Source organism: Marmota monax, unplaced genomic scaffold, assembly GCF_021218885.2.
Source record: "Marmota monax isolate L192 unplaced genomic scaffold, Marmota_monax_Labrador192_F-V1.1 WCK01_AAM20220418_F8-fsc00037, whole genome shotgun sequence".
NCBI classification, from domain to species: Eukaryota; Metazoa; Chordata; class Mammalia; order Rodentia; family Sciuridae; genus Marmota; species Marmota monax.
Window position 1 is genome coordinate 2,783,300 of NW_026693245.1, and position 144,179 is coordinate 2,927,478.

The following is a 144,179-nucleotide window of genomic DNA, read 5'->3' on the forward strand; positions in this document are numbered from 1 at the left end:
AGGCTTCTACTTGTTTTTTCAAGAGCATGACACAAGCCTCTCTTGGGAGGGGCTGCTTCACACCAGTCAATATGTAATTTCTAGGATATTTATTGCTGGAATAATTTGACCATGGGAACATGTCAGTTGTTAACTCAAAGTATTTCTAGAAAATAATCTCACAATGGAGCATAGATTTTCATTCTATCTGGATCCAGTTGTTTGTCTGGAAACTAAAACTGTCCCTTAAACTGAAAGATATAATAAATAAGAACTTTAACAATCAATATAGCATTATTTCTTTTTCTTTCCCCTTGTATTCTCCTCTTCTTCCCTCCTCTTCCCTCCCCTCTCCTCTCTTCTTATCTCCTCTCCTTTCCTTTTCTCCCACTGAGGGTATGGCAGATAACTTGTAGTATTTTGGAAGATTATGGAAGTCACTGGACTTGTGTAACTTCAGAGTTTGTTACTGAGTTGTTGTTGTGTTTTTTTGGGAAAAAAAAGTTGGGGAGACAAAAAGACCGAGCTCATTATCTGGCTATAAAACTTCCTTTTTGACTACGACTTTACCTTAACTGAAGATAAAAAGTATAGTATGGTAAATATATGAACCAGTAATTGAATTACTTATTATCAGTATCAAGTATTATACATAGTACATAGTTGAACATGATTTATCTTAGAGCAACTGGAAGAGCAATATAGCTGTTTATACCCACATTACCACAAACCCTTGAGTGATGTGCTGGGATGTGATGCTGGGGTGGTCACAGTGTCACTAGGTGATCAAAATTTTTCAGCTTCATTATATATGAACATATGTGGTCATATATATGGTCCTTTGCTGACCAAAATGTCATTATGCAATGATGACCACATATATAAAACTTTATTTAATCTTCAAAAACTGATTACTTATCTAATTATATAGGGCAAAGAATATATATATATTTATATTTAAGTTATGCAGTAAAATAGCAAAATGTTGGAATAAAACCAACAGCATAAACAAAGGCCTGTGTGCTCCTCTCCTAAACCTATCTCTCTTTTTTTTAATATCCCAAATGTATATAATAGATTTAAAATTTGAAAGAAAAAGGCACACAATCAATAGAAATATGTAAAAAATACATGGATAACCAATTGCCATATACATGTAGATAATACATATACTCTATACATATTAAAGCATGTTTTGAACCCTTTATCATTAGAGAGACACAAATTAAAATAATCATGTGCTATCATATTTTGATTATAAAATTGATACAAATTAAAAATGTAACAAATCCTGGTGATGAGGTTGTGGGACAAACAAGCATTCTCATGTGTTACTGATAGAAATGCAAACTGGCTTTTTCAGAAAGAAATTTGTTAATATCAAACAAATATAAATATGCATTTTTATCTTTTGATCCAGAAATTAGACATTTAGCAAGTCACCCTAAGTATATACTGTAAATGATACAAAACTGCACATGCATAAAGTTTATTACAGAATTGTTTGTAATTCCATGTATTAGAATAATCTAATATCTTTCTATAGAAAATAAGTGGAATCAACTGTGATATATCCACTGAATAAAATCAGAGAATATCGGTGACAAAACAACTGATTTTCTTCACAGTTCTCTTAATTTGGAAAGCCAAGGGGAGAAGAATGTTTTTAGTAGGCTATTCTCCATGTAAAAAAGAAGTGAATCTAAAAATGTTATGAATATACATTTTATTTGTGCCAAACATATATATAAGTCTAAATAAGGAACTAAGGAATTTTTTAAACATAGAAGATAAGTGGGAAAAAAAGAGGAAAGCAGGGGAGAATGGGAATGAGTGGGAATGACGTCCTATCCCCATCTCTTGCTCTTCCTTTGAACACTGCACTATATGGTTAGATGGTTACTTTGCTATAAAAATCGTTTTTCTATGTTTAAATACTTAAACAGTTGAGCTTTTAAAAATTCTCTCATATTCTATGTAGTCTTTTGGTCTTTCTTATTTTACCAATATGTATTTCTATAACTCATCTACATTTTTAAATTTAATATCAATGTTGAAGGACATTTCAGTTTTCATTGATTTACAATTATAAATAATGCCAGCTGCTTAGAATATTCTCATACATGTTTTCTGTATATTTGTCTTCAGGTTCACCTACCCAAAGTTTCTCTGGGAGTCGAAATGAAGTTGTAGTAAGGCATATGAATATTTCGCTTTATAAGTTTGTGCGTAATATTTTTCTAAAATGATCAAAAGAATATACTTTCCCACATCAGTTGTACATGAGTTCCTGTTGATTACATTACCCTGTAATACTTGGAAATATCAGATTTATTAATTTTTGCCAAGGTAATTGAAAAATGCGGGCTTCCAATGTGTGGAAGAGGAGGGAATATTTCTTGATTTTTTAAAATGAAGTCAGCATCATACTTTTAAGGAAACCAGAGATATTACAAGAAAATAAAACCATAGATTGATATTTCTCATAAACATATATGTGAAAATCCTCAATAAAGGATTATGAATTAAATGCAGTAATATTTAATGTTATGACACCAAGATTGAGTTTATTTATCCTGAGAAGGCAATGCTGGTCCAACATTCAATATCAGAGTAAGTCAGTAAGTTGATAAACTAAGAAAGCCATATGATTGTATTTAGCTAGAAGAAGACAAAGTTCAATATTCACTCATGATAAAAATTCTTGACAAATGAGGAACAATGGGGAACTTAATTCAATAAAAGGATGTACAGAAATACAACTAACATTACACTTAACTATGAAAGACTAAAATCTCTTCCCCTATGACTGAGAAAGGGGAAAGTATGATCATCCTCTTCATTACCCCTATCTAGCATCACACTTACGGTCCTAACCAGTACAATAAGGAAAAAAAAATAATAAGGTATACAACTGATGTTGGCACCAGAACTCAGCAACTGCTCTGCATGACACAAATGGACAAGAAACCATTATCTTCAACAATAGACTGAAATAGTTAGGGTAGAGTTAGAATAATTTGTGAACAAGAAATCCACTCGATCTGCACCATGGCATTGTATCACTCAAAAGCATGTACTTGATGAAGCTACAAGGAAGGGACAGAAAATGAAAGATATGCTTAACCAAACTATTGAAGGCAACAGTTTAAAAGATCCTCAGTACTCTTGGAACCTAAAATCTCATATATATTTGATAAAAAAATACCCATCTTCCCAAATTGCTTGTGGCATGAATTTATTAATAGATTATAACTTGTAAGTGAAGCATTGATGTGGTCTAGATATGTTCAGCTTTTGTTTACTATTTATTTAAATGTATTTTCTTTAAACCACTCACTTGAGACTTATGGGTCCCTATCTCTTTAACATAGATTTTTTCAATTTGTGTTTTGTGAGGAGCACCATACAATATGGCATTGCCATGTTCCTAAGCTGCCAAAATGTTTCTTCCAGCTGCCTTGATGATAAATGTACCATTATATGTGTCTCCACAAGAGCTATAAGGCATTGAAATTTTTTCTCAGCCACAAGTCCTCAAGGCCCTTAAAAGAGGAAGTAATTATTTTCAAACTACCACAATGACCTAAGTAGAAACATCTGGTATTTCTATATCCACTACTATAGTAGAAAGGTAGCCACACTAAAAGCTATCCAATTGCTGTTTAAATAGTAATTTTAGAGAACTATTATATATTCCATAATGATATGATTTTTATTGATTTCTGTATGGATTTCCTTACGTACATTAGGGAATTAGTATATGTCAGTCTACGAACCAAGATGCATAAATACTTATGTAGAAAGCAAAGCGAAACAGGTGGAGATTATATAGAATTATTTATAAGAACGAATCAATCCCAAAGAAACAAAAATTTAAATCTACAGGCAATGAAATACTCAAAATACTTAGGTTAACTTCCATCAACTACAGTAGCGTTACCTTTCCATTCTGTTCTCTGAGGAAGAAATAGTAGAAAAACCAGTTATCACGTGGCCTGAGACTATTACCAATCTATGGCTTTGTATTTCATGGGCAATTTTATTCCTTAGTTCTTTGTTTCAGAAAAGAATATGAAATCAAATAAACAAAACATTTGAAGGATAAAATGTTATCAGAAAGGTAAAAGGACCTGCATCTTCCTATTGCTTTGTTAAAATAACTAAAAAATATAGTTGACCTGGAAGAGAGATTGACCTTGAAAATTTATAATAGATTGTTAGTTTAGCCTCCGGAGGGGCAACAGCAGCTCAGAAAGTGAAGACTAAGAAGTTCATGTCAGCAATGGCTGGTATTCATGTTCTGGAGAATTCTGTTTATACAAAGGAAAAACAAGGTCAAAAAGCCCAGAAACATTTTGTGGGTAACTTGTATAGTGCAAAACCAGTTTATTTTCTCTGGTGGCTAACTCTTTTTAAGTAAAATCTCATGTTTTTCCAGTCATAGTAGCCACACCGTTGTTCAGAGGAGTACAATTTCTGTATTACAATATTAATAAGTAGGAGTGAAGAGTTACCACAAATGTAAGAAAAAAAGAAACTTTAAACGAACACATTTCTTTTATATGAATGATGGCATTGGAAAAAGAATTTTATAAAATTAGAGGCAAGACTTAGTACACATAAATGGCATCTATTAGTTTTTACAAGGTTGTTTTGAACTCACAATTTAAGTTTGGGGATCTAGTTAGCAGAGTGCATTATTAAAAGCCTACAATCTGGTGATCTCAATTCAGATAAAACCAATAGAAATATATGTAAATCCTTAACAGTGTCTTACAGTCGAATTAAAGTATTTGAACCACCCGAGTAGATATGAGAAAAAATCACTTTGACATTATTACTTCAGAATGAAGGCCTTTGTGTAGCCAAAGTGAACATATGTAAACTCTGAGGAGTCTTGTAATAGCTATGGGAACATATTCCTGTTGAGTTAATTGCACCTCCAGTAAAAGACTATTTTAATCATCTTGAGCTGTGTCCTAGATCTCTCATAATAAAGTAGACATTCTGCTTGTTTTACAACACAGAATATGAGGTCACTATATCAAATTGTAAAATTTGTTGACTATGAGAAGAAATTTTAGTATGTTGAAACATCTTAATGAAGAGCATTTAAATTTAGGTAATTATATATTTCTTTTACCTTGTTCCAGGGATTAAACTAAGGAATAAGGAGGAAAAGCAGACAAAAGATTCTGATTGAAGAGGCAGCAGACTATGGGGTGATCTGATGGACTTCAGGTTCCAGAAGTACAAGCTATAAGTAAGGCAGGCAGCACAATGAAGTGTGGATTCCCGTAGTACAGATTTCCCCCCCTACTTTTTAAAAATTGGTGCACTGTAATTGTATATAATGATGAGATTTGTTGTTACATATTCATACATGTCCCAAATAGAAGAATAAAATTTGAATATAAAACGTTCTTGCCTTCAGAAGATTCTTTCTCTGTAAAGATGTAAAATTGGTGATTATAGAACCTGGTTTGCAATATATGGAAAGTAGTCACATATTGTTTGGTCTGAAGCTTGGAACATAGTAGGTCCCCAGTAATATCATTTCCCCCCCCTACTACATCAGTATAGCAATTATGTTTTAAATGTCTTGAATTTCAGGTTGTTGAGAACTGAACCATGACTCATTCATATTTATAAGCTCAGTACCTTATCATATGCCCTGTGATAATGAAGCTAAAAAAATTATATGGAAGTAATAGAATTACTTGTATATAGGAAGACGAAGGGAAATATTTAAACAAACATGTTAAAGGTTATAAGCATGGCTAGCAGCATTACCTTGACAGTAACATTAATACAAAAAGAATTAGATGGTTTTAAAATGAGATGAAGGACTTGGAAGCCAATGTGTTACAGTTCAGGAGAATTATCAATCACTTGTGTAAGAATCAAAGGCATACCTGAATGTTCCAACGTTGATTGATCCAAGAAGTCTTACCAAGCTCTCTAGACCAAATGCACTTTTCCTCTTTACCTTTTAACCACATTCACAATCAAAGTCATGATTGGTCAGTGACAGTGCAGTAGCCAGAGTTTGCTAGGCTAGAGCTGAACAAAACAGACTAGGTCCCTGCTGCTATTATTTTTTGGTTGGAGTGCTCACATTAGGCCAAGACTTGACTCATTCATACCTAGTTCTTCATTTCACACGAATAAATCTTGCCTCCCTGCCTTCTCTTCCCATCAAGATGAATAACACACACACACACACACACACACACACAATTGTTATATGCTTCTTCCACAGTATTAACACTTGCTAGGAAAAAGAATCTTAAATAATAATAATAATAAAAACACGAAATACTAGTGACTGAAATGAGACATTAAGTTCTCAATTTGTGTTCTCAGTCTTACCATTCTACCTTTGTGTTGCTTGGATAGATTGATTTCAGGAAATAGAAATAGATCACTGAAGCATATTCTTAAAGATGAATGCTTGGAGAAACTCTCAAGAGAGTCTACTAATCATCAGAAGAAAATACTTGAGAATCAAATACACAGTGAGTTGGGCATGCCAAACGCACAATTGACACCTGCTGCCCCAAATAGTGGATGTCTTATTAGTCATTCTTTTCACTGTATACCACTATGTGAAAAAAGTGACATTTTTGAATTCTAAACTTTTGAATTCTAAAGCAATGGAATTGATCCAGTGAAATTCCAAAACCTTAAGTGTCCCTAAGTACTCTGTAAGCTATTGAGAAGCAACTGAATCTTTTTTCCTCCTGGGATCCATTGGAATGATTTATGGTTGAGAGATTTTCATATTCATTTACCAGACTACTTATGTATGCTGGGAGCCATGAGCCAAGTAGGTATGACAATTTCCTTGCCAGCGTACCCCATGTTGCAGTGACATTGAATGTAGGTGACCTTGCTCAAGGACCAAGGCGGATTAGGGTGTTCCCGGTTTAAGATAATCGGGTTTAGGGGTTCCCAGGTTAGGTTCCAGGTTTAAGGTTTAAGATTATTCCTGCTGGGAATAGGGCGTATCCTGCTGCCTGAGTTCCCCTTGAGTTCTCACGGGATTCAGACAGTATTCTTTGGGAGACAGAAGTCCAGTGGAGGTGGATTTGGGCAGAGAACGTTGGATTTCCCCAGAACGTGATTGTAGACGGCTGGTGTGAGTTCGGGAATAAAGAGTTGCTGTTTGAATCTACAAGCTGTGTGGTGGCTCGTGATTGTGTGCCCAGCCAGACTGCAGCATATGTATAATAATTATATAATACAAAACAAGAACAAAGACACAAAGTAGTTGCTAACCACAAAGTTAGCAAGTTACTTGGTAACTTGAAACAATAAAATTCATAAAAATTTTGAACCCAATAAATAAATGCCAAGCACAATTAAAAAATTCTTAATATTTGATGAAATAATTAAAACAGCTAAATTATTCCAAAAGGAATTATAATATTATTAAACATGCAAAAGATTAGATTTCACCTAAGCAATAGTATTCACGAACAGTAATTTATGCATACACATAGGAAGATCAAATGGTGAAACAAGAGAAGACATTCTTTAGCAAGATTTGGGGACATAATTAAGATGAAATATTAAAAAGAATTATTCCATCTTTAATACCCATAGCTACATTCCCAAGTATAAAATTATATCATTAAATGATTTCAAATCTAGCTTTAATTGGTATTATTCAATAATTTTGAGTCAAAACAAAACATTAAAACCACAAAACATTTAAAATGGCTTATGTTCAACCACGCTAAAATTGGGCAAAACATATTGCTTCACTAGAGAGTAAACCTAAGGCAGGTATCAAATAAGTTAGAATTTTGAAAAGAAATGGGGATGGTCAACTTGAAGAAACTGTCAATGCACTGCACATTAAAAGGGGTTTGTACCTCTCATCTGTTTCCTTGTAAACACATTTAACTGATGGGCTAATACATTTTGACTTCAAAACCCCCAAGTTATTCATTATGGGAGGAACTCTAGGGATGAAAGAGAATCTTGGCATACTTGGAATAGAATTGAAACCCTAGTTGCAGCTCCTTACACAGACTGTGTCTTAGGGATGGCCAATAGTCCTCATTACTGCAAGTGTGGGGGGAAAGGCACTCTCATTCATTGCTGGTGGGACTGCAAATTGGTGCAACCAATCTGGAAAGCAATATGGAGATCCCTTAGAACACTTGGAATGGAACCGCCATTTGACCCAGCTGTCCCATTCCTTGGTCTATACCCAAAAGACTTAAAATCAGCATACTATATGATGTAGCCACATCAATGTTTATAACAGCTCAATTCACAGTAGCTAAACTGTGGAAGCAACCTAGATGTCCTTCAATAGATGAATGGAAAAAGAAACTATGGTATCTATATACAATGGAATATTACTCAGCATTAAAAGAGAATAAAATTATGGCATTTGCAGATAGATGGATGAATTTGTAGAATATCATGCTAAGTGAAGTAAGCCAATCCCCCAAAATCAAAGACTGAATGTTTTCTCTGATAAGTGGCTGTTGATTCATAGTGCAGGGGACATGGGAAAATTGAAGGAAATTTGATGGGGCAAAGAGAGGCTGGGGTGGGGTGGGGATATGTGGGTAGAAAAGATGATGGAATGAGATGGACATCATTACCCTAGGTACATGTATGACTGCACATATGGCGTGACACTACATCGTGTACAATCATAGAAATGTAAAGTTGTGCTGCAATTATGTACAATGAATCAAAATGATTCTGCTGTCATATATACCTAATTAAAATTTAAAAAGAATACAAACAACAATAAATGCTGGAGAGGATGTGAAGGAAAAGAAACACTTTTTCACTGTTACTGGGTTTGAAAATTAGTATAATCACTATGGAAATTAGTATGGAGATTCCTCAAAAGACTAGACGTGGAACTACTACCATATGACCCTGCTAGACCTCTCCTAGGTATTTATCCTAAAGAATTAAAGTCATCATACTATAGTGATACATGTATATCCATGTTTACAGCAACACAATTTACAATAGCCAAATTATGGAACCAGCCTAGATGTCCACCAATGGATAAATGGATAAAGAAAATGTGGTATATGTACATAATGGCATTTTAGTCAATCAAAAATAAAAATGAAATTATGTCATTTGCAGGAAAATAGATGTAACTAGAGACCATTATGTTAAGTGAGATAAGTCAAACTCAGAAGGTCAAGGGTTACATGTTTTCTCTCACATGTGGGTGCTAGAGAGGAAAAAGGAAAAGAATGGTTGGGAGAGGTCTCATGAAAATCCAAAAGAAATCAATAGAATAGAAGAAAGGGACCCATCAGGGAGGAGGAGGGGAGAGAAAGGGGAGTTACTGGGGAATGATATTGGCCAAATTATATTGCTGTATTATGTGCATGTAGAAATATGCAACACCAAATCCCACCATTATGCACAATTATAATGCGCCAATAAAATTATGGAAAAAGCTAAAAAACAAAACAACAGACAGACTATGAAAGTACCAACAGGATTTCTAGCCTCCCTTGTTGTGGAGGGGAAGAACTTGAAATTTAGGCAGAGGAGAATGGAAGTGAAGCATTTCTGCATCTGGCATGGAAAACCGGCTCTTTTTCTTCAACTTTTAGAAAAAGGCTTTGGATTAAACTTTGAAAACAATATATAAATGCAAGCAATTCAAAACACCTACACATCTAGGATTTTAATAAGGGCAAGAAAAGGAAAAATAAAATGGACAGAGAAGTTCTAAGAAACACCCTTACAATTTGTATTTTCAAGTTTCATTTCCCAAGAAGACCACAAAAGAGAAGATTCGTTTGCATGTTTAAAAAAATTTATAAAATCATCCAGGAGCAGTGGCACATGCCTGTAATCCAGCAGCTTGGGAGGCAGCAGCAAGAGGATGACAAGTTCAAAGCCAGCCTTACTTAGTAACTTAATGAGTCCCTAAGCAACTTAGTGAGGGCCTGTCTCAAAATAAAAAATAAAACAGGGCTGGGGATGTGGTTTAGTAGTTAAGCACCCTGAATTCAATCCCTAATAAAAATATTTAATTTGGTGCCAGTAACACTAGAACTACTTGATTATTTTGTTTCCTTTTCTGGAAATTACTATTTATTTATACTACCTTCATTGTAATAGTGAGATAAAACATATTTCCTTATTTATTTAAACTATATATATTTAGTATGGCCAAAGATTCAAATAATGAATACATGTCTCAAATATATAATTCAAATAGTGACCACATACTCATGAAAACAAAGATTCCCTCAAAATATAAAACTTGCAGTAGCAAGAGTGTAACTCTTCCCAAAGGCTAAAGGGTATAAAGAATGAACAAAAGATTCCATTGACTACACCATTACTAATATTTCAAAATATGTCTTTAATAAGAAAACATTTCTGGACTTCATGGATAATGTTAGAATATATGAAGATTATTTGAAAATTACAAATTTTAAAAAATGGCTTTCTACACTATTTTTATCTGTTCCAAGAGTAATGAGGATGGGGTGATAAAGTCAAATATTACTCTGTGAAAATGGAATATAGGAATAATGACAATGGTTATCATAGAAGTTTAGTATCAGTATTGAAGAAAAAAAGTTTTGATGTAGAAAGTCTAAGGATCCAGAATCTGAGAGGTGTATTGGGGTGGAAAAATTAGTAACAGAAAGAACTGTCTATTTAAAGACCTAGAGACAACAAGGTTCATGGCACATTTCAGAAACCTGAAATAAATTCACTATGGCTGGAACTCACGTTTGAATTAACAAAACATTTGAGATGCTTCTAAAGTGAATACACAGTAGGTCATTACAATGGATCTATGGTCATAATTTGTGAATATTCATGTGACCTGTAAATGTGCGTGTGTGTGTGTAAAATAGTAATTAGTAAATCCAATCTTAAATTGCCAATTGAATTATTTTAAAAAATTTAAGACATGCTAATGAGGTATCTCAGAGTTGATCTAACTGAAAGAAAATACTCTTATAAATCTAGTTCCAATGAGAAGAAAAATGAGAGCTGAATAAGAAACATTGATCTACTTTATTTTCACTGAATTAATCACATTAAAAGTTACTGAACATCACTATTTTCCAAATAAAATGTTTGATTTTCAACATTTTTTATAATCTAAGATTAACAAATTCATAACTCAATTGAATTCATATAATGCTATTTGATAATTTATTTATTAATTTAAGAAAAAGTTATTGAGGACAGACTTCATGTCAAGAATGACCCATGACATGAAATGCTCATGTTTATTAATAATCAAGTAAATAAAAGTAAAAGTAAGAATGGATTACCATTTCACAACACCAGGTTGTGAAAAATATTGTTTAAATTTCTGAAAATACAGGTTTTGGCAAGAATGTGCTATAACAGGAACACTGTGGAAATATGACTGTTAGTATCACCATAAAAAGCTACTTCAAATCAGCTTGTAAAGTAGCAAATGTGCTCACCTCAGTAATTCCTCTCCTATGGGTGTGGGTAGTAGATGTTCAAAGCATCAGAAACCAAAACACAAAAATCACCAAACAAAACTTAAATCTTTTGATGGTAGCGTAAATGAGCAATTAGTAGTATCTTTAGGAAACCAGGCAACAATGAAAATGAATTAACTGCAGCCAAACTTAACATGGATGAGTTTCAGAGCCACTCTTAGGAAAATATTTACAGAAAATATACAGAATCTGATCACTTTATACATACATGAGTTCAAAAGCAAGTTGAACTAAATAATAAGTTACCTGGGGATACATCAATCTGGGCTAAAACTCTTATGAAAAATGAGGCATTTACTGTCATAATTCTTACTTTCCTTATCATCTCATTCCTCCTTTTGATGGCGCTATTTATTATGCTGTGTATGGCTCCTCTCCTTCAGTTATCTAAAGTTCATAATGCTGAAACTTATCCGTTTGACAATAGCCAAACTGAAATGTTCTTTCTCCATGATTCCCTTCCTTTTGGCTTTACTATGTTGTTTAACACATTATACTTGCACAAGTTTACTTATCTAGTTTTTTGTTATTACCCTTGATTACATCCATCTCACAGATGGATCACAGACCTTTAACTTCCTCAGCCTCACAGGCCTTAGCAAAATGCTTAATATCCAGGAATGTTTACACCTTTTCTTTTGTAAACTAAATTGTATCTCAACAAAAAGTCAACCTGTTTTAAAAATCTTAGCAAAACCCATGAGGAGGTTATAGGGTAAAAGAACACTTGGGTGTGTATTTTCTAATTTTGAACAAAATATAAGGTAGGGAACTCTTGTAAAGGCAAAGCTATGAGAAAGGACTCCCTGTGCATGAGTATACATACACAGATATTTGACTTCTTGAAAGTGGTGAATGCATATAATTTTCAGTGTGAAGTCCTATGTCTACAGAAATATTTTAAGAACTATTTTCAAATCACACTCTTCACAATGAATGTATTTAAAAAATATTTACTTCTGAGATCATTGATACAACTTTCCTTTGAAGAAATAGATGAAATAGTGTTTATTTTTTTCAGAAACTTTTTTGTTGTTATTAACATTGTAAGTGAAGAGCTTGTTCTTAAAACAGAAGTGCTTGCTCTGCTGTTTTCTGGTTATTTACACTTGTTTATTTGTTTGTTTGTTTTTGGTACTGGGGATTGAACCTAGAGGCACTTTACTATGAGCTACATCCCCAGAGCCCCCTTATTACTTTTTATTTTATTCTATTTATTTTGAGACAGGGTCTCCCTAAGTGGCTTAGGGATTCACTAAATGGCTGAGGCTGGCTTTGAATTTGTGATCCTCCTGCTTCAGCTTACAGGTGTGCCCAGTTTTAATTGTTGGTAATGTTCTCTTTATTCTGAATATTTATACACATCTCTTTAAAACTACTTTTGCATCTTGCTAGAGTTAGTTGAATTAAAACTAGATAATACAACCTGTGAATCCACTAAACTGGCCACCATAAACTCCACTGTACGCTGAAGTGCTAAAAGTAAATAAATTGGGAGAGTCACATGGTCCACCTTCCTCTTCCCACAGAGTACCTCTACTACTATGATTACTCATGACTGTAAAACAGAAGGTCAACAGTGTCTGTATATTTGTGAGATATCAGGAAAACAAACTTTTCATGCAGCACACAGATTATTTTGTGGCTTTTTACACTCCTCTTTTGAGACTATTTGAATTAATCTAGAGGTTGCCACTAGAAGGGGGGGAGATGAAGAATCACCAAAAAAAAAAGTGCTTAAAAGTTGTCATAAACAAATTGCTTTCTTTTCACCACTGTCTGCCATGATAGTAGGCAATAATGGTCCTTCCCTTTGATAGAAAGAAAAGGGAAGTTCCTTTTGAATGGGCATAAACACAAAGATAATTAAGGGGTCAGAATTTAAGATAATCAAACAACAATGCTTCTCCAAACAGGATATGCTTTTTTTGTGTTTTCTTCAACTCCACTTCTCCTCCCCACCATTTCATAAAATAATTATTTTTTAAAAAACATAAAAATATGTTTAGGCTATAATCCAACCTATGAGATGAAACATCTCAAAAGAGAAGGAAGTTACAAGGCCAGCAAAATTAAAGTAATATGTTGTAGAATTATGGATTTGGTTTTCATAAGATTTGGTTATTAATGATTAATTTAGAAAAAACTAGAAAACCATAGTTCATCAGGTTAAATATGAGTTTATTTTAGGCCACATGTTTCATCATTTCTAAATTAGAAGGTATGTGTATCTGAAAAATTTAGGGGACAAATTAAGTTTCCATCTGAATCAAATGTTAGTAAGAAAACTTAGATATTTCTTCTCATAGTGCAAGTGTTTTTGCATTTATTCAGCTTTTTTCCATAGGCCAAGAACTGTGATAGATTTGCATGTATATTTAAAGTCTTTATAAACATCTTAAAGGATGAATTATAATTGCTATTTTACCATAAACAAACTGACCTTCAATTCAACTAATGTATAACTGACATAACTGATGCAGATTTGAATGCAGGTGTGTCTGAGTCCAATGTTTGTATTTTCTCAACAACAGTGAGATTTTATTTGATTGACCTGTGAAATCAATTGCTAAAGAAAGAAAACAAAAATTGTATTACTTTAATATGGGTGCAGGGGAAATACTTGGCAAAAAGCAATACACGATTTATGATTTTCATCACTGCACATTATACCCATATTACTGGAAGGAATGGATGACAAACCTCTTTGTCAAACTCCTAGGACCTGCATAACAAGTAACATGTAACATATTTTCTACAGGTGTTTATTTTTTTTTTGTTTTCTTCAGTGTTTGAAAACAGTGTGTGTGTGTGTGTGTGTGTGTGTGTGTACCATCATGTATATTTATTCTTGAATCTGCAATTCTACCTAGGTGGCAATAAATCTGTTGCATATTTCATGCTCAATTAAAAAAAATCTTACAAGATTTCCATGTATTATGGAAAGATTGCCATCTGTCCCCTATTTAATTAGGTCCATCCTGATTATGTTAAATGTGTTCTGGCTCCCTTTAAAATTCTCTAAATATACATGAAGGAGAAATTGTTAAAAAAATGAATTGTCAGCAAGAAAGGAGAGATTTAAACAAAGAAAGAAACCCTAAGAAAAGCTTGACAAAAAGAAATATCTCAAACCTGAATGCTTAGATTGAATTAAATAATAACCTTTCCCCTTCACCTCTCATGACTAATCCACACCAAAATGCAAATGCAACTTGAAACCAATCATTTTGGAAGCTTCAGGAGTTTGGCTAATTTTTCCTTCCTGTTACTTTTTGTTTCGGAACACCTTTAGGCTTTGGGGATCTTATTGGAGCCAGGAGGGGAAATGCCAAAATACTATAGGGAAGGCTCGATATTGGGGTAATTTAGACCTGATTTGAGGAAGAAAAATGTTGCTATAAATGTGCTATGTTAAAGAAAAATCTCTGCTTGTGATAGTTACACTAGGTTGAAAAGATGTAAGAATTGCAGGCAATAAAACAAAATTTAGATAATAGTGCAAAAGTAAAAAGTTGTTAGAAGCTTGTAGGGCTGAGGGATAGTGTATTAAGGGATAGTGTATTCTGGTTCTGAGGATGGGGTTATCTCGTCTGCTTTGTTATCAATTCTGTGGTTATTTTAAAATCTCTCCCCTGAATTTTACTACTTCAAAAATATATGACAGCAAAATATGATCATACTGATCCATTAGCATTCTAAGGAAATGCAAAATTCCTTCTTTCATTCATTTATGTATTCACTCAACAGATATTTGCTTGCTGACAACATGCCAGAAGTTATTCTAAGTTCTGACCATACAACAGTGAACAAAAAGTATCTGCCCTATGGATCTTAAATTCAAAGAATAAATAAACAAACATGTATTTTGTTAGATTGTATTAAGTGACAGATAGAAAGAAAAATGAATCCATGTAAGAATATGTTTTTTTTTATATAGAAAGTTCAAAAAAGGCCTTTCCTAAAAGTGCCTTATTAAGGAGAGAATTGATAAATAAGTAAGACATACAGAGATCCCAGGGAGAGTACCACAAGTTAGGACCAGTGTACCCAAAAGTCCTGAAAGTGCCCTTGTGCTTGTGAGTTTGAGAAGCAATGAGAGCAGTATGGCTGGAAAGCCGTGAGCACGGAGGAGACTGACAAAAAGCACATGAAGAATTTTAGCAAGAAACTTATATAGCTTCTGAGCTTGGAGTTTATGCTTATGTGTGAAAGAAATAACAGCAAAGTTATTGAAAAGCTGCTACTCTATCATGAAAAAGGAATACAACTGAAAGAACTGTGCTACCAGAGTTTAGAGTTGCTGTGTACCACTTACATAATTTCTCCCAAAGATAACCTTACATCAGCTTCACCAAGGCAATTGGTACAAATATAATTTTTAAAAAGCACATCTACATGCACAAAAATAGGTAAAAAGTTTGTTTAAATAAGAGAAGGAGATCATTGGAGGAAAAAATTTAACTTTCCCCTGATTATACCATGCATTTCAAATGAGTCAGTTAAAATCCCCAAATGATGCTGCCTCCTCCTCTTCACTTCTGCTCCTTGGCTTTCTCTTCCTTTCCCTCTTCTCCATTTTCTCAAAATGGCCATTTTTCCTCTCGCCCTATCCGTCTAGGGATGAGCAGATTTGCTCCCGTCCTATCTATGGACGGGCAGCTTTTTTTTTCGTCACTTACCCCCAAGTGTCCCGGGGCTCCCCATATGGGCCACCATCTGCCGCAGCCTGTCTGCAGCAAAATGACCGGAGGGTGATGAGCAACTTGTGTACATTGATACAGCAGGAGTGGGAGCCATTTATTGTAGGAAAGGAGGGGTATATATACATTCCACACAGCTTATCTAATTAACATAAACTAGACACAGCAGTCAACCAATAAGGAATCTCCACACTTAATGGCTCTCTGGCATTACTTCACAAACCACTCCCTCTGGCAAAATGCCAGGCGCCATCTTGACTTGTTTACAGACCCTAACACATATACATATTGGAATTGGTTTATGAGTAAATGACCTTATGCGCTTAGTCGCCTGGGATAGTTCTTGCCTATTCCTGCTGTCAAGGCAAAATTATTAACAGTATTCCTATTCATTATTGAAAACTTTTTTGTTTAAAGAAAAAACATGTATGCTTATTTTATACACAATAGAATTGGACTTAGAAATAAATAAGGATGCAATTGGCTATCCATATTGAAAAGAATAAAATTTTATCCATATCCTACACCATAATAACAATAAATTCTACACAAGTTGAAAGTCTAAATGTGAAAAAAAAATCTTCAAAGCCTTCAGAAATAATTACAAGAGAAAAGGCTTAAATTTGAGAATGATTCTTTTAAATGGCATGAAAACACAAATTATGTTAAAATTTAAGTTTTATATTTTGGAGACATTTTGGCGAGCAACCTGATGATATATGGAAAATTTAAAATATGTTCAAACTCTAGAGTGTTCTATCTTTAGTTATGCATTAAGGAGACTTTTGATCTCACACACAAAGGGACTTGTACAAGTCATTTACTGTCTTGGTATCCATGAAATTTACATATGCAACAGTTTGAGGGAGAAGAAATAAATTGTGGTGTTTTCCTGAAACAGAATGCAATGCATCAGTTAAAACAAATGGACTACCAAATAAAAATTTGCTCAAAATCGTAGGGAGGCAGATATTGGCCCTTTTTTTCTTGAAATTGACTGGGTCACCTGTTCCCTGTGTTCTGCATACCAAGAGTGCCAAAGGAAAATGCACATTTTAATCAAAGACTATTTTTGTGACTTTAGAAAATGGGAGTCACTAGATACTTTCATATTTTAAAATTTCTTAGCAAACTTAGAATTTTTAAAGATATCCTTTCTATAAACTATTATGTTTAGCCATTTCAGATACTTGAAATATAACAGAGTGACCTTAGAAAAAGTCTAAAGACATAGTTTGGAACTTAAGGCACTTTCAATATTATCTTATTCTATATTAAACTCAGACATGTTAATATAAAATTTTGTTAGTTCATAGAAGTTTTTAGGATACCGAGAAAATGAGCATTATACATCTAAGGTAAAATAAACATAAGTAGTTTTCAGTTTTCTTGAGTCAAACTATTATTTACAAACTATTATTGACCACCTCTAACCCTTATTTTAATCTGAGTTTCCTTATGTCTGTTATGACTTTTGATTACTGAATACTGACCTCTGGCTCATGGAGATTTAGGTATCTTTACTGAGCTGAGTGTTTATGTTTTGCATTTTTTAAAAAATTTTTTAATTGTAGTTTTTGCAATATCTTTATTTTATTTATTTATTTATATGTGGTGCTGAGAATTGAACCCAGGGCCACACACATGTGAGGCAAGCGCTCTACCACTGAGCCACAACCCCAGCCCCTCTGTTTTTCATTTTTGTTTTCTCTACTGACTACGACTTTACCATGGTGTTAAACTAGCTTTTGAGAAGCAAAAGGGATATTTGTCCTAAAATAGATCATTTGCTCCCACAGATATCATAGATATCAGTGTTGAGGAACCAATCCATGAGCTAAAACTGAGGGATCTTCATAATAAATACTATCCAAGATGCTGGAGATTGCATGGTATTCTCGTTCATTGATCGGTTTTAATTTTGCTTTTTCATCCCTGAGTTGAACATCTTCATTTTTCCCATTTCTCTTCTTTTTGTCAGTTTGCATGCTCTACAGATGGCAAAATAATTAACATCCAAGTGTTGGGGGCAAGGATGTTGGTGATGGGGTCTTAGCCAACTAATCAAGGACCTGTTTTCCTGTACTCTGTATTCTCTTTAGAAGTTGAATTGTGCTGTTGATGATACACGTTATCCTATTTAGGACTGTTAGAATATAAATGATTTCCTTAAATTTATCTTTCAGGGGTTGAGGGTATAGCTAAGTGGTAGAGTGCTGGCCTAGAATCCTCAAGGCCCTGGTTCAATAACCCTAGCACTGCAAAAAAAAAAAAGTGTTTCATAAAAGTAATTATAATTTGGGTTTCATTCTGTATTTCTTCAGAGGCATCAAGGGCAAGTTCATTAGAACTCAAACAGGCAAATTCTAATATGTTAAATAACAATGATGAGTGCCTTTTGAGGAGGGAAAAGTGCTGTACCTCATTTCCTTGACTAGCTTAGCTGTGCAGTAATTGTTGGGGAAACATCTGGTTACTGTCATATACTTTAGCATCCGATCTCATTGCATGACATTTTGTTCTGTGACATTTAGTTCCCACTTGGGACTTGGAATTGGAAACCTAAAATTAAGTTCCGTTTCAACATAATAATAGGGAATTGTCCTGGATAATGATGTTTGAGGTTCCCTGTGATGAAATTTCAACAGAGCACATTGGAAAAATAATAGCCAATTGTTATCAATGGTTTTTCTCTATAAAAATACAAGTACATAGATAGGTCCCAAAAGCTATTTGGAAGACAATTGTGGAACTTTTCTTGGTTTAGAGAATATTGCCCTTTGCCTCTTGGAGATAAGATAAATTCAAATGAGCTCTCTTAGAATGAAATTTATATATCTATATACTTCTTATTTTCCTTTTATAGCTTTTATTTTCTGTAAGGATACTTTTAAGAATGTTCCTTTTGGAGTGTCTGATTATACATTTCCAAACTTGAGGTTTCAGCAAGGAAACTGTTTATCATTGGCCTTTTCTGTTGGCTATTCAATAACATAAAAAGTGAAAGAACTTATAGAATTGTCCTTCCGCCTTTTGATTCTGCCTAATATTGGCACATAGCTGATTCCCCATGTCTCTCCTTCATATCAGAACTAAATTGGTAAATCTGTTCTTATTCTCTCCTAGGTTGTTACCTCCCTCTAAGATAGTACTAAACAATGGTTCTTCCCTCATCAATTGGCTCCAAGAAAGTATGTATTTTCAGGTTTCTTAGGTACAGTTATTAAACCCACCATGCTATGTAAATTAAAACCGAGAAGATTGCCATGTAGAAGAGAAGGCCACCTGCTACAGCTCTCTCCCAACAGTCCCTGCTATGGTTTGAATATGTCCCCCAAAGTTCCTTTTTTTGGAAGTATAATACCCAGAGCAACAGTGTTTGGAGATGGAACCAAATAGGATATCTTTAGTTCTTGAGAGCTCCACCTTCATGAATGATGATTATAAGAAGTCTTGAAGTTGCAAATTAGATCTATTGTCCTCTTTTGCTTTCCCTTCTGTCTTCCATCATGGAATGACACAACAAGAAACTTTTCCCCTAAGCCCCGTGCATGCTCTTTGACCTTGAACTTTCTATCCTCCAGAACTGTAAAAAAAAAAAAAATCCTGCCCCAGAAATTACCCAGTTTATGCATTCTATTGTAACAGCATAAAATAGATTAAGACATCCCCACATTAAAAATATAGAGTGAGATGAACATCATTACCCTAGGTACATGTATGACTATGTATATGGTGTGACACTACAATGTGTACAACCATAGAAATGTAAAGTTGTGCTGCAATTGTGTACGATGAATCAAAATGCATTCTGCTATCATATATACATAATTAAAATAAATACATTTAAAAAAAGAAAAAAATCAACAAACTACACTTACAAGGATAGTTGCAGAGGAAACAGACTCTGATGAAGATCTGCGCTTTATTATTCAGTTTTTTTGCTGCTGTACTAAAGAATTCAGCCAGAATAATTATAAAGGAGGAAAGGTTTATTTAGGGGATCACAGTTTCAGAGGTCTTAGTCCAGAAGGCTGGCTCCATTCCTCAGGGCTCGAGGTGAGGCAGAACACCATGGTGGAAGAGTGTGGCAGAGGGAGGCAGCTCACATGGTGATCAGAAAGCAGAGATTCCACTCACCAGATACAACTATATACCCCAAAGCCATGCCCCCCAATTCCCACCTTCTCCAGCCACACCCTACCTCTTCAATTACCACTCAGTTAATCCCTATCAGGGAATTAATCACTGATTGGGTTAAGACTCTCACAACCCAATCATTTCTCCTCTTACCCTCTTGCATTGTCTCACATGTGAACTTTTTGGAGACACCTCACAGCTAAACCATAACATACATGCAGAAGCTTTCTTGTTCAGTGCTCTTGGGAACCTCTGTGAGGGGTGAAAGAAGCAGAGTTCATAAGTGGGAAATGTTGATATGGCACCAAGGACCCACAAATGTTTCAGCTGATCCCATGGAGGATGATCCTAATGTAAAGTCCCCAGTTAAGCAAAGGAGCAAGGTTTGTGTACCTCGCATGGAGCCTTCATTGAATATGGCTACTACAGTGAAGAGATGTAACTTGCCCTCAGCAGCTGGGAATAAGCAAGGGAAGACATGTAACTTTTCTAGAAGTCCTCACACTACCAGTGCATACCTTTACTGTCAAGGGGACATTTTAAAATATCAGTCCATTTTGCTTCTTAAACCAAATTTCCCAATGACTACATCACCTCCATATCTGAAGTTAAAAGGTGTGTCCATGCTTAGTACTTTCTACCTTGTCTTTGTCTCCTGTGTTCTGATGCTTTAGGAAGCCCATCTTCCCCTAAGAAAAAAAGTGAGGTTCAGGAACAAAGTGCCTCCTCACTAGCTGGCCTAGGGCCCAGTAATCCATAGTGCTGAGAGAAGCATGATTTCAATATTAAATAATGGTTTAGCCAATTGTCAGAAAATGGTTTTCTGAGGAAAAAACAAACAAATAATATACAAATTAAAATTGAAATCTGCATAATGAAGCAATCTCTTGAGTAAATGTGGAGGTTTTAAAAGTGATCTACTTATTATTATTTTATCACATAAGACATTTTTTCAAAATATTCACAACTGACTGGAAAGGGGAGAAAACCAGCATGTACTGAACACTTATTTATTATCAGGCATTATACACAACAGCTAACAAGTTAAACATCCAATGCTTGTGACTGTTCCAAGTGTTAAGGATTGTTAACAGAGTTTTTTGGCCATTCACTGTAATCCAAAAGAGGCAACTTTTCTAAGTTTACTGCTAGAAATTGACGGAACCAGGCTTTAAGAAATATGTTTTTCTGACTTGAAAGTATATTCTATTACATCTTTAAAAGTATTGACAAAGAGAGATATGTCATTAAAATGAAACACTTTCATTACCCTTAGAATTACATTTCTTTTTAAAAATTAAAATGTTATTGATGCATTAGAATTATACATATTAGTGAGATATGTTGTTGCATATTCCTGAATTCACATAATATAATTTTGGTCAATTTCTTTCCCCAGTACCTCCCCTTTCTCTTTCCTCCTCCCTAACCCTGGAAATTTCTGAAAAAATTTTAGCATTGTGTTATAAAGGACATGGTTTTGATTTTTTTTTTAATTTTGTAGAATGTCTATATAGTGGACAGAAGAGTGATTTTGGAGCCAGGAGACCAGCTTCATTACCTAGCATTGAGCTCTGGAAAAGAAAATGAATTTCACGTTTCTTATTGGTAAGATTAAGATTAATTGAAATAAGTGAGGCAAAGATAGCTAAATACTGCACGTTCTCATTTAGATGTGGAAGCTATGAAGTTGATCTGATAGATGCAGAGAGTAGAATAGTGGTTACCAGAACTTGGGGAAAGCTGGGATGGAGACAGCATGGTTCATGGATACAAGGGTACAGTTGGATATAAGGAATAATTTCTAATGTTCTATAGCACAGCAAGATAATTAGGATTGACAATGATTAACTGAATATTTTTAAATGCCTAGTAGATAGGATTTTGAATTTTTTCTACCACAGGGAAATGATAAGTGTCTGAGATAATATATGTACCAATTATCCCAATCTGATCATTACACATTGTATACATGTATTAAAATGTCACACTATAACCTATACATATGTACAATTACTATGCGTCAATTAAAAATGAAAACAACTTTTAAAAATTATGATATTCAGATAGAATTGTAGAGGTAATAGCTCAGCTACTTTCCTGCATTTGATGTAGTATACCAATCTTGAACAGATTTTCTGGTGAGGGAACTATACTGTGCCTCGGAATCCATTTGTGATATATTGAATACTCCTCTAACCACAGGTGATTTAGCATAGGGTTATCTCAGTGTAATTTTATTTTTGCAGTAGCCATCTATTTTATTGAAGATTCCTAGTTCCTTGCATGTTTAAACACTAGAAATACAAAAGGATATGGGGGTTCAGAGGGTGAAGAAAGAAAAATGAGATGCAAAGCACTGTAGGATCCCTGGACACTGTTGTTTGTCTTCCCTAGTAATAGCCTGAGAAGGGTGAATTTTGTCCAAATACCCACCCCATAAAATCTCTTCCTGTGTGAACTAAACTGGGTAAAAATCTAAATATGTAGTGAAAGAAGATCATAACCAAAACAGAACTCCAAATGAAGTTTAGAAAATACTTAGCAATAAACTTAGTGAGAAGTGTACAGACCATGTCAATAGACTTGAGAAAATTAAATGAGATAGTGTGCACTTGAAGAAAATTCAGTATTAAAAAAAGTTTATTTGTCTCTAATTAATGAGTTTTTTGGCTGTCACACTGATAGGGTGTTACTGGCATCCAGTCTACAGTGCACAGGACAATCCACCATAAAATTTCAATAATAGAGTAGTTATGAAATCCTGGCTTAGACAAAATCCTCAACAGAGAAAATCACTAGTAGAGAATCTCTTGTGGGACAAGTGTAATTTAAAAACAAACTAGTTCTTGGTCCAATAATTTAGATTTTTATTCAATATATTAAATTTATTTTTACCTTCCAGAAACATTAAGGAGAGGTTGAAATTTTTGTGTTTATCAAATGGAATGATGAATTAAAAAGCCTGTGAAACATTGGGTGGTGATTTCCAAATTATGGTGCTCAGACCAATGTAGATGCTTATGGTCCAGCTGTATCATTAAAGAAGGAAAAAGACACACACACACACACACACACACACGGACAGAGGTTTGGCAAATATAACTGTATTTACAAAAGATCCTTGTAGTTTTGGGTACATAATGCAAGCATTCCTTTGTTTTATATGTTGTTGGTTCTGGATGGATTTACTAAGATTTTGGAGAAGGGAGTCCTTATTTACTCATTTTGTGGTTGCACTTAGAAGGATTATAGGAAAAGGGACCAATTTCATAAGGTATTTAGATTCAGAGTTGATTATGTCATTCTACTTGCAAAGTAAGACTAAAAAGGACAGAAGCTAGGATGGTAAATTATTGTAGGTACAGTGACCTATGTCTGGTGTTAACTGACGTGTTAGACATAAAGTCACATGAATCAAAACTTGCCCTGGAAAGAGGATTAAGAGAGCATCTGATCTGTAATATAAAGTTTGTTAATACAAATAAATATAACCATCTAATGTTCCATTCTGCAGTGGGCAATATTAATTTGAAAATAAACTTTTAGATATATTAGCCATCGAATTATTTTGTAGTTACATCTTCTTAATTGTGTAATTTCCAATATTTATGTGTAAAAATAATTACTAAGAGCTGGGCTAATTCATAAAAATTGTTACAAACTATTAGGAATTAGTGGAGGCTGCCATAAATAGATTTATAATATATGTATTGGTTTGATGGTTCATTTGTTTTTCATATAGAAAACAGGAAAGGCTGATATTTTTTAAGAAATCAAATCCTCCAATTAAATGTCTATTCTAAACTAAATTTTCAGACTTACCTCAAACTCATCTAACTTGCAATTGAGGCATAGGTCAAATGTGGATATTTGACTCTCTCTTGTTAAGAGCCATTGGTCAAACTAACCATATAATAAACTCAGTGGGGGATGAAAGCATGACATGATTATGGGGATACTGTAAAGATCTATGGGTTGAATAAGTAAAGACTGAGCAAAATTTTACTGGTTTTTGGCAATGACATATCTTAGAAGCATGTTAAGTTTGCTTTGCCAAACAATTCTATTGAACTATCTAAAAGCCTTATGATTCCATATTTCAGACAGCTTTCCAACTATGGGTTATATGATAAAAGTTATAGGCCCTTATTGATTTCTTTAAGTTTCCATAATAAATACCAAAAAATGAATGGATTAAACAGAAATCTATTTCATAGTTGTGGAGGCTAAAAGTTGAAATCTAGGTGTTGCCAATTTCTTCTCAGAGATCTGAGAGGGAGTATATGCCATTCTTCTTTCTGATAGTTTACAATCAATCATTGCTATTCCTTGGCTTGAAGACTCAATACCCTAAACTCTGTCTTCCTGTTCACATGGTGTTCTGGCTCAGTTTCAGAGTGTTCAGTCCATAGTTGACAGACTCTATTACTCTGGGTCTGAGATGAAACAATACATTAGAGTGGAAGAACATGGCAGAAGAAAGCTGCTCAGTTTATGGCAGCTAGGAAGTAGAGAGAAATAGCAAAGAGCCAAGGACAAGGTATAATCCCCAAGGACATGCCCCCAGTGACCTACCTCCTCCAATCATGCTCCACCTGCCTGCAATTACTACCCAATAGTTCATTCAAATTATTAATCCATCATGTGGATTAATGGACTGATGAGGTTATAGCTCCCATAACCTAATCATTCACGCATGTACATTCTTTCATTGCCTAACACCTGAGCTTTTTTAGTGACATTACAGGTCTGAACCACAATAGACTAAATATGTTGAAACATAATTCCTAAAGCTACGACATTTGGAGGTAGGGACCTTGAGAGGTAATTACATGAGAAGGTGGCCATTTATGAACAAGGGAGCAAACCCTCATTATAACTTGACTAGTCTAACAACCTGATTTTAGACTTCCAGCCTCTAGAACTATAAAATATAAATATCTGTTGTTTTTAAAAGCCATATAATATATGGTATTTTGTTTTAGAAGACTTTATGGACTGAGACCTTTCTTGTTTGCATGCCTATGTCTAAATATCACCATTTTATGAGGACACCAGTTCTATTGGATCTACTCTAGTCTGACTTCATCCCAACTCATTACTTCTGCAATGACCCTGTTTCTAAATAAAGCCACATTATGAGGTAATGTGAACTAGGACTTCAACCCGTTATAGTCCCTATGCTTGAATTTTGTTTTTGTCTGATTGGCTGTTTTTCCTTAATACTAGTATTGAATAATTTAGATGATTAAAATGCACTAGTTTTTATCACTAGGGAATATTTATATGTGTGGAAACAGAAATTGGGGAAAAAATAGAAAGAAAAATATAATAATAATCTAGGTTACCAGAACTTCTTGCCTCTGATAATCTATATACTGATATTACTGTACAGTTTTTACTTATTTGAAGCAGCTGAAGTAGATGGTTGATCCTAATAAAGTCTGCCTCTTTCTCATGAGTCCACTAAGTAAGTACATGTCACATAGCTATTAAATATCACCTAGCATAAAAATGGGGACAAATAGGAAAATAAACTAACTATGGTACTTGAAATATGCTGATTTGCCCTTTTCTTAGGAGATCTTAGAGGAAGGAATGTAGAGCTTCCCTAGGGTAAGATGAGGAGTAATGATTGCTGATATTGGCCTAAAATTAAAATTAAAATTCCTGTTTAATTTGTTTCCTGCATGAGAGTAAGCTCAAGTTGTAAAATATGTTTCATGTATGGTATTCAGTTTATCAGGAAAACAAGGTACTGTCCATTATCTATATTTATATAGGTATTGCCATCTTTCAGTGTTTCTCAGTTGGAAAGTTCCCTAAAAAAGATACTTTTTTCTTATGTAATTTTAATTGATGTAGGCTTAAATGCAATTGATCTGAGCATATTGATTCATGTCACTGAAAATAATGGTTATAGGGCTATAGAGAAGTCTGGTATTTAAATGCCAGATGTTAAACTATTTTTTTGTGTATGTGTTGAATTGAATTGATAAGTGACCCCTAACCTTAATGCATCCCATAACCATAAAAAGCAGTCTTTTCAAAAATTTATAATACCTCATGAAACACTGGTTTTAATTTACTTCTTGAAAGACCTCTCTGAGAATATTTGCATTGTCAGCAACTTAAATTGACCACAGAAATGATAACTAAATAATTTAGAAAATTGTAAGATGATTTAGGCATTTAAGATGTGTATAAGGTAATTAAAACCAAACTTTAGAGGGCTAAGGCCATACTGCAGTGGGTTATTCTACAGCTGGGGTCACTGCCTAAGTTGTATGAAGGCATATGTTCAATTTACAGTTGTAATGAGTAACACGGGATGTTTTGATTTTTCATTTGTTGTGCTCATCTCTGGAGGATGCAGTTGCCTACATTAAAAAATGAACATGGGCTCTTTGTGGAGGATAATAAAAATGTGTAAAATAATACATGCCACATGCATGTATGGTTGGCATATGGCTTTTCTCTGAGTATAGAATTGTTGCCTTTAGCTCCTATCATGATGCAGGCTAATGGAAATGTTCACTATTATCCACTTAAGAATGAGACCGTTTCTTTGATCTCATTAGTTTGATCATGATTATTCCATTTTAACTAATTCATGGTGCTTATGCATGAGTTTTTAGTAGGTTATTCACTTTCAGGGCATTTTATTTTATATTTTATTCTAGTCTGAAAAAGGAAAGAGAAATGCAGGTTACAAAATTTCCTTTTGAGGACTGGGTTGTGGCTCAGTGGTAGAGTGTTTGCCTCCCACGTGTGAGGCCCTGGGTTTGATCCTCAGCACCACATATAAATAAACAAATAAAATAAAGGTATTGTATCCATCAACAACTAAAACAAATGTTTTTTAAATGAAATTTTTTTTTTCTCATGTTGAATATATATAAGACAAATTGAAGGACATAAAGCAAGTCATTTCCTTTTTCTAATGAATGACACTGGTGTTTCTGATTTTTTCCCCTGTATGTCGATTTGCTTGAAAATACTTCTACACACTTTTGAGATAAAATTAAAGAAATACCTACAACATCATATTATGTCACTGTTATTCAGTATAAACTTTCATTCATCATAATTTATCTTTACAGAACCACAGTGAGTCTGGCTATAACCAGGGCCCCACTCCTAGCTTAAAACAAAACAAAACAGATATAATCTTCTATTTTAAAACAGAGGCCTGAAAGAAAAAAAAATCTTTAAATGTCTCTGATTTGGACAAATAGATGAAGAATAATTAGAACTGGTAAAAAAAAAAAAAGAGGGGGGTGGGCAGAAAGGAAAGAAACAAATTCTAGCCAGTAGTCTCTTTTAAATAGATACAGCTAACAACCACTATGCTTTTTCCTAATGCACTCCTGTTCACTAACCCCAATCCTGGGTGCTTCCAAAGTCTACACTCTGGTTTTCTGGTGGTCATGTGAGTTAAGTGAGCCAATCACAATGTCTGTATCTTTGTCCCACTGATTGGTCTGGAGGTTGGGATGCTATCTGTACCTGATAAGCAAGAGTTATACCTAGGATATTTCTATTGTTGGATTTTGAGGAAAAGGAGTTTTGGGTTGGGAAGTTGGAAAGAAGTGAATTGGAAGCAAGCAACAATCAAACACATAAAGTCCATCCAAGATGAGAGCAAGTGGGTGTCAGAAGAAGCAGATCTTAGTTGTTTCATTTCCCAGTTCTGGTAAGAACTCTGGAGTTGCCCTCCCCACACCCTCCTGGAATATGTCTTTCTTCTTCTTGCAGCTTGGTTTTAGTTGCAAAAGTCCTGTCTAGTAAAATAAATATTAAGAACTTTAATGAACATGGTATTTGTAGGTATATGTGCTGTTCTATGTGTACAATAATCTTCTCAAAATATTTGTAGCTTCTTACATATGTTTGTTTAGACAAAGCTTGGACTAGTTAAAGACTTTCTGATATGGAAATGGTTAATCATGTCTCTCTGAATAATCATAAATACTGAATTAACAACATCCAAATTATTATTAGAAATGTGCAGTATTAGTACAGATCCATTTACTTTGTGTCCATAAACTTGCCTGGGTCCTGGAATCAACTTGTGCTATTATGAATTTTTTCTCTCCATTTTTCAAATGAAATTTGTGGGCCTATTCCATCCCCTTAAAATCAGATTTTTCAGCCCCCCACCCCCCGCCCCCCGGCTTTCCTCCAAAAGTCTCTCATTGTTTCACAAGCCATCCTTGTTTCCAATTCATTCTTCTTTATCCACTGTGTAAACGAGGTGGACCTGAATACTTAGGAAAATCGAAAGCATTTGGTTGTTATTAGAGTAAGGATAGACGACTCACACATGTAAAACATTAAAGAAACCTTACAAATGTTTGAGTACATTTTTTTCCTGTTGTTGTTGTTGGGGCATTTAACCACATCCTGACTTGCACACCACCCTCCAGCTTTTCTCTTCATTATCAGGTAGAGTTTTAGGGTAATAAAACAAACAAGAACAATATTTTTATATTATTTTCCCAGCATTTTTATTGCTTTTATTTAAATGTAACATACTATACACTGTTCAGCCTTTTGGGAGGTAGGAGGAGGGAGTGATTCTGTACCTTTAGGAGTCGCTTCCTCAGAACCCACACTGGTATGGACACATATTTGTGGCTCATGCACCTGAATTTCCTGGGCCAGGGCCCATGCTTCCCACAGAGGTAGAGCTCCCAAATCTCTACTTTTTTTTTAACCTACAACATTCAGGAATTGAACTTCTTTTCCTTCAGTAGTTGCAAAAGGGACCAGAATTCTATATCAATATTCAGCAGAGATGACATTTTTAAATGCAAAGGAAACTCATACTCCTTACCAAACCATTTCTGTCTTTACCTCTGTTGGGGTGTGGGGTGGGGAGTGGAGCGGGGTGGGAGGAGAGATGTTTTCTATTTTGGGACACTGCAAGCTTTGATACACTTTGCTAGAAGCTGTCTTGAGGACCACAATGATGACTGTTTAAACAGTTTCTTGGGTAATCTAAATGGCTATGTGAAGTAAGAATCCAGTTTGTGCCCTGTCTGCTGTCACTGTGGTCATCAAGTACTCTATTTGTTTCACTAAGTATTTAGTTCTTGTTGTGGGTGGTCCACGTTGATGCATCAGGTGCAATTATTATTTTAAAATAAAAGAAAAAAAAGATACCTAGTTTCCATAGGAATGTGTTACATTATAGCTCTCAGATTCAGTTACCAATGAAATTTTTAACAAGCAGATCCCAACCACAAAAATCAAACATTTTTAGAATCCTATTTGTCAAAAAACAAATTGGAACAAAGTATCATGAGTTGCAACTTTAGGCATTGACCAGAACAATGTGCCTCAAATGCATTTCTTTTGAAATATCAACTCCTTTAAGGAATCATAAAAATAGACCTTTATGAAATTACTTTAAGGGAAATTTTCTTAATAAAGCTAATTTTTAATTAACAGGTTAGCTGGAAGTGCTAGTTAAGCATCAACACAAATAAGTTATAAGAGGTTATAACAAAACACCGGCCTTTCTAGAGGTTAAACTTCAGTAAAAAGACATATTTGGGGAATCTTTTCCTTGTACCAAAATACTGTGTCCAAACAATAAAAATAAACAGACTTTTTCAAAACAAGAAATATGAAGATAAAACTGCAGCATCAACATAATCTTATAGTTATCACTTAAGTATTTAGAACAAATAATATTTTTCTACATTTTTAAAATTACTACAGACACTGCAAATAAGGCTTATGTATTTATTTAGTGGAATACATTGTGATGACGACTGGTACACTTATGTACTTATGTACTGTTTTCTATACCTGCTCTAACAAATGAATTTCAATATGGCTACATTATGGAACTTTCTAAAGCTCTTTAAATTTACAGAAAATAGGTTCATTTGGTTTTGTAAAGACTAGATCATACAGCTTGAACAGGTTCCAGTATATGGTTACACATATACCAGGATACATTTGCTCAGTTTAAGCCCCTGGGAGAGTTGCACTTCATACCCATTTCCTTGATGGTTCTTTGGGGGAGATGCACTATGTGGGACTTACAGAGGGTTCTTCCATTTGCAGATAGCCTCTTCATCATTTATCACTGTGACATATGGCAAGAAATCATGAGAAAGTAATGAGGCTAGGCTACAAAAATGCATTTAACAATTCACTTTCCTTCTTTAGTATATTATTGGAGATGAATTGATGCATTCAAAGAGAAGAGTTTGGCCTTCTCATCTATTTCTTAGAAAAGGAAGTGATATATGTTTTTAAATGATGGCAGACAGATCTCATTCAAGCCATGGCAGAGTACTGACATTTTTATTACTGATGGATCTTATTGCAGAAGTGCAAATTAAGTCAACTGATAGCACATGGGGAGCTCACATTGCTTTCTTAATTTCATCTTCTATTTTTGAAGTGTTTGCCAAGTTTTATAAACACTTTGTCATGAACATGCATGTGGTGTGCTGAAGAAAAAAAAGAGAAGGTAAATCAGAGGGCAGCTGCTGAGGATACTCTTTAAAACCCCAAAAGATATTTAACATCCTATTAAATAAATAACTTAGAAAGAAATAGAAAAGGATGAAGGCAGAATGCACAAGCATACCATACTATTCGTATTGTTAGAACAGTTTCACACTAACACATTTATATTTTTAAATCCTATCCAATTCTTCTATGGTGCCACACCCAAAGCTCCTTTGGTTGCACATATGATATGACCCAAGTGCTTTCCAGTAAATGCTTGCGTGTCTTACTGCTCATTGAATCATTAGGCTTGAATGAGCAATGAAAGTCTTTGATATGAGTTCGTATTCCATAAATAACTTTCCCGAAGATCATTCAACAGATTGTTCCATGTCCTTTAAGTTCTGTCTCAGAGGTTCACAAACAAAACAACTTGACCAAAAAACCCAGCCATAATGTTGTTCTCTTGGGAATAACTTCTATCCCGTTTGATCTGCCTTTGTCTTAGTTATAAGGCATGACACAGAGCTAAAGAAAGAACATCATATGTCAGCAGTGAGTACAAAAACCGTCAAAGGCTTCCTTTCTTTTAAGGAGGCAGATGTCTGCAGTGTTTCTTTGCCTTTCGAGCTACTGTCTCCATGAAGGATACTGACTATTCCTGGCCAAAGAGCCTTTGGTTCTTCTGCTTCCACAAACATTGCCTTCCTCTATGAGTGGACCACCATGGGAAGAAAGTGAGCTGAGGTGTTTTTCCTTCGTGTTTTCTGTCCTCTCCTGGGAGCTCCTTTTCCATTCAACGCCACGTACATTTGCCTGCCATTGTGCTGCCAGTTAAAGGATGCGTAGGTATTGTATCCATTTTCCTCTATCCTCTCCTTCAGCTTACAGTCGTTGTTAAATTCTTTCTGCAAAGGAAAAACATAACATTTTATTCCTACAGTGAGGCTGCTTGATTTCATTTAACACAAACTATCTAAAGAATGCCAGTCAAAGGTCTTATTTGCTGTTGTCATTTTTATATAAGTTGTGCCCTTAATGTATAATGTCACTAACAGGGGAGTCAAGTTCATAGCCACAAACAGATTCTGTGTTTGAAAGCATATGATCCATTTTAATTAATCATTATAACCTTATATTTGAGTCCTTTTTAAAAATCCAGTGTGCTTTGAATATTACACGGTTTATTCATATAAATCCTAGAATGATTCTTAGGAGCAGACAACCCACTGATGATATCTGTGATGAGCCAATAATAAAGAATGGTGTTATAATCCTTCCTTAGTGGCGATAGCCAGAGATACTGTGGGAAAAAAATAGAATTGCAGGAAATGTGAGTCAAGCTTGCAAACCTTCATATAGAACCACAGCAAGAGCACATACATTGACAAGAAGGCAGATTTCATAGGAACACCACAAGAGTACTACTTAACTTCAAAGGGGAATACTTTCCTCTTTTCCAAATACCAAATACCTCAATTTTAATAAATTATGTACAGTTTTCCTTAACTTGGAATTTTGAAAAATTTTATTCTGAACTTGAAGAATGATTGAAAACTTGGACATGGAAAACATCTTGTTTTGTTAATTGTCATGTCAAAGAAATTATAAATGTGGTAAACAACAATGCCCACGGAGGATAAGACTAAAAACTTGGAAATCCAGTTTGTGGCCATGGCTCCTTAGTCTGTCATCTAAGGTGGACAAGTGGATTGGGAGAGTTTTTAGGGGCAAAGATTCACTTTCATTTTCTTCACAAATCCAGCATCTTACTCTGGAGTTAGTAACAGGGTTGACCCATTGACCTCATGACTCTAGCTTCAGAGATGGCCCTCTTCTCTTATTCTGAAGCTAAGGTAGTTAAGCTAAGGGCTTTTGCCCTTGGGTTCCACCTTCCACATCTAAATCAAAAGCACTATGGGCAAATTTTGGCTGAGGCCTTTATTTGGGTAGTTTATTTCACCTTAGGGACTTTTTGAAATTTCACCTAACTTTCAAAATCCTGAATGAATACATTCAAGTTTCTGTGGGAGAGATCATAATTTTGAACATTATTAGAACCATCACAGCAGATATATTTTGTTAATGTTATCAGCTGTAGTTTCCATTTCTGGAATTCATTAGTCCTAAGTGCTTCTCTTCTATAAAATAATCATAAATTTTTCATTTATTTCAATTTAGTCATCAAATGATCACTGAACTGAAAGAAAGGGAAAAAGGTGAATTATTTAAGGTAAGGCTTTTAATAAAAAAAATTCTTCAGTATAAATACATTTAATCCTCAGCATGGATTTCTTATTCTCTTGAACACATCCCTGTCCCAAACTATATGGTTTTCAAAGCATATATTGTTGATTTTGGGTACCAGGGATTGAACTCAGGGGCACTTGATCACTGAGCCACATCCCCAGCCCTACTTTACATTTTATTTAGAGACAGGGTCTCACTGAGGTGCTTAGCACCTCACTTATGCTGAGGCTGGTTTTGAATTCATGATCCTCCTGCCTCAGTCTTCCAAGATGCTGGGATTACAGGTATGTGCCACCGCACCTGGCAAGAGATTTCTTTCACCAATATTTATATTTATTTCAAAAGGGGGTGCATTTAGAAAGTAAAGAAAGATTGAGACTATTTCAGGTAATATCATATTGGAGATGACATGGTGTATAGAAAAGTGGGAGGGAATATTGATAACTTTTCTTCCTTCAAATGAATTTTTTTTTTAAAAAAAATAGTAGTGTATTATAATTATACACAATAATGGGATTTGTCATGCCATATTTGTACCTGGATATAACATTATTTGATCAATATCATTCCCTAGTGCAATCTTTTTCCTTCTCCTCCCCCAAAATAAATTTATAAGTCATATTTCTTAAAGTGAAGTACACCTGACTCAGCCTCCTTTTCTAAGGTATTTTTTAACATTTGGCCCATAAATGTTTCATACTTCTAATCTCTGGAGGAGGGATCTAGGAATCTATATTGTTTTTACAATGCAGGCAAAGCCTAAGTACTAATGTAAAATAAAATTAAAAAATTAAAGTAAAAAATCTAGGCTAGAGCAAGATCCAAAAGCAGGATTTGGGAAGTTTAGAAAAAGGTTTTGGATTTCTTCCAGCTATCTGGAAAATTTCTTTGTTTCTTAAATCATGCTGTATGAGGGCCTGTTTTACTTAATTCAGTTTTAAAACTTACTTCATTCCGTCAGTGAAGAGGAATCTCAGAATACAATAGATACATTGTTCAGAGAATAAGTGGTCAAGATATAAGAAAGATATATGTATATTTCCCCAAAAGGAACACTGGAAAATATTTAAAAGAGAAGAGATAAAGAGCTAATTTCATCAAACACTTTTGGTACCTAATTGAGAGTTTTCAGGAAGGCTTTCAGAATTGATGAAAATTATATGGGAAAAAATTAAAGACAGGAATTAAAAAGAGTTGTTTTTTATACAAAATTATATTACATATACAATCATGAATTTTGATGTTATACCTTTTAGATTAGTTCTAAATTGTTCTATTCCACTCTGAGCTGGACATCAATTTGAGTAGATTTTTTTTATTTAAGTCACAACTTTTCATTATAATAATGCAAAAATCATAAAACCAGAATCTGGTTAGAGAATTAATTTCTTCCCGAGAGAGGCTGGAAGTGGGAAGCATGTTCTCCAATGGGCTGAGCTCTATGCCCTGTGTGGTTCTAAAATGTTGAGTATATAGTGGGAGACAAGGATGACCTGCCCTTGTTGGAGATCACCATCTAATGGAAGATCAAAGTTCACAACAAACACATTAAGGAGAGATATACTAGATAAGAAATGCTAGCTAAGACCTCTGTGAATAATTCAGTTCATGGACTATGTTGGGGTAGAAGAAAAAAGTGATGGAAAATAGTAGATATTATGTCATAATATTAGTACTATGATGTCAGTTCATTTGGGTGTTATGTTTTAGATATGAGGTGTCCCCCAAAAGCTCATGTGTAAGACAATGCAAGAATGTTCAAAGGTGAGATGATTAGATTAAAAGAGCTGTGATTTAATCAGTAGATTAATCCACTGTTATGGAATAACTGTGTGGTAACTGTAGGCAAATAGGGTGTGGCTGGAGGAAGTAGGTCACTGGTAGTGTGCTTTTGGGGTTTACATTTTGTCCTTGGTGAGGAAACTTTCTCTCTCTGCTTCCTGTTTTCCATGCCTTGAACTGCTTTTATCAGCCACACCCTTCTGCCTTGATGTTCTGCCTCATCTTGGACCAAGAGCCATAGAGTCAGCTGACCATGGACTGAAACTCTGAAACTATGAGCCAAAATAAATTTCCCTCTTCTACATTGTTCTTGTCAGGTCTTTTGGTCATGGAAATTGAAAGCTTAATCAAACAGAGTTAGCTATTTCTTTTTAATGTTACATTTATAAATAATTAACAGTTAAATTAGTTTAATATTTTATTTCAATTAAAATTTCTTCTTTAATTTAATAGTATTATCTAGCTTTACCTTAAAGCACTGATTTTTGACTAAATGTGTTTATCAGTAAGAAATATACATCTACTCCTCCTGCACAGTAACTAGCAAAATAATCTAGCAGGGACCTAGGCATGTTTAATGGATCTCCCTTCCTTCCTTTCCTTTCTTTCTCTTCATATCTCTCTCTCTCTCTCTCTCTCTCTCTCTCTCTCTCTCTCTCTCTCTCTCTCCTTCCTTCCTTCCTTCCTTCCTTCCTTCCTTCCTTCCAGATTAGATCATGCTATGTTGTCCTGGCTGCCCTTGAACTCCTGCCCTCCAGTAATGGTCCCATCTCAGGCTTCTGAGCAGCTGGTGCTGCATGTGCATTACATCATGCCTGGCTCCAGGCATGGTTACTGAAAAGAAAAACAAGAAATGCCACAAAAATGATTATGATTTGGACTCCTAAATGGAATCACTTTTTAAAATGCTCCAGTGCTCCATTGCTCTTAAAAGGTTCATTAATGGAGCGATTCATGATGGAGAATTTGAACTCAAATTACTTTGACCCTCATGGAAAAAAACATTTATCCTGACATCCCCAAGTCCCCAATTAAAATTGGATTTGATATGAATAAAATGCAAGGCTACTCTATGTTCAGACCACTGGTTCTTAACTTGAAGTTGAACCAGCAACATCCATAACATTTTGGATCATGCTAGAAATGCAAATTCCTGAACCCTATCACTGCTCCACAGAATCAGACAATCTGGGTATGGCTACCACCATCATTTTAAAAAATAAGTCCTCCCGTAGATTCTGATGCATACCCAAGTTTGAGAGCTACCAGCTCTGGGTAGTCATTATACTCAGCCTTATTCAAGAAAGTAAGCTTATTTATAATTTAAAGTAAAATTATTTTTGATCCTACAAAAAATGTAAAAATGATACAAGATATGGCCAGAAAAAATAGGATTATTTAAGTGAACTGTGTCACTGGCAATTGAGATTGTTATATATTTTCCAAAAAATGCAATTAAAATTTTATATAGCTAACTTCAATGTACTCCTCTAAGGTGGAAACACAGAAAACAAAACAAGTCAAAGCAAAACACACAGAAATATTTAAATTCATTTAATACCCCCCTGATCTGGCTCTGGGATTGACACAAGGAACATATCTACACTCATGAACTGATCTACTCCTGTCATCATTTGCATAGACTAGAACTTAGTTTCTAACTTTATCATAAGTCTATTGCATTATTCCTGGCCCTTCCTTTAAACAATTAAATGTTCTATATTTACATTGGACAATTAAGTGTTCTATAGTTATTTTGTTTTTGTTACACTGTCCTATGTATATTGTAAATTACTTTTCAAGTTAGTCAAGACTCATTTTCTATACTTCTTTCTTATGCTTCTTTCATATGCCATGTAGTAGATGTTCAATTGATTGATTGACAGGTTGTCTAGAAATCTCAATAAGATAAATTGTCATACTACTCATAATTTAATTTTAAAAATTTAAGTCTAAAATAGCTGCTTATTATTTTTAAATTTTTTGTTGTATGTAACAGAGTACCTTTACTTTATTTATTTATTTATTTATTTGATGATGAGAATCAAACCCAGTGCCTCATACATGCAAGGCACTGAGCCACAACTCCAGCCCCTAGCTGCTTATTATTTTATATGAGACTTTATAGTCTAAGAGAATTGGTCTAGATGAGTTTGCATTAGTGATATTCAAAATAGTTAACCCTACATATGGTAGACAGGTATGGATCTACCCAAGGAACTGACTGAATACTGGCACCACAAGGACCTACTGCAAAAAATAATATTCTCACATCTATCTATAATTTTCAGGCATAATTTGAATCAATTACCATTGTCTAGATATATAATTCTGAATGACCTGCAAAATGATGACTTTCTTGATGTTTTCCCATTTGGGGTTTTAATAAAATACAAAACATTTGAGTTCCTATTTTATCTTCATTTGTAACACACAAATACATAGTATATTTTTTTCTACTCAGTTCAGGATCTTTGTTTTTAATGATTCTTCTCCTAGTTGTCTGCCGCTCCCATGCCATCTGACCAGATGCTTCCGTGAGAGTCTGACTAGTTAGAAGTTCAGAACACTCACAGACAAATGCCAGAAACAGCCTGTGTGGTAGACTAATGGGTGAACAACAGAGGAGATTATGGGGTTGGAAGAACTGCTTTGCCAGCCCTTGAGACTCTGGTGGCCAGACCACTGTAATTCTATTTACCAGCAAAGGATGATAACAAAGATATTCAATGTCTGGAGGAAACATTCCAAAAGTGTTGATTTACTGCAGTGGACTTTAAAAATGAAAGCACAATACTTACTGAGCCATAGAGTTTCCCCTTCTTGTTCATGGCTAAGTAATAGTTGCTGTTAATGGCTTTGACAGCTACAACTCCAATTTCCACTGATGTTATCTCCAGGATACCTGAAACATATAATTAAAAAAAAAAAAGATTAACCATGAAAAGTCACATAAATTGAGGTGAAAAAGAGTAAAAACCAAAAGAAACTATTAACTATATTTTTGATGTTATTTAAACACAAGGCAAAAGAAAAAGGGGGTAGGGGGAACTCAACCAACTCTGTTTCAATGTGTTGAAAACCCTAGCAAATATTTCCAGCAAATATGTGGAAACAAGTAGTGAGGTTTTAAAAGGATTCCCTTCCATTTTACTCTGAACATGAGCATATATAGAAAAATATTGTTTTAATTAAAATGCTTCCTTTGCTAACTCTGCATTTTCAACCCCATAAATATTGAAACAACTCTACTCATCTTAGCCTAGATTTCACAAAAACTTATCAGAGTCCACATCTGTACTGTGGCATTAAATTAAATCCATAGCATATGTCAATAATATGTCAGATTTACCTCAATCTGTAAAAACAATGGTGAACTATTTTTTCTTTGTAGGACATTTAAAGTAAATCTCTTGGCTACATTTAACTAATAAATTTATTTTGGGCAAATGTGTTGTCATTCTGAGATAGAGACTGATCCCAACATCCATAGTATCTTTAAAATAATGGAATCAATACACTGAGATGGAAAGTTTTTTCTTCTAGAAAGAAATGAAGTTAAGTGAATTAGTAATTGATAGACAAGATCGTTTCCTTCAAAGACACGTGTTTAGATTGGTGCAGGTAAAGATGATCTCTGAAGAGTTGGTAGGCAGCTAGCTGTAGGGAAGGCATTTGATGTACTCAAAGAGCCCGCTCATTTTCGATCTAAAGATCTAAAGAACTGAAACTACTTCTGATTTAATAATTCTTAGGAAAGCTTGCTCAGGGAAGAGAAGAAATGTGATGATTAGTATGTGGCCTCTGGAGCCAGGGTATCTAGTTTTGTCTCCTGGCTCTGAATTTATTTGTGACTATAGGAATAGTCACTGAGATGGTCCATGTCTCAATTTCATTTGTAAAATGGGCAACACAATAGTATTTCCCTCATAATCGTGTGGAGGTAAATAAGACAGTACACACTAAGAAGTTAGACTTTGCCTAGAACTTAGTATCTCAATTATTATTAGAGGGTCATTTTCACCTAACAGTTCTAGAATAGTTTCTTTAACAGGTTGTGTAAAGCTTGACTATAACAGAAGAATTCCCATTAGCTTAACCCATAAAATCTGAAAGTTGTCATTCATCAAGTATTACCTATCATGAGGAACACTATCCTAACTATAGTCCTAAATGCGGTGTGTTCATACTCTTCTCATGGGGATAAAGTGGCTTATGCTAAAGGCTTGACTATCTTTCTCTACTTCCTTCACAGGGTGGCTTCTTGGAAGCTAATGGAAATGCCAGATTCCCCTACTGCAGACTTGGTAGAATCAGAGGCCTGTGTCCAGGCTGCATGACACAGATCATTCTGTCCATGTATCCTATAGGAAGGACCTGACTTAATGCAGTATACCTCTTCACTGAATTTCTCATTCCATTTGTGAAGCCAAACCAAGGAAAGACCATGAAGGATGAAGGAAATGTTATTTGTATTTTGAAAACCCTGTTCCTTTTTGGTGTAAACACACCAAAATGTAAACACACACACACACACACACACACACACACTCCTGAGCACATCTGGTAGATTATAGTTTAGATACCTCTGGATTTCCTTTCTTTCTTTCTTTTTTTTATTTTTTTAGATATGAAGACATCTTTTACTCATTATTTAAGATGTCAAATTTCTCCCAATTGACCTATAAACTCAGTGCAATCTTTATTATTATTATTATTATTATTATTATACTTTGTTGTATGTGACAGCAAAGTGCATTTCAATTCATCATACACAAATGGAGTGCAACATTTCAATTCTCTGGTTGTACACGGTGTAGAGATGCACCTTCATGCAATCATACATGTACCTAGGGTAATAATATCCATCTCATTCCACCATCTTTCCTATCCCCACAACCCCTCCCCACCTTCCCCTTTGCCTAATCCAAAGTTCCTCCATTCTTCTCATGACCCCCCAGCATCATAGATCAGCATCCACTAATCAGAGAAAATACTCAGTCTTTAGTTTTTTGGGATTGGCTTACTTCACTTAGCATAATATTCTCCAACTCCATCCATTTACCTGCTAATGCCACAATTTTATTCTCTTTTAATGCTGAGTAATATTCCATTGTGTATATATAGCACAGTTTCTTTATCCATTCATCAGTTTATGGGCACTTAGGTTGGTTCTACAGTTTAGCTGTTGTGAATTCAGCTGCTGTAAACGTTGGTGTGGCTATGTCACTATAGTATACTGATTTTGAGTCCTCTGGGTATAGACCAAGGAATGGGATGGCTGGGTCAAATGGTGGTTCCATTCCAAGTTTTCTGAGGAATCTACACACTGCTTTCCAAAGTGGTTGCACCAATTTGCAGTCCCACCAGCAATATATGAGTGTACTTTTTTCCCAACATCCTCTCTAACACTTACTATTGTTTGTTTTCTTGATAACTGCCATACTGGGGTGAGATGAAATCTTAAGAGTAGTTTTGATTTGCATTTCTCTAATTACTGAATATGTTGAACACTCTTTCATATATTTGTTGATCATTTGTACATTTTCTTCTGAGAAGTGTGTGTTCAGTTCCTTAGCTCATTTATTGACTGGGTTGTTTGTTACCTATAGATTTCTTTCTGTTATGCCCCTGCTAGGAAGTTGGTATTCAAAAAATCAACCTATTCAATTAAACTTTTTCCCCTGCTCACACTCTGCAATGGTTCAGGCTACCTTAAAAGGTTTATTTATTTATTAAAAAGTTTAATTTTTAAACTATTACATAAAATTGTACATATTTATGGGGTATCTTGTGATGCTTTGATACATGCATACATTATTTAGTGTTCAAATCCGATGAGCTTATCTACCTCCTTGAAGTTGAAAAGGTTTGGTATTGCTTCAAACTATAAAAAGGGAAGTCCTGGGTGATTTAAGATCCTTTTGAATCCCAGAAATAATATTTTGGGTGCACCACAAATTATAATTAATTGATAAGTTATAATCGATTGTGGAGAGTAGGCTGTGCCCTGCTCTGAGTTACTTCACAATGCATAAGAGTAATTTCAGGCTTGCCAAACCCTAAGTTACTCCCTTTTTTGAAGTTGTACTTTATCATGAGCTACTCTGATTTGAGTCAAAGTGCCAAGGTAAAGTGACTCTATATCCTGGTTGTACAAGTAAACAACCACCATCTGCCTGGCAAAACCAGAAGGCACAAATTGATAAATAATTTTATATGTGCCAGTTTTTCAAACCAAATCAAGAACACACGGACCTGTGGCCATTCCAATCATGTAAGGAACACCAGATATAGGAACTTATCAACCTCACCAGATACAACCTCCCCCCAAGACCTGTAAAAAGTGGAACTCCTCAAGATTAGACACGGGGACACCCTGATCCTATCATTTGGACACTTCTTATGAGTCTTGCCTGGGAAAATTGGCACAGCAAGGAATATCCAATTTCCTGTCCCTTTGGGTTTCAGCATGGTGCAGTTTCTCCTGCCCTTGATGACAGTGCACAGCCCACTCCAAGCTTACATCCTGAAACTGAAGGTGCCATCCGTCCAGACCCTTTGCTTTGGCAACACTGTGGAACTCGTTCATTAGGACCCTTATTGAGGAATTTGGAGCCCGACCCCACAGTATGTAGATCATAGCCAACTTTTTCTTCTATCAGACACCGTGTCTCTGATTTGATATCAAGCTCCTTGATCCATTTTGAATTAACTTTTGTGCATGGCAAGAGAAAGGGATTCAGTTTCATTTTGTTGCATAGAATCAACAAATGGGACTTACTCAAACTAAAAAGTTTTTTCTCAGCAAAAGAAACAATAAGAGAGGTAAATAGGGAGCCTACATCCTGGGAACAAATCTTTACTCCTCACACTTCAGATAGAGCCCTAATATCCAGAATATACAAAGAACTCAAAAAATTAGACAATAAGATAACAAATAACCCAATCAACAAATGGGCCAAGGACTTGAACAGACACTTCTCAGAGGAGGACATACAATCCATCAACAAGTACATGAAAAAATGCTCACCATCTCTAGCAGTCAGAGAAATGCAAATCAAAACCACCCTAAGATACCATCTCACTCCAGTAAGATTGGCAGCCATTATGAAGTCAAACAACAACAAGTGCTGGCGAGGATGTGGGGAAAAGGGTACACTTGTACATTGCTGGTGGGACTGCAAATTGGTGCAGCCAATTTGGAAAGCAGTATGGAGATTTCTTGGAAAGCTGGGAATGGAACCACCATTTGACCCAGCTATTCCCCTTCTCGGTCTATTCCCTAAAGACCTAAAAAGAGCATGCTACAGGGATACTGCTACATCGATGTTCATAGCAGCACAATTCACAATAGCAAGACTGTGGAACCAACCTAGATGCCCTTCAATAGACGAATGGATAAAAAAAATGTGGCATTTATACACAATGGAGTATTACTCTGCATTAAAAAAATGACAAAATCATAGAATTTGCAGGGAAATGGATGGCATTAGAGCAGATTATGCTAAGTGAAGCTAGCCAATCCCTAAAAAACAAATGCCAAATGTCTTCTTTGATATAAGGAGAGTAACTAAGAATAGAGCAGGGACGAACAGCATGAGAAGAAGATTAACATTAAACTGGGATGAGAGGTGGGAGGGAAAGGGAGAGAGAAGGGAAATTGCATGGAAATGGAAGGAGACCCTCAGGGTTATACAAAATTTCATACAAGACGAAGTGAGGGGAAAGGGGAAAATAATACAAGGGGGAGAAATGAATGACAGTAGAGGGGGTAGAGAGAGAAGAGGGGAGGGGAGGGGAGGGGAGGGGGGATAGTAGAGGATAGGAAAGGCAGCAGAACACAACAGACACTAGTATGGCAATATGTAAATCAATGGATGTGTAACTGATGTGATTCTGCAATCTGTATACGGGGTAAAAATGGGAGTTCATAACCCACTTGAATCAAAGTGTGAAATATGATATATCAAGAACTATGTAATATTTTGAACAACCAACAATAAAAAATTTTTTAAAAAAAGACCCTTATCTGTCCACCTGCAGTGATGCTTTGACTCTTTGCACTCATCTCTCTCTCTGCCTGCAGTCTGGGTACAGCATCCTATAACCCCATGGCTGCCTTAATCCTTTCTGTGATATATGTAGGTGTGTATGTGTGTGTGTATGTGTGTGTGTGTGTGTGTGTGTGTGTACCACTGAATTAGGTATAATGTGACTTGAATGTTATAGACATTAGAAATTAAGAAATTAAAATTAAGACTGAAATAGAACAAATGAATTTGTGATGGCTGGGCTTATGCCCATCAGGTGACCCACAAGTATTCAGTGAATCACCTCCACTGAAAGTGGTGGAGTCTATGAGTTCATTGTTATTCAATAAATTATGACTTTGTGGAAAGACACATATGTGTTTGGTCTATATTGATGGCATAGCTTGCTCATGACAATGGTCATGTGAGTAGTGGACAGTGACTGCATCTATTAAAACATCTGTGAATGTGAAAGCAACTTTCTGAGGGACTGAGACTAGTTCCTACTTTACTTTTCATTTAGATTCTCTACTTTTCATATAGATTTTCCTCCTGTTTTCTCTAGTCTTTTTTGGTGAAGATGATCAAGTTCACTTATAAAATTATTTTTTTGGAAAGCATCTCTGAAATTTTGCTTGAGGATTGTTAGACCAATAGCCTGTAATTCTATGTGAGCATGTTTTGATGTAAAATGAAATGCCCATTGAAAGAGGCTCCTGGTGGAAAGTGAGAAAAGGGCACACTGGAAATCCCTATGTTGCAATTACTGTGCTTCTACAATTATCTCAAAAATTGAAAGTTTTTTTAAAAGCACTGTTTTGTTAACGAAAGAAAATAACAACTGCAAATTATATCACCAATAAAAGGAAACACAATTGTGTTTCTCAATCATGTAAATTAGATATTCTGTAAATTTAAAGACATATTCTCATAGTGGAATTCTGTGATTTATATTTAGTTGTAGCCCTTTCAGTTTTGTTGTCCCTCAAAAGATGAATTCACCAGTTGGTGTTGTAAATCTGTTTAAGGGTTTCTAGACAGTATAGTTCAAACAATTAGGAAGACCTACGAGGAGAAGGGCACTCTTCTTAGGGACTAGAAATACAAAGTCAGATAAGTTATGACTCTTTTCTGGAAAATGTATGTTCTATTGAGAACAAAAGATAAATACACAGAGAATGACCATAAAACCTATTATGTGATAGTTGGTGCCAAGACAAAGACAGGGAAACCGTGGATCTAAAGATGAGGCAGTTTCTATTGGTTGGGGCTCTAAGGCAAACTTATGGAGATGACAAAGATTGTGTCTTTGTCTTGTCTTTTCATCCGTCATAATGAGAACTAACACTAACACTGCACGTTAGTGATTAATACATTTTCAAATTAATTTACTTGATCTCTAGAACTTCATTATGTACTCATGTTCTGTTTATCTAGGAAAGGATAGGAGCGGGGTTGCATTTATTTTTCACATCTAGTTTTCTAGAACCCTGTCTATATCCATTCTGTTAAATAAAACTTGTGTTTGCCCTTTATATTCTCCTTTTGTGCCAATGAGGGGGAGGGGGAATCTCGAAGGAGAAAGTTACCCTGGAAGCTAACGTGTTCAAGGAATTTTAAAGGTAGGTAAGATGAGGACAGAAAACAATTAATTATAGTTCAAAGAAAATGTCTTAATAGTCATTGAGAGACAAAATGTGTTGTCATCGCTTCAACAGTAAGGAAATCGTCCTGAAGGAGAAAGGTGGTATTTGAGGTGAACTTTTCAGGGGTATGGTTTGAAGAGATGAGGATTTGGGAGGTGGGGGAGGAATATTCCAGGCAGAGAGAAGTGTATGAGTGAAAAAGAGCATGGAAGAGAGAAATAAGTCAGTGTGTGCTTGACACACAACTTGGTGTTCTCCCCTGTGACACTCTGTGGTTGCCACTCCAGCTACAACTAAGGGTTCTGATTCACTGACTAGTGATGGTGCTTTCTGGGGTGAGGAATGTACTTTAAAAAATAAATTATTGGGAAGCTTGGAAGTAGCTCAATAAAAGTCAGAGCCTCATGAATCCTGAACCAGTCATGCCTGCTATTTTTCTCTAAACATTTTAACTCAAAATAGATTATAATGCCATGTAGTTTGATGGTTTTAGTCATTGTATGAAAATATATCATGATTAGTATAACATAATACACAAACCCAATCTTTTAAACTAAACATATCTCTCTAGTGAATTGTGGTCAGAGTCCCAAACTGACCTATTCTATCCTAATATAGAAAGACCAATGGTGCTTTTGGGGTTGTTCTTACATTTACAGTATACATGTCAGAGACTAGTTGGCTGTACCCACTGGTGTGACACTAGCTCTCTCAAACTTGGGCTTATGCTGAGAATCACTGTGGGTTTATCTTCTTCACTGTGTATCTTCCTTAAAGAATCATAGTAATCACAATGATCTTCATTTTATTTGTTACTAGAACATAGTTCCTGTGTATGCTTAATATATATTCATTGTTTGGAAATAAAATTAATTGATGAATGATCCGTTCAATGACTGGCCAAGTAAGGAAAAACTGAATATTCACCACATACAGAATTTTTGTTTTGACAGTAAAGTCATATTTGTAAACTTTTCAAATGAATTAATTCCATATGCAAATACAGTGAAATCGAAAGAAAAAGAAAATGTCAAAATGTGATATGCTTCAAAGGAAAAGACAGTGAAATATAAAATATATATATTTGATATCAGCTGTAGATAGATTATTATAAATATAGAAGCTTTTTAAATTTTTTAAATGTATATATTGTTCTTCAACAATTTGTTATTATGATTATAATAAAAGGAGTCTTGAGCATGAACAAAAAGGCTATTTTTGGTATGAATTTCTTGATTCTGAGGACAATAATTCTTTCTTTAATTTTTAAAAAAAATTTTTTGGTACCAGGATTGAATCCAGGGGTCCGAAACCACTTAGCCCCATCCCTAGTACTTTTTAATTTTTATTTTTTGAGACAAGCTTTTGTTAAGTTGCTTAGGACCTCACTGAGTTGCTGAAGCAGCTTTGAACTTGTGATCTTCCTGCTTCAACCTCCTGAACCTCTGAGATTACAGATATGCACCACTGCACCTGGCAGGACATTGATTCTTAATTAAGAAAAATACAACATTTGGGGTAGAACAAATTTAAAGAACAGACAGCACAAAAACAAGGAACTGATACACAGTAACTCTCATATGCTATATACATTTTTATCTCATTCATGTCTCAATCTTTTTGAATTCATCAGAGGAAAGCATTATATTCTAAAAGTTTTGAAACCAAGTCTTGGAGAAATTAAGTGATCTGACCAAACATAGACCTCCCTTGGATCCAGTAAATATGGTGTTTGGATCCAAAGCCTTCTCTTTTTCCACATCATTACAGAATGAACTCCACAGTAACAACATGATGAAGGCAATGGTAAACGGGTTTCACCTTTTCTCCATATTGTAACAAACACTAGATTGTTAGACTTCAAAAGCATTTCAGAGAAGCTTTATTTCATCAAAATGAAGAAATTAACTGCCATATAGATCTGTGTAACTGAAGTTTTCCAGCAATCAGATATGATTTATTTTTTAGAAAAATAATTTGGCACTTCAATATTTATGGTCACTTACTTCCTGTTTCATATATAGAGATTAATCCAATTTAATGTTTTTCTTGATGACTCAAGGTCATCAGCAATTTGTTGTGATGATTTTCTCTGCTGTGAGAGCAGAAAGCTCTTAGAAGCTCCTGAGTAACTACATTAAAACAAGCTGATAAATTAGTAAGGAAGCATGCTAGAATTGAGTCAAAACTATTAGCAAGATTTGATGCAGCTCCATTCAGAGTACAGGATGTGAACTTTTGTGTATAACCCTGTAGTTTGTTTATATATTTATTTATTTTTATAGATTCTCAGTTGTACACCAGAGAGTAACCATCTGCACATTATAATTCTGGGGCAAACATAAAAATATCTACTTTATTGATAAAACAAATATGGTAATTCTTCCTATGTTATAAAAATTATAATAATCTGCTAATTTTAATTATCCTCATCAACACTGAAGTTGAAAAGATTACATGGAAATTAATCACAACCATGAGTTTGGGGAAATCATGGTCCTAGAAAACAAATTGCTACTTTTCCTCTAGGGTGTCTGATAAACTCTAGGCCTCTGTGATACTGAAGAAAAACTCATTTTTCATTATCTTTTTTTTTTTTTTTGGTACAAGGGATTGAACTCAGAGACACTCAGCCACTTAGCCACATGCATAGTCCTATTTTGTATTTTATTTAGAAATAGGGTCTCACTGAGTTGCTTAGAACCTTGCTTTTGCTGAGGCTGATTTTGAACTCATGATCCTCCTTCCTCAGCCTCCCAGGCTGGTGGGATTGCAGGCGTGCACCACCATGTCCAGCTTGATTCATAATTGTCCACCAAATGTTCATCTGTTGAAAGCTTAATCCTCAAATTCTTATGTTGATGGTCTTTGGAGTGGGGCTTTGGGAAATAGTTACTAATGGATGAGGTCATGAGATTTAAGTTTCCATTGTGGCATCAGTCACTTTAGAACAAGAAAGACTTGAGCCAGCATGCGTCTCTGCTTGCCATGTCATATCTCCTGCCATGTTATGATACAGCAAGAAGGCCCTCACCAATGTCAGTATCCTCCAGAGCCATGAGCTAAGTAAACCTCTATTATTTATAAATTATCCATTCTCGGGTATTTTGTTATAGCAACAGAAAAATGGCTAAGATATTTCCTCTTATTCCTTTGAAAACCTCATCTACCTTTGTTTTAGTTAGGGGTGAGCTCAGTTTGTACAATCTCTTTCTCCTACTGCAATTGTCAGAAAAATATTCAACTTGTCACCTTTAACAAGTTCCCAGTGATTTCCCCCCTTTGATGATTACATGATATTTAAAAATTTACCAGAAATTATGAAGTGAAAATTTGTCACCAAATGCATGGGTGGCATTTGTCCAGCAAAATCCAAGTACTTGATGCAAAAAGGAAGAATGGTTATTGAAGTCCACTTATGGAGAGCAACAGCTGAAGGGCAACAGAACTATGTTAGTGTCTGCTAGTTTAAGACTTGCTTTAAACCTGTCTGGGATTAAAATATCATTTATTAAAATGTCATTTATCCTGGGGTCACACCTGTAACAGTGGAGTAAGAACTTTCTGAAAATCGTCTCCAAATGAGACTACAATGGGACCACATGCTTTAGACTTGTCTGGGATTACATACTTAGTTAATTCAACAATGTTTAAAACAATACATCTATGATCTGGCTTAATTGTCTTAAATGTCAAAATGTGCCTAATTGCTGTATGTTGAGTTTAATGGGATCCACAATTGTGATATAAATTTAATATTTTTGTATTACCCACATATTTCCTCATTTTATTTCTTTACCCACCCCCCATACACAACTTTTTAAAAAGGAACAGTAAAGACTCATTTCATGTGGTGAACTTAAAGGAGTTGAGACATAAATGGAAGGGAATTAAAGAGCGACTCCAAGAGAGCAAAAGAACTTGACTGTGTCATCATGGCTCTGCTACTTAATAAATATGTGACGTTGGATACATCAGTTAAACTCCTGAAAGATTGGCTTTCTCATTTGCAAATTGGAACTAATGGCCTGTGGCTCATAGAGTGGCCTGGAGTTTCAGAGAGTGACTATTGAATATATATTTACTGTTTCTTAAATCAAAATAGTGGCAAGTTAACTCATCGTCACTAGTGGCTTTCAAAATTGAGCCTGCATGAGAACCATCTGGAACATCTGGAAGGCTTGTTTAAAGATATATTGCTTGGATTTTTGACTTAGTATTACATCTAGGTTGGGGCCATAGGATTAGAATTTGTAGCATATTGATTTCAGGCAACGAAATTTCAGGAATAGATACAACAATGACAGCAGCTTCACACACACACACACACACACACACACACACACAAAAGGAAAAAAAAGAAAAGAAGGCAAAAGGAATTGAAGGTCTTGTTTTGACAGGAGTGGGATTTCTTAACATCTACTTAAGTGTAATACATAGATTGGGATTTGTATACAGGTATATGCACTGTTGCCTCTAGTCAGGTTTTTAAAGGCCTATAATAAGATTATTATCAGAATTTAATTTTTTTTCTCCTTAATAAGTATTTGGAAAAATAAGAGCGTCAACTGCTTTTATAGGTATTCTCAAAGGGCTAATTGTGTTGGCAATCTCAGGGGGCTAAATGGCCCCCTTAATGTTATTCTCATGGCCATGAAATTTCCTTAAAGCAATAGGGATTAATTTTATCCCCAACCTTTTACCCAGAGCTGGAGGCATGCACTTTTTCTAGGATGATCTCATCTTTAAAAGGAAGATACCAGAATGGGCTAATCACCAGAGTGGGCTAATCATTAATCTAAGTCTGATCCACCTTGTACAATTATAGACTCCAGCTGCCTTTTCAGCATAATGCTATAGAGCTATTTAGTTTCTCTATCTGCCACAGTTCTTTCAGATAACCTTGACATTCATTTAGAATTACAGTTAGAAACAGGTCTTGAATTAGAAAATCCTCATCATTTTTCCATTAGAAGCTATACCTTTCCCAGTTTGTAAGAGTCAGGGCCTCTACATTCTCAAATGGTAATTTAAGTCACGAGATAAACACTTTTGATGAGTACCCTGGCTAGTCCTGAAACAATTGCCAATTTGAGACTGCTTTGTAATTTAACTATTGCCAGTGACCTAACATTAAAAGTATCAGAAACTTACAAGACAATCTAGGACCAGTATTCTAAAGTTGTCAGTAATTTATTGAATTATGTTAAAGATAAATTTCTTACTGTATTTTTATCATGAATGAGATGTGACTCCAGGTCCTATACAGTGATCATGAATCCACAATATCTGGAGATAGCCAGCTAATGTTTCTTTTTATAACATACACTCATTATTTTCTTTCTAATTTCTTTTTCCTCAGAAGTAGAGTTTTTTTTTCATCCATTTAACCTTACAAAAATATGTCAAGAAATAGACAATCAACTATCAATACTGTAATAGTGTCATGTTTTCAAAATTTGCCTTCTGCCTTATTTGAGTGAGGCATAAATGACACAATTCTAAGACAGGAATTTATTTGCAGTTCTTCTAAGTATCAAGTCTGTGCTAATATAAATTGAACTCACAAAGTGCAAAAAGATTCTACATCCAGTTTTGGGTGAAGTAAGTACCTAGAAAAGCGTGTGTGCCCAGGAAATAGAAACTCCATCCCCACTCCCAACTACCAGCAATCCAGGGGAAAGAATACAGCACTGGAAATACTTAAATGTTTAAGTCATTGTTGTGACCCAAGCTGATTGACATTTGCTCTTATTTTGAATGGAATCATTGGTGGCAAATAGCACAAAACAGAAGAGTTTAGAGCTGCAGAAAACTTCAGAAAAGTTTGGCAGAATTCTTTTGAATGGTAACAAAACCAGGAGAATGCAAAGACTAATTACTAAAAATATTTCCCCCTGAAAGGTAATTTTTTTTCTCTGCCATAAAATATATTTCTAAAAGTTTTATAAATCTTTTATTAGTTTTATTTTTTTCTTCCCATTTCCTTTACTAGACAAATAAGCCACATAAAAATGATGAAAAGTTAGAAATCTTGGCTTCGTGTCAGACCATTCTCTCCACACCCCACATGTGCCCTATTGTTATACATCTCCTGCATTTCCCACTTTAGGAAAAATCCTGAGGCAATCCTTACATGGCATGTGTGTCCTCATTGAACACTGAAAGGAAGGAAAGCTGCCATTCTGTATAGGAACAGTTCCACATGCTGGTTATGTGAAAATAAGGGACAATCTCTTCAATGTTATTGCTTCCTGAAAAAAATCTATTTAAAAAACTATACAACACATACAATCTAAGCAAAATAGTATTAGAAATATGTTCTCTCCTAGAAGCTAACTGACCCCTCAATTAGATCTATGATAAAGAGGCTCTGGCAAGCATCTCAATTTGCATACTTTTTTCATGTCCCCAAATTAAGTCGTAGATTATTTTGAGGAAATCTACATGCAATTAAAACCTCTGATCAGTCTAAATTTAAGAATGGATTTCAAAGCCTCAAAATGAATGAAATTGACTAAAAAAAACCAAAACACTTTTACTAAGTTTACTGAATAGAAAGACTTCTACAGTAAGAAAAATTCAGGTCACTTAAGGCTTAGGAGTAGACTACTTAACACATTGTGAAATAAGGGAAGAGCTTGAAGAAATGTGGAGATAGTCTGCCTCATGTCCTATTCTCTTCTACAACAGATAACCCTGGGAGATGGAGAGAGACTGAGGGGCTTATCCAAGCACCTGCGGAAAGGTTACTGAGAGCCTGAGATAAAGACTTAGTCCGTTCTTTCTACCACACCATGAGATTTCTGTAAACATTTACAAACCATTGGCAGCCAGACAAAGATTTTATATCTACTTAATGTTTTATAGACTAATTTATCTTGTTCATTACACAGAAACAATTCATTCTACTTGAGTCTTACCACTCCTTTTTATTTATAAAGGAAGAAAAAAATAAATAAAACTACATAAAGGGTAAGAGGACTTATTGCATGGCATATTTCAATAAATGACCACCATATTAATATAGATTTTTACCCTAAAGATAGTGCTATAAAATGTCTGCCACATTTTTTAAAGTTTTTATGAATTTCTTTAATGTAACTATAATATAGGGCACTTTTTCTCCTCAATTTAATGAAAAGTAAAATGGATTGGCACAGCACATTTTGATGGTGGGTTTTTCACAAGAAAAAACCTTACTTGATGCATTGAAGTGTTCATAAATAGTTAAGCATGAATAGCCTTAAGTAGGAAAATACTTAATGTGGAACAATTTTAAGGGTTCAACCTCATAATTCACTTTTAACATACATTTTAAGTCTGACAAGCTTCTAACATGGTATGGGAGAATGTATAATTTAGCCACTTAAGTCTTTCCAAGGTTACTTAAAAAGAAGTAGGTGTTATGGTTTAGACATGAGGTGTTCTCCAAAAGCTCATGAGTGAGACGATGCAAGAATGATCAGAGGTGAAATGACTGGGATATGAGAGTCTTAAACTAATCAGTGTATGAATCGGCTGATATGGATTAACTGAGTGGTGACTGTGGGCAGGTAGGGCGTGACAGGATGAAGTAGGTCACTGGAGGCATGACTTTGGGGTTTATATTTCGTCCCTGGTGAGTGGAGCTCTAGCTTTCTCTCTGCTTCTATGTTACCACGTCCCGAGCCACTTTCCTTTGCCATCTTCCCTGATGTTTTGTCTCACTTTGGGGCCCAGGGCAATGGCGTTGCCCATTTGCAGACTGAGATTTCTGAAATCCTGAGCCTCAAATAAACTTTTCTTTCTTTACCTTGTTCTCATCAGGTCTTTTGGACACAATGATGAAGAAGCTGACTATAACAGAAGGTAATTCTAATACCTACTAAGAAATAGAAATATTACTATATAGTACGTGAATCTTGATTTGATTGTGCAGAGACAGTTTGTCTATTTACATTTACTTCACAAACTGAAACAATGACTTGTTCCTCATCTATAGCTATAAGCTCTGATTCTGTGACTCATATTGGCAATAAGAAATTCTGACCTGTGCTTAAAGGAGATGTTTAATCAAGATACTAAGGTCATGGCTCTCTTGACTAGAGATTGCCACGTATAGGCCAGACACCACTTCATCCCCAAAGTCCATGAAAGTGTCCTGTCATTGCACAACACATGGATGGCAGAGAAAACAGAACTGTTAAGTTGGCAATGGAGAAGGACAGCATCACAGATTCATTTCTGATCACTAGTAAAGCACATTGCCAATGTGCAGAGCACATTGAAGGGAGTACTTTTATAAACATTAATGTACAGGGTTTTCTGGGTTCAATATTTTGAAAAAAATTTAAAAATTTAAAATACTATGAGTCAGATATACTAGCACAGATGATGAGGGAGAGTGACACTGAGCTTTAGAGGTATTCTAAGAACTGACGTTGTTACCTGAACTGCACAGAAGGAGGAAGTATTCCTCCTTTTTAGTGAGATACAACTAAGAAATGATATCAGAATCCAACAAAGATTATTTTTTTGTGTGTGATTATGTACATGGGAAATTGGATATTATCTAAGATTTTTGTAATTCTCATTGAATAGTTTTGTAAACAAGTTAATACTTTATAAGTTAATTCCTAGACAATGTGAATTCTATCTAACACACTATGATCTGTGTACAAAGAAATAAAATGATCTCAGCATCATTATCACATTTTATCTAAAGACTAAAGCTTAAATTGGTTTAAAATGATATGTTCTTGAGAAAGTGCCCCTGCCATTTTAGAGAAAACATGATTTGATAAAAATTCCAAAGTGAAAACTGATGGCAAGGTGTTGGTTACCTGGCAGTATATACTCATCTTGGTGCAAGTCTTAGTAAACTTCTAAATAAAGCACATTAAAACTTCAGCATCCAATAGTAGAAGATAGGTTCCAACTACTATATACTTGAATTCTCATACATCTAAGATATTTCTGGGATCCAGATAAGAGAAGAGATAAAAAAGAAGACAAAAACTAAAAGTTAACAGGAAAGAAACACTGAATGAAATAGACTTTCTTGATTTTATGTATCTTGCATTCTTGAAAATTTTTCTTGATTTTGTATATCTTGAATTCTTAAAATATATACCTCAACCATGCTAATTGTATTTAACTTACTAAATTCAAATTTTATCCAAAATTGATGAAACTTAAAAACTTGGAAGAACAATATTCAAGGAAAAGTTATCTTAAACTTCATTTTAGTAGGGATGAATGAGTTCAGCCAGATAAAGCCTGATAATATTTTGAAGAGGTTTCCATTTGCAATTATCTGTCAAAATAAGAAAATATTCCTTCTCAAAAGAAAGTTTTTATGTTGTTTATTGCATATGATAAATTAAAAGAAGAAATTTTAATTGACTTGCTCAATCTTGACTAGCTTCTGTTGTCAGATAATCATTTAATTCAACTGAAATAAAAGAATTAATTCATAATAATGTATGGTAATTAAGATTTTGGTGGATAGATACACAATAGGAAAAAAAACAGAAGCAGGAAAAGACTGGACAAATTTGAAAATAACTTGTCATATTACCATCAAAATTGAAAAACATGGGCTGGGATTGTGGCTCAGTGGTAGACTGCTTGCCTAGCATGTGTGAGGCACTGTGTTCAATTCTCAGCACCACATATAAATAAACAAGATAAAGTCCATTGACAACTAAAAAAATATACTTTTTAAAAATGGCAAAACATAATTGTAGGTAGTGATTGACTTTGTAGCACGTTATGTTGATAAAATTAATGGAAACATCTGTAAAGAAGAATGAGCAGCAGCACCCAACAGTTTCATACTTTTCAACTTCTGTTACAAATATTTCCTCTTCTGCAAATTCTAGATCAGATAAAAACTGTTTGTAACATAATTTAATTTAATACAAACACTGCAACATTTCAGTGAGGATTATTCTTGGACAAAACTCAAAGTAAATCTTGTTTTTTTGTTGTTGTTTTCATATAAGAGTCCTACAAATGACATCCAAATGGATGTCAAATTTGGTGTCATAATCTAATTTTTAAAGGGAGCTATATTTGAAGTCTCTGTATTTTACCAAAATGACTCAAACTCATGACCGATAACATGGCATAGGTTTCACAGTCATTGTTCTTCAACAGATATATGGATAGGTAGGTAGATGGATGAACAGATACATTCTGTCTTATACAAAAGAACAGGTTAAAAAAACAATCTTAAAATTAAAATAAAAACCAACCCTTAACAGAAATAAATATAGACATGACCTTTAAAATCTTGAAAAATTTAAACATTTGACAGAGCAGGGAACTCAGGAATAGAACTCCATTAACCAATTTTTACTTATGTATAGCTCATAGTTATTCTATAGCTGAGCTGTATAACATGTCTTTATGTATTCATAGAAAAACTCAGCATATTTGCATTTCAAGGAGAAATTTTCAGTAGAGAGATTTCAAGTTGTGTCAAAAGTCTGATCTTTGATCTTATGGCTAGAGCAAGAACTACAGTGAAGAAAGAAAAGAGTGAATTTGGCTAGAGGTAGGAAGAGATCTAGCTTGTTCTTAGTTTACTGAAAGCATGACTCTTCTGTTATTCTACATGGGCGTCATCCATCTCTCTTACTTGATGCTGAACTACAAGGACCTTGCCCATAGCAGGTGCTCAAGAGATACTCATTGAATAAATAAATTAATTTTTCTAAAGAAACTCAAGTGCAAGGTATCTGTTTGAACCTTGTCAAACTGATTTTCCTCTGTAGTAAGAAAAGAAGAAAGAAGGGCTGGATGTTCCTCTTTTGGTTCACCATGCCTCAATCCTCAAGTTAAAAGGGGGTGCTATAGTAAAAAGGACACTATGCTCCCTTGGCAGGAATTACATCTTAAATTGTGTGCAGCTGTACTCAGGATACTCAATGCAGTAAAATCAGAAATCCAGAATAGAAAGGAGTGTAGAGCAGCATGTGACCTCTTCCATCCCAAAACTACCCCTAATTTTTCTTTCATTCTCCATGTAGTTTATTCTAGCCTGGAAACTAAATCCTCACATTATTTTGCATGCTTATATGTTACTCAAAGCAGTCAATACGTTTCCCAAGGACTGATGTTCAAATGCAACCCTACAAAAGTCACATTAACGATTTTTTGATGCTTACTGAATGCAAAATCCATCTATTGCGCAAAGACTTACTGTGGCTTGCATGCTATAGGAAGGGAAAGAACAAAACAGAATCAGAAGCCTAATCCAGAATTATTCTCTTCAGTCTTTTCCTATTAAATTCACTTTCTTAAACCACAACAAAAGCCAAGAATAATTTTGTTCCCTTTCCTTAAACAAGGGCGAATGACGAGGACCTTTTCAAAAAGATTTTTTTTTTAATTCCTTTAATTACAAACTTAACTACAAAATCCAACATCTCGGTTCTCACCCTGCAGATCTTTGCCATGTAAACTTGGTCAAGGAAGTGAAGATAGAGATTTGCTACAAATATCAAACATAAACAATTGATTGTTGTCTCTAAAACACAGATGAGTGTTTTCATCTTGAGTTTTTAACAGCTTTCTGACATGGTGGAGATCCTATCTTTCTTCCTCTGGTCAACAAACCTTCTCATCCCTCTTTGCCTTGTCAGTCATTCAACACTTCAGCTCTGAAGAGGATGACAAAGCCTTCTCTTTAAGTTAAGACTTAAAGACTCCTAGAAAAAGCACAACTATTCATACCCTTCCTCGTCATAGGCTCCTCTTATTGTTTCTCCAACTTGACAATTCACAAAGACAGCCACTAATAATTAATTAGTCTTGCGGTCCTGGGCTCTGTGATCTAATTGTGCAAGTTTTTGCCACATGTCTTGTCCAGTTACACAAGTTTGATTTCTGAGAGCTTCAGAGTCTTTTCCTTAGATGCCTTCTCACTCACAGGCTTCAAGGATATGCACACTATACTGTGCAAGGACTGTTCTTGAAAACGTTTTTTTATGTTTTTGTTTTTTTTTTTCTTTCACCTTCATTTAACCCCTCCAAAAATACTGGCATACATGTGAAGTGAGAAGTGTATTATGCTCTGGAATCTGATAGTCTTGCTTTTTCAATTGCCATTTTTAGCTAACTACTATATAAGGAAATAACATTGGAAAGTCAGAGATATTTTTGACTTTGCAATTGAAGCAAAATATTGACACACAAACTCTTTTGGTAGTGAATTTTGCTGACAAATTTGCTACAAGCAGAAAAATATACAATCATTTACTTTCTTTATAAGACTCTTTGTCAGACAGATTCTGTTCATTTCCCTTAACCCTCACTGTAATATCATTTATAAGATCTTCATCCTTGCTGTAATATCTTGACCCTTATTGTAATGTCATCTATGAGATCTCGACTTTTACCAACAGTCTATCTAAATCATAAAATACTTGTAAAAGTCCAAGGAAGACCATAAAAGGAAAGTTATTTCAAGTAGATTCATATCTAGAATAATTTGTTGATGTATTTGAAGGATTATGGGTGTAGACTTTGCTCTTAGTAAATAGGTACAACTCACTGATTACTTCTGGCTTCACTAAGTCAAATTTTCACTCTGTTTGTTGAAGCCTTTATCCTAATTAATTGACATAATATGAGCACAGCCTTTTAACATAGCATCATTGTCTTCTGTTTCATCAACACCTCCAACTTAAACCAGAGCACATATTTGTGTGATAATTTAAATGAAAAATATCACAAAATGAGCATGCACCCAAATCAGAAACATTTGCTTTAAAATTTATGACTCAGGTCTTTTAGTAATGGAGTCAAAATTACCATCTAATCTCCAACACAAAACAGCTGTTTCAGGTGGCAGAATCCTGCCAACCTCAAGATAATTGGCAAGACCTTGTTCCAATTCCTCCTTATGCTCTACTGAACCTAGGCAAACAACTGTGAATTTGCACTAAAATTCCCTTTTTGTATTAGAAATCTTGGCTTCCCCTGGAGACATAAAATCTTACTGGCCCCAGGAAATGTGCCAACACAAAGCTGGTTCAGGATAAGCCATCCTGATGGTGCTTGCTCTTCTCAATCTTAAACTGTCCTTTTGTATTTATGAACCCATCCACATGATTTGCATATTTTGGATGTATTTTTTCTACTTCAAAATTTATCCAATACTTGTTCAAAAACTAAAAATTATTTGTTTATTAAATAACATTTCCACATTTCCCCAAATATTGTATTTTCAAAAGAAAGACAGTTTAAAGAAGCATTATAAACAAGGTGCAAGGAGACAGTGGCCATGAATACTTCTCTTTCTCAACATATGGCTTATGTTACAACTGAGCAAGCCTCTAGCTTTCATCTCTGGGAGCTGTGAAGTTGATCGCCCATAAGGTCTCAGTGTCTAATTAATTCTTACTTAAAATTCACCTAAGTAGGTCTAACATGGATAGGAAGTTGGTTTTTGTTAGCTGTTCCACCTTTCACACTACCACACATCTGGGAAATATTCAGTTTAAGATCAGGTCCAAGTCTCTTGGCATTAACTACCATAAAGCATTAAGATATCAGCAGAAATTTGTCTCTGCTTCAGAAAATTAAAAGCACATTTGGAATATAAACATGAGTGTACTACTAATATTACTAGGATTGATTGAGAGACATTCTTTCATTATAAAACAGATAAGAGAAGATATTCTCAGATGAAATAGATAGAGTGGGTCTAAATGGTAGTATTCTCCTAAAATATCTGCATAGGTATTTTTTTTAAAATTTTTTATTGTTGGTTGTTCAAAACATTACAAATTTCTTGATATATCATATTTCACACTTTGATTCAAGTGGGTTATGAACTCCCATTTTTACCCCATATACAGATTGCAGAATCATATCAGTTACACATCCATTGATTTACATATTGCCATACTAGTGTCTGTTGTGTTCTGCTGCCTTTCCTATCCTCTACTATCCCCCCTCCCCTCCCCTCCCCTCCCCTCTTCTCTCTCTACCCCCTCTACTGTCATTCATTTCTCCCCCTTGTATTATTTTCCCCTTTCCCCTCACTTTGTCTTGTATGAAATTTTGTATAACTCTGAGGGTCTCCTTCCATTTCCATGCAATTTCCCTTCTCTCTCCCTTTCCCTCCCACCTCTCATCCCTGTTTAATGTTAATCTTCTTCTCCTGCTCTTCGTCCCTACTCTGTTCTTAGTTACTCTCCTTATATCAAAGAAGACATTTGGCATTTGTTTTTTAGGGATTGGCTAGCTTCACTTAGCATAATCTGCTCTAATGCCATCCATTTCCCTGAAAATTCTATGATTTTGTCATTTTTTAATGCAGAGTAATACTCCATTGTGTATAAATGCCACATTTTTTTTTAATCCATTCGTCTATTGAAGGGCATCTAGGTTGGTTCCACAGTCTTGCTATTGTGAATTGTGCATGCATAGGTATTTTTATGAATGCTAAAAATTAAGCATATTAAGTGCTACTGTTTTTTATGGCTAACACACTGTTATTATGGTAGAGAAACTACATATCCTATATAAGTAGTACAAAATTTGTTCTATTGCTTAGGAAAATACCAAAATCACAATTTGAACTGTGCAAATTATAAATCAGGTATTACTAACAAAACTGATCAGATATCATCATAGTTTGGTAAGATTTTTGACTATTTAATTTCAAATAAAATAAATAAATAAAAAGAGCTTACTAGGATGTTTCCTTCAGATCCGAACTCAATTTTAGTGAATAGGTTTTGCATTCCTGTTCTTGATAATTCGAGAGCTGGGTGAGAAACTCATTATAAGCAGTGATTCCTGATCATATTATGACAATTGCTTAAAATTTGTTAACCCACTAGAGGTAATGTAAAAGGGTAGACAGGTGAATGGGAAATGTTTTCCTATGGTTTGATCACTGAAAGATTTATCTGGGAGCTAAATTTACATTTCTGACAAGTCTTTACCTTTGCCAAGGTAGAAATTAAGCTGGAGTAGGTGGTCCTTTACAGTTTTATGCACATATTCAAGGGGTTCCTCTGTTGCTGGGATAACTCCACCAAGACTTTGCTTCATTACATTTTTCATTCTGAAGTTTTGCTCAACAATTTGGACTTGTAAAAATTGCTTGCCAAATAACTATCAACATCAAAATGCTCATGCCCATAAATTTTATGTGATTTTAGTTTTTATGAAATAGTTGCATTGATAAGTAAGAGAAAGAGGAAGAGGAAATTGGAAATGTGAACCTTTGTGCCTGTAATTGGAGATTCAGAAATTGTTTCTCAAGCAATTTCCATGTTTGACTCAATGTATTCTAAAAAAGCATTGACATTTAAAAGATTATTTAAAAGGTCACTGTGAAGACATATTGAGTAAGTTGTACCCAGGGTGTTGCGTGTGCAATTAGATTCTTTTCTCTGTAAAGCCTTGCCAGTTTCTTAGATGAGTGAGGATTCACCAGCTTAGTTTTCGACACCTTTTGTCTCCTTGGGTCTGACACAATGTTGTTGATCCCATTTTGCATGTAAAAGACATGTGGGATTGAGAATCAAAAGCAGTTATCAGCCAAGCTATTCTAACATACCTAACCCCACACCACGGAGAGCAGAAATCATGCTAGCGTCATGCCACAAGGAATGTGAGTCAGTGCCATACTGTGGTTCCTCAATGCTGTGTGATTGGTTGATATTTACATGTGGATACTTTTGGTTCTAACATGGAGACATCCAAGCTGTGTTCTGATAAATAAAAATAACTTGGAGAAGAAAAAAGCAAAACAAAACAATAAACCCCCCCAAACCTATAGCATCTTCTCTATATTCCTATCATCTCAGAAAAAAATAAAACAATTAGTAGTATTAAGCCCATGAGATATATAAGCATAATTATGAACCTTATTTGCCAATGGAATAACACAAAGAGGTGTTAGCATTTTGTTAACATCTCTTTTTCCTTTTGGTAGGGACTCTATTGATAATCGTTTCAACTTTAGCTTGGCAAACCCATAAACTGATTTGGGAAAAGCTAGTTAACCTATCAGAGTTTCCTTTCTCAGTTGTAAAACAGGGATGCTGCCACAGAGGTGATTATCAAGGCCTTTCTTAGCTTTTACAATTCTATGATCTAGGAACAAAAGCCAAAATTACAATTTGGGATTTGACACCTGATTTTATACTACGTTAGTGCCATGGAACTGCCTATTTCATTAATCTCACGGGTTGAATTTCTCTATATGACCTAGCCTGATTTTGTTGATTTTCCTTTAAAGAAGCTAAGCATACTATCTCTTTGGCAATTGTGGGTGATTCTTACAAGCACTTTTAATCATAATGGGGAAATAAAAGCAATGCCCTGTGGTACATATATCCTACTGCCCTCTAGTGGTTGAAACCATATCTTCCCTAGACTACCCCGAGACTGCTTCTCAAAGGAGACACACAACACCCAACAGTGAGGTCTCAGTGTCTGCATTTGCTTCCAGGAGATCACAATGCCATGGGTCCTAGGACCACACTTTGAGGTGCATGAATTTAATTAATTAATTTTCTTAGATACATAATTGGTTTAAGGAAGGAACCATATTCAGCATGTGATATGAAATCAGTTTCTAGTTAACAGATGATAAAGAGGAAAAAGGAAGAAGGGAACATAGGAGAAGGAGAAGCAGAAAAAAGAATATGGAGAAGGGCAGGAGGAAAAAAAGAGAAAGGGGATGGCAGGGAGGAGAAGGAGAAATTAAATCCATTGGACTGAAGGGCTTATGTGGCAAAACTACATTGTGCTTGATTATTGCCAATCTGTAGAAAGTGTCTAAGTCTAGGATCAAGATGACAGGCTATGCATTAGGACTCATGTTGAGTCCCTCTTATATTTTACAATTGTATTTTAGCAAACTGTTATTAAAAATAGACCTCGCAAGAAAATTTAGTACTAGCTGAACCAAAATCGGGATTCTACAATTCTATAATTGTGTAATAACATAATAAAATCAGTCTAGACAGAAAATATTCATCATTTTTTCTATAATTTATTACAGAAGTTAGCTGTGCTGATAGAATAATGAGTATACGTAGCCAGATGCAGTGAATTCTTGCATGGTGGAATTTCTTTCCAGACACAGAATGGCTTTAGTAACAAAATAATGTGTTCAAAGCACTGTACAAGACACTGAGGGTACAGATGGAAACAAGGAACTCAACAGTGGTATTTTGAAGTGAGCTCAAGTGACAGAGGGGAACAGAGAAAAATGTATGTATAACTACATTGAATGGTAGCAAAAATTTTAGGAGATTACTAATAGCTTTCCTTTATGGGGCCTCTCTAAGCACTTAATCCAATGCTAAGCACCCCAGGCCATGACTTGATGTATGACATCAAACCTCTTGGCCCTCACTAGATCATGTTGGACACTGTTGATTTTCAAACTGTTCTGTTAATTAACTTATAAAGGGCATCCTTTCCCTCTGTGCAATTTGATTTCCATATTCTCAACAGTGGCCCTTTTAGTGCAATGAAAGGAGATGATGAAGGTCACCAGTTTGAATAATAAATGCTCTGTTTTTGTACCTCAGCATCTCTTCATTCCTGTTCCATAGGAGGTGGATGCAGCTATAGGAAAGTGGAGGAGACCCAGGAGATCTGAACCTGATACTCTCAACTGTGCCTTAAGTCTGGTTCCTTATTCTAGCCCTTCATTGGAGTTCCATTCTCCTCCACTGACATTTCTGAGCCTTACTCTCTTTCTTTTCAGACATGAAAGGTCACATGAGGCAAAAGGAAATTTTCATCTTTTTCTGCTACAAGTAGGAAGAGCACTACTTCCTCACAATAATGGTAAATACTTTTCCGAATATATTATCCCAGTTTTCTGCTTCTAGGCAGAACTTCGTTTCCTGAAACTTTGTGATACTCCAAATTCATATTTCTCCCCCTCTTTCATATGAGGATATAGTGCCTTTTTATTATGTCCATAATTTTAGACTTTCCATCCTCTCCCACTATATCATATTACCCATATAGTCTAAAACATTCATTTGAAAATACTACTTCTTCTAGCCTTTTTTTTTAAATACCAAGTTTTTTTTCTGAAATATCCTGAGGCATCTTATGCGAATATCTCTTGAAATCCAGTTTCCAGTATGCTTAAATAAATAAATAAGTTTGAGATTGGCCTCACACTTGTGATCTTCCTACCTCAGCTTTCCAGGTCACTGGGATTTATAGGCATGCACCATTGTGCCAGGCTAGAAGAAGTGCTTTTAGAGGTCACATGAAAGATTATCAGTAATTTGGATTAGACACAATGGATGGCCAAGGGTTAAATAGATCACCTAGCTTTATTCAAAAGGTGGTTAACCCAACTGAAGTTCAAATTTAGTTTTTCTTAATTCCAACCTACTGCTCTTTCCACTAGTTTTAGAAAAATTGTACTGTTACAGAGTAGCTACTACCTGAGCTGGTAAAGCTGGATGAACAGGAGAGCTAGTGACTGCTGTTATTCAGCCAGCTGGAATATAAAGATACTGGTAAGAAATAAACCCAAGGGAGACTATAGGAAAGTGGAGGAGACCCAGGAGATCTGAACCTGATACTCTCATCTGTGCCTTAAGTCTGGTTCCTTATTCTAGCCCTTCATTGGAGAACTAGAATTTTTTCTTTTCAGAGATGAAAGGTCACATGGGGCAAAAGGCAATTTTCTTTATCATATTTAGAAATGGGTCATGAGTGGCTGGGTAAATCATGACTGAGAATTTGAGAAATTCCTATATGATGGAAGAACTTTTCTCTTCCTCTCTTTTAATCGTTCTCATTTCAACATTTCATCCTACTAGTGTTTCCGGATTTTATTAAAGATATAATCTCGCATTTGGTTTAATTTAATCTTTTCCACATAACTCCCAGGCTCGGAATTTAACTTCAACATGAAAGAATGATGGGTAATGGCAAGAGAATAAGTTATAAATCTGGATAGCTTGTATTTTCCTAATCATTGCTTATTAGAACTTATCTCCCTATTTGTATTATGATAATATAATAAAGAACATTCAAAACAATGATCATTTACTAAGAGGTATTCACACATCTTTTTATTGACTTTCCAGTTCTCTTTGGGTTTTTTTTTTTGTTGTTGTTGTTGTTGTTTTGTAGTTGTATCACTTAATTTCCCCAAACCTTTCTTCTCTTCCTCTAGAGAGGGTGAGGGAGGACATTCTCACAGAAAGATTTTTCTAACAAGTAATATAATGGAGAGGGAAACTACATAAAATAATGCTTATGAATTAGGGCTTTGGAAATTTCAGACTACTTGAATAAAAATTCTAGCTAAACATATTATCTTTGTGACCTTGGGCGAATTATTTAATCTTGCTAAACCAATTTTTTTATCTGTAATATGACATAATAATAGAATTTAGACCTATAATTCGAACTAAATGAGATTATGCCTTAAAGCAGTTACAACAATGATAATAGTTATATAGTAAAAATGATAATAATATTATTTATCTCTTCATTTTGCATATTTTAGAAGTTTGAAAATTTTCATCTGAGTTACATTCAATCTGAGGTGAAGTTTAAAGAGAATAAGTGATATATATATGAAAAAGAAAAAAAAAACCTAAGTTCTTACTAATTGAAATAGAGGTGGCAAGTCAGAATGGTAAACTAGAAAAACGATCAAATGTGTGTCTCAAATTTTCTTATATCCTACATTCTTCCACCTAAATCAAACTGAGAAAGAGGACTATCTTAAATAAGATAGATATTATCATCTCTACTACTACTATTGTAGAACAAATTCTCAAGTTCTTCAAATTCTCTAGTGTCTAATGGTCTTGCTTGTGAGTGTTATTTCCTAGAACTAGTGAGTCCATGCTACACTAGTGACTTCCATTTGTTTTGCAAAAAGTCATATAACTCTGCTCTGATACTGAAATATGATAAAGAAAACAAAAAGAAAGAGATTATTGAACACTACATAAAATACCAATCAATTGAATTCAACAGTGTAGTACATAAATGCCAATGAACAAGTGAGATTTATCTTGAGAATTAAAAATAAAATTTAGAATTAAGTAAACTACACCCCTTGACACAACTAACACTCAACATTAACCAATAAGTTCAGGTCCATTCACTGCAAACTAAAACAAAACCTAAGAGAATAAGAATTAAAGAGAGAGAGAGAGAGAGAGAGAGAGAGAGAGAGAGAGAGAGAGAGAGAGAGAAACACACCAAATTATCATTACCTTTGGATGATTGAATTATTTAATTAAAGTTACAAAAATAATCTACTAAAAACTTCAATAGATCTTTAAGTTGCTTCAGTACAAGTCATTCTAAATCAAGAGTTTTTCTATGTGCCAAACACTATTAGGACATAAAATGGTCAGAGATTCCCAACAAACAGATCGATCATTGTAATAAAAAGTATATTGAAATTATTATGTGTGGTAATGATACATTGAAAACAATCCATATCTCCAACTAAATGTATTACTTAAGGAATTTATTATTCTACTGTATGGTTCTTCGAAATACCTGGTTATTCTATTTCTACTAATGATCACAAAAAAAGAAAATGTTAGAAACAACATCAGTGGTTTGAGGACTTTCCACTAATGTAAGCTTTAAATATGATGATGATAAATGACCACGATTCTATAGAAGCTGTAATTCAACCTATAACTTATCATACACAGTTCTTGTATATTAGAAAGAAAGAAGATAATTTAAAATAACCATGACTGACTCTGAGGGATGGCATTATTGGTGATTTTTATTTTCTTTATATTCTTTTGTATTTTCTATAACCAGTATTGAGAACTTCCTTTTTCAGAGTGTAAAGTTGATTTTTAGAAAAGATGACTTATGATCAAAGTCAAGGGATTAAAAAAAATAGAAATTATGAAGCTCTGTGTAGACATCCTGGTTCAGAGTCCCTGTAGTGACCAGAGCTCCTCTCTGCCATTTAGAGGAGATAAATGCCCTATCAACATTGAAAGATGTGGCATGGCTACCATTCAGGTTGACAAAAGCATCTGTCCAGCCTGCTCAGCTTCCCAAGGCTTTGATGTTTCAGAGATCAGCAAAGCTCTTCCCTTGTCTTCCCTCATTGCAGCACAGGTTCAAAGAAACAATTATTATGAAGAAGCTAAACTGTAACAAAAGCCTCCCCACATCTTAAAATTACAATGGAAAGTTTCTCTATAACTTTATTTGTCAACTGCTCTAACAGCTGAGTTTCTTTATTAATTTTCATTTTCTGTTTGCCATTAATAGTTCTGTTATAAGTATCAAAGACAAAAAGGACAAAAAATAGAGATATTTTATTGTTAGTCAGCAAGGAATGGAAGAGAATATAGATAATTAGTGTAGAAGGGCAAGTTGTATCTAGATTTAGATTATTTAACCAGCTACTTGTTAGTGAATTTGAAGCATGTTGAGAATATCACTCAGAGTGTGGATTGGAGTTAATGTAAAGCCAAATCAACGATCTAATTTCCTTTTTATTTAGGAGCAACTAAGTCCAATTTTCAAAAGCTCTTTTTTACTTTCTTTCTAAAAGTGACCAAAGCATACAATGAATATGATCTAAAGAAGGTGTTATATAAAAGTATCCAAAATATCTAACCTCTCTCCAGAGAGATTAAAATCCAAGCACAAAGAACATTTTAAATTTGAATTATTTTTATTTGAAGTTTTCCCATCTTAGGTTCTCCGTTTTATAAAGAGATGACCAGAATAGTTAAAATGTTTCAGAATTCTTAATACAAGTAAGTTTAAGACTTACTAATACAAGTGAGCCTAATCCACCATTCAAAAAATATTATTATGTGCTTTATAACTTGTTTTTATCATTAAAATGTACAAGTGATGGCATTGTTCTTTCAGTATACTAAAAATATTTGCAGTTAAGGAAAAGAGAAAATAAGGCACAAATTAAAATTAAGAATAAGGCACTCAATTAGGCACATTATCTTTCTTTATATGAATAGATTTTGTTGTGTTATGCCAAAGCAATTTTCTTGTTGTGTATTTGCAAATTGACTAAAACGCAGTGATAACCTCCTATCAACACTATGTATGTGAAATAGTAACCTGTTGGACCCATGCTGAGAAATTTCTACTTCTTTTTTCACTTTGAGATTCTTTGAATGCTGTCTTCTTATCTTAAAGGTTTCCTCTGGCCATTTGACCCCTGGCTGTAATGTCATGCTTCCTGCTCTTTGCTCTTCAGCTCCTTACCTTGCCACTCCTGGCTAAATTCTTCCACCCTTTCAGGATCCTTATTATCTCAAAGAACCAGCAGTCAGGCCATCTGCTCCCATTCTTTTCATGTTCCTATCAACACTCATCTCTCACTTGGGTCTTCATTCTCGTACACTTCTTTCAAATGAGATAGAACCTTGCCCATTTCCCTTAATTTTCAATTCCTTTCTCCACTATTTGGTTAGTGAAACAGAAAATGGTACAAAACCAAGCTTTGTGGGAAACTGGGGGGAGGAAGTTTTTTTATGTGGACATAACTTTTCCCCATCCACAAAATGCCACTACTGCCATTTAATGAGTAGCCACTAAATTTTAAATTTTCCCCTTCACATACATCTACCACTTTGGACAGGTAAGAAGGGATGACACTAAAGAGGGAAGAAATATATAAAAGTGACAGCCTCCAAGAAGACCCAAATAGAGAGTGGTGGGCAAAAGCAGAAATTTACACCAACACTATTTGGAAGGTGAAATTAAAGCAGCCCAAAGAACAGGGGTAATGCTCCTAGGGATTGCTCCTTTACCAGTCTTCTAAAGAATTGCTCAAGAATTATAAACTTGAATGAAAATCATAAAAACCTTTGAAATCTATCATTGCATCCATAAGCTGCCAACATTTTAGCTCCCCTTTATCTCTTTAAAAAGTACATAGCACTGACGTAATATTGAAATATTATAAGACCTGATAAAAGTATGAAAGTTTAAGAACCTAGTATATGCAGGTATTGAAATAATACGTGTTAATTCCAAGACAAAGCTCAGTGTTTCTTTATCACAATGGTTCACACATGGCCTTTTGTCAAAATAACAATATTACTTTTCATTATTCAATCAATGCTGACATCAATGATTAATAGCCCAGGAATAGCTCCTAGCTTTCACTTTAAAACTGAAGAACAGTACCAGTCGTGGGATTCTGAAAGAAAATGACTTTTGAGAATTTAGGCTCCATCAGAAGAGCTTTTTTTTTTCCTTTGTTTTTAATACAGAGTCTTCTTTGTAGTATTTAGAATCTACCAACTTGGGTAAATTCAGAAAGAGAAGAGAATCAGTTATTCACTATACTTAAAAGGAAAAATAGAAGTGTCAATCAAAGATAAAATCTGCCAATGAAGAAAAAATCATGGATCTGATTTATAGAATACAATGAACAATCAATACATATGTTTCATTATTTTACATATTCAGGTATATAGGTAATAGATACCTGGATAGATGGATAGATGGATAGGTAGATAATTTCCATATCCCATTATTAGAAAACAAAGACATAAAACTCATCAGAGTCTTCAAGTCAGTAAGTTATTTTAACTTATTCTTTGAAGAAGAACATTGAAAACCCTATAATGTCCACATTGCATGCCATCTTATTTTAAGGGAATCAACTTGGAAGTGATTTCAGATCCATTATTTTAACTCCTGCTAGGGAGCTACTACAGTTGCTCAGCACTGATACAGATAAACAGAAACATCCCTCATTCCTCTTCTAGGAAGAGCTAGGAAGCAATATTTTCTTTTCTATAATAATTTTTAAAAACTAGGCATGTATCTTTAATAATCCCATTATACCATCAATATTTGGAAATTTAAAACCCAAATGGAATTTCGTAAATTTATTTTTCAGTCCATGCTGAAAATTTGATCTTTATGAGCATCATAGACAAATCAAATAGGAGCAATTGTATGTGTCACTAGGTTGCTGTAAACTAATAAGAGATATCATTTGAAAGTTGGTGACAAGATTTCCTGAAAGACTTTTGTTTTCTAAATTTAAAAGAAACAGTAAACATGTCAGCTTTGAGCTGAGCTATTATTTGGGCAAAAGTTAAATATATTTTTTCTTTTTACCAAGATAGAGGTTTTGTTGATTTTTTTTCTCCTCCATTTTTTTCTTTTCTTTCTCTCTCTCTTTTTTTTAAACCAACTCCCTGACCTACTTCTGTTTCTAGGGACAAATATTTTGTGTTTTTAATACTTAGGATTGAGAATACAAGTTTTCTTTCAAGATGATTTTCTGTGGAACATTTGCTAATAATAACAGTAAGTTTCAGCATTGTTCTGATTTTATGGTATGTACTGGGTCAGTGGTTTTTCAGGGTCAGTAAAGGAAAGGAAGTTTTTGGACTTTCAAAGGATTTCATTTGAAAAATAACTCTCTGAATTTGGATAAAAATCACTTGTGTATTCCTAGTAATTTTCCTCACATAGACAACATGTAATATAGGTAATTACTCATAGGCTCCTTTCTTTTTCTATCATATACATGCCATCAGTCTGTGTCCTTGGCTGTGTAAAAGATTCAGTTATCACAATTGATAGTCACATTCCACCTTATAACTTGAATCACCATATCTAGTGTGTGTACACTATTTTTTGCATCCTTGTGGATATTTTTAGTAATAAACAATAAAATTTATTTTAAACCATCCACATCAGCTCTTTATTACGAGGCAAATAGGATTCCATGTGTGAGTCTGCAAAAAATCTTAAAAATAGTCTTAAAATAACAAAATATTGGGCATTACTAACAGTATATTTTTTGTTTCATTGCAAAACAATGAATGAGAAAATGGGAAGATTTCATTTGAACTGAGAAAAATGTAAGTAAAGTAAATAAAATTAAAGCAGTATTTCCCAAAAGGATATCACATTTCAGTCATACTTTTATCGTTCTGTTTATACGAATATTAACACCCTAAAATTTCCCATTACTACTTAACTTCATTTTTATGCACGTGAACGATTATTTCCATCATCAATATCTGTCCATATGTGTGCTCATTCTCTGCAACATTTTGGGGTATTTCTCATGTTAAATATAACCTTTCTTTGACTGCAAGTTTTTCACCAAGTTTCTCTCTATTTTTATTCTGTGCTCCCTCTGCTAGAAAAGCATAAACTTTTCTATATGTGAAGTTTCCACTGTCTCACATTTCATTATTTCCTTAGCTCAATAAAATTAGATTTCTACTTGCCTTTCATCAGGAACCAACTTTTCCCAAGCTCCTAAATTCCAGTGCGCTTTTCTCATCTTATTTCTCCTTTCAGGGGCACTTGATGTAGCTGACCTTCCATACTTCTGGAAACAGTTTTCTCTACTGTCTTCTGAGATATCACACTTTCTTGACTTTTCTCCTATTCCTTTGGCACACCTTCTAAATCCTTTTTCTTCCTTCTTCCCTTGCTGTACTCAATGTGGAAATACTGGACTGACTTTGGACTCAGGCCCAAATGTTCTATGCTGGTTCCACAGGGACCTCTGTTGCATGAGTTTACATTACAAACATATATTGCTGATGCCCGGGTGTATGTCTCCAGCCATGACCTCTTCCCTAAACTCTAACTACTTATTAGCTACCTTTAAAATTTTAATAGTGATCTTAATACTTCAAAATTGATTTGCACTCTCAAATCTGTTGCTTGTCCCACAGGTTTCTTTGTCTCAGTACAAAGCAATACCATCCACTTGTTCTCCTTCTTTTGCCTTTGTATCTCCTACCCCTATTTACAGTCAAATATGAAGACTTATTGATTCTACCTTCAATATTTGTCTTGATGCTATTACTTCTCCACAGTATTTCTCATCTGCATAATATTTCCATTTTTCTTTTCTACTATCTCTTGTCCCCAAAGTTGTCAAAATGATTTTTGTTTTAAATTATAAACTGTATTATGTCATTTACCTATATTATTCCTTCCAGTGGGTGCCAATTAAGTTCCATTAGATGTCGGACTCCCAAGCAAAGCCTTCAGGAACACAATTACTTTTTAAACCTCTTTTTCCATACAATATTTTCTAGCCAGCTGGTCTTTTGGCTGCTTTAGCACATTGGTTTTATTATTTGTAGCTAGGTACTCTGCCTGAGCCTACTTTCCTGATTCTGTTATGGCTTACTCTATCACATAATTTAGGTCTCAATGTAAAAAGTCTCCTGACTAATAAACAGTATGTTTTAGAGTAGTTCCATCCTGTGGCATGCAAACACACACACACATACACACACACACACACACTCAAAGTAATCTTCCTTAGCAAAAGCAGTAGGATTTCCCAGGAAAGAACCATCATATTAAGCAGTCCTTTAGGTTTTTAAAGGATGAATGGGGGGTTGCAAAATACAAAAGGGAGGTATTGTTCACACCATCCCAAGCAATTGGATACATGTGCAACTCAGAATGAACACTTTGACAGTGACATGAAAGGGAGATTTGAGTGAGGCAGGAATATTTCCAGGAAGCCTAGGGAGGATGCTATTAGAATGATCTGAACCAGAGAGCTGAGGACACAAGCCTGACTTAGCCAGAAGCAGGGGGATAGATTCATCCTTTTTTTTTTTCATGTGTCCACTTTTTTTTTTTTTTTGCAAATTTTTATAGAGTTATCTACTTATCTAGGTAGTGAATTAGAAATAAACAGAGACAGCCTGCCTCATGGAGCTTACACCATAGAGAAGAGAGATAAATAGAATTGTCACTATAAAAGTGATCATTATGAGTTGCACACGTATCCGATTGTTTGGGATGGTGTGAATAATACTTCCCTTTTGTATCTCATACACCCCATTCATCCTTTAAAAACTTAAAGTATTGGTTTATATGATGGTCATTTCCTGGCAAATCTTACTGCTTTTGCTAAGAAGGATCACTCTGAGGGTATGTGTGTCCACGCATGCACACATACTGTTTATACCGTGGCTGTAAATTGATTGCCACATGAATAAATCATACTTGATGCCCTCCTTTGTAACCAAGGCACAGAGCAAAATGTCTACCTGCAGCACATAATAAGTGTAAATCCATACTTGCTGATTAAGCTCTACTCTTGCCCTTACAGCAGAAGTCTGTTGCATTGGTGGCTGGGACCTAGTGACTCCGGCTCAAATTTTTATCATTTCTACAGGAAAACATAGAACAAGATTTTTTAATGTCTTGATAGTATACTTTCCTTTATGATGGAACCATGGTATATTTTTTATTTAATGTAGAAGATAAATATAGGAATCTTCCATATAACCATTCTCCAATATGTTATTTTTCCTAAGACAGTCATAATTTGGTATAAAATGTAAATAGAATCTGCTTCAGTGAAAACATTTGACAAATATGAGGATGATTAACAGAAGCTTCAAGGATGCTATTGCCTTCTAGTTTACTATATATGAGCTGGTGAATAGGCATTAAGGCAACATTTCTATTGCCTTAACTGTCTCAACTATTCTGAGAAGTTGTGCATTTAAAGGTAGACCATTGGTGAGTTATTAGAAATGTAATTTTCTTTTATGAAAACACTGGCAATATAGAATAAACTATTCTTTAAGTTTTAAATGAAGTTAATACTAATAAAACTTACTAATGCAATAGTCTTGCCATAAATGGAAATAGGGACAGAAGAAAGGGCACTTAATTGGATTGGGAACTGAATTTTATAATCATTCTGACGCTAATTATGTATATTTGTGCTCACTAGACACTCTTAGCTGCGAAGAAGTTTCAGTCAGCTGTGAAGAAGTTTCAGTGCAAATGTCTATCACCTCTATTCCAGATAAGGTGAGACCTGTTATTCTTCCCATTATCTACAGGAGTTCTTGGGATCAGGTTGCCCAGACTTAGCAAATAAAAATGCAAAATGCCCAGTTAAATTTGGATTTCAGATAAACAATGCATGCCCTTTTTATTTTGAGAATATACATATTCCATATAATATTTTGAACAAATCTAGATTAAAACTCATTTGTTGTTTATCTGAAATTCATATTTCACTGGAAGTTCTATTAAGAGTTTAATGGACTTGAAACATTTCTATAAGGAGGGGTCTCAACTGATAAAAATCTGGCAACCATACATGGGGAGGATGCTGGGCAGTGGTGATTTATGTTTTATGCTTCTCCTTATCATTTCTGGCTCTAAATTCTTTTTTTTTGTACTGTGGATTTAACTCAGGGGCACTTAAGCACTGAGCCACTCCCACAGTCTTTTTTATTTCTTATTTTGAGACAAAGTCTCCCTAAATTGCTTAGGGCTTTGCTAGATTGCTGAGACTGGCCTCAAACTTGCAATCTTCCTGCTTCAGCCTCCTGAGTCACTGAGATTATAGATATGTGTCACTACTCATAGTTGCCTCTAAATTCTTGCTTACCCTGAACCTTCTATTTTATGTGTCCACTAAAATTGCCTTTGAACTTTTCATGACTTTTTAATGTTTTGTGCTCTTTGCTAGCTATATTGAGAAGCTGAGATTCTTTGCTGCCATATTCTTCGCCTCCCCAGACTTACTGATGACATTATGTATGAAATAGACTTAGCTTAATATTTACAATTAGGGAGGGTATAGAGGTTATGCCAATGCAAGTAATTTAAGATTAAATAAAATATGTGCTTACTTTCCATAATACTTCCATCACACTCCCTGCTCCTCTTCCACTTTCTACTATCAACTAATTTCTCACTTCCCTCTTGTCTCCATCGCCTTTTGTCTCCTATTTTGTTTTACCTCCTCTTTCATTTCCTGAACCTGCTCTCCTGTCTTGCTACTTCATTCAGGAGCCAGATCTCTATTAAGTTCACATGCAGAGCAATTTAGCTATCTCATCCTTTTCATCATCACTTTACAAATTAAGGTCTTTATGGCCTTTCAGCTTTTTTAATGATGGTAATTCATCTCTAAGAAACAGGGAAAGCATTTCCCCTTTAAGTATACCAGAAATGTTGATATATATAAAGCATATGTATGTGTCGTACATATTGGCATTTCCAAAAGCTGAATATTTATCTCATTGCCTTTGTTGGAGTCATTTTATTTCCTGCTGGAATTCATTCTATTTTGAAAGAAGGTAGACTCAATCTAGGTGTGTATAATACTTTGATTCATAGTTGGTTTTGAAAATAGTTTAGAATTCTAATTTTACTGTGGTTAAATATCTTTAGGGGAAAAAAAAACACAAAAGGTGTCACTTTAAAATCTGAATTTTTTTTAACCTAAAAAGTTCTTGAAAAGCATTTGAAGACAGTGAAGTCAAGTGGTTAAGATTAGTCTTTGGAAAAAATATACAAAAAAAAAAAAAAGACAAGTCTTTGGAATCACACAGAACTGGGTTCAACTCCAAGTTTTTCTGTGGAAAATCTAAATCTCATTTGCTTATCAGAAAAACTAATATATGAATATTAAACTAATAAAGTTATTGTGTTTTAACTATTAATATGTATATATCCTAAATTTATATGATATACATAAATGGTTAAGCTATGATATTACTATGAGTCAGAATATTGCAAGTCTTAAGCCAACATATATGAGTATTTCTAATGACATGAAAAAGTGACAAGAGAAAAATACAAGTATAACAAGGATGAAATGTTCTATATATGATGTGAGGCCCCCTCAGAGTATCCTTGTCATTTATAATTATATAATCGTAGATATAGAGAAATGAAGGAAGGAAACTCACCAAAGTTTTCTGTAGGTAGGATTATGAGTAACTATTATTTTAATACTATTTTACTGTATATATTTTTAATAATAGGCATGCAATGCTATTATAAATCAAAAAATTGTATGTTTGTATATTAACCTATACATATATGACACATAAAAATATAGGCATATATACATATTTTATATATACGTTCTTAAGTTTTGTGTAATATATTATTTATGTATATAATTTTTAAAATGTATACAACTTAAAATATCCCAAAGAATTTTTGTAAAGGAAATAGTTTTATCCATGCATGATTTACTTAATGAAAAATAAAATCACTATCTGACTTTAGCAAAGAGCTCATCAAATTTCTATGGTATTTTCTGGGTGCTGTGGTATATACTTGTAATCCCAGGACTCAGGAGGCTGAGGCAAGAGAATTGAAAGTTCAAAGCTAGCCTCAGCAGTTTAGCGAGGCCCTAAGCAACTTAGCAAGACCCTGTCTCAAAATAAAATGTAAAAAGGGCTGGGGGAGTACTACAGTGGTTAAGTGACCCTGGGTTCAATCCCTGGTATCAGAAAAAATAATTACTATGGCTCATTGTTGATTTTGTTCTATGCATTATAGAGCACTGCAGGTTTATTTTTAAAGAATATGATTTTAGTAATTTTTAAGTTGAGAGTATGCAAGTTGAGAAAACCTGTTTTTATTATTATCATTAGGTAGTTTAGTAAAAAGGCACAAGAAAAAGTATTTTATCTTCTTTACCACACATGCCCAAGAATTTAAAAAAACATTCAAAATTAATCTTTTCAGGTCCAATTGCTTAGTCTGGAAGTGGCAAATAAATAAAAGTAAGCTAATTCAGTTTATCTCACATTAAAATGTGAATTATTTTAACACTAAAGTACTCTTATTCTTTGGGAAAAAAATGATAATCCCTGATATGAACTTCTTTTTTATCTCATTCAAAAGACACTAATCAGCTATAATAAAGCATTATTGTGTCTATTTCCTCACAGAAAGCAGTGATTTAATTTATAATCCATTGATAGATAGTTATGCTTAAAAGCAATCTCTACTATTGTTTCCAAACTATTGCAAATAAACCCGTATTATTTGACTTCTATTCTCATTCCTGCATTTTAATGGTGTTGTTTTGCATTTGCATTTATATTTTTAATTGCCTCAAATCCTTTATCAGGTCAAAATATTTGTAAAGTAAAATAAATCCTGAGAATACTTCCTAAATATCACACTGAGACCTTCTCCTGTATCTTCTAAACTGAAAGATGCTGTTAGTTAAATTGGAAGGTATCTACAAAATTTTTCTTCAGCAAAAGAAGATGCAAAGTAAAGAAATTGGTGGAGAGACTGAACAATCTCTTTCTATTAGCTTTAAGATTAAGTGAATTGTCTACCAAGTCATCAACAGGGACAGAAAACTCAATAACTTATTATTGCAGAAAAATGCTCATTTTCCCTGTAAAATGCATGAAAGAAGGTGCCTGCTTTACCTAACCAGTTCATGCTTCCATTTCTAAAATAAAATTGGAGTTATAAAAATATGCACTTAATTACTTGATAATTAATATGAGGATTCCTTCTGCCAATTCTGGTCTCATATTGGTAGCAACAGAACTACAGATAGTACAGAGGAGGATGCAAAGCTCAGAGCAGGACAGTGAATAATTAGCTGCAAATGTGGAGATCTTTCTCAATTTAGCAGTGAATTAGAATATGTTGAGTCCCCCTTATTTTTACATGTTAGAAAGTTCCCCTTTTAAAGATAATATGGAGAAATGGATTAGTTAGCAAAGGACATAATGGATTCCATAAACTAAACTAGTTAAGCAAAATTCTTTAAGAAGCTGGATGGCATGTTAAATGCCACATCCTCAGTTCTTACTGAAGTGATTATGTCTAGCATATATGATACCTTAATATTGTAGTTATTGTTATTTCTCAAATTTATTAAAAGAAAGTATATTTTAATTAAAAGTGCTTTCTAAATCATTAAATATAATTATCTACACTATATTAGATTTATTATAAATATATCTTACCACTTACATCTTAAATTTAATATTTTATCTTAATATAAATTATTTCTTATATCATTAAATAATATATTTTAAATTAAATGATATTTTATGTTATATATTATGTGACTCTAATGATCTCATACTAAAGGGACATTTGCTTTTTTAAAGTCAGTTAGTCAATTTATTCTGAAATTTAACTGCATTTGAAATAAAGACCATGAGAGCCCCCAAATTTCATTCATTGTAAACTTTACATCCTGCTCAGAAAACATCTAAATAGACACTGGTGGTCATATACATGTTGAAATCTCTAAAAGGGGTGTTTTGGGCTGTAGCAGCAGGTCATGTGTGGCGATTTGTTCTGTTAGAAAAGTTATAATGCAGCTGGAGTTTTAATACTAAATCTGTGATGGATAAAACCCAGGGCTACTGATTCAGCTACTGCCGGCCCTGAGTCACACTATCTCCTCTCCAAAACACATGTAACATATTAACAATCCGATAATTAGTGCACATTCCTGCTTGCTCCTTAAAACCTCACTCCCAGATGCGGCTTTGGTGGGATTTTGGTTTAATTAGCTTTCATAATTCACTACCATTGCAATACCAGTTCCCCTTCCATTCATTAGACTTTCTATCTGGCTGGGCAATGTTGATGTAAATTCAGATCTTAAAAAAGCTCTGACTTTCATATGCTGCATGAACCCCTCTCTAAAGTATGTGTTCATACAGTGCATAATTATGGTTTAAATGGCAAAAAGGGAACTAGAACTTACAAGAACATTTCACTTATACTTAGAAAAATGACGTAAGAAAGATGAAAATTGATTCATCTAGCTTGGCCATTTTATCTTCTGGACTGTTTAGAATGTATAAAGTCTCACCTTACAAAACCATTCTGATGTATGTGGCCCCAATCTCATATTAAAATTGACCTTCTGGGGCTGAGGTTTTGACTCAGTGGCAGAGTGCTTTCCTAGCACATGTGAGGCACTAGGTTAGATCCTCAGCACCACATAAAAATAAATAAATAAAATAAAGGTATTATGTCCATCTACAACTAAAACTATAATAAAAAATGACCTTCTGAAGGGAGTATGTAAAGTTAAAGTGTACTAGAGTTCTGAATGGGATAATGTCTTCGCAGTGAACATGGATAAAAGATTGAACCAAAAAAAAAAAAAAAAATGACTTTCAAGGTTCTGGTCATGGAAATAACAGAAAGATAGAAAGCTCTGGGAGGACTCTGAATGCGTAATATCCTTCTGTATATTTACATTCTATATGTAAAAGATACAATTTATTAATAAAGCAGAGAATAATAAAAGCATCTTAGACTCCTGAACACAAAACAAAGGAAGATTAGGTGTTGGTATACATAAGTTATCATAGAAACAAAGACAGTGTAATGCTCCATATTTTTTAAAATTTTTTAAATTGTAATTGAACACACAATATCTTTATTTATTTTTATATAGTGCTGAGGATCGAACCTAGTGCTTCACACATGCGAAGCAAGTGCTTTACCACTGAGCTCCAGCTCCAGCTCCTCTGCCCTACTTTCAACAGACCAAAATGATGTCAATAAAGTATAACAAAGCATAGAAGTTTTTAATATATAATTTTGCATGACTATTTTGAAAGCAGTGTACATTTTCTATTTAAAATTTCATGATTCAATTTTCCTATTATGCATTTTGTAAGTAGAATAAATTGAGATAAATTATCTTAAGTGGTATTTTGTGCCAAATATTCGAAGCATATCACTGCCTTTCCCAAGAGGTTTGATCCACTAATTCTTTAACAAGAGAATGCTGATCACACAACTCTCAGTGTCAGGAAAGGGAGGGAGGTAAAGTTGTTAAAATTTCCCCTAGGAAATGAATGATGAAAATCTCAGGATTTAATTTCAGCTTCATTCCTAAACTTTCACTAACTTCATTCTGGCTTGCAGTCTATTAGTTAGTCAACAGGGACAATAAAAAACATTCTTTGCCAACTGAATTTTAACAAATTTGGGAATCAACATAAATTAGATGACCATTAGCAATTCAGTTGAGATTAGCCAACTTCTCCCACTGAAAGGGAGTGGTTCCCATGGGCAAAATCTAGATAAAGAATCTTACCCTCTATTATCAACAAAAAGTTGGATATGTTTCAGTTTATCAGAAAATCAATTATCTTTGTCCCTGTTGGGGAAGTGAATTAAACCCAAATTCAACTTAGATTTAAGTTTAAAATAAGTAATTTTATTAGCTGATCTACCTAACACTTTATTACACAATGCATCCAATGTTGTAAACATGCTTTTTGGCAATCTCTTACTTTAGCTCAGGAACTGACTTGGAAAACCCTGGACAACATTTGGATAATGACAATCTCATCTTGTCTTCTTTGGAGAGTAATAATGTAAACAAAATGAGCTCTTTACTGGCAGCCAAATGCAATGGAGATTGTGACTATTCCTTTCCTAATATCAATGTTCCAGGGCTCTTTTCTGAGCATGTTTCTGGGGGCAGAAAGACTCCATGCCTTTATTTAGTATAATAGAATCTTATGTGGCATTATCAACTGTTTTTCTCAAGTCAGACTTTTCTAGTGAAAAATACTACTTGAGAAAGTCATTAATTTATCTGCTATTTTTAAAAACCAGCTCTAAAGTTCTCTGAAGCTTTAATGGAGGGAGTGTCCATGAAAAGGTGTCTAGGATGGTTTTAGTTGTTAGGAAGGGCAGGAAAGCCTTATCAAACTGATGCAGTGTTACCCAACTGCCATTCTGCAGAAGCAAGACGAGGTGAGAGAGAAGAGAATTACACACTTTAGACTAACCGAGTGACCTTACATCCCTTTCCTTCCCAATATACTTTGCTCAAAAGAAAAAAAAAATTCTAGTGTTTCACTTCTTCCTGCTTTAACTGCCAAAAGTATAGAAAAAATATTGTTACAAAGAAAATATATGTACACGTGGTAAGAGATAACTTTGAGATCACTGACACTACCTATAATTTCCTAAAACTTTACAGAAAAACACATTCTAATGCAATTTGGAAACATGCTGAGTTATTTTGGCTTAGCAACTACAAAACCCTAAAGCTGGAGTAACTGGATATTAGATCTGAAAGGAGCCATACAAGTGATCTTCAACCTCCTCATTTTACAACTAGAACCTAAAAAAGTTCAGACAATTGTACAAAGTCACAGCTTGCTAGTACTGGGACAGGGCAAAACATCATCTTGTCATTGTGTGTGTGTGTTTTCCTCATTAGTTCACAGATATAAAAGTTGTTCTATTTGTAAATGAAGAACCATGAACTTGCTATCATAAAAAATGGAAAGAATCGAGAATGTCTATTTGGATTTTTTTTCCTTCCTTTTTTTCTTTTTTTATTTATATACGACAGCAGAATGCATTACAATTCTTATTACACATATAGAGCACAATTTTTATATCTCTGGTTGTATACAAAATATATTCACACCAATTCGTGTCTTCATATATGTACTTTGAATAATAATGATCATCATGTTCCACCATCATTTCTAACCCAATGTGCCCTCTCTCCCCTCCAACCCCTCTGCCCTGTCTAGAGTTCATCTATTTCTCCCATGCTACCTGGTGATATTTATCATTTAACTATTGTAATTGCCCTGAGTGGGGTATTATTAGTATCTTCATTTTATCAGAAGATGACAGGCACTATAGGTTCAGTAACTTGCCCAAGGTCACATACCTCCTAAGGGCTGAAACTTGGATTCTAACTAAGCATCTGATCCAGTGTCCTTGTTCTCAATTGTTATGCTATATCACCTCCCTTTGTGGGGTACTAAGTCAGTTAATAGACCAGATTATATGATCATGAATCAGAGTTCCTATGAGCAAGAATAGAGCTTGTATACTTCAGAGGCTAGTGACATCAAATCAGGAGGCTTTGATGAAGGAAAAAGGCATTTCCAGGTCAGCTTAGACTATTGGCCCCTAGTGGTTTTCCACCTTTTCTGTGTTTAAGAACAGAAAGAATGTTACATATAAGAAGATTATGGTTCATTGAGAATGGGGAAAGTTCTATTAGGCAGAAGTTGAGTATTAGACACATAATCAAGGGGGGAGATCTTTAACCTATGCTCATTGGCTAATTTCCTTATAAAACTTCTGCAGGTCAGGGTGGCTTGGAGTGTTACACCCTGTAGTTGGAAATTTTGTGTTAATACTGTCATGCTTTTCCTGGGGTGCAATGGGTGGCTATCCTAGGGCACATAATCTTAAAATATGAAAAATTCCTAGGTATAGATAATTTATTATTCAAGATTTTGATCCTCTTAATTATGTGGCTTTATAAGCAAATATTTGATTAGCTATATTTTAAATAAAACAGAAGTGCTATTTGATTCAGAAGCTCAGAAAAACAAAAGAACATTATAGGACAGACAGCTAGCTGTTTTCTTGCTCTGCTAATAAAGGTCTCCCTCCAGACTGTTTATATAGTATGCACAGAGTGTCAACTGATGTGGATTGGGCTGGAAACTTTCAGACATAATTAACTTCAGTAGCCAGCTTCATAATGCATCACCTATAATGCATAGCCCAGCCCATACCCCAGAAGAATCTAACAGCTAGCTCACCCCAGGATTGCAACATTTCATGAAGAATTTGTGATTAAAGCCAGACATATAGACAGTAAGAAACCATGTGGTCTGTATTATCTCCACACATCAGTTTTAATGGTACATGCTCTACCCATGACAACATTAAAAGTCAGTACATTATATCTTAAATTGACATATCTATTTCAAAAGTCAAGAAAAAAATGGAAATTGTGTAATTATTAGGATTTACCTCCCGAACCAAAAATCTCAGAATAATGGACTCCAAGAACAATTCTGCTTTTGTGGTGCATTTGTTCTCTATGAGATACAGTGTGCATGCTCAAAACTCAGTGTACACCAAGGATCAAGCCTTTTTGCAGTTCATTATGTGCAATCTTATGCCCCACCAAGAGCCTTCTTACAAGAATCTGAGTCCCATAATGCCAGGGCACCATTCTCTTGCATTTCTTTTGAATCACCTGTAGCACCTTGTAGAGTACTTAGTGTGCTGATGAAGTCTCAAGATTCTTCTTCCTGCTATTAGTTATGCTCTGAACTTGAATGTTTTTGCACAAGAGATTTTTTTAAGAAAAATTTCCCTTGACCCACACTGGATGGATGGCATTGAAAAATCAGACAAGTATTCAAAGATATTGAAATGGTGTTTTGGATCTCATAGGGAACACAATCTTTAATTATTCCACCTAGCTTTTTCATTGTGCAGCTCTTTAAGGAAATCAGTGCAACACAAAAACATCCACATTACCTGGGAGAATACAAATCTGGATTAGATAAATCTTTCTGGGACAGTCTTGAAGATTCTGAAGAGTAAATTGAAGGTGAAGAAACCAGACTGAAGTCTTAAATTTATTAGTTGAATAACTTCAGTAAATTGACTTAGTGTCTTAAAATCATAATTTTTCCTAATTGTAAAAGGTGATGATGACACTTTCTTCAAGGGCTTATGGTAGGGACTTATAGCAGCACATGCAAATCATTTGATTATAGCAGATACTCTCTAATGGTTTGGATTCATTTGCCCCTCATATGGCTTGTGCTGGGTATGTAATAATGGTATAATTTGACTATGACATAATTTGAAAATGTAATCTAGTTTTAGCACTGAGATGGTTTAGAAAATGTCATTTCCTTGACTGAATCACCTTTGTGGAATACCTATAATCTTTTATGAGTCCTAAGAGTTGTACTTTAATCACCTCAATCCTTAAGTCCTAAACAATGTAAAATGAATTTGCTTTGACCAGTATTCCTTCAATACTTTGGTTCATAAGGACATATCATGACCTCATGGGATGGTCTTTGCCAAGATTCACTTGGAGAATTCATAATGTCACTATAAAATAATATCTTGATCACATCAGAAAGATCTAGAGATATCACTAAATTGTTCAAAGTACACTCCATCAAGAAAAGTGGTTTTAAAGGGTAAGACATTTAATACGTTAACTGAACTTTCCTACTTAGTCTGCATTTGAGATCTTCTGATGGCTTTTGGTTAATCCACTGAGTTTCCCTGCTAATATCTAATATTCCTTTCCATGGAGCAACTTAGCCATATGCATCTGGCCCTTGATCTCTGAACACAGGTCATATTTCTAATTTAGACCAAGGCTACCACTCTGAATTCCATGCAGTGTCTCTTATAGACTACGTATTTCTTCAAAAAGCATCTCTTGAGTGTCTATCTTGATGGCTTCTTCAGACCTGCTTCTGTATTGATTTTATAGGTCATTCCATTTGCATTCAACAATGAGAAATTTTTCTACATACTTATTATTCTACCTTCTTTGGCCCTAAATTAGATTGTAAGACTCATAAGCATGAGGACTGAAGTCTTCTGTGTCTTCACCTAATATCTAAAAGTTATTTGTAATGCCTTATGATAATTAATGTTATCATTACCATGGAAAAAACAAGACACCTTTAGCAACCCAACCATCAGTCAAATGACTATGAAAGAACAGCAGCACAATGACTATAAAATATTCTGTCTTAATAGTATTTCAGAATTTGGATCTTCTAAGGAGAACTGCTACTGCTGAAAACATGGGTGAATTCCCTAATTTTCCTAACTTCAACTCCTAACATTTCTGATGAATGTTCTCCTAGTTACCCGATTGACTCAATATAGAACACAAATCAAAGTGCCCAGAAATATCTATGTTAAAAGGTAATCTGTATACCCACAAGTAATAATAAAAAAAAATTTAATGGAAGGAGTTGCCTTGCAGAAGCAATGCTGTGTCAAGATTGTTCTTCAGTGTTGAAATCTTGACTGGAATGGTGACAATCAGAGGGTTTGCTAGTTCAGCTAAACATAGCTTCTGCTGCTGCACAGAGGCTTCCTGGGTCTTCTTAGTTTCTAGTTTATTGCTTTCTGAGTTAAAAAAAAAATAAGTTGCAGAAATAACAGCTGAAATTTTTCAGACACTCATGAGAGCCTTCTATTTTAATGCTGAGGCATTTGAAGGCCACTCAAGGGGTACATCCATCTGTCTCCTTTCCAGGGGCAATGTCACAGATTTGAGACTCTGACAGTCCAGTCTCTAAGAACTACTGGGTGCATAGGGATGACCCACAGTGTTAATTAGATGAGCAAAGTTTGGTGCATCACTCTGAAAAGTCAATGGGGAGTAAGAGTTCCACTCCAAATGACTGAACATCAAATAAGAATTTGGAAGGGGTCAGAGCATTTGGAATTATCACTCCAGATAATGGTTCTGTTTAGGAGCTGAGCCAGGGAGGCGAGAGAAGTGTGTCTTGCATAGTCTGGCAAGACTTGGAAACAGTGGGCTTCTACAGATTCGTTGTGCCTTACAAACTCATTATTACATTGCACTTAATAAATCTGCATTTGATATTTTCTGTAAATTGGCTTGAAATTTTTCACTGATTTTGGATTGTCTGCTCAGCAGTTTTATATTCTCCATTTTTAGAGTGCCCAAATGCCATTTTTTCTTTTTCTTTTGTCTGTATTTGCACAATGTCTCTCAAATACACACATATACAAAGATATCATCTACCATTCTCTCAACTGATCTCTTTACCAGAAGGGCGATTTGCATTTATTTTATGCAAGCAAATCCCATGCATTTATGCCTTCTACTTCCATTCCTGAAGGTCCTTTGAAAAGACTATACTCTCTAAAAAAAGCCTTACCAAAGATGATAAAAACATATAGAAGCAGAAAATATTCCATAATGATTAGATTCAAATAGACTTGGCTTGGCATCATGGCTCTGCTATTTAAAGTTCTTGTCAAATCAGATGTTACCCTTCAATTCTCCTAAATAACGGGAATCTCAGCACCTGCCCCTTATTATTTTTATAGACTGACCAGGACATATGGAAAGCTCCTGAAACCTAGCTTATGACATACAGTGTCTATTACATTTCCTCATGTTTGACAATGCTAATGTGATTCTCAGCAGAGAACTTACATGCATTTTGTCAGATTATCTCATGTAGAGAGATCACACAGTATCAGGGGATACTGTCTGTTGGAGAATAAATACTATGCAAGGTTTCTTCTGCTTCACTAGACATGACAAATTGTTACTCCTATCTGCCTTATGTGTGTGATTCTTCCTATACTCACGTCTCTAATGTATTAAGGATATTCTATACACATCCTTTATCTCCTAGAATTACTCCTTGGAGAAGCTTGAGTTGACATCATGTCTCTCTTGCTTGTTCTCACCTTAAACATTCAGACCTAGGTCAAGGTTCACTTTTCACTCTTTTTTTTGTCCTTCTACCTTCCTGTTATTCAGGTATTTATTGTACAATATGATTATATGTTCATGTGTCTTTCCCTGGTTCTAGGTTGTGAGCAGCAAACTGAAGACAGAAATTGCTAATGTAATTGTCCCCAAAACATTTCACAGGGCCTTGAGGGTAGTAAGTGCTCAATAAATATTTGTTGAATAACGAATGTACTTTTGAATGAGTGTGTCTTATATTTTTTTTCAAATTCATGACAATATGAATTTTCCTGGAGTTTATTTTTGGGAAAAACTATAGATAAATATAGTTGACCTAAAAATTATATCATTTTTTAAAAGTTTTGTCTTATTTACCTCAGATCTATTTCCATCATTTAATGCACCACTAATACAGTTCTCAACTTGTAATACAAAACTTAATGGTTCTTTAAGTGAAGACTGGCATTACAGCAATTGGTGAATCTCTAACATAACTCTTTTCTAATAGCTAATTGTGAATGTCACCTGGAAATTTCGTCCTAAGAAAATGGGAATTTTTAACTTACATAAATAGAACTTATGAAATGGCAATTTTCATAAGCAAATACAATTCTACAGTGAGGTTCAACAATTAGCCTATGTCTCTGTGTGTGTGTGTGTGGGGGGGGGCACTGGGGATCAAACCCAGGGATGCTCTACCATTGAGCTACATCCCCAGCTTTATTTATTTATTTATTTATTTTTTAGACAGAGTCTTGCTATGTTGTCCAGGATAGCCTTGAATTTGGAATTCTCCCTCAGCCTCCAGAGTAGTTGAGTCTACAAGCAGGCACCACTGCACTCAAGTAGCCATTGGACATTCTTGAAATCAATAGCAATTCTAAACATATAGACTGGAAGATCTAAAGAAATTTCAAATAAAGTTTCACTGTTCTAAATATTCTATAAGAACATTTTGGAACAAGCCAGTTTCAAGGAGTTTGAGATTTCATATGGATTATCTTATATACTGAAAAAAAGCCCAAAATGATACATTTGTTGAACAGTGAAAAAAGAATGAAGGATTCATCCCCTTTTGATGTGATTTTTCAATAAGGTCAGGAAAAACATCTTTCTTTACTGAAAGTTTTACAATATAAAGAATATAAAGAAAGTAGTATTTAGCAACCTGGTATTTGCTCTGTGTCCCTAAGATATTTATTTATTTTTATTTTTATCAGTGAATAATTATACATAATATTAGGATTCATTGTAACTTATGGTAACATAATTTGGTCAGTTTCCTTCCCCAGACCTCTTCTTACCTTCCTTATCTCCTTCTCCCAATTCCCCTTCCTTGACCTTACTGCTCTCTTCTCTATTTACATGAGATTATTTTTAATTTTCCCCTTTTATTCTCTTTTTTTTTACATATGAGAGAAGACATATGACCCTTGACTTTCTGAGTCTGGCTTATTTTGCTTAACATGATGTTCTCCAGTTTCATCCATTTTCCTGCAAATGACATAATTTTGTTCTTCTTTGTGGCTAAATAAAACTCTGTTGTGTATATATAATACTTTTTTTAGGTGTTCATCTGTTGATAGACACCTAAGAGGGATAAGGATATAGCTCAGTGGTAGAGTACTTGTATAGTATGTGTGAAGCCCTGGGTTCAATCTCCACTGCTTGGGGACAAAAGAAAATAGGTAAGCAGACACCTAGGTTGGTTTCATAACTTTATTAATGTGAATTGTGCTGCTAAAAACATAGGTGTGCATGCATCACTATAGTATGATGGCTTTAATTCTTTCATATAAATTCATATTATATAAATACAATTCATATATATATATATATATATATATATATATATATATATATATATATATATTTCATATATAGCTGGGTCATACTATGGTTTTATACCCAGTCTTTTGAGGAACATCCACACTGATTTTCATAGTGGTTGCACTAATTTACAATCACATCAACATTGCAGAAGAGTTCTTTCCCATCCCCCATCCTCACCTTCTTTATTATTTTTATTCTTGAAGTTGCTATTCTAATTGGAGTGAGATGAAATCTCAGCATAGTTTTGATTTGCACTTCCCTAACTGCTAAGGATGTTGCACATTTTTGCATACACTTGTTGATCATTTGTACTTCTTCTGAGGAATATCTGTTTAGTTCATTTGTCCATTTATTAATTGGTATATTTGATTTTTGGTGTTGATTTTTTGTGTTTGTTCATATATTCTACATATTAATCCTCTGCTGGAAGAGTAACTGACAAAGATTTTCCCCCTTTATGTAGGCTCTCTCTTCAACCCCTTAATTTTTTCCATTGCTATGCAGAAGCTTTTTCATTTGATGCCATCCCATTGTTAATTATTGGTATTATTTTCTGAACTTTAGGAGTCCTGTTGAATAAGTTGTTGCCTATGCCTGTATGTTGGAGTGTTTCCCCTGTGGTTTCTTCAAAAAGTCTCTGGTCTAATTCCTAGGTCTTTACTCCATTTTTCATTGACTTTTGTACCTGGTGAGAGATATGCCTCTGGTCTCATTTTCCTACTTGTAAAACCAGTTTCCCCAGCACCATTTGTTAAAAAGGCTATCTTTTGTCCAACATATCTTTTTGGCATTGAAAAAAAATATTTTATTAGGTATTGACAGACCTTTATCTATCTATCTATCTATCTATCTATCTATCTATCTATCTATCTATCGTGCTGAGAATCAAACCCAATGCCTCACACATGCAAGGTAAGCACTCTACCACTGAGCCACAACCCCAGTCCCTTTTTGGCACTTTTTTCCAAGGATCAGATGACTGTATCTGAGTGGGTTTGTCTCCATGTCCTCATATTCCATTGGTCTATGGGTCTTTTATAATGCCAGTACTGTGTTGGTTTGGTTGCTATGTTTCTGCAATATAATTTGTAATCATGCTGGTGCACAACTGTAATCTCAGTGGCCTGGGAGGCTGAGTCATGAGGATCAGGAGTTCAAAGCCTGCCTCAATAACTTAGCAAGGCCCTAAACAACTTAGCAAGAACCTGTCTCTAAAATAAAATACAAAAAAGGACTGGGAAGGTGATTCTGTGGTTGAGTGCCCCTGTGTTCAATCCCAGTACCAAAAAGCAAAATCAAGTATAGGAAATGCCTCCAGCATTGATGGTGTGTTTTTTTTTTCATTGTTGTTGTTTTGTATTTTGTTTGTTTTGTTTAGTTTTGACCTAAGTTTACTTTGACTATTCTGTTTTTTCTAGATGTGTGAAGAATGTAAGGGCATTTTTATGGGTATTGTATTGAATCTATCCATCATTTTGGTAACGTGGCCATTTAGACAATGATTCTACCTGTCCTTGAACATGGGAGGTCTTTCCATCCTCTAGTGTCTTTGTTGTTTTTCTATTTCTTTTTTCAGTGTTTTGTAATTTTTGTTGTTGGGAGTCTTTCACTTTTTTGGTGAGATTTATTCCTAAGTTTGTTTTTTTAAGCTATTATAAATGGAATGGTTTTCCTGATTTCTTTTTCAGTGGATTCATCAGCAGCAAATAGAAAAGCTGTTTATTTTTGTTTGTTGAATTCATATTCTGCTAGTTTGCTGAATATGTTCGTCAGATGTAGAAATCTTCAAGTGGCTTTTTAAAATCATCTCAGTATAAGATTATCTGCAAACAGTGATGGTTTGACTTCTTAGGATATTTAGTTTTTAGTTAGAAGGTGAGTTGTCAATGACTTCATATCCATTTGAAATCACTAATGATTTTGATATGTTTTTGGCCTATGTAATCCCCATAATTCTTTTTTTTTTCACTAATAATTTTATTGGTAGCCTTTCCTTCATAGTTTATGTGTCTGCAGCTCTCTTACACATCCCTAGGAACACAATTAAAATAGGCCTGGACAATATGGTAATGAGACAACAAATTTTTAACTGTAGTAAACATGAATAACTTTCAAAATATTTGATGGACATTGTATAATTCATTATGTAGTTCACAAACTCACAACTTCAGTGTGCACTGTAACAAAAAAACAAAAAAGAAAGAAAGAAGAAAGAAAGAAAGAAAGAAAGAAAGAAAGAAAGAAAGAAAGAAAGAAAGAAAGAAAGAAAGAAAGAAAGAAAACATCAGGGCTCAAACTCTGGCTGTAAACTAAAGCTTAGGTGACCAAGAGACTCTCAAAAATCACCTGAGTTATATTTTTTTCCTTGCTATTTAATATTTTAAGAAAAAAATGCATTGTTTACTATGACTTTTTAAAGAAAAGGTGAAAAGTTACTTTTTGAAGAATTAAGAGAAACTACTAGATTGTATATTCTGTGATTGGACAGGCATGGTTATTATAAAAAAAATTAACAACTCTGCCATACTATATATATTTATAGAAAGATACACATTCATATCTAGGAAATTTACTGATGTTTAAGAGTAATCAAATACTGTTATTCTCCAGATATGATCAGGTTGTCAATCTCTCAGCCTATTGTCTATCAAAATGAAAAGTTTTGGTAGTCACAACAGTAGGGTAGGGTTGCTGGCATCCAATGGATACAGATCAAGAATTTTGCTAAGCATTCTATAATATGCAGGGCAGACTCCTAAAATAAATAATAATCTGGTATGAAATGTCAGTAGAGCTAACAAACCTTGATCTAAGAAAAAAATAATATTGTAGTTGCAAGATTATGAATTAGAAACCACAGGAAGAGAATTTTAATTTAAATGCCATATGTGTTTCTCACATATTTATGAAGATATTACTATCTAGATCTAGTATGAAAAACAAAATCATATGTGTAAAAGTATCTTGTAAAACTAAATAAATTATCTAAATGAATTAAATCACAATATGAATTCTTCTGGTTAAAGGAAACCAAGGTAGAAACCTGATAATGCAATCTCTGCAGATGGTTTTATATAGAGAATGTAAAGATTTTAATTAGGTTACTAAGGCCCAATTATTTCTCATACTCAATGAAGAGATATGAAGACAAAATTTTACATATGTATTATGTATATATATGCATATGTATATATATTGATCCAGATATTTTAGTATACCTTAGATTCTCCAGTTACAATTAATGTCAGTTCTCAGTGTGGTTGGGAGATGTTTAAAATGACTGAGTGTGATTTGCAGAAGGATTGAAGTGACCTAAATGACCTCTGAAAGCTCCTTCCATACTCAAGACCTCCACTGACTTTATTCCCCAAGATTAGCTGTCAACAGGCTTTGGCAGGTTGTCTTGTGGGATTCCAGACATTGCCACATTCAGGAGCTCTTTAATCAATTGTCTCCTTTTGGTCTCTTCATGCTTCATTCCTGGTGGTCAAATCCATTCTCAACTAATTTGCTGAAAAAAAAATAGCTTTCTTTTTGTTATTGTTTCTTTCTTCATAAATCCTGATTCTGTAATGCTTTTTTAAAAATACATTTGGAAAGAAACTCAAAACCTTCTTCTTGCACCTCCCCCTTCTTGCTCCATAAAATTCCTTCTCCATTCTGAGCCATGACTAACATGTACAGTATGCTTGCAATGAAAATTGTTTTTCTCTCCTAAATATCCTAACTCCAGATTTTCACTATTATGACTGTAAGCTTTGATTAAGATATATGTTGAAAGTAATAATCTGTTTTAATTCCAGTTCCAGGTTCCTTCCCTTACCACACCAAGGAACTTGAGAAGAAGATTTAATATAACTACATATTACAGTTCATTTCAGCCTAGAGAATCACAAGTAGTTAATGCTACTAAAAGGGGAAAATACACAAGGTTGGAAAGTGGAGAAATAACTACAGACATAATTAGCTACAAGTGTGATTGTGCATATCTGAGCAATAAGAAATTTGGCTCTTCCTTCAGAATACAAAAATAAATGTAAATATGAGACGTGTTAAAAATAACACAGCCTGGACACAATAGAGCACAGTTGGACAATATGGGGGCACTAAGTACCATGATAAAATATTTCTGTCCCTTCTATTAGTATTTTATCAGTCTTCTTTCATTTAATCCTCTAAACTGTTCTTCTATTATTATGCTTATAATAGTCTCAGATTTTAGCCAATCCAGTATTGAAATTTTACTCTCTCACCTCTGTATCCATTAATTCCTAGTTTGTGTTATTTTATTTTCTCTTTCACCCTCTAATGGAAGCCAATTAGAATAATGAGGGCAAGAGGTTATATATACATCTGGCCCCTGCATTCAACATCCTGGTTTATCTTTACACTTTGTTGAGAACAATGGTAAAGGTGGGCAAGGAGATCCCTTTGTATATATTTTTAATGTCAGAAAAAAAGAATTCTGTGATTTCACATATGTGACATCTGAAATGACTCAGACATGGAGACATCATTGCTTCTTAGTTTCATGTTTAATTGACAGAGCCAGGAGAGAAGGAGGTGAAGAAAGAAGGCAGGACTTGCATGGAGTAAGGCTCTTTTAGGGACTGGGCTTGAGCAGGCATGGCTTTCATTATATTTAAGTGAATTAGTCTGTTTCCTTTAAACAGGAGAGATTAACAAGCCACCAAGGGCCTGCTGTGGGATTCTGACACTTTTAGTGGCTTGTGACGTATGATTTGTGAATATCAATTCATCTTCAAAAGCAAAAAGCAAATCTTACCATTAGCATGAACTATGCCAAAAGCTGATTTTAGGTTAGTTTGGTTGAAATTCATTAGGAAAGGCATTTGCTAAGATGCAGAGATAAATCTTTTATTTGATCCAGTGTTCTGATACTTTTTAAGTTATCCTTTGGACTTTGAAATGGCTACATGTAGATGTGGGCATTTGATATGAATAAATTTTCATTAATAAATAGAATACCTCAAGTCTTAAACTTGGGAACTATGGGGAAATTAAATAAAAAGGGGAAATATCAGAAATCCTAAGTAAACTCCTCTTAAAATTTTTCTTTCTTAGTCAAAGAACATGTCTTCGGGCAGTTTGGCATCAAGACAACTATTTCTCAAAGTGCAAGACAACAAAATAAACATTTTTCCTCATGTGTGAATAGGTAAGAAAAACTTCAATATTAAATAAATGACATAAGAGATTTAAAACTGAAAGAACTGATAGAAAAATTGATTCTTACTATAAAACTACTTTAAAAACATTTCCAGATCATCATTTTTTGAAAAAGCAAGTAAGAGAAATAATTTTATGCTTTCTTTGGAACACAAAACATTATGACAAATTTTACTTCTGGAAAAATACATATATCTTTCCAATCCATTTATTATTTAGCTATCATGAGTATTGAGACAAAAATGGTCAGGAGTCAGAATTTTGTAGATGCAAGTAAGAATTCATAGATGACAAGAAGAGATAAATTTTGGTCTTTATGTAAGCAAAATCTAGTCAAGAGAATAAAGAGTACTACATGTTTCCTCCAACAGTAGAATTTGATCATCTGATATACCATAGTAGAATTTCAAATTGTGATTTATTGACGAATGCAACAGCATAGTGACTTAGTGCTAGGGTCACTCTACCTGGGTTCCAACCCTACAGCCACCACTTATTAACTGTAAGACTTCAGTGAAAGTCATTTGGTCAGTGTCCTCAAATTTTCATCTGTAAACTGGGATGACCTGGTATCCACACCCTCAAACTGTGAGTTCATTTGCAGATTCATTTGCAGCTGAAATAAGTACATATATAAAGTACACAGGACTAACTTAGCATTCAGTACCATTAGCTGTTATTAATTGGTCCAGGACTAAAACCAGAGCTGAAAAAGTATCTAAAACCAGGAGGTAAGTTACCAGTTGCTGAGACAATTCACCTAGCATTCAGCAGTCACATAATTCTGCCTATGAAATTCTCATAGGTATGTTTTTTAAAATGTGCCTATTTAATAAATGAATGCCACAGACATCAGAATGATAAAAATAACAATGGCATATGAAGAACCCACATGTTGATTAAAACTGAACTGCTGATTAAAACCTGGACATTTTCCGTGAGTAACATAGAGAAGCAAGGATTTTCTTTATAGTCAATTTGAAAGAATGTAGGAATATTATGAATCCTTCATATATTTTGATATAAAATAAGAATGAATTTAATAATACAAGTTATTCCAAGTTCTCATTTTTCTCTTTCAGGTCCCCAGCTCTAATTCATCACAAAATATCATTATTACTAACATGTTTAAAAAGTTTGTTAGTTCAGTTAGGGTGTCAGTCATGAGTAAGAACATGGGGGAATTAGGATGTTCTAAGGTAGCATGGTCTTTATTCTACAACCACTGTCATCAAAGAGAGAAACAACATACAATATGACAATTGATGGATGGCATTTTTCTGGTGCAATTCTGATTCTTTAAAAAGAGAAATAATTTTATGCTTTCTTTGGAACACAAAACATTATGGCGAAATGCTTTTAGTCAAGTGCCTCATAAGACATAGCATAGCAGGATATAACAAATAATTTTAAAACCCCGTGAAGTTTTAAGGAAAACCCCAAACGTGCTACTTTAGGTTGGTTAGTACAATAATGATCTTGGACTAATAAATTATGGCAAATGTCAGTGGTTATATATTACTAAGTTCAGCTGAACACATTGTGATTAGCTTACTAAATGACTTTGGAGCCTTCAGTACAGAGAAAAAAATTAAATATAGAAGAAAATAAGGTACATCAGAAGTGTGTTACAGTTTTGTCAACTCTTTAACATTTTCATATTCATATCTTCTATGACTTTAGAGAAGATATTCCTTGAGTTACATGGGATACAAATCTGGGATGAGTTGTCTTTAGTAGGTAAAAGAAATGTAATATATATTAGAAGTGAGACTATAATTTGCATAGTCATGAGACACTCAAGGTAGACATGGTCATAGTTTTTACTATAGTTTCAGTCCTGATCATCAGAAAAAAGGGTCATGTATAGGAACTGAAACCCAAATAATTTCCAATTTCATTCATGAAAAAAAAAGAATTCTTCAAAACCAAGAAGAATTCTTCCCAACAAGAGATAAGAAATTAAGGAACTGCTAGAGTTCCAATGATGGTTCCCAAGGAAGCTATAAAATCTCATTGATATTTCTTCTTCATGTTACCAGAATTGGAAACTTTGCTCCAAATTCAAATCATCACTGTCAGGGCTAATGTGGCTCTAACACTTTGGGGATTAGAGGCACGTATACACAAATTCCTGTAGCTTAAAAAAAGATGAAGTAGGGAAGAACCCTGAAAATCTGTTAACACAATTGCATCTGCTTGTTTCATTCCCAGCTCTTGCTCATAAATAGCAGGGGTGGTGCACTCGGACATGGTGAGAAAACAGCCCCAGTGAGATGAGGATGTCTTCTCCTTCCCCCTTCCAGCTTGAGTGCGCATGTGTGCGTGCACACACGCATGTGCGCATGCACACACACATATGAACACACTCTCAGACACAACAGGGAGCTGAAAACTGACCTCATCTTAGATTTATCAGAAAATCTCTTTCACCAGCCAGGGAGCATTAGAGCTTAAGCAATGTTTTAACTTACTTTAACATTTCTTTTTAAATAGAAAACACAGGCACTTGCTCCTTTTCCAGAATACATGAAAAAAAATGGGAAATGTGTAAACATGGAATATGTACATACAATCTTTTCGGTCAAATTTTTCATATTATACTTTCCTCCCATCATTTCCACACTTAATGTCACTCTTACTATTATGCTTTCTTAAGTTGTTTTTTAGAGGACAGAATTAAAGTTCACAATGTGTTATACAAACCCTTTATTTGACCCCCCATCCCATAAGACATTGCTGAAATAAGATGCATAATCTGCATTTTGACCAAGCATACCAGTGTATTCTGATCATGTGGTAATAATTCAAGTATGAGAAATATCTACTATTGCCTATTAATATTAATTATTTACAATTTGGCCTCCTTCTCCTTCTGCTCCAAATCTCTTTATTAAGTGCTGAATAGAAGGAATCTAGGTCTGAGTTTCAAATAAGAATGCACAACTGTCTCTGTGGCTATTTTGACACTAAGAAAGTTTCAGAAACCTCCTGGAGATTCAAATGCTATCTTCCTGGCCTCAGTGAATATAAGTAAAATGCTGTGCTTGAGGTAATCCTGGGTCATGTCTCTTACTCAGTTCCCTCGCACCAGATCCCTATTCCTAATTGCCCCTACCTTTCCAAATATCAGCACCATTATCTCTCTTCTCAAATTACTATAGCCCCAGCACTCAGTCAACAATGAGTGTTAAGGAGGAAAAAAGTGCACACCATAACACTCTAAACTAGCAGCTGTTACTATCAGCCTCAGCTTGGAAAAAGCCCCATTGCCCAAAGACTTGATAACAAAAGGTTTATCTCCTGTCTACAACTTCATAGTTCCTATTGCTGTGAGAGAAACTAATTTTCTGTTAAGAGGGAACAGCAAGTCTGGGATTGTTGCTCAGAGGTAGAGTTCTTGCCTAGCATGTATGAGGCACTGGCTTCAATCCTTAGCACCATATAGACATAAATACAAAAAGAAAATAAAGCTATTGTGTCCATCTACAACTAAAAAAAAAAAATCTTTTTTAAAAAAGGAAATACCAGTCGTAGAATCATACTGTTTTATCCAGGCCTCAAAAATTCAATTGATATAAACAGACATGATAATAAATTTTAGAAAAATTATGCTATTATGAAAACACCTTGAGATGAGAAAGGCTTAAACACAGAATGTTGTGTGAATTGTACGCATAATCAAAAGAGGATAGATAAAACAAAGTAGTAATTTGAAAAAGAGCAAAGGCACAGTAGCTTCAATGAACTGTATTTAAACATTGAAAACATCCTTTAGACTATTAATTACATTTTAATTGCATTATCTATTATTTTAAATAATTGATCTTCTGTCACTGTTAACTATAAAGGGGACTCATTAAGTAGAAAAGGTTTCCGTGGGGTTAGCATCCACATTCAGGAGGGGCTCTTGTACCAGTGCAAGAGAAACTCTTTAATTCAGAGAGACTAAATTGATAACCTAGTAGAGAAGAGCTCACCTGTATAGCTAAGTCCTAAACCAAACAAGCAAACTTTTTCTTATTGTATTATCTAATAGGAAAGCAATTTGAGCAAATGCACTATATATTTTAAACAATGGTTTACAAACATGGAGTCACTCAAACTTGTTATCTGTCCATTTAGATTCAACTATATTTAAGGTCCTATTGTGAACCTCATACTCTGCTTATATATATATATATATATATATATATATATATATATTTACATAAATTAGTTACAGAATTAATTAAGAAGTAGGGAAAGTATCAAAAGTATCAGCACTTACATCTATTTGAGTCCCTGCTTGGTGCTTTCTGCCTTAAGGTCTTTTTTTTTTTTTTTTTTGTCAAGGATCCTTATTTGTTCTACACAAAGCTGTTATCGTTTGCAGTGTTAACTTTCTGGGACTGCTGTAACAATGTACCACAAAAGTCGTGGCTCAAAACAACAAAAATTTATTATCTCTCAGGTCTGGAGGCCAGAACTCCAATATCCATTACACTGGGCTGAAAGCAAGGTGCTGTCAGGGACAGATTCCCTTTTGAAGCTATCCAGGGGCACAGCTACTCCTTGCCTCTTTCAGCTTCTGGAACCACATTCCTTGGTTGATGGCCCATCCACTCTGTTCAAAGCCAACAGTGCAGCATCTTCAAATCTCTCCTTCCATAATCAAATCAGTTCTTCCATCTGTACGTATATCTATTCTCCTGCCTCCCACTTCTAAGAACATTTATGGTGGCATTTAGGGTCCACATGGATAATCAGGATAATATCATCTCAAGATTTTTAATTTAGCCATACTGGTAAAACTTTACAGTTTCCAGGGATTAGAACCTTTGGGTAACTATTATTTGCTCTTTTGTAGTCTATTGCCCTCCCCCAAATTAAATGTATTCCATATGCAAGATATTCATCCCATCCTTCAACATTCCCCAAAGTCTTCACCCATTATAGCATAAAGTTCAAAAAATTCATGTAAATGTCATCAACTCAAAAATTTATAATCTCCTAATCTAAATTATGTATGGATGTTACTCGCATCAAGAATCTAATCCTGGGGCTGGGGATGTGGCTCAAGCGGTAGCCCGCTCGCCCGGCATGCGTGCGGCCCGGGTTCGATCCTCAGCACCACATACAAAGATGTTGTGTCAGCTGAAAACTAAAAAATAAATATCTAAATTCTCTCTCTCTCTCTCTCTCTCTCTCTCTCTCTCTCTCTCTTTCTCTTTAAAAAAAAAGAATCTAAATCCTGTATGGATGATAGTCTGATCAAGATCCATCCTGGGGGAATATTATTCTCCATCAATGATTCTATAAAAGTTGGAAATACGTTATCAAGTCCCAAAACACAATGGTGGGTCATTATCATTCCAAAGAGAGAAAAATGTAAAGAAGAAAGAGGTCACTAGTCCCAAGCAATTTCAAAATCCAGCAGAGAAAATTCCATTAAGTTTCAAGGCCTTGGAATGAACCTTTTTGACTTGAGGGTCCTGCCTCTGAGCCCATTTTCTGTTTGGGCACACAGATCTTCCTGTGCACCAGGCTCTGCATTCAAAGTGACCCTTGCTTTTCTTTTTCTTTTCTGACAGTGTTTATTTATGGCTAGGTACTTTCATCAGCCTTCCCTCGTTTTTCCTTCTCTTCATCACTCTTTAGTCCAAGCTGGCAGAACTTCTGCTGATATAACATTCTCAAGTACTTTGTGGTCCTACTGTGTATGTCATGGGTTCATGCCATGAAAGGATCCTCCACAGATCTTTTCTGCATGATCTCACGTCTATTCCTAGCTTCTGCTGAGATAGCTGAGGAAACCCTCTGTCAGTCTTGTCTCTTCAGCACTAGCTACTCCCTGGGCCTTGTCTGTGGAGTATGTTTTCTTAACAGTTCATCTCCTAATTTAGCATCCTTCGTAATCTGAATAGGTTGAGTTTCTCAAAGCATCAGACACTGTCTCTATTCTGCTTATTAGCTAGTAATCTTCACTTTATTTCCTTTCTCTTGAATTTTACTTTAAGCAGCCAGAAGCAACTAGACTGGTCCTTCAACAGTTGCCTTGGTAATTTTCTCAGCTAAATATACAAATTCACCACTTCAAAGTTTTGCTTTTCACACAAGGATTGCCTGTCCTACAGTTTCTAATAACACAATCCTCATTTCTTACTGAATCCTCCCCAGAAGTACTTTTAATGGTCATATTTCTACCAACATTCTTTTATGAGGATATACAGATTCTCTACTGGGATAGATTTTCTCTACTGTGTCCCTCATTGCCTTTCAGTTTCTCTCCAGAATGTCTTTAATTGCCACATACTACCAGAAATCTGCAGAAATCTGTTTGAATAAATCTAGCTTTTTTTTTTAATGGTGTGCCTCACAATTCTTCCAGAATATGCCCATTGTCTAATTCCAGAGTCACTTTTATACTTATAGGTATTTGCTACTGGAGCACCTCACTTTGTGTTTCAAAATTGGTATTAGTTTCCTATGGCTTTTCTAACAAATTACTACAAAGTTGGTATCTTAATACAAATACATTCCTTTACAATTCTGGGGCCCAGAAGTCCAATTTCAATTTCACTTGGCCTCGACTAAAGTGTCAGCAGTGACAAGCTCCTTCATAGTTTCTAGGGGGACAAACTCTTCTTTTCCTGTTCCAGCTTCTACAGTCACATTCTTTGGCTCATGGCTCCTTCCTTCATCCTCAAAGTCCACAGCTTTGCATCTTTAAATCTTCCTCTGTTATCCTCATCAAATCACCATTTGCCCCCTCTATGTCTAATCTCCCTCTGTCTCTCTTACAATAACAATACTTGCGTTGGCATTTGGGATTCACCTGGATAATGTGAGATAATCTCTTCATCTCAAAATCCTACATTTAATCATTTTTGTTAAAACTTTACCTCATAAAGTAACACCCACAGGATCTAGTGTTTAGGACCTGATGTCTTTTGTTGACAAGTATTCCACATACTATAGTTATTATTTTTTAACATAATTATCTTCCTGAAATCTGGTCCTTAATCCATAAAATGAGCATCCTGAACTAAAATATTTTAATAATAATTTAGTTCAATGCAGTGCACTCATTTCATAGATTAAGTTTCTGAGGCCAGATAAGTAAATGACTGGCTTAAGATAGCACAGTAAATGTTTTGACACAGCCAAGACTACAAGCCATATCCCTTTACTCCTACTCTCTGCAGTACATTATTCTTTTTCTCCAAAGAAATTACTAAAAATTGTTCATTTCTTAATTCACATGGTATCCAAGAATTCAAACTTCAATCTGAAATCAAGAATAACTATCTCATAGCCAGCAAGAACTTTGAAGAAGAGTGAAGTCATTTAATATCTACTGAACATAATCAATGGTAATCTTGAAATCTAGAAATCTAGAAAAATAGGCAAAACATAAAAGAGCCATTTCATGATTACATAATTTTTATTCAGGTATTTGAATAAACGTAAGTCCTTCACTTTCACTTAAGCAACGATGACCTTACTAACTTATTTTCTAAACTCTTAGAGTTATAAAATTTAGAACTGAATAAAATTTTAAGAGATCACTTACTTTATCCACTTCTTTTTAGGTAGGTAGTATACTAATCACATTTTCTGGAATAGGTAACCAACACAAAAAAGTTTAAGTGACTTGACCAAGGTCATATGGTTTCAAAAGAGCAATTCATTTCTCTCTCCCCCCACCATATATGCCAGATATTGAATTATTGAATTATGTACTTAAAGGAAAAATCAATTAAATATAGTCTGCTAGTCTGCACACTCAACAAGTATTCAGTTTATGAGGAAACTAGATGGGTTATTGTCCCAAAAAAACAGTCAACCAATCAAATGTAGAACTGTGCTATGATACTAGACATAAGGTTTTGAGGAAGCACAAGTTTTCCAAGGACAACAGAGTGGTCAGGAAGGCTTCTCATCTAACTGAAATCTTAAAGGAAGGAGAACTGGAGATAAGGGAAAGGACACCATTCCAGATAGATTTTGTATATCTGTGCCCTGGGGACAAGGCACATTCTGGAACTAAAAACAACTTTGAATAATGGTAGTTTGGTAAGGAGTCAGGCCAGGGGGTTGGGAGGTGGCAAATCATGAGGATCTTACCTGATATATCTTTGAAGGAATGTAAATATGATTCTAAGAACATTGGGAAAAAATTGAAATATCTAGGAGTGAACTGTCTTGTGTAGATGTGCCCCTTACATAGACCAAACTGACAAAGAATTAGATGATTTTATAATAGAACACTTAAGACTGAGTGGGATGCTATTAATAAATATGCCAGATCATGAGACATTTACTGGGACTATTCCAGGCAAATCAAGACAGGAGATCACCCTGGCCACCACTGGGCTGGGTTTGAATCCTGAGTCACTTAGGCTAACTATGTAACTTCAGTCTGGCACTATTAACTTTCAGGCTCGGTTTTCTCATGTAAATGTGGAAAGGTAACAATGATTATATTACTCATAATATAGTATTTTCTGAGGATAAATTGATGAAAATATTAAAAAATGTTTTGTAAGCTATACATTTAGGTGGCATATTATCAATTTTCTGTTTACGTTTTTAAAACTATTCCCTAATCTAGGGATCTTTTCAGATAATGGGAATTTAATTAACAAGAGTCATCATAAGAAAGAGTAATGACAGCTAACAGTTTTGACTCTGAAAATGTGCCAAGTCCTATATTTACAATTTTCCATTTATGGTCTCATTTGTACATTCATGAACTCATCTTCCCAGCAATGATGAAGCAGATGACATTATTATCTTTACTTAGATGTGGAAACCAAGATCTGGAGGGTAACTTGCCCAAAGTCACGTGGTTATGAGGTTTTAGAATTCAGATTCTCCACCAAGAAGTCTGACTCCAGAGCTCAAGTTCTCATTAGTGAATGTAGATATATATATATATCTACATTATATATACTGTCAGAATCCTGCTCCTAGTTTGTTTAAAAACTACTTAACTATACTCTTCTGTAAGAAAAAAACAATAAAACTGCAGTCTACTGTCTACTTGATTTCTTTTCCTTATCAATTAAATCAAGTAAATCTAAGACAATTTAGAATAATAATGACAAGAACAAATACAGAACTGGATCAGGTGGCTATTGATGCCTTAGTAGTTCCCTTTTGGAATCTTCCAGAAATTACATAGTCCCTTCCCAGTAATATTAACATAATAAGCAATTTTTAGATAGAGAACACTTTAAATTTTAAAGTAGTGACCACTTGACAAATTAGGAATAGTAAGGATGTAGTAAAGATCTAAAGAATTACATCTTTTTTTCATGACCCTCGTATGAAATTAGTTCTGTAAACTTTTTTAAAAAAAATCAAGCTACAAGGGCTGAGGATGTGGCTCAAGCGGTAGCGCTCTTGCCTGGCATGCGCTGGGCGCCGGGTTCGATCCTCAGCACCACATAAAAATAAAATAAAGATGTTGTGTCCACCGAAAAACTGAAAAATAAATATTAAAAAAAAATCAAGCTACAACTTTTGCTATGTACCATATTTAGATTACGTCTATTATAGTAGCATAGATTTTTTCCAAGTAGTCCTGTGCTTTCTTTTTCCTTTACTTTAAAAAGTAAAGTGCTAATAATAAAAATGAAGAAGGTTGGTTTTAAACAAAATGTTAATGCAAGCTTTTGCCAGAAATCTTATGTCCACAGATGTAGAAATGTCTGCCTGCTCCCTCTTACCTGGTAGCACACACTAGTACCTTTATTTTGCATGCCGACCATCATGCGAATGGTTCCACCCATTGGTCTGCCCAGTTAACTGAAAACTTCTTGTTTGGCTCTGCACCCACATGCTTCTGTGCCTTCTCTTGGAATATTTACTCATCTGTGTCTAGCTGGAGTCTTTTCTCCTAAGTGTGACCTCCTGATGTTATCCATCACTCGCTCAGATAGAGATTGCTGTTTATTTAAATCCTGCCTAGTTTGTTAGCATTGACTATAAACTGCCTTATATGATCTTCCAGTTCCAGCTCCCTGTAACATCTCCTGTCTCTAATCCAGACGGCAAATCTTGTGAGGGTTGCAGCCACAAAGGTCAATCATGGGATGAGCAACAATAAATAACTAGAGGTTTACTGAAAGTTGAACATTGGTAGTAATCATAGTTTAAAACTGTGCCATAATTTGAAATAAAATATGTGGTTTGACATGTCTAATAATTATGTTTACTTTTTTCTTTTTGCTTTTCTTCCTATAACTTTTTCAAGTCTTACCTATATTGTTGTTATAGTTTTTTCTTTTGTTTTCATAACTTGTGTCCTTAAAGACATTTTTTTTTATCTTCTATTCATATTTTCAGTTTCTTGCTCTCTTGTCAAGCTACCCTTCAATCTTCAAATATGTGTACCAGTCTCTTGAAGAATCAGGCCTCTACTCTTGTCCCCAAGCTTCAGAACTGTTAAGGCATCCTTTTTGTTTCTTCCATAGCCAGTGCCTCAGTTTTTCATAATATATCTCTTGATTTGCTTATGTTTTTATGTTTTTTTTATAACATTGTCTTAGGATTGCAAACTCTACGAGAGCAGAAATGTCGACATTTTCCAATAGTGTTTCTACCCAGTGCCTCACATAGTAACTGACAAAAAGGAGGCACTCACCTGTCTGTCGAATGAGTTAAGAGGTAAATGATCTCATTTAGTCTACCACGTAGGAAAGAGGTGGCTCTTGTCAATATCTCAGTGTTACTAATAACAGCTTGCCTAAATCTATTCTCTCTTGTCTTGCAGTTTGCATCCAGGTCTTTGGCTTCAAAGCCAACCTTCACTTCCAGCCCATATATAATCACTTGGAATCAAAGCCCACACTTTCCATCACTCTATCACATAGTCTCTTTAGCAGGATCTGGGCCTGAGCCTTCCTTACTTTGATACCCTGGCTGCGATTACTTCTGTGGGATTCCTCTTAGATCACAAGTTCTCATTTCAGTTAATTTAACATCCAGTCGAATGCCAGGGCTTGGATTATATTTCCCTCACACCTTTCTGGTTGTGTCAGTCCTTTTGCAGTGCTACTCATTAGCCTGCTCTTCTTCCTGGTATTTCAAAACCCTTGTCTTTATCACTCCAGCGGAGTCTCTCCTCCTTTCACGGGGTAAGTCTAAATGAGTTATGGTATCTTCTGCTTTTCTGCTTTGCCTCTGGATTCTAATATTTTCATTATGTGTACTTTACTATTTTTCTTGCTTTGTATATGTCAATATTTTTGAGGTTTTAAAACCTCCTGTATTTTTGTTCATTGAGATTTTATACTATAATTTGATTGACATCCTCAGCACTTTTGCCCCCATATTTATGAAATCACACTTTTTACAGAGATAACCCTCCAAAATGTGCAAAGAATATAATAATTACTGCTATTACTACCATCACAAAAATATCTACACTGAAAAATGAAGAATGTTAATCAGGGTCGTGTGTTTCCATTTTCCCCATAAGACCGAATATGAATTCTTCTTTTAAATAAATCTATTGGTCAATCAGTTACTTAAAATTTGAAAACAATTTTAAAAGGTTTTAAAATTGAATCATTGTTATAGTAATAGATAAATTCAGTATATGTAAATATCCACTTTCTGTGTATAATAAAAATAAATCTAACTCACCAATCAGTCCCAAAAGGTTCTTTCTTGGAAGAAGCATGAAAGAATAATCATACTTATTTGTCCAGATTCTAACTCCTGTTTAAAAATATGCCTAATGAAGACATACCATCACAAAGCTGAAGATCTTTTTAGTAAACTTACCATGAAACCCTGAACAGATTAAAAAAAAGAATGGAAAAAAAGAAAATAATGGAATAAGAATGGAAGGGAGTTTGGAGAAGAAAAATCTGTCCCTAATTTCTGATTTTTTTAAATTATTAACTTTTTATCATTTATCCTTAAAAAATATTCCATCTCCTCTACTAGAGCAAAAGTGGTTTAGGGTGAAAATATATACTGATCTTCCTAGTGTTTTGTACTGCTCTAAGCAATGAAAAGATGCTTGCTTGTATACTCTTTTAAAATGAATAAACAAGTAAATGACCTAAAAATAAAAGACACTTACATTTCTATATTTGGTCAACCTGTAGTACATATGGATGTATGTTTTGTACTTCTTAGCAATGGCTAAGCAGTATTAAGAGAATGGGTTTTGTTTTTAAATGCTACATTCATTTGGCAGGGCATACAGAAAAGCTTGATAATCTTCATGACATTCTGAAAGCTGGGAATGTCAAAGACCTCCAAGTCAGCATTCATCTACTACTAAAGTAGAAGAAAGATGATCATTAGATTTTCTAAATCATCTTCACTTTCTTTCACAGGAGTTCAGAAAAAAGGCAAAAAGGTAAGGAAAATGACAAAGTAGCTAGTAAGTGATGCATGAGCTTCAAAGAAAGGTACAATGAATCTTTAGGAAGAGGCATTGGAAACAGAATTTAACCTGGAAGAAAAATGCAGATTGGGGACCTAGATACAGGTCCCGTCCTACCCATTTTCAGCAGGGTGCTTATCTGGGTTTGGCCACTTCCCCAGAGGCAGAACTTCTTTAGAAGAAACTAGTCTAGAGACTGGGGAAAGGAAGAAAATATTGGAGATTCAAAATGAGAAGAAGCTTCTGATGGAAAGTGTTGAATTTAAATTATTGGAAGATTTTTAGACCCAGAACACAAATTATCTTTTTTAGATGCTACACATGCAAAACAATCTAGGCCTCTGGCCCTGAGTATCACCTGGGGTGCTACATAATACTAATGAAAGACTTTTCTTGGCCTCAAAGAAGTGGGGGGACAATAAAAATAACAAAGTGGTTAAAAGGTGATAAAGTTATAGAGAATCACAAGGCCACTAAAGTACAGTTGTCACACAGTCTCAAAAACCAAACTATTAGAAAGAATTAATAGAGCCTTAAATTGTGAAAACAATTTGAGGATGTCAAGTTATGCCCAACACAGGGGTAAGGCCTCAAGAAAGGATAAGAATAAAATAAGAACATATGTTTATCAGTTAAAGAATTTTAACAAGGTCCTGGAAAGAAAGTAACAATTATTAAAAAAAAAACAAAAAAAAAAAAAAACGTCTTTTTAAAAAGTTCTTACTCGTGCAGTTGACCTACACTTCAGAGTTAGATTAGAGTTGTAGTGAAATTATTAGGTTTGTTGAGTTGACAATCATTTGGAGTTTGGCGTACTTCAACTTAATCAATATTTTGCTATCAGGTTTCATTAGATGATTCATTAACATCTCAGTGACATCACTCATTGTAGGAAGGGTGCCAAACATTCAAAAATTCCTCATTAATGATAACACACATACTGACAGATTAGGTATAGGCAAAGGTAGACAGATTTAGGTTGAAGAATTATTAGGTGAACTATAAAATAAGGCAATGCTTTACTGCCAGCACTATGAATCTATCAAATGGTAATTGGATGCACGTGTTAGCAGCAGTAAAAAGTCACTGTCCAGTTGTCCACCTTACATGGGAATCTACTTTGAGTGTCTTCTTTGATTTATTGTTCCAATTAGAACACAGCGTTCAAAGAAAGAACACAACTGACCTGATTTAAAAGCAAGGGAGCACTTCAGGCCATTATTTTGTGGGTGACCTGGCTCCCTTTTAGATAGCTTAAAACTTTCTCTTTGTGAAAAAAATCTGTACAAATTAAGCACTGGTTTCAAACTGATTCTGAAAAATAACAAAATTTCATATTCATTAATTCAGTATCAGTGTCACTGGTGATGTCCTAAGATGTGAGTATACTTCCTTTAATCAATTAAAAGACAGATTTCTAGGTTATTCTTTTTTATACTACTGACTGGCACAGGTAAAGGTAATATGCATTGACAACAGAGTGCCAATTACAAAAAGTAAATCTGCAAAACTAAGTCACAAACACCACTATCAAATGGCAAATGTAAAAGATCTTAACCTTGAAATATAATGTGAAAGATTAAGATACTTTTGCATAAAGAACTTTGAGACATAATAAGATTCATTTCATCTCTAGACTGTGATAAAACTGTATTAACATCATATGGACATGAATCTTATATTCCATATGACTGCAAAGTTACAAGAGGCTCTTTAATTTCTGGAAGGGAAATGCTAATATTTTACTTACTTATATTAAGCAAACATCAACTATTAATGTTGACAAATGTTGTAACAGTAATACTAAAACTGTCATCTGATTTACTCTTCATTGCAAAGTTCACAGAATTAATATTAAGATAGATTAAATCACTTTGAACTAATACACATGTATTACTCTTCCTTCTGAAGCATAATAAAGAAATATAATTTGTGCTACAATTTTGGATAAGCTTACAGACATTTAAGGCTTAGGAAAGATGTGGATATTCATAGGCAGCTCATAAATGTGAGGAACATTAGTTCCATTTCAAATGAGCTGTCAACTTTTTCCCAACTTTTGGCTTGTGGAAAGTTAGACGTTTGGGTAATAAATGGGGTTTGCCTCTGAACATTAAGGTAATTGTACAGGAATTTAAAGTGTTCATTCATGTCTACCATAAGTTCTTTAAATTCTAAGGAAGTACACTGAAATAAGACATTTTGCTCTAAACTGGGTAGTAATAATATAGAAAAATATTCATACAATGGAGTTTCTTTGATTTTACAAGACACAACTCCTCCTCCTCCTCCTCCTCCTCCTCCTCCTCCTCTTTCAATTCTATGTTTAAACATCATTTTTTTAAAATACCTGCTTTTAAAGAGTGGTCCATACCTTTGAGTCATAGTTTACTGAACACTGAAGACATAGAAACTAGTGTCTCTGAATTTTTCTATTCCAATACTGGCACGTAATTTCTGCCAACTGTTTTCTTGGATTTCTTCAATAGGTGATTATAAATCAGGTTTATGAAGAGGAAACTCTCTTGAATTGTGCATTTTTAATGGATTTATGATAAAGCTATCAAAGCGGAGGGTCCATATGGTAGGAATGCAGTAAAGGTAACAGGACAGTGTCGTGTAAACATTAAATACAGTGCCTTCTACCTTCATAAATCCTTGATGCTCATGATTAAATGCTGCCGGTTATAAATTATGCAACCAAATTCTAGAAACAGCTACAACTTAAATAAGACACCAATGGAAGCCATAAATTGTCTTTGAGTTTTCCTCCCAGAAAACTCTGGTGTATTTGTTAGGAAACAATATCAGAGTCCCTACTTTCCTCAGCTATTATTTGTCTTATACTTTATTAAATTCCCTAAAATAAGCTGTAATCCTGATTAGAACATAACAATATGATCGATTAACCCTAGACAAAATCTGTTATTTTTATGTTCTGAAGTATCTTTTTGATTTGCAGATTCATTTTAAAAGCATTCTTCAGATAAGTAGCTTTGGGTCTCAATGTGTTGCCCTTTTTAGAGTCATATAATAGAAGTTCATGCAACAACCCAATTTCCCACAGGTATTTACAATCATATTATTTTATTACACATGGGAACAATTAAACATTTGGCCCTCAGCTGTAAACAATTACTATACAAAATGACATTCATAGATTTTTCTTAAATAGTCATGTATTCCTAATGACCTCTGTTAACATAAGTGAGATTGATGCATGTGTACCTTATGTGTGTCCAGAAGCAACTGTATTCCCAAATACAGCATCAAGAGAGCGACTTCACCGAGACCGTGCACTAATATTGCCTGTAATCATGTGGCTACCTGCAATGGTTATCTTTAACATATTTGTTTCTGTTCTACTGTTACTTTACTTTCATTCCAGTTTAATTTTAAAAACTACTAGAGCTCACAGCAAAAAGCAAGTAAAATTTTGTCTAATCTGTTTTTTTTTTTTTTTTTGAGGTGTGGGCTAGATCTAATAAATCAATATTAATGTTGCAGGGAGCAGAGAGGAATAGTGTATATGGACAGATAAGCAAATAGGCTTAGGCTTATATTCTGGTTCAGTCAATTTCTAGATGATTAACCTTGGACAATTTACTTTTTCCAACTTTAGTTTTCATGTTTGAAAAATATGGACAGTTATATCTATATCCTTGGACTATTAAAATTATTAAATGAAATATGTGTTTAAAGAGATGGGGCACCTACCACATACTCAGGTCATATTAATTTCTCTATTGTCCCCATACCTTGTTCTCAGAAAAGTACATAAGCTCTGGGCTGTTTGGGGTATATCCATCCTTAGTTGTCTCAAGTTTGGAGATACATTTTCCTTTCACTAGATCCCTCTTTTCTTCAAGTGACAACTATGCGAGCGGCTCACAGCTGTTTTCCTTATATTCAGAAAGAAGGCAGTCATTCCCAGTTGCAAGGGTACCTAACAGCTGTTTGCAGCCTTTCCAGAAGGCCAGACTTGGATCTGAGTGGTAATGTTTCAAGGGCAAAGCTCTAGATGTAAAGAATGATAAACCAAAACCTAAATGAGCCTGCACATATCTAGTGACAGATACACCACAGCTATTCTAAATTATTCAAGCTTTCTCAGACTTCTAGCAGGAGAAACAATTCATTTCTGCTCTCTTTTTCTACTCCCATAAAATGGTAAAGAGCAAAATTACATCCCCTCCTAAGAAAAGAAATTATAATATTCACCCAAATAGAGAGGAGTTTCCTTAGCACACATTGTATTTTTAGAACCATCAAACTTCTGGGAACTAGCTTTGGAGATACAAGTTAAAAATGATTTTGCAATACTTCTGGGTGGTTTCCTTATTTCCCTTTTGTTACCATTTTACTGGCAAAAAGCCAGTAAAACAGTTGTTTAATTACCCAGGACATCACAAACATATAACCTCTTAGATAAGCTGTTACTGTATTTTAGTAACAATAATACTAGGGTCAAGAGTAGCAACAAAAAATATATATATATATATATCTTCAAATAAGCAAACCTCAAAAGAAGAGCACTGTGTATTGAGGTAATTAATAACTTGTTTAGGAAAATGTTACTGAAATGTGGTTTTTGGACAAGGAACTGACACTCTTCAGGGGTTAGATATCCTAATATTTAACAGGCTGACTGACTGGCTTCCCTGTGGGCATGGCAAAAGTTTGTTCACATGTAATTATGCAACATTTAGACAATATCTTAATGATACCATGTAGTTCAGCTGAATCAGTCCAGCTGGAAATTGTAGCAGCATTCTGATTAGTGGACCACATGTTAAATTAAGGCTTTTTCAACCTGTACCTTTTACTTGCTAGGTTTTGACACACAAGTTCTTGGAAAGCTTGAATTATTTATAGTTTGCCAACATTTAGAAGTATAATCCCTCCCCTTTTACTTTTAAACATTAATTAAAACTTACTATTTAATATTTAGCTTATTATTTTTCAAAAAGGAATGATTAGTAATTAGTACACAATCATTCAGGAGAGGTGTTAGTATATTTTGTACAGGTAGGATAAAAATTTGCTACGCTTGTTTATATAATAAATGTTATAAACTTTTCTCTGTCCAGAGAGTCCATACTGTAAAAATAAAATTCAATTTATTTGTGGAAATCATTTTACAAAATAGTTTATCACTCAGGATTACCTACTATTTTTGATAATAGGAATTTAACTTGAATAAAATAAAAATAGTGTAGTTTTCTTAGCATCACGTCATAAAGACAATTAAAATGTAGCAAATCAAGTTATTATCATTTTTTAAGAAAGAAGAAAGCTTGCTCAAGGTAACCACTCTGAAATTTTATTTCTTTGAGCTCTCCCTCATGAGCCAAAAATACATAGAAATTCAGTCCATTGGAATTTAGGAAAAAAAAAAAAATCCTCAGCTCACTCTGTCAAACCCTGTGTTTGGTTGGACAGCTTCTTCCCCCTCCTCTTAACTGGATGCCACCACATTATTTTGCTTCAGAAGTAAACAAAAATACCGTATTTTTAGTCAATAACTATAAAATCATACATAGTATCTAGGAAATTCAGATAACAAATGACTTTCAAGCAAAAACAATCATCATTAATGACATTACTCAGCTACTTTTGTTGAGTCAAAATGAAAAATACTTCTAAAATATTTTATTACTTGTAAACATATTTCTGATTTTAGAAAATAGAAGCAGTACTTGAGGAGAAACAGAATTCATGTTGAATATATATGAGACCTAGAGGAAGAAAACTAAGTCTTACCTCATGTAACACTTTATTTAAAAATAAAATGTTAAATCCTGGTCCACTGTCATTTGCATCAGTAGCTGGTACTTTCTGTGCCAAGAGATCTTGAAATGTGTGACCCATGTATTTAAGTTAACTGACAAATGTGTGCTTAGAATTCCCAAACCACTAAACACAAAAAGGTCCTCTTGAAAGGTGACTTGGAATTTACCATTGAGATAAAGATAAATGGTCATTAAAGATGTTTAAATGTCATTGTCTACTGTCTTCAGTGTGCCATTACATAGCCTTGGGATCCTTTCAAATAACAATCAATAGAGGATGAATAAGTCTCACCACTTGAAAGTAAGTAGGAAAGGAAGCCAACAGAGTAATCTGGCTTGGCTGGATTGATTCAAGAAGAGACACAATATCCACCCCTTCTCTCTTCACTCTCCCTCCCCCATCCTTCCCACACCCCTGCAATAAAGAAAGAGGGAAAGAAAGAGAAAGAAAAAGGAAAGAAAGAAATCTAAGGATCCCACGCAGAATCAGAGAAGAAAAGATCACTCTATGGGATAAACTATAGCCATGGAAACAGACTTATGACTTTTACTTTGAAAATAAAAGAATGACAATGAAATTTGTGTGAGGTCTGTGTGAATCCAGTCCCAGATGTTTACAATGCTGTAGTAGTATGGCTCTGCAATATGAGAGGTTTCAGAAGAAACAGTACAACAGGACACCACAAAGCAGCGCATATGCTGTTGACAATGCAGACATGAGCATCATGTTACCAATAGAGAAGGCAGGCAGAAGACAAATAGCAGCGGTGGTGCCTGAAAAACTAACTTCATGGACTGCAATCACCCCAAAACCAACAACAGGAACCCAAAAGGAAAAAAAAAATCAAAACCAGAAAAGTGCTTTTTGCTCCTATCTAAAGGTGGTGGGTCAAAGGGAGAGGGGTGGGGACAGAGGAAGTGACTTTTCTTTCTTAAATAAAGTTCCCATAAACCCCTATAATTGACAGCGGATAATTATTTTCAGCTTGAGAAGCCTGTCCCAAAACTCTTAAGATTGCCAGGGAAAGGAAACAAAATGTGTTTACTTGAGCCACTTCCAGACGGGAGGGAAAGGGGACCTTGGGTGAGGTGGGGAAGGCACTGAGGACAGAAAGGGGCATCTAGGTGCTACAACAACTCTCAGGCGCCCTGCGTGGTCCCGCTAGTGACAAGTGAGAGAAAAGGGGCGGATAGGGTGGCCAGGGGTGGGGGTTGTAGAGGGAGCGCGCCCAGGGGAGGGGATGCAGCAGCACAATGTATACATGGGAGGGGGGGTTATTTAGTGTGAAAGTATTCCACTTAATCATTTTACAGGGGTTGGGGACGTAAATATTTAGTTGGCCACATCTGGAACAGATTTTCCCCCCCGTGTGGGGTGGGGGGGGTGGATAATTGGAAGGAGGGGAGCACGCATTTGTTACTTACTGTACGGGCAGTTCTCCTTCTTGGTACCGCTGACCTTCCCGTTCTTCTCAATCTTGAGAAAGTACTTGGTGAAAGAGAATAGCTTTCTCCAGCGGACATCTCCCTGGAGGTGATTGTAGCTCCGCACATGCCTCCCCGCACTGGAAGGGGAGGAGGAGGAGGAAGAAGAGGAGGAAGAAGAGTTGGTGGCCTCTGGTGACACCATGTCCTGACCAAGAGCTTGGCAGGTGACAGGGACGGAAGACACCAATAACAGCAACAAGAAGCAGCAGCAGCAGCCAGGCAGGTGGGGAAAGGCTGAGGCACAATGTGTCAGTATCCATTTCCACATTGTACTGAAACTCTCGGCGCTGGAAATTGTCTCATCAGAAGGAACATACTGGAAGGGTAAGACCCGGTGCAAGGCGAGGAGACAGCTGGAGGTGGTGACTGCTGGTTAGCTCCCTCTGGGCGCGGATCTGGTCAGAAGTGAATGCACCAACATCCATAACTCCTCGGAAGGGCCGGCTGCCTCTCCTTGCTCCGCTCTCGGATCCGCTGCCTGCGCCTCTAGAGTCTCCGGGTGAATGGTGGACGTGGGTGGCCGCGGCAGCAGGAGCTGGTGGTGGCGGTGGTGGTGTTGGTCACCACAGCTCCCCGCTCCCCCAGGAGTTACTTTGTTCTCTTCTTCACTCCTTTCTTCACCATGTTAGATACAACAAGGGTCTGAAAAACAGATGACAGTGCGGTGAACAAAACCCAAAGAGGGTGGGGTGAGGGGTCGGAGGAGATATCTGCGCTCCTCTGCGGTTGGCACCTTCTGAGCCCTTTCTGCGGAGTCCCAGCCTGCTGGCCACTTCTAAAAGTGTGTCCCTTGGGGGCTGTCAGAACTGGAGGCAGCTGCACGGTCGCTGTTTTCTTCTCCCTCTTCCTTTCTCTTTTTGGTGGTGCCTGTTGATTTGAAGCCTCCAGAAAGTCACTTCTTGTTTGGGGTGGGTGGGGGGGGATGGCGGCTGGTGTTTGGTTTGGCCCTATCCTCCACCCCCCTTCCTTTGGAAAGCCCGCTTGTAAACAGGTTGAAGCCCGGAGTCTAAATGTCAGTGAATGCCAGAGGTGGGCTCTGCCTCTGCTGGTCAAACCTCATTTGCAGGGGTGGAGAAGCGGGGGGAGGGGGTCAAACGGCGGTGGGACATCTGAAACCCTCGGCTGCTGGGAACGCCAGGGAGAGGGAGGGAGGAAGGGGCCGAAAGGGGGGAGAGCAGGGGAGCGAGAAGAGAGCGCGATGCCTTTGCACGGAGCTCGGGGGCTGTCGGGTCCTTTCCGCGCCGCCGCCGCGGGCGCAGCCTCCGCGGACGCCTCCGGCTCCCGCTAATTGCTGCGAGGGCGTCCTGTGCTCGCACCGCTAGCGGCTGGCGCGGGTTGTCCTCACGCTTTCCGAATTTTGCTGTCTTCCAGCCCGAACCAATCCCCTCTGGGGAGCCCCTTTCTCACTTGTTTTCCAGCGTAGAATCCCACCCGCCCCCCTTCTTCTTTTGGCAGTGAAATACTTGAGAGCCACCTGGTGCTAGGCTTTTTCTTTCTTTCTTTTTTTTCTTCTTTCTATCCCCGAAGAGGGGAGGGCTGGGGAGAGAGCTGAAGATGCTGAGGATAAACCCTCCCAAACAGCAGATTATGAACTGGTGGGAGCGAGCACAGAAAAAGGAGACCTCATTAGCTTCCTTTCCTCCTCTTCTGCCAGCTCCAAGGAGGTCTCCGCTTTAATGAATTACTGATTTCTCGCTTCCGTTGCCGAAGTAAAAAGTTCACACTTTGTCCCTCTTTGCCTTTTAAGCTCGGGGAGATTTATCGTCACTCTTAAAAGTCTCCTCTCTCTTGGAGCAAATGAAATCAAGGACCCAAATGACCGATTTCTAATTGCTAACATGAGTCCTTTACTGAATCACGCGTGCACTTCAAAGCGAACGCACTTTATTGAGATCGCAAAGATTTTTACCGTACAATTTGGCCGAACACTCGGCTGTTTTCTGTTCTATGCAATTTCCTTTGCACTTGGCCATAATGGGGCATTTTCTTAAATCTTCAAATTTAATGTTTAAAGGGCTTTATTTTGCGACATTAACTGCACTGCCAGTCTCCCTCTCTTCTCACTCTTCCACACACTACTCCCCAGCTCCCCCATTGCTCACAGAAACTAGTTCATAGCCCAGGTACAGACAGAATTAAGTCCAAGGTTAGGGAGATTTTGCCAAGAGTAAAAAGGCACAAGGAAGATTATCCTGTGATAATCCATTCCCATCTGAGTAAGATACAGTTCCTAGAGGACCACTTGTTTAAGGAATCCTCTAAAGTAGGGAAAGTTTGACTGTATGGAATGCTTTAATATGTATTGGTATGTTATGTCAGGCAGCTGGATCCTGTGTTTTGTTGAGGCATATGAATTGCCAATATTTTACTGGTTTCCAGTACAAAACTGGCAATTTCATATATTTTAACCCAATAGACTGCCAACCTAAAATGGAAATATTTCAAGGTGAACTTGGGAGTTCAACAACTGCAGCGGTAATTTGGAAGGAACTAATCAGAAGAGCTTGTATACAAAAGCCAGAATCCCTAAATGTGCATTTGGCCTCAATCTTTATTGTGAACTGGAGAAAATACAAATAAATTTAGCATTAGAGAAGGTCATTAAAAATGATTGCCCAACTTTGTTGTTTAGTGAGTGGAAAATGCCTTTACATGCATGCTCTTATATTTTCCTGTGCATTCAGAGCTTTGAAATAGACATTTAACATCAGAATCAGGATTTTAATTATATTATTTATAACTCCTTGAGATGCTTATTCAGAAGATTTCAACAATGTGGTGAGCATCACAGATTTTTAAGTTTAATATAATTAACTCTGATTTCTGTAGCTATTAATTGGAAAGTTGAGTAAATAAAGAGCATACGTTAAACAAGTCGTTCTTTAATTAAAGCATGAATATTGAAAAACGAATCCACAATGCTAATTTTGATTTCCTAGTTCACAGTTTAATACCTGAGCAAACACTAGCATAAAAGAATATACTGTTTCTGAGGGATTTGAGTTTCAGCTCAATAGTTTAGAAGAATCCAAGTATTTGAATTGACAACTAATTAAATTAATTGACAACTAATTAAACATTTTTTTAAATTGTTTAATGAAACCATAGAATAAACATTCTACAGTCAAAAGTTTAAAAACACAGGAAGTTATTATTTTGGGGTTTCTCTACACTACGAACCAACACTTTTGATACCATCTTGGGATTTTAATATAACCTAAAACCAGTCTGTTTGTCTGTCCCTCTCTTACGCACACACAGGCACACAGACACACATCTACCAACTTTCTGTTCCAATGTAAGTCAGTCAGATCTTTTAGCTGTAAATTTTGTTTTCTTCCTGTCTAAAATTGGAAAAATAATATGGTCAAAACTTCCATATTCAAGTATAGCTACAGCAGGTGCAGGGCTTGAAAGTTCTAGAGCCCTTTCCCTGCTCTTCTGCACAGCGTGATGACAGGAAGGGCCTTTACAAAACAGCCCAATGGAAAAGCTGACATAGCTTTTTAGATTATATCTCATTCTTCTTTTTCTCTTCTGTACAGCCTTTCTTTTACAGCACAGTTGAATCCCTAAATACCCCACTACTTTGCATTGTTAGGTCACCTCTTAGGTTAGCCCGAGAAAGCCTGAGAAAAGTTCCACAGGAAAGATGCACTATTTAACGGAATTCAATCTCTCCCAATAGATTTGAATCACTAACATAAATGTATGAATGTAGATTATATCTCTGTAATGAGGCCTGAATCATTCTCAGTTACTTCAAAGGACTGAAATTCTACCTTCCTTTTTTTAGCAGCAATAATCAGGTCTTAATGGGTTCCTTTATTAATTGTTTCTCTACTAGGATTGAAAAGGACAGTACAAGCTTCTGATTAGAGTGGTACCTACTGATTCTAAAAGGCTGTTTTTCTCTTTTATTCAGTCTCTTGGAAGGCATGCTTTATTCTATACTTTTTTTTTGATGCTATTAACATATCCAGTAATATTAGGCTAAATCTTTATTGAGTGAAATAGATGTGGTCTTTTGGTGAATGTGACATTTTGAGAAACTACTGAGGCTTTTTAAAGCAAGACCGTGGTGGCAGCCATTTAGGAATCCTAAAAAGTGCCTCTTGAATATGAAAAAAAGGCAATCTGTGTGTGTGTCTTACCAGAACCTTCAGTAGCTATTCTGTTTGATCAGTTTACACTTTAAACATGTATTTACTGGATTCTTCATGTTGCTCAGCATTATCTGTGATTCAGTTACAAGATGTGTGTTCTATTACCTATAATGTTATTGGCAATGTCAGTAAGCTGCTTCAAATAATGCTAAGTCAGGTCAAAAGTCAGTCAGTCTGTTCAACAATTTGGACATATGCATGCCTCATTTTTGAAGTCTGTGGTGCAGCCAGCCCTTAAGAGTATGTGCCCAGCATGTTTTTCCATTTGGATTTAAGAGATGTCAGTGTGAGGATGAGTTTTCTTCCTAAGCTGAGGCTAATAATAAGGTTACAATATAGTATTATTTGGGACATATTAAACAGGGATATCTGATTATTACTACTTTTAAACTAGGGGCTTCAAGTAAAAGGAAAAGAAGTGTTTCTCCATAGACAATAGTGCAGTACTTCAGAATCAGTGTTAATCTTAGCAATACAGGATGACCATCCCTTAACCAAAATGCTTAGGACCAGTAGTGTTTTGGATTTCAGAGTTTTTGAATTTTTGAATATTTGCATATATAGAATGAATATCTTGGGCATGGGACCCAAGTCTAAACATGGAATTCATTATTGTTTCCTATACACCTTGTGCACATAGCTGGAAGCTAATTTTATTCAATGTTTTAGTGAGCGTGCGTTCTCACTGCCACCTATCACATGAGGTGAGATGTGATGTCATGTCGGTGCCCAGAAAGTTGGAGATTTTGAAGCGCTTTGCATTTTTGGATTAGAGATGCTCAACCTATAGTTGAATCCAACTGATGGATTTTGTAGATGAATGAACTGATGTCCAGGCAACTTGGTGGTAGAGCAGAGTTTTAAACTCCAGTGACAGACCCAAGGCTGTGACATTAATTTTTTTGCAACACCTGTCCTATCTGTTTTCTCTTTTCTCCCTCCCTCTTCTCCTTATCACTGGCTACTCATCACCCTGTAAGCATGCCAGAGTGGATGTGATAAGAAGGGTTAGACTTCAGTTATAGAAAACCAACAATCTTTGCTGCAATAGACTAGCCAGAGAAAAGTAATAAAATAGTGTAGTATAGAATTATTAAGTACCAGCTGATTAGTCAAAATAAAATAAATACTGATGTATGTTTGGCAAATGGGGTTATTTTATATACAATGAACATACATAAAGAGCAATGCATACCACATATTTTCAGGATTCTTCAAGGATTTTTTTTAAAAAATCTGAATTTATAAGTTCTTCTCCAGAAAATTGATGGTACTTTCTTGAAAAATACACGTACAATTCGAATTCAATTTTTTGTTTCCTAATATTAAGTTTTCGTAAAATGTGATATCTTTCAAAGCATATGTATTTCTTAAATATTTTCTTTCAAAATTTGAAACCAGGTAAATTTTCTGTTCCCTCACCTTCAAACAGACTCAATGAACTGTTATTGAGAAGGAACTATGACCAAGAGGATAAAAAAGATCTTTTGAAAGAAAAAAAAATCTATATAAGAATGTTGACAATATACTCACAATAAATTAGCAAGATTCCTGGAAACTGAACTCTGCATCTTGGTACCAAACACAGCAAACATGTTTCCACAAAGCTGCTGTTTATTCCCTCCCAACTGATGGTAAACAGAACCTTCTCTTGACAAAGTTGTGAAGTCTCTGAAGAGCTTTGTTTGTTTTCTGTGTTCCCATCTGTCCCTTTGTAGATTGGTGCCTCTTTCCATTTCAAGCCGTCTAGGTTTCTAAGTCCTGTTACATATGTCAAAAATTTAAACCTGATATTAGTTATTTTTGTTTGTGAATTAATTGGCAGATTATAATGTTTTCTTTAAAGTGTTTGTGTTTTGCCACAACAGACATTTTCAATGTGTTCATTTCTTCATCTATTAATTTGTTTTTATTCAAGTCATGCTTGTTGACTACTTGCTATGTGCTAGCTGGACATTGTGAGTGCTGAATGTTTTCACCAATAAATAAAAGAGAAAACAACTTAACCTCTATAGAGCATTCAGCCATACGTGAATGAATGAATGGTTTTAGGCACTTCGTCACTAATGTTGGGCAAGCTAGGAATATCTTGGGACTCAGAAAGCAGATGGAGAGATTTGGGAGGGAAAAGAAGAACCCCTGGAAATTCTTTCTGATTGTGCTTCTTTACAAAAAGAGCTAAGAGGAGTTGTGACTTCTAACTGACTTCAGGAAGGACCAAGACTCCATCTTTTCCTGTTGTGAGCTTCTACAGTCACGCACTCCAAGTATCTCCTACAGGTGGGGATTTTGGCCACAACTTTTCTGACAGTTCATCCTTACCTGCTTTCCTTTCCTTTTGCTCCTAGATTTCTGGGTGCATATTTTAAGCTTTATAGCTGATTATTTTAATTAATATCCAATAAAAGTTCTCTAATCTATCTGTTGTCCTCTGTTCCTACTATTAAAACCTGTATTATCAAATATAATTTGATCTGATAACTACTCTATTTGCCTATTTTTGCTTCTATTTAATAGACTTTGGGAAAAATATATATTTTCTATGAATGAGTAACAACAAAAATTATATTGCATTGGGGTAAATGCAGCATTTGTTATATTGTTTTTTCTTGCATTAACCCCCAGATCCATTCTCTTCCCATCTCTGTTCAGTGCTGTGCTAGCATCTATGCCTCACCAGTGCTCTTCTGACAGATGACTTGCAGTTGGCTTTGTCAATAAATCTTCAGAAGATCAGCATTTCTTCTTCTTCTGTTTGTTTCAGCGTTACTCTTCTGACAGTAACTGCATCCTTATAGGTCTACACTTCCCACTGGGTGACAACTACTCTAGGTCTCCTCTGGCCATTTAAGCTTGAGCTTAAAGATAAGGGTTCCTCTCTATTGCTGGTCTACCTATATTATCCCTTGCTGTTCCTTTTAACTGTACCAACACCTCTGTAACTGGTAACTTCATTAAAGTTAACTGGGATGATTTCTATTCTAGTTAGCACTCTGCAGAATGCGGTATACCTTTTCCACAGTAAGTAAGCCAGTTCATGTTTTTGTGTGTATACAAAATAACAGGGGAATGCAACTTACTATGAAGTACATTATAAAGTATCTAATGCTTGCTGGTGGTGTGCTGGATTCTCTGAACTGTACAAAAGATAATGACACATGGCATCTGCCCTCAAGGAATATAAAATCTAGGATTGTATTTTCATTGATTATTCCAGAGCTTTTTATTTAGCTAATGATTTTGAAGTCCAAAATCAAAACGTTAATCATTTTGATTGCTGGATGTTCAATAAAATACTTTTACATAAATGAAAAGGATTCCAGTAAAGACATCTATAAGGATTCCTTCAGAAAAGTAACTCAGAAAAGTAGAAATTATGCACACAAATGACACATTTATAGAAAACAGTGAAGCTCTAGATTAAAATTAGCTTTCTTCCTTTCACCTTAGTATGAAAAAATTTAAATATTTCCTAATGAAAATTTTTACTGATATTTAAAGTCATTATTTTGTGAGTGAAAATACACTAATTTTTAGTTATAGGTTGGTATAACACTAATATGGAATATTAATGCTATTATTTTGGGGCACACTGAGGGCTACTGTTTGGACATTTTATTTGTATGTAAAGAAAATTCTTTATACATGGAGAACCAGGCATCCCAGCATTGTACTCTTAGGCATAAAAGCTAAGTATTATACCAAAAAATCTCAAGATGAAACATATATACTGATAATTTTGTGAGTTGGTGATTGTACAGACAGTTCCACAAATTTCACAGATAGATGATTTCTTACAGAAACAGATATAGCCCAAGTCTACAAAGCCCCAATCAAGGCTTTCTCATTTGTCCTCTCACTTATTACCCTCAGCAGTTATAAGACATTGCACCTCTGAAGCTGGAAAGGACTCAAATTCCCTTAGTCCTATAGTCCTTACTTTAAAATTTAGAAGTAAAGGGGGTGGGGCGCTGGGAAGGTAAAGGGAGCTGAATGGGCTGGCAGGGCTGGTCATGACAAGCTGTTCTGCTTGTGCTAGACTAGTGAATGGCAAGTTTCAGCCTCAACACACATAAAGGGTAGAATCCACTTCCAAGAATAACAGTGGCCACTTCTGAGGCTGCGGGGCTGGGAGAGAGAAAAGGGAACATTACATAATCTCTGGAGCATTTTGCATATGATGTTTAGAACGTTTTCAGGGTTTATTCCAACTAGCATCTTGGAATAGCAGAGATCACGGCTTGTGGCTGAGGACATTCTGGGCCATCCTTAAATGGAGACTGTCTTGTTCAATCCCTTCAATCTTAGCTAGGGCTAAGAATTCAAGAATATGCCATATTCCAATGAACTTCTGCTCAAGAATCTATAATGGCTTACTCATGCCTGTACAGTTAGTAGAGACGTTGCCTTTCTTATTCTTATTTCAGTTGTCAGTGAAGCTGAGGATACTTTGATTTAATATCTCAACTTTACTGGCAGAATAAAAAGCCTTAGAAATTGTGAGAAAGAAACACTCATTTGTCCTTAACCACTGTTGTCATGCCCACTTGTGGGTGAATTAGGCTACATTCTTTCTACAAATTAATGCCCTAGAGAGCAAGGTTTCTTGGTTTTATTTATTTATTTATTTGTCTAGCTGTTGTTTTTACCATTACATCTCTATGTGCTGTGGGTGAAAATAGGAAATGTATGTGATACATTTATTCTCATGCTTTCTGAAATTTGAAACTTAATTGTGGGAAATAGCCCTATTCATCTTGTTATGTGTATCTACACACACACACACACACACACACATTCTTCAAGGATTTCTTGTTAGTAGTGTAGTTTTGTTTTGAATCCTGGGAAAATAAAACCTGCTAGATAATTTGAGATTGATTGGAAAATAATAATTAAGAACCTCAAAGGCTTATGTAAACAACAGGTGCCCTGTTCAACATTTGCCTATTCCATATAAGTGCTATTTATGTGAATTGATGCATGATTCTGTTTTAGAGGTCAACATCTAGTCTCTTACAAATAATGCTTATATAAGAATTTCTTAGTAGAAAGGAAGTGAGGTCATTTTTATTGGAAGGTGACTATGAATATTTGATTTATTAAAGAAATTTAAGCATTTAAGAATAGCTCTCCAGTCTGAGAAGACTGGGGAGGAAATAGAAAGGGGCAGGGACTTCAGGTATGTATGTGTGAGTCCTGGTAGTGCAGTAATTTGCCCAAGAGATAGAGCCTGGACTTGTCTCATATTTATTTGGACCCAGTCCTATGCATAACAAAGCCCTGGGTACCCAGATTCAGAAATGCCAGATGGCAAAATTTGAAAGTATCAGATTGGAAAGGGGTAAGGACAGTGGTACTTCTCATTGATGTCTTTGCCTCTTTGAGGTTTCTGATTTTAATGTTTATTCCAGAAAACTTTGGGTTCTGTGTGTATACTCAAAAGCAGTTCTTCTGTTTCTCTCTTCCTTTCCCAAATGCAGGTGAGTGCTGTACAACCACTACCTCCCATTATTGATACCACAATAGTTAGGGTAAAGAAAGCCTTTATCCTTGATTTGGGGACTAAGATCTATGTGTCAAATGACCTTTATCTTTCTTCCCCCTGGAACAGAGACCTAACTTCTAGGTTACATTTTTGCTGGGATGAAAGATAATTGGTTATTTAGTTTGAAGCATAAGGCTGGATGGATTCACAGAGCTTCTGGGTAATTAGTGGAGAACAAACTCTTCTAGGTACTGGAGGACATTATCTGGGAGTATTTGGAGCTTCCTTCAATGAAGAGTCTTAAGATTCCACTCTGACTGCTAAAGATTTGAGTCATGATGCCAAATCATTTTTTTTAATTTATTTAACAAGGGATAGTATAAGGGGAAAAATAACTATTTACACATTACTTAACAGTTGGGATTTAGGTAATAAACTCTACTGCCATTTTCAACTCTCTTTTTGTATGTTGGTTTTGACTGTTGAATTTTAGTGAATGCATTTTAAAATTAAATAAAATCTTAAATTGGAACAAGCATAGTAACCTAAGGACTGGATCTCCCATTATCAAAGTCCAAAATGAAATTGCTCATGGGATTAAAAAAATTATAAATGAGCAAAGCCAAGGGGAAAATGTGACTAGTTTATCTTTTGGTAAATAAGCAAGGGAAATGAAATACAGACAGTAAGGAAGCCACATATTTGGTAAAGATGGAAACCTCAGATTTTTTTTTCTTCTTAAATAAAGCAACTTCCAGATTTAGCAATAGAAAGTATAATTAGTTTGGGTACTTAGGAATGTTTTATTGATAAACACTACCCTTTTAGGCCTACTAAAATACACATGGCTGTAGTTACATGACAGTAGATAAATGTTTTAGGAAGGAATTAATTGTTGTATAAAGTTTTGGGAGCCGTTTTAATTTACATCATTTTTTTGTCTCAAAAAATATTTGCTGCTGTTATTTTGGAAGGAATCTTTTTTTAGGGGGGTATCCAATTGGCTTTATTACAAAATAACTTTTATAAGGCGATTTGACTGAAGAAGGAATGGATGACTACTAGAGAAAACTAGAAATGTATGGCTATATTATCATGGTGGAGGAGAAAAAGAAAACTCTCTTGTTCCAATTTCCATTAGGAAAGATCAGAAACTGGACATGAAAAATTATATTGAGAGAGAATGAGGGGAAAGTGGGGTGTTTTGTTCCTTACTTGAGACTGCTCACTATGAGAATCCTGGAAAAGGGGATGGGCAGAACTCTTCCCCAGCTGAGCCTTCAAATGGAGGGGTGTGTATCTGGATCCCGCCATTCATCAGAGATCTGCAAGACTAAGAGCCTGAGCCCAGCGCTTTCCTCTTGAGTGAAAAGAAATGTTCTCAATTTTAGTTAAGTGTGAGATTCCTAGGGAGGCTGTCAGGCACTGGCATGACAGCCAGGCAGAAGGAGTCATTGTTCCTCTGGAACACATTGTTCAAAGCAACACCATTTGAAGACCCTTACTTAAATCATTATTTAAAATTTTTGTAGGGTATGATTTCCAAGGTGATTGCATAGATATTATTAAATTAGTGAAAGTCACATACTTTGGGATTGACTGTATCTTTAGCTAGTTATTATATTTTTTCATAATAAAATGACTTATGTTACACAAATCATGAAGGTAACGTGTTTTAAATTGAACAATATCTCGAACACCACTGTTTACCTTAGTAGATGTTGGGTGTGATGAGTGCTGTTGAATGTTATTCTGGTTTTATTCTCTGATGAAAGTCTATTTTCAGGAACTGTTTCTTACAGGAAAATATACAATTTCTCAGCCTTCATTTTTTAGATTTCCAGATAAAGTGTGAAGAACATTGAGTCTGTCTAGACTGACTAATGCTTGCTAACCTGAGCTTTAATTAGCAGTATTTTCTATAATCTCATTGAAGATAAGAATAATACAGAATATTCGTTGGGCTTACATAGAATGTACTTTTTACATTTTCAGATGAAGAGGATAAACGGAATGAGCACTAGATCTGCAAGTTAGGAATGTAAATTATATTTCCAGTTCTGATGTGAATGGTTGTGAAGCCCAGGCAAAGGGCTAGATGATTTTGGTTCTGAAATTCTTGACCCTGTGAGACCCAGAATCATGAATACTGTATTATACTAGCACTGTACTATGGTAATAGCAAAAATGGTTGATATTTGACATAGAAAGACTGACTTCATTATTTGAATATTTCATGGAATCATGGGCTGATGGAACCAAAAGATCTACTTAATACTAAACTTTGTCTCCCTTTTGTTTTTCCCTAGATTTGCACAGGAGACAACTATGCTCCACAGAGGGAGGTTTACTTGACCAGGATTATCTAGTTAATTAGTGACAGAACTTTTAGAAGCCACATGCCCCAATGTTGTAATATTCTTTTCATTGTATCAATATTTTGCAGCAAACAAAATGAAAAATGTTCACTTCCATTTTTAGAAAAATAATTATTTAAATAGTGAGAAATATAGTGAGCAAATGCAAATATGGATACAAGGGAATTTTTAAATAGATTTTTAAACAATTTTTGTACAAGTTTCTCTAAAAAGGTGTTGGCATAAATCTAGGTCTCTTGAGGTGGGAAAGGGTTGACTCTTAGGTCCATGCACTTGACCAAGTACAAGAAACCAAGAGTAATAATGGGTAACCCTAATGGAATAAGACCGCAGATTTTGGTTATTTATTTATATTTATAATATTTGAGAGTCCACAATGCCAATGGAGTCATTGGCTGCAGGAATTGACAGGTTGTTTTTTTTTTTTTTTAATCTACATAAACAAGCGGAAAAATTATGTAATCTTTCACCAGGTAATTTCTAAAAATTTATCCGAAGGAAAGCATTCTTGGCCTTTTCTTCATCTGTATGGAAAGATGAGTTAATTTTTGATTATCATTCTCACCCTTAAATAAACTGGATTTTATCATTTCTTGTTTTGGCCATTTCCTCCTCTAGAAATATATTTTTTAAACAGAGGTTTCTTTTATCATCATCCAGTATTGTATGTTTGTGATGATTATTTTTATATGTTGAATGGATTAGACCATGAGGTTTTGAGATTTTTGATTGAATAATATTGCTGATATGTCTGTAATGATGTTCTGGGATCAAATTAACAAGTGTTACAAGAGTTAGTAGTGTTAATAGACTGAATAAAGCCAATTGCCTTTCCTAATGTGGGTGGGCATTGTCCAATCAGTTGAAGGCCTCAATATGACACAAAGGTTGCCTTCCCACAGTTAAGGGGAAATTCCTCCTGTTTGACTGATGGTCCTAAGTTGTTAATCTTTTCTTGCCTTCAGACTCAAACTAGAAAATCAACATTTCTTGGTCATCAAGTCTGTGACTTTCGTACTGGATCTTACACCATTGGGATGTAAGGGCCATTCAGCGGCAATTTCTGCCATTCCACTGATCACCAGGGTTGATTTGGCTGATCTGGTTGGCTAAATATGTGTCCCCTTTCTCCCCCATGGCTCTGTGTGCCTTCCTCTGGAAACTGCAGGCTTGGTCTGAGAGGACACTCTCCTCCAAAGAGGAGGAACATTCTTTGGTCAAGGTTACAAGGTTATATGAATAGCTGCACCCTCCTGCTAGAATTCCTTTTAGTCCTTCTTTTTCTCTATCCTACTGGTTCTGCTCTTCTGGAAAATGCTGACTAATGGCAGTTTGTTTTCTTTTTGAGAACATTTACTATGGGTTTTTAAGAAAATTTTAGTCTAAGAATTTTTTTGCTCCATAATTTTTCCTAATATAATTATATATTTATTTACATCATTCTCCCCTAGAATGATGTTCTTCTTATTCCTTATATATCCTGCTTAGAATGTCTATACCTTGATTTCATTCCTGTTCCCATGGTTCTGCAATTAGAGAGAAATAAAACTGACTATATTTTAGAATTTCTAAATTCTAGCTTTGTAGAATTATCTAGTGGTTTATTTTAACAGCATCACATTATACAATTGCAGGGTCCGCAATTGTCAGTCCATGTGAAAAGCGTCTCCTGGAGTTTTGCAATGCAGATGTTTATGTGGCAGTCATGATTGGCTGCCTACCCAAGACCTGTTACCAGCTTTTTCCTTTGAGACAGAGCTTCTAATTTGGTAAAACCATCCTCCTTATGGCTGCATAACTCATGGAGCCAAACATAATACACCATTGTCTTTGCTGGTAATTGGCTTTAGGATGAACATGAACAAAGTTGTGGCGTAAGGAAGGGCTTCTGGCAACTTTACTGATAAATAAAAAGAAGTGTCTGTTTTCTTATGCAAGCCATTGTCAAATGCAGATGCGGTGCCTGGAATTGTAGAGAGTTTGTGACTTTTAGAGGTCAAGATATAGTTAGCAGCCATGCAGGATAATAAATCTGTCATGGGAAGCCACAGGCTTTCTGGCCTGAAACAACAAAAAGACAGTGACAATTGTGACTGTTGAAAAGTGAGGGGGAATTCTGGAAAGGTAAAAGAATTGAGCTGAGATTTGAGTTACTTCAGAGCTAGCTTTCAGTTTGAGTCTAGATTCATCAGCCAGACGACACAATGCCCAGTTACACAACTGAAACTCACCCAATATATAAAGAATAATAAATAAATAAATAAAAACTAAACAAAACGAAGATCCTGTCTCAAGTGCAAGAACAGTCAGCATATATCAATGCCAAGATGACCCTAATGTTGGCATTAGCATAGAAGGATCTTAAAGATCTTAAAGGAACTATGCTAAATAAAATATATTAAAGAAAAACACACTCACAATGACTGCAGAGGTAGGAATCTAAACAGATATATAAAAACTACTCAAAATCTAAAAAAAAAAAACACAAAAAACTACAAATTCTGGGATTGAAAATTATAATGTCTTCATAATAAAAGTTTTACTTCTTATAAAAGGAATTTCAAAGAAAAGAATCAGTGAAATGAACATAGGTGAGTATCAACTATACATTTGAAAAATAGAAAAAAAATAAAATAATATAAATAAACTTTGAGACCTGCAGCACAATATATTAAGTTCCAATACAATGTCCAAAGGAGAAAAGAGAGAGCATGTGACAAAAACTGGAAACACAAATGGTGGCCAAAGTTTCTCCAATAGATGAAAAACACAAATCTATAGATATGTATAAGTTTATTGATTTCCAAATTTATATGAATAACAGGCCCCCATGTCTTAAAGAAATCAAGCCTGTTATGGGAAAATTTACCACAAAATAGAAAACAAAACCGCAGGCTGAGATGGTGAAAAATTGAGGAAGACATAACTCTAATATTTTACAAAATATTTCATTAAAAAAGGGGTTGTTTCTTCTCAATTCATTATGATACTAAGCTAAATTCTGACAAAGATTGTAAAAATATTAAAGACCACTATGTCTCCTGAAAAAAAAATATATATACATATACACATACCTAACTTCAAAAAGTACCATGTGGATTCAAACAATATGTTAAAAGCATCTTAAATCTGACTAAGTAAATTTTTAACCCAGAAATAGCTTTTTTTTTTTTTGGCAACGCTAGAGAGATTGGGCACAAGGGCCTTGCATATGCTAGACAAGTGCCTATTACTACTGAGTTATATACCCAGCTCCCCATTTTTCTTTAATATTAGAATAAATCTATGTATATCAATATATTAATAGAAAAAAAGAGGAAAAAGTCAATTTTAAGAAATGCAGAAAAACATCTATGAAACTTCAGTAGCTACTTACGATAAAAATCTTCAACAACTAAGAATAGAAAAGGACTTACTTTCTCATCTTTTTTTTTTTTTTTTAATTCTGGTACTGAGAAATATCACAAACAATTTTATTCTCACAAATATAATATGGAGGAAATGAGCTGATTCATTTAATGATACCATCTATAAAAACTCATGCAATAAGAAATAGACATTTTGAATAGGCCATATCTATTAAAGAAATTTAAACAATAATTAACTTTCCAAAACAAATAACATCAGGCTTGGATGTTATACTAGTAAATTCCACAAAATAGTTCAGCAAAAAACAACAACAACAACAAAAAAAAAAACACAAAAAAAATAATTCTGTACAATATTTTCCATAAGACAGAAGCAATAGGGTTATTCCTAACTCATTCTATGAGATCAGCATCATCCAAACATCAAAACCAGATGAGAACAGTGCAAGAAAGAAAAACTACAGAACAATATCTCTTATTAATACAGATATAAAATTCCTCAACAAAATATTAACAAATTGAATCCAACAGTATATAAGTAAATTACATATCATGACCAAATGGGATTTATCTAAGGTATTCAAGAGTTATCAATTTTCTAAACCAATTCATAAAATCTGTTGCTTCAACAGGCTAAAGAAAAATCACATGACCAAATTAGTAGGTACAGAAAAAACACTGGTCAAAATTCAACACCCAGTTATGATAAACACTCTCAAGAAAGTAGGAAGAGAGAGGAGCTTTTTTGACTTGGTAAAGATCACGCAAACCAAAAAAATTATACCTATGTTAGTACTTGATGATGAAAATTTAAAACTTCTTGAATAATATCAGGAACAAGGCAAGGATGCCTTGTCTTTCCACTGTTTTTAAATGCTGTACTGAAAGTCCTAACATAATAACAAAATAAGTAAATAAATACAAAGTGAGAAAGAGGATAATGCAAATGATATGATCATCTATGTAGGAAATCTGAGAGACATGATAAAAGTACTCTTCCATGAATCAAGAACAATGTTGCAGAATAGAGGCTAATATACAAAATTCAGTCATTTTCCTACCTACCAATAACAAACGTGTATAACTTGAAATTTAAAACATGATTTTATTGACATTATCACCTCCTTCAAATTAAATACTCAGGTATAGATAGATCTCGAAAAATATGTATAAGACCTAGATGAGGAAAACCACTAAACTCTAATGAATGATATCAAAGAAAAACTACAACTGAGATTCTATGTCTATAAGTAGGAAACTTCACAGTGTCAAAATGAGAGTTTTTCTTATGTTTATCTGTGTTTTTAAGGCAATTGCAATCAAAATCCAAGCAATTCATTTTGTAGATATTCATAGATTCTAAAGTTTATGTGAACAAGCAAAAAAAAAAAAAAAAAAAACCAAGAATTACAGATATAAAATTCCTCAACAAAATATTAACAAATTGAATCCAACAGTATATAAGTAAATTACATATCATGACCAAGTAGGAGTTATCTAAAATACTCAAGAGTTATCAATTTTCTATCCAAATTCAAGAATTATTATAAGTTACAGTAATTAAGACAGTAGTATTTGTGAAACACTAAACAAATATGTCAATGGAGTAGAAAATCTCGAAATAGACTTAGGTAATTACAGTCAACTGTATTTTGACAGAGAAGCAAAGGCAATACAGGAGAAGAGGCTGTCTTTTGCCCACTGGTAGGAATACAAAATGGTAGAGTTATTTTAGAGTACAGTTTGGCAGTTTCTTATAGAATTAAACATGCTCCTACATTTAATCTAGCAAGTACACTCATTGATATTTACCCAAATGAATTGAAAACTTGTATCCACACAAAAATTTCCACATAAATGTTATTAGTGACTTGATTTGTAATTGCCCAAACTGGAAAGCAACCAAGATGTCCTTCAGTAGGTGAATGCCTAAATAAATTGTTATATTCAGATGTTGGAATGTCATTTAATATTAGAAAGAAAAGAGCCACAGGGAAACATGAAGAAAATGTAAATGTGTATTACTCATTGATTAGAACCAATTTGAAAGTGTTAGACATGTATGATTCCAACCAAATAACATTTGTAAGAGTGAAAACTATGGAGACATTAAAAAATTCATGGTTACCAGAATTTAGAAAGAAGTGAGAGATAACTATGGAGAAAAAAGGGGATTCTGGGGTCAATAAAACTATGTGCTATGATAATACAACAGCACTACATATCTTTACATATTTGTCAAAGCCCATAGAATATACAACACCAAGAATGAGTCATTATGCAAGCAATGTTTGAAATTTAAAACATGATTTTATTGACATTATCACCTCCTTCAAATTAAATACTCAGGTATAGATAGATCTAGCAAAATATGTATAAGACCTAGATGAGGAAAACCACTAAACTCTAATGAATGATATCAAAGAAAAACTACAACTGAGATTCTATGTCTATAAGTAGGAAACTTCACAGTGTCAAAATGAGAGTTTTTCTCAAGTTGATCTGTGTTTTTAAGGCAATTGCAATCAAAATTCCAGCAAATTGGGTGATAATGATGTGACAGTGTAGATTCATGGATTTTAATAATGCACTGTTCTGAGGCAGGGCAATGAGAGTGGAGGATAATGTGTGTGTCAGAAGGGAAGGAAACACATGGAAATTATCTGTAATTTCTGCTAATTTTGCTATGAACCTAAAACTGCTCTAAAAATCAAATTTATTAAAATTTTTAAAGAATTTTGAACATTGAAAGAATATAACAGAATGACATAAATAATCAGATAAATTTAGACAATTTAGATGAAATGGGCAATTAACTGAAACATACAAAATACTGAAAATATCCTAAAAAAACTACAAAACTTGAAAATCTCTATATTAAATAAATTGAATTTGTAATCAAAATCTTACCTCTAAAGAAAACTGCAAGCCCAGATGTCTTCATTAGTGTATTATTTCAAGTATTCAGAAAGAAATCTCTAATCCCTTACAAATTCTATCAGAAAATAAAGATGGGTCCCTCTATATTCACATTTCAATTCATTTTTTAAAAATTTAATTCTTATTTCACACTACACACAAAACTAACTCAAGGTGAATTATTGATCTGAATATAAAAGAAAACATGGGAGGACTTTTTCATGATGTTCATGAAAACACAGGTTTATTAGATTTCTTAAATATTAGCTACCAAGTGGTAAATTTATGAAAAGTTAAAATTTTCCATGTTCAGAGACACACACCTGTAATTCCAGTGACTTGAGAGGCTGAGGAAAGAGGTTCACAAGTTTGAGGCCAGCCTCAGCAACTTAGCAAGGCTCAAAACAACTTAGCAAGACCCTGTCTCAAAATAACAAATAAGAAGGGCTGGGGATGTAGCTCAGTGGTAAAGCACCCTTGAGTTTAATCCCCAGTACCTTGCCCCAAAAGTTTTAAAATTCATGCTTACCAAAATACAGATTACAGAAATGAATAGGTAAACCACAGGTGTGGATTAAAAGTACACAAAATATGCATCTGAGAAAGAATAAGTATCTTTGACAGATAAACCAGGCTTAACAACTCAACAAGCAAAAGACAACACAAATCCAAAAAGTTTTAATAGACATTTTAAATCACAAGAGATATGAAAAGACATTAAGTACATTATAAAAGTGATCAGCACAATCAAACATCAGAGAAATGTGAACTAAAGCTAATGTCTGCAATTTACTTTGAAATGCATAAAAAATAAGATGGCTGAATACTGAAATAATGGTGAAGAGACTGAAATGTAACAAAACAAGTCCAGTAAAACTAAATGGCCAAATATAGGTGATCAGTGTTCATTACAAAATTCCTTCCAATTTTGTTATATGTTAAATTTTTTTTCAAAATAAAATCTTTGGAAAATGCAAAAAACAAACAAACAAACAAACAAAAAAAAAAACAGCAAAATATTCCAAGAAGAGGAAATGAAAAACAATGATGAAAGTCTGTAGAGGGAGGGATTGCACTAAAGAAAATTCTAATCAAAGGAGAAAACAAGTCACATTAAATACCAAAAATAAACAAAATGGTTGCAAATACAAATCATGTCTCAGTAATAACCCTGAATGTTAATGGCCTAAACTCACCAATCAAAAGCATAAACTAGTAGACTGGATTTAAAAAAGAACCAACAATATGCTGCCTCCAAGAGACTCATAGAGAAAGACATCCACAATCTGAAGGTGAAGGGTTGGGAAAAATCATACCACTCACATGGACTGTGGAAGCAAGCAGGGATTTCTATCCTTATATCAAGTAAAGCAGACTTCAAACTAAAGTCAATCAAAAAGGATAAATAAGGGACTACATACTGTTCAAGGGAACCATACACCAACAAGACTTAACAATTATAAATATATATGCCCCAAACAATGGATCAGCTATGTTCATCAAACAAACTCTTCTCAAGTTCAAGAGTCAAATAGACTACAACACAATGATTTGGGGTAACTGTAACACTAACAAAAGCTGAACAAAGAAACTATAGAACTCAATAATACAATCAATGACAGACTTAACTGACATATATAGAATATTTCATCTTTCAACAAGAGAATATACTTTCTTCTCAACAGCACATGGATTCTTCTCTAAAATAGACCATATATTATGTCGCACAGCACTCTTAGCAAATATAAAAAAGATACTACCCTGCATTCTATCAGATAATAATGGAATGAAATTAGAAATCAAAGATAAAATAAGAAATAAAATCCACTCCAACACCTAGAGACTGAATAATATGCTACTGAATGAACAATGGGTTACAGAAGACATCAAGGAGGAGATTTAAAACAATTTAGAGGTGAACGGAACACAGATAAACATATTGAAATCTCTGGGACACTATGAAAGCAGTTCTAAGAGGATAGTTCATTGCCTGGAGTTCATTCCTTAAAAGAAGAAAAGGTCACCAAATAAATGACTTAACATTACAGCTCAAAGCACTACAAAAAGAAGAACAAATCAATACCAAAAGCAGCAGAAGACAGGAAATAATTAAAATCAGAGTTGAAATCAATGAAATTGAAACACAAGAAACAATTAAAAAAATTGACAGAACAAAAAGATGGTTCTTTGAAAAAATAAATAAAATTGACAGACCCTTAGCCATGCTAACAAAGAGAAAGAGAGAGAAAACTGAAATCACTAAGATATGTGATGAAAAAGGAAATATCACAACAGACACTATAGAAATACAGAAGATAATTAGAAATTATTTTAAAAACTTGCACTCCAATAAAATAGAAAATGTCGAAGGCATCGACAAATTTCTAGAGTCATATTATTTGTCCAAATTGAATCAGGATGATATACACAATTTAAACAGATCATTTTCAAGTGATGAAATAGCAGATGCCATCAAAAATCTACTAACCAAGAAAAGCCCAGGACGGACAGATACACAGCTGAGTTCTACAAGACCTTTAAAGAAGAACTAATACCAATAGTCTTCAATTTATTTCAGGAAATAGGAAAAAGAGGCAGCACTTCCAAACTCATTCTATGAGGCCAATATCACTCTGATCCCCAAACCAGGAAAAGACACATCAAAGAAAGAAAACTTCAGACCAATATCTCTAATACACATAGATGCAAAAATTCCCAATAAAATTCTGGCAAATCAAGTACAAAATCATATCAAAAAGATCTTGCACCATGATCAAGTGGGATTCATCCCAGGGATGTAAGGTAGGTCCAACATATGGAAATCAATAAATGTAATTAATCACATCGATAGACTTAAAGATAAGAATCATATGCTCATCTCAATAGACTCAGAAAAAGCATTTGACAAAATACAGCACCCTTTATGTTCAAATAATAGAAAAACTAGGGATAACAGGAATATATCTCAACATCATAAAGGCTATCTCTGTAAAGCCCCAGGCCAACATCATTCTAAATGGAGAAAAATTGAAGGCATTCCCTCTAAAAACTGGAACAAGACAGGGATGCCCTCTTTCACCAATTCTATTTAACATAGTTCTTGAAACACTAGCAGAGCAATTCGACAGACAAAAGAAATTAAAGGGATACACATAGGAAAAGAAGAACTCAAATTCGCACTATTTGATGATGACATGATTCTGTACCTAGAAGACCCTAAAAGTTCCACCAGAAAACTTCTAGAACTAGTAAATGAATTAGGCAAAGTAACAGGATATAAAACCAACATCCATAAATCAAAGGCATTTCTGTACATCAGTGACAAATCCTCAGAAAGAGAAATGAGGAAAACCACCCATTTTTCAATAGCCTCAAAAAAAAAAAAAAAAAAAAAAGAAAAGAAATACTTGGGAATCAACTAAACAAAAAGAGGTGAAAGGTCTATATAATGAAAATTACAGAACTCCAAAGAAAGAAATCAAAGAAGATCTTAGAAGATGGAAAGATCTACCTTGCTATTGGATAGGCAAAATTAATATTATCAAAATAACCATACTTCCAAAAGCACTATACAGATTTAATGCAATTCCAATCAAAATTTCAATGACATTCCTCATAGAAATAGAAAAAGCAATCATAAAATTCATCTGGAAAAATAAGAGACCTGGAATAGCTAACAGAATCCTTAGCATGAAGAGTAAAGCAAGTGGCATCACTATACCAGACCTTAAACTATACTACAGAGCAATAGTAACAAAAACAGCATGGTATTGGCACCAAAATAGACTGGTAGACATGGTACAGAATAGAGGACACGGAGACTAACCCACAAAACTATAATTATCTTATATTAGGCAAAGGTGCGAAAAACATGCATTGGAGAAAAGATAGCCTGTTCAATAAATGGTGCTGGGAAAACTGGAAATCCATATGTAACAAAATGAAATTAAACCCCTATCTCTCACCATGCACAAAACTCAACTCAAAATTGATCAAGGACTTAGGAATACAACCAGAGATCCTGCATCTAATAGAACAAAAAATAGGCCCTAATCTCCATCATATGGGATTAGGCCCCAACTTCCTTAATAAAACTCTTGTGGCACAAGAATTAAAATCAAGAATCAATAAATTGGATGAACTCAAACTAAAAAGTTTCTTCTCAGCAAAAGAAACAATCTGTGAGGTGAATAGAGAACCTACATTTTGTGATTAAATCTTTACCTCTCACACATCAGATAGAGCACTAATCTCTAAAGTATATAAAAACTCAAAAAGTTAAACACCAACCCCCCCCCCAAATAATCTAATCAACAAATAGGCTAAGGACCTGAACAGACACTTCACAGAAGATGATATGCAATTAATCAACATATATATGAAAAAATGTTCATCGTCACTGGCAATTAGATAAATGCAAATCAAAACTACTTAAGATACCATCTCACTTCAGTCAGAATGGCAGCTATTATGAAGACAAACAATAATAAGTGTTGGCGAGGATGTGGGGAAAAAGGTACATTCATACACTGATGGTGGGACTGAAAATTGGTGCAGCCAATATCGAAAGCAGTATGGAGATTTCTTAGAAAATTGGGAATGGAACCACCATTTGACCCAGCTATTCCCCTTCTCAGACTATACCCAAAGGAATTGAAAACAGCATACTATAGGGACACAGCCACATCAATGTTTATAGCAGCACAATTCACAATAGCTAAACTGTGGAGCCAACCTAGATGCCCTTCAATAGATGAATGGATAAAAAAACATGTGGCATATTTACATAATGGAATATTACTCAGCAATAAAAGAGAATAAAATCATGGCATTTGCAGGTAAATGGATGGAATTGGAGAAGATAATGGTAAGTGAAGTTAGCCAATCCCCAAAAATCAAATGCTGAATGTTCTCTTTGATATAAGGAGGCTGATTCATAGTGAGATAGGGAGATGAGCATGGAAGGAACTGACAAACTCTAGATAGGGCAGAGGGGCTGGAGGGGAAGGGAGGGGCATGGGTTATTAATGATGGTGGAATGTGATGATCATTACTATTCCAAAGTACAGGTATGGAGAAACAAATTGGTGTGATTATACTTTTATACAACCAGAGATATTAAAAATTGGGTCTATATGTGTAATAAGAATTGTAGTGCATTCTGCTCTTATATATAAATTTAAAAAAGAAAGTTTAAAGTTAATAAACAGAATTATTTCTATCATTTTTATCACTAGGTAAGTATTCATAGAGCACTCATCTAAAAATCAATAAAGTTTCCTATGGAAATGAAAAAAAGGAAAAAACATATAAAGAAAAAATACAAAGAAATATATAATGTAATATATAAAGAATTATAAGAAATATAAAAATATATAAAGAAAGAAATATATAAAGAAAACTATAATAAGTGATTTCATTAAGTTATACAATATTCAAACTGATTGAGTATGTAAATTTTTCATTCTATTTAAAGTCAATAAAGCTGTCTAATAATAAAACAAGAAAGAATATAGGGATTAGGAGATGATAACTGATTACAATTTGTTTTATCTTATTTTGGTACTGGGGATTGAACCCAGGGTGCTTTACCAATGAGCTATATCCCCAGCCCTTATTTTGAAATTTGAGATAGTCTTGCTAAATTGTTGAGGCCAGACTCAAACTTGTGATCCTTCTGCTCAGACTCCAGAGTTGTTTAGATTATAGGCATGCACCAAAATGTCCAGCTCAGATGATTATAATTATAAATGGAGTTGCTAGTCTGCCTGTGAAGATACCGAGAAGAGCCTGGTATTTATGTCTGCTTAGGATGACTTTGTTAATGATGGTTTGATGCAAAGTACCAGTATGAAAGCCAGCCCCCTTATCCCAGGATGATTCTGAGATATACCTGTATTCTAGAGAACCATGGTGGAATCAAGTTGTAGTCATCCTTCAGAGCAAGGGACTGTGCCTCAAGTTGCATTTTACTTGGCTTGTTCCATTCTCTCTCCTGTTTCTCTCACTTCATTACTCCCCCCAACCCCAGGAATATTTTCTTCATAAATCACTCACACATGAATTCTTGTATCTGAGTTTGTTTCAGGGAAACCCAATCTGAGAAAGTTACACTCAAAAAATATACCATTATTGAATTTCCAAAACTTCACTCTTTAAGTTTCCTTTTTTTCTTTCTGGGTGAAAATAAATTGAACATTTTCAGTAGGGGATTAATGAATTAGTGTTCTGTTATGGTTCTAATATATACTATAAATTTTCTGGCAATTATTTCTTGTTCTATGTCAATTGCCTTATGGGTTAAAATTGAAAACTCTATTTTAAAAGTGAGTCAATAAAGAATATATTTAGGAAGAGACAGGATCTGTCAGCTTTTTCAACTCAAATTGCATTTATTAGCACTTATTTCACATTCCTAAAAATCTCTGGTAGAATTAACTTCTATCCTAGCTAATTTTTAAAAGCCAATTAGCTTGTTGTCTGCCCTATCCCAGATACTTTAAATATACTGGCTAGTCTCACTGTATACTCCACCTACAATAAGAAAAGCATAAAGCATTAGATCCTGGTCATTACCTCCCTGTTCCAAGTTCTGACCCACTGTTTCTTAAGCGTAGCCTTCCCTGGATTCTTGGCTGTCTTAGCTTTGATTCTCAGGCTTCTTTGGTTTGACAGCACATTTGGACACATTTCTGCAAAAATGACCCTTGGCATCTCTTCTTGGAATACAATTTGGTATTTGAAGTTTGGAACCATGCAGGGCAGATGTAGAAAAGAGAGAGGCACTTTTACCTTCCTAGCGCCAAAGAGACCAGGCATGTCCAGGTTTCCTTCAGAGGGGGTTGGAGAGCTGCCACTTACTGGCTTTCCCAAATGGCATTACTTAATTCATGTTCTAAAGACCAAGCTTCATGAACATTGGATTTTTGCCTATAATTACAATTCTTAAATATATTGTTCTTATTCTCAGTCTCATTTTTTGTTTTTTCCTGTCTTCATCTTGAAAATGCCTATACATTGATTTGCATTTATTCTAATCTTACATTTGGTATTGATTTTAAGAGAATTTCATCAATGACATCAGGATAGAAAGCTTCCAAGTATTACCTTTGAACTATAAGGTATACTCTAAAATTTTCAGTGAAATGCAGTTTGTAATGAATTCTGTGAAGAGTACTAAAAGAATAACAAATAGCAACTGGTGTAAGATAGTTTATAGTCAAGGTAAAGAATATGATATCTGGTTCATAAATCAGAAAATCATTTGCTTTCCCTGAATCTCAGAATTATATACATTTGATGAATGAGTGAATTCCTGATTATCTTAGCTCAAGTCTTACCTCTTATCTAGAACTCTTTTCCTAGCCAGTATAGCTACATAACTACAAAAAATTGTCCAGACTATCTCAAGTTCCTTGCAAGGATATCAGGAAGATTTAAAATGAAGAATCAATATGGCTCATAGCTAATTTAAAGCAATACTATTACTAGGAAATATCTATTATTTCCCAGTGATTTTTTTTTTTTAGTTGAAAAGTTTCCTTGGAGATAGGAACTAGCTTTTATCCAGAGTACTGCAGTACTCTGTAACATATAGTTCCACAGATGCCTCCAAAAGCCAAAGTGCAGGGTAAATCATGGACTCTTGCAGAAATTCATAGATTCAAAACATGAATTGATAATCAGAGTGGAATGGGAATTCTGGGTATGGATGTGGTAACAAGTCCTGAGATCAGTTCCAATACACCTAACCTAGAAGCATGTGAAGATCTTGGGGACAGGTTGGGCTCTGTCTGTGAACTATGGAAGGTGTTCTACTATGTTCTGAAACATTTGCAGGCTGTGGCAGATACAATCGATTATCTATCAAAAGCTCATGAGTTTTTAATAGAAAGTGGAAGTCCAGGGAGTTGTCACATTTCCCAGTTCTTGTCTCTAGGTATTATATTGTGACTGTGCTCTGCCCAGTGAATTATGCTAGAAAAGGGTAGTACTATTTCTGATCTGTCTCCCTAAAATTCCATGTGATTCTTCTCTGTGTTTTCTCCTTCCTGCTGCCTACAGTGGAGACTTCTCCCAGGGAACTTTGGAAGTCTCACATGGAAAGTGGCAGAACCTTTATCAGTCTGGTTCTCATGGGATACATGGGAAATGACTGCCCATCAAATCTGTTCTCTCACCAGTACTGTCACATAATTGAGAAACATTTTTTTCTATTGTTTTGAAATGCATACTGTTTTGAGTCCACTTGGTATAACCATGAATCTACTCTAACTAGTACAGATGACTATACCATGCTGCTGTAGAGCCCTGCTCTCTTGCAGTCATGCTTACATTAGGCTACTTCCATACCATGGATCTGGTAGAATTGAAATATTAATGCTGCAAAAAAAAGGTAGGAAAATCAACCTAATGGAATTAGAGACCTGTATGAAGTAAACAGTTAGTGGTGATATTAAAGGTAGAGGTTGGAATAGCAGAAGACATTGGCGGGGGATTGTGATTCAAATTAATATTGGAGTGTATATAAGATCCTTCCTGTTGCTGAAATGGTGGGGAGGGCCCAGGCATTTGAGCTCCTAAGTGAATAGATGGAAAGTTGGAAATAGCAACATTCAAGTACAAATATTAACATGAACCAAGATGTATCATAGATTGGTGAGGCATGCATGGATTGCATTATACTATCCTATAATGGGGCACAATGCAAGTATTCAACAAATGCTTGAATCAATAGATGAGTGCTGTGCTGATGACAACTGAAAGCATTTATTAAGAATGCTCTAGTTAAGTAGATCAGCACTTTGCAATAGAATCTATGCTCTTAGCTAAATCTAGGCATTCACTTCACTCTATTATTTACAGATGTAGTAATGTGTCAGATCTTGAATTACTCATTCAATTACTCAAGCATTCAGAAATATTCATTGAGCATCTGTTATGTCTATGGCATGGTGCTAGGCAGTGGTGATACAATGGTGAATTAGGACAGACAAGATCTTTGTTTCTGCCTGAAGCATATTTTTCAGTAGAGGAAACAGCATAAAAATTAATGAGAGAGATGATAAATATTGAAATTGCTATTATGAGAGAAATAAAAAGCTTCTTTAATAAAAAAATCAGGAAATGTGAAAATGAGGAGCCAGACATGTGAAGAGTGTTCTAGACAAAGAACATAGCAAGTGTAAAACCACTATTGCACAAAAGTGTTTAGGAAATTTAAGGCACTTAGAAAAGACCAGCATGGCTGGAATATGGTTTGTAAAGTGACTTGATATAATATTGCAGATGTTAACGGAGGGTGGATCAATTAAGATCTTATATCTCATGGTGAAAACATTGAGTTTTTATTCTAAAAGCAATGGAAGCAAAATAAGATTTTAAACAAAGCATTGTTTAAAATTCTAAGGGGAAGTGAAGTAACCAATTAGAAAGTTACTACTGAAAAACAGGCAAGAGATAATGGTGACCTAGAATAGTAATGTTAGAGATTCAGGAATATTGTGGAGGTAGACTCCACAAGATTTGCTAATTGAGGGAAAGAGGGAAGACTAGGATTACTATAAGTTTCTTGCATTATAATTGGGTGACTATGGGATGTTTGGGAATTGATCAAAAATAGGACAAAAAAAATCAAGAAGTCCTAAACATGCATTTTCTGATATGCCTACCTCATATCTAAGCAAATATCAAAACACAGTAATGTTATTATCAGTCTTGTGCTGGCCTTTCTACAGAAGGTATAGTTTTATGACAGCCTGTACTATATATTAAGTCCATTCAAGTTTTCTCATGCATTTTATTCAAGAGAAAAAGATAACTCCACTCTCACTTTCTAGTCTTTTGTCTACTTATTAGTTTGATCCAATTATATTTCTGTGTAAACAGCCATACCCCAACTGAGTGGTTTAAAGTAACAACCATTTTCATGTATTATATGGATTTAGTGGGTGAGAACCAAAGTCTTCTGCTCTTTATGGTACCAAATGAGGCAATTCAATGCAGCCAACAGGATGGTTTGTAGAATCTAAGAGATGACTTTATTCGATATTTGGATCTTGGCAGAAATGACTGGGCTGACAGGGCTTAGTTTGGACTGTTTACATTAATATTTTCATGTGACCTCTCTCACATGGCCATCTCAGACTTCTTATGTGAAGACTAGCCTCTCATATCTAAATGAAGAAAATCTGGCAGAAGCTGCAAGACCTTTTATGACCGAGCCTTAGAAGTCATATGACATCACTTCTGATATAGTCTAACAGTTGGAGTGGTTACAAGGCTACTCATTATCAAACAAAAGGAACATAAACTGTACCTCAGGATGGTATGAGTTTCAAAGAAATTATAATTCTTAAATTGCTGTTATTATAAGCATACTTATAAGTCTAATACCTTCTAATATAATAGTTATTTCTGTTGTTTTTAGCTTCTGAGCCCATTAAAAAAGTGAAGTTCATCATTTTAAGGTGAATGTTACTATAGTAAATGGAAAGATGAGGAGGCAAATAGCAAAATCAACTCAGTTCTCTAGTTATCAGGGATCTTGGAATCTTGAATAGAAAGAACTCTCTTAACACAACATCTTCTAAAAGAAGTAAAATATAAAAGGATGAACATAGGCCTGGAAAGAAAAAAGAAAAATTTTTTGAACTTTTTATTTTGTCTAGTTAGAACACATAAATAACTCAGAATTTTACTTGCTAAGGAAGAGAATAAAGTTCTGTTTTATAAAAAGCAAGTAGTCCCATCCTTTACCTGTGTAGATATTATAATGTGATGCTGATTTTATGTGTCAACTTTGTCAACTCAAATACTTAGTCAAATGTCAGTCAAATGTTTCTGTATTTAATTAGGATAGATTAACATTTAAATCAATAGACATTGAGTAAAACAGATTACCCTTTTGAATGTAGGTGGGCCTCATCCAATCAGCTGAAGAACTTCAGAGAAGAATGGTGATGGTTCCTTGGCAAAGAGGGAATTATGTCTCTAGACTAAAACCTGACTTCAACTTTTCCCTGAATCTCCAGGCCGCTGGCTTAATTTGCAGATTTTAAATTTACCACAGTCACATGATCCTTAAAAACCAATTCTCCCTTTATCTCTATGATCTCTCTCTCCCTCCCTCCCTTTTCTCTCTCTCTCTCTCTCTCTCTCTCTCTCTCTCACACACACACACACACAAACACACATACACACACACACTCATATCATTGGTTCTCTTTCTCTGCATGCAGTCATAAAGGTTATGTTCTGAAATGGTTGTCTGTATTCCTAACTTCAGTTAATCTCTTGCATTTGAAAAACAGCCCCATGAATTGTCTTCAATGTCCATATGCAAATTACCAGTGTGTTCCTGATGTATAGGAATCAGCATCTGAACAGAAAAACAAATACTTTTTGTGTGATATATGTAAATCTATTTCTTTAGAACACAGATCCTCAACTTTGGTATTTGTATTGCCTAGGGAATTTGGTACACAATACCAATGCTCTGAGCTCCACTCTAGACCATTTAAAAGCCCAAATTTCTGAGGGGAATGGCCTGAATGTGCATAGCTGTGTTCTATTTTCATTCATGTAGTGGCTCTAATGTGCTATTGACCTAGACTAAAACTGGCAACACAACCAAAGCTAGGTTGGTGACTCAACTTGCTGGGCAGATTCTGCTATTTTTTTTTTGTTTTGAATAATTTGAATAAAATGCTTGGGAGTAGAACTTTTCATATCTACTTTGCATATTTACTCCTGCTCCTTTCTGTTACTTTTCACCTGATCGCTTACAAACTAACATTAATTTCCATATCTCTGAAGACTTGGGCATTCATGGTCCTGAAATCTTGAATATAAAATATTATTATGAATATATATTATGCCTCCAAGTGGAGTGATTGAGAATAAGGCATGAATGTTTGAAAACACACTTGGCAGTCCATGAGTAGAGAAACACAATCCAGGTAAAGCAACACTTAGAAAAATACTGACTATAATTATTTCAGAAAAACCTGAATAACAAAAAACATTTCTTTTCTCGAGGCTTAGAAGAGCAGGTAGATATGACTGTGATGGTTTATGTGTCTTGAAATATATATGCTTGTAGATTGCTCTTGTTAACACTTAAATAAATTGCTAGTATATAAATATCTTACTTTTAACATTTTCCGCTTCTAAGTTATAAAGTTCATAATCTCTGCCCCAAATATCTATATTTACTATTTCTGAATTTGGGAGAAGGAGCACTTTCAGCTTTTTAGTTACAGTACTTTTTTCTCAAATGTTCAATAACATTGTCCAGAGGGCTTTAGTAATTATTGATTTGAGCAATGATGTCATTGATATTTGCTGAAGTTATGTTTTTTAAATAATACCTAACTTTTTGCCCTTGCTATTTTTGTTGAGACAATAGAAATGTAAAAGAGGCAAAACCTATCTTTAATTTCAATCTACCAACTTTAAAAGTATTGCAGCATGAGGATTTTAAAAATCAAGCACTTTTTGAGTAGTTCAGGCTGCATCGGACAATTGGTACTGATGTTTTCTAGGCTTAAGTTAGTTCTAGAATTACAATTTGTTATATGGCTGGTAAGTGACTTATTTTTGAGATCTCTCTGCTATTGCATAATTATTGCTGTTCTCTTATTATTTCCATGGAAGAATGTTTTCTACAAGGTAGAAATATATATATATATATATATATATATATATATATATATATATATATATATATATATATATGTTTGGGTGAAGTCAACTAAAAAATAAGGGATTACAAGATTAAGTAACCTAAGTTAGTATAACAAGCATCTTGGTTTACTGATGATGATGGAGGAAGTGTTGAATATTCCAAAAGGGAGAATTGTGCCAGCTATTCACTTATTTCCATCCATTAGGTAAGTTAATAGAATTATGTATCGATAAAGAATGTGTCAATTCTATTGTATAATAGAGAATACTTTTTTAGGAATTGGTTATAAATATTTCTTCTGAATGTTTAATGTGATTCAGAGTGACATTTATAAAATAAGCTTAGTGGAAAAGATGTAAAATCTTGTCTAGTTACAAATCTCATACATTTTTCATTTAACTACTTGTTATTTGACAGTAAAAGCTGTCTGAAAACCTTCAAACCCTCAAAAAGACTAAATTATAGCTTTGAACTGAACATTGCTGGCAGAGGTCTTAGACCCACAGAGTATTCCTGAGTCAGGTTAGTACTTATTAATAACATTAAACACAAACTTATTAATAACATTAAACTTTATATCTATCTATAAAATAACACATCTTCTTTTGATAATAATTAGTAATTACTTAGAGGTTTGGTAGTTATTATTGTTGTTATTATTTGCGGACTGGTGATTGAACCCAGGACACTTAACCACTGAATCACATCCCCAGCCCATTGTTATATTTTATTTAGAGACAGGGTCTCTCTGAGTTGCTTAGAGCCTCACTAAATTGCTGAGACTGGCTTTGAATTGTTATCTTCTTGTCTCAGCCCACCAAGCTACTGGGATTATAGGCATCTGCCATTGCACCTGACTTGGGAATTATTTTTTATGATGTTAGAAGAGTTTCTCAAATTTTAGAAAACTATTTTGATGCTAAGAAAAAGGACCCATTGTTTATTGAACTAAATCCTATTACATCTACTGCTTATGCCCCAATCTAATGTTGAAAGGCCAAATAGAATACTATCTGGAGTAACTTCAATTGCCTGGAATTTAGTGAGCTGAGGGAAGTCAAGCCCAATCAACAGCAGTTAGAACTTTGGTGTGGATGCTGATGATATCAAATGCTGTGGCTACAGTTCTTGATATCAGCCCTTTTTCTAGACTTAACGTTGGCCAAAAGCCTATTTGTTGTGTTTCATTTCAAACTAAAAGCACAAGGAAATTCTTGGAGGGTTCATTTTCTGCTGTTGTTCCATAACCCATATAGAATGAGTCTTTGTAATTCTGTAGCATTTTGTTTTGGCTCTTAAAATAAAAGTTATTTGGTCTTTATAACAAGTGCATTCTTTCTGTACTTAAGCATCTCATGAACACTACCATCAGGTTTGGAGCTTTACTATTCTCTTGGCCTTGACAGCTATTAAAATCTCTTCAAAACAAGAAATAAATAATTCATAAACTGGAACATAGACACTTATATAATTGAGTTGTTAACTTATATTTGAATAGATAATAGGGATCAACAGACCACTTTCCATTTTAGGGCATTATTATGGTGTATAGATATAAATGTAACCTTACATGACGACTAAGAGACCAAGCCACAGTTATTTAAACTGAAAATACAAACTTTTTATGAAAAGATATTTCCCCCCTACTAAGATTCTTCTGACAGTTTGGCTCCAAAACTACTTCATTTTATCTGTTTAATCATGATGCATATTGATTAACAAATTCCCTCATTTTATTATAATTGAATGGATAATTGAAGCATCATGATATGGTATCTTCTGTGTAAAATTATTTAAAATGTATACAATATGTTTAGGATTAAGAAGTTTCTAAAATGTAGTCATATATTGCATTTTCCTTAAGCTGCAAGTTATTTTTAAAGTCTATAAATAAAAACTGATCATTAAAATTCAAATGAGTACATCTTTTCATCACAT

General features: G+C 34.8%; 1 protein-coding gene across 1 annotated transcript; it reads right to left on the minus strand.

Annotated features, from left to right (window-relative positions):
• Nucleotides 1-30,071: 30,071 nt before the first annotated feature.
• Fgf10 (fibroblast growth factor 10) lies at nt 30,072-112,132 on the minus strand. The gene is made up of 3 exons (XM_046456328.2): nt 111,175-112,132; nt 37,639-37,742; nt 30,072-31,713 (listed from the first exon to the last, which is right to left on the minus strand). Exons 1-3 carry the CDS (start codon nt 111,503-111,505, stop codon nt 31,516-31,518), a joined length of 633 nt encoding a protein of 210 aa, XP_046312284.1. The 5' UTR covers nt 111,506-112,132; the 3' UTR covers nt 30,072-31,515.
• Nucleotides 112,133-144,179: the final 32,047 nt, after the last annotated feature.

Coding starts and splice junctions, on each gene's coding strand:
- Fgf10 (XM_046456328.2), bottom strand. CDS start 111,505: ATGTGGAAATGGATACTGACACATTGTGCCTCAGCCTTTCCCCACCTG. Junction 37,743..111,174: donor GAAGGAGAACTGCCCGTACA/GTAAGTAACAAA, acceptor TATATGTTTCAG/GTATCCTGGAGATAACATCA. Junction 31,714..37,638: donor AGGGGAAACTCTATGGCTCA/GTAAGTATTGTG, acceptor TTTCCTTTGCAG/AAAGAATTTAACAACGACTG.